This window comes from Lissotriton helveticus, chromosome 8, assembly GCF_964261635.1.
Source record: "Lissotriton helveticus chromosome 8, aLisHel1.1, whole genome shotgun sequence".
NCBI lineage: Eukaryota > Metazoa > Chordata > Amphibia > Caudata > Salamandridae > Lissotriton > Lissotriton helveticus.
The window spans coordinates 1414572201-1414716379 of NC_136069.1; positions in this window are offsets into that span (position 1 = coordinate 1414572201).

A 144179-nucleotide genomic window follows, 5' to 3' on the forward strand; every position below is an offset into this window, starting at 1 on the left:
AGGGTATGTAATACATAGCTGGTTCATGCGTTATGTACACCTACAATGCAAGTGTTTTTCCTTTCTATTCTGAGTCATGTTGTCCTCTTTTGAAATGGAACAAATCGGACTATGAATCATATACTTTAAAGAAATCATTCTTTGTGATGAGCACATCATGTATACACATTTAAAACGTTGCATATCTTCTAATACACTGTTAACTATTACTTTAAACCTTTTAATGCAGTTTTTCTTTCCAGCAATTAAACCATATAGAAAAACAGCACATGAACAATATACAATTCCAGGGCATCACATTGTAAATCAACTTTTCACACACCTAGTCTGCACCGCACACAAGCTGTTACATACTCACACTGAGAAATCGACTCACTTGAGGCTGCAGGGGGCAGTTTGAAACCGGGACTACACGCCCCAGGAACCAGCGGGGCTCGGCGCAGAGAGGCAGCCCCTCCCTCCACCACCAGGATCTTTAAAAACTGTTCGCACCTCCCGCTTCGCGGGAGATGCTTCACCTGAGGCTGCAGGGGACTGTTTGAAACCGGGACTACAGGCCCAAGGAACTAGCGGGGCTCGTCGCAGAGAGGCAGCCCCTCCCTCCACCACCAGGAGTATTTAACCAACTAGTATCTCCCGCCCCGCGGGACGAGCGCGGGCGAAGCCCGGGCCAAGGGCGAGTCCATCTGTGCCCGTCAGGGGCCGAAGGAGGCCGGGCTGGGCCAAGGTACTAACATCTGACCCTTAGGATTATGTAAGAAACTGCCCCAAAATTTCTAAAGCGGACTGGAAAATATATTTTCTGTAGTGTGACTGGTGCTGGTCGTCATGTGTTGAGTGATACTTATGTATACCATACCATCTGCAGGGCTTTACATTTTTGCTTTGTTTGTTATTTCATGATAATTAGTGTTTTGTGAGGGCACATGAGCAATGGCAAAACCAAAAGAAGGTAAAGGGAAAGAGGTAGTAGGTACTTTAGATGCCTTCTTAGTAAGAGCTGAATCTGCGATAATACATCAAATTAATAAGCATGGGCGTAAAATCCGTTCCGCTCGCGGATTTTGCGGATTTTGGGTAAGTTAGCAATCCGCGAGATTCGCGAATTTCCCACAAAATCCGCGAGCGGAACGGATTGGGTCAAAAGTTCAAGCTGACTTTTTGTAACTATTTTAGAATGGTGCGGGCAAGCTGCCAGAGCCTCTAAAATAGTTACAAAAGTCATCTTCAACAGGAAGCACTAATAGATAAAGTAAAGCAGGTGCTAGAGTTGAAGCTCAAATTCAGTTACACAATGATTAATCACCCCAAACTTGGGGTGATTAATGACTGTGTAACTTAATTTGACCTTCAACTCGAGCACCTGCTTTACTTTATCTATTAGTGCTTCCTGTTGAAACTGACTTATGGCTGAGGGCAGAAGGGCACAAAGTGGGACAGAGGGCATGAGTTAGGCAGAGGGCAGAAGGGCACAGAAACCAGTGGGGCAGAGGGCAAAAGGGCACAAACAAGAGTGGGGCAGAGGGTAGAAAAGCACAAAAACAAGTGGTACAGAGGGCAGAAAGGCATAAAAAACGAGAGGGTGGCAGTGATGAACCAGGCAAAAAAAAAACCCGCGAACACGCAAAGCGCCCCGCGAACACGCAAAGCACCCCGCGAACACCCGCAAAAATAAAAAATCCGCAAAATTCGCGAGAGTTCGCGAATTTTGCGGATTGTGAATCTGTAAATATGCAATTTCGAGGATTGCGAATTCGCAAACTTCGCCCATACTTAGAAATTAAGTTAACTGAACGCAGATTGTCTTTAGACTCCCAAATGCTTCAGAGTCGTTATACCACCACTAGCCCAAACCCAAATGAGGGCCAGGCGGATGGAGGACTACACATTAATGGGTGTCCTTTACTGTCGGCAGAATCCCCTAGTACCCAGGAAATTTTAGATTCCCCCGTCATTAAGGATAAACCCAATGTAGTTACGAGGGCGCAAAAATCCAAACAAATAAACGGAAATTGTCATGTACCACCTGGTAAAAAACGAAGGGGACAGGCAACAAATAGACCACGTAAACAGCTTACATCTAAACCCCCAGTAAGGAAGGGCACACAAGAGATCATAGAACTTACATCTGAATTAGTGCCCGCGTCAAGTTACGATACATCCCTGACAGATATTGCACCCATACTGATTTCACCGATCACACAACAGGGCATGGAGGAAAGCTTCTGAACTAAGCTGGAAGCAGTAATTAACGCTTACTTAAAATATGTCATGCACAAATTGACAGATATTGAAAACAGGTTATTACGCATAGAGAGCCAACATTCTTGTGTTTGTGTGCCACATGCCGAAACAAGACCCAGTTTGAAAAAGCTAACGGGAAAAACTAGAAGTGGGGATGCTGTTAAATTAGACTCCCTGGGGCAAAGCATAATACAGGATGGAAACCCAAGGGGATACACAAGCAATGCTAGTCCTCTTTTAAATGTCACATTAGCAGATATAGATGACTCGACCCAGGATGGTAAGTCCCAGGGGTCCGAGACCTTAAAAATGAAGGTGCATTACAAAAGGCCACTATTGTGGAACGTCACTCACGCCATCTGCCCCATAGTAGCCCAGATTCAATTCTTAATCTGCCACGACAATCTACACCTTATATTGTCGTCTTAGCAAATGTGCGCCCCCTAGACTTGGGTGAAGGAGAAGATAGGCCGTCTCTGAGGAACAAATCTTTGCATCTTGTAAATGCTAAGACGGGTATCAACTATAATTTTTTTGTTTCCAGAACTTAAGATGCCACGAAGGGTCAGATGGGTTGGACTAACTGAGAAATCACTGGAGGGAGATTATATTGTCTTGACTTTTAGGTCCCCAGGTCTGCTGAGAGCTATAATTGATAGGATGTCCGACCAAACCATGGAGAAGTCAAAAGTCCTGATATTACCGCTGGGCTTTTTTTATCGCCCCCCTACATGGCAATTCAATCTAACAGAAATAGGGCGTCAAAATAAACCAAAACAGCAATCGCAGTTTCCACCATGGTACCATGCAAATCGTTTTGACCCTTTGAGTAGCTTAGCAGAGGTTGACTGACTACAGTTAGAGAGGCCTAAGGGAAATTATCCTAAAGATATGGCTGTAATTCCAACTTACGGTAGGAATATTGGCGAGCACATACCACCCGTTGACCCTTTGGGAAAACATAGTGACTTGCAGCTGTCCTGTAATAATAATAAAACGCAGGGCCCAACAAAAGACAGTGAGGGTAAACAGAACACTATACAAGCCGGTCACATAGTGGAAGGGTACAGGCCTAGTAAACATTTAGACCCAGTAAATAGTCAACTTGATAAACGTACTCTTCGCCTAATCTCATGGAATGTGTCAGGCATCTCGCGAAGATTATCAGATGAGGTGTGGATGGAGTATATTAAATCCTTCGATATTATCTGTCTCAAGAGACTTGGAGCAGAAAGGATCACTCCTTGGATGGATATAATTCATTAGTCGTCCAGGCTGAACCTTCTCGGGCTGGGAGGAGAAAGGGTGCTTTAATGACCTCAATTTCAGTACGGTACAAGTCACTAAAGATAGATAAAAGAATTACTTCCCCATGGTACCAACTGACCTTGATTACCAACTTGCTTGTTGTCCCCTTGCTTTTAAATAATTGGTACTATAATATTTTTGATACGCAGACTTCCTCTATTATTGATTCTTTGCAGGTAGAAATTGTTAAAGTGACTGCCAAAATCTTTCCTCTGTGTATTGTGTGGTTGGGGGATTTTAACTGCACTGTATGTCAACATAGTGGGAGCAAGGTCTGTGGATTATTTGATATCAATGAACAACCTCTGGCACATTTTAAGCATACCATACAGAGTGATGCATTAAATAATATCATCGTGGTAAACGACTTTTGCATGCTCGACACACTGACCAACACCCCAATGGTGCTCAATCCAACTTTCCAAGGGGCCGGGGGATGTATGAGTGTAATTGACTTTATGTTAATTTCTAGCAGATATGTTTACCCTATTGATGATTTTTAGAATAGAACCAAACCCTGCCAGTGATCACAACCCACTTGTTCTATTGCTGAGTATTGTGGCTCTCAGGGAAAAGTCCTCTGAACAATCAATGAAATATAATTATAATCAAGGCACAAGGTTGAAATAGGATAAGATCGACCTTAAAACATTGGAGGAAGCGACTTTTTAAGCCAATTTATCACAAGTAATGACCTGTTTGACGATAACCCCTGAGCCAGAACTAATAATACAGAACTTTGAAGTTCTCTGTAAGAGTGTTGCCACAAACTTGCTTAAACCTGCCAGGAAGGGTGGTATCCATGACATTAAATGGTTTAATGTTGAATGTTCTGCAGCACAAACATCATTGAAAAAGGCATTACATGTAGTCCCACGGGATAAGGCAATGGTTAAGAATGCAAGCAAAAACTATAAAGAAGCCATTGAAAAAAGGAAATTAGAATTGAAAAAGCAGGCCTGGGATGACCTTGAGAAACCACTGATTTAAGAGACCTTAGAATATTTTGGGAGGTTATAAATCGCCCCCTTTTTAGTAATGAAAATAGGACCATGGTCACACACATAACTGGGGAGGTTTGGGAGGCCCATTACTCTAGGATATATAACCCAAAGGGCATCTCACTATTAAATGGATGTGAGGATGAAATCCATCTTAATATTCAGACTGCACAACAGCTTAGTCTATCGCTCTCATTGGATGGTGAAGGAGGCCTTGAGAAAAGGTATTCCTCTCAAGGCACCAGGATCTGGCGCTGTACCCCTGGATTTGTTTAAAAATAATCCTAAAGTTTGGGCACCACTGCTGCTTAATGTTTTTAAGGCGACTATGGTGGGATGCATTCCATCATCTTGGAAAGAGACAGTAGTTGTGCCCATTTTTAAAAAAGGAAATAGAAGCGACCCCTGTTGCTATAGGCCAATCTCCTTAATAGATGCCTCTTGCAAGCTATTGTGGAGAGTAATATTGGCCCGCCTGGAGACATTGGCAAATGCTTCCGGAATTATCGTGGACACACAATACGGCTTCAGGAAAGGTAGGGGGACTACGGAACAGTGCCTTAACCTGGCCATGACCATGGGTAAGTACATAAAGGCCATGGGTGTTTCAATTCACCTGGCCTTTATGGACTTATGCAGTGCATTTGACACTGTGTGTAGGGGAAAACTGTGGCTGCTAATGGAATCCATGGTGTTCGAGGAACCTTTGGTTACTTTGTTGCGTAGATTGCATGCTGCTACCTCTGTGGCCATTCAATATGGTCCAAGTGGTGAAAAAACTGGGTCTATCCCCTCAACTGAAGGTGTCTGCCAGGGCTGTATCCTGGCCCCTTTTCTGTTTTTAGTATACACAAATGGTTTAGAACAATATTTATTGCAACAAGGTTTGGACTTTCCTAAAATAAATGGCAAACACATACCTTTATTGTCTTATGCGGACGATACTGTGTTAATGATCCTAACAGCAAATAGTATGCAAACATGTTTGAATGCTTTTAGTGAATTTATGTTGGGAGTAGACCTAAAGGTTAACTTTACTAAATCATTTACAATGGTTTGTGGCCCAAACAGAACTAAAACTTGTACATTTATTGTGGACAACATGGTCATTGAGAAAGTTCCAAATTTTAATTACTTGGGAAATCTTTTTAATAAAACACTGAATTGGGACCCTTTAATAATAACCTGGGTCTAAAAGACAAGTAGATCGATAGAGGCCCTTTTCCACTTCGCAAGCAAATTAGGGCAAAAACCAATAGCGGAACTCAAGACGCTGTATAAATCTAAATGTTTGTCAGTAGCGACGTATGGGGCAGGGGTATGGGGATACCATAAAAGTGCACAAAGACCAATTATGGAGAACAAAGTTTTAAAACGCCTTTTATCTATTCCAAATAGTTCTCCAAATATTTTCTGCCATTCCGAGGTGGGTTTAGACTTCATGAGTGATAGAATTCATGTGTCCCCCCTGCTCCTATGGGGAAAAATATGGTCTTCAGAAGATCTGCTGTTTTCAAAAGAAATTTTAAAAGATTGTGTGAATCTTGATAAGGCCATGCTGATTCTATGGTTGCGTTATGTAAAGGAAATCTTCTATAAAAAGGTCTTGAACATTTTTATGAAAATCCGGACTCTATTACATCAGACATCAAGATGGTCATTAAGAATGCATATTATACCTTAGGTCTGTCCAGACAAGATAAACATACACCAAACCAAGTGGTTATATCACAGCAACAGTTCTATTTATCTTTTACTACACATACACAATGGCGTTTTTATCTGACTACATTCCGGTTAAAAGCACTGCATATTTTAGTTGCCTTTCCCAAGCAAGGGGGCTGGTGTGAGAGGCTACCCCCTTGCCCATGTGACAATGTAGCTCAACAATGCACAATGCACTTTGTGCTTTTTTGTACACTTTATAAAGCCCCAAGAGATCGTTTTATTAAACCCCTCTTAAGGGATACTCGACCTTGTACATATATGGAAGGTTTCGAGTATTTGAGATCATTATCAACTGCTGCGATATGTAGTTCCATACTTAGTTTTATTAAATCTGCTCTTTTAATCACAAATCGCTATGAACTATGAATATGTTTTATTGATTTTATGCCTCTGATATGATATATTGTGTTTCTGCCTCTGAAATTTCTGGAAATGAAATACCATTGGTGATTTATATGAATGAAATTGGTTTAAATGCATTGCACTCTTGCAGCTGCCTTGCCCAATCAAAGGGGTTGGTGTGAGAGGCTACCCCTTGCCTATGTAATAACGTAGCTTAACAACGCACAGTGCACTTTACGTTCTCCTGCTCGCTTTATATGGTTCCAAGATAAGTTATTAAACTTCTCTTGAGGGATATTTGACCTTGAATATATGAGGAAGTTTTGGAGCATTTGAGACTGTTATTAACTATTGCTATATGTAGTTTCATGTTCAGTTCCATCAGACTTGCTTTTATTTAGGAATTATTATGTATTAGGATGTTTTATTGATTTTTATGCTTTTGATATACTGTGTATTGCGTTCTTGCTTCTGAACCTTTGAATATGTAATACCATTTGTGAATTTGTATGTATGAAATCTTTTAAATTGTATACTTTTATGATTCTTCTGAATCGAATAACGTTATTTTGACTGACTTACTCACCAGTTAACAAATATATTAAACCATTCACACTACCACTTTTTACCATCCTCACATACACCTAAACTTTTTCAAACATTTTTTATCTCAAAATACAATGTATTTCACATAACTGAAAAATGAGTTTGTTACTAAAATACTTTTTTTGCTCTTAATTGATAGGTTTAATACTCGCAGGAAATGTGAAAACTAAGCATAAGAATGGCACACCACTCATTCAAAGCAACCATTAATGGCTATCTTTTCAACTTTTACTCTATGATAGTGCAGAAGGCAAAAAATAAAAACATATCTTTCATTTATTTTGTAAATTCACTTCTCAATGGTTAGTATGTGGTAACCCTTTCATACACTTTTATAGAGAAGCCCGATATGGAAGGGTATTTGTGCATAACCGCAAATTATTTGCGATTGTCGCAACGAATTTGAGAAAAAAGACAGGAGTCCAAAACCATATTTAGCTTGGTACTTTTATGACTTTGAGAGTACAGTACACTTTATTAGCAAGCCTTCACTAGGAAATATAACCCTTGTTAGACCTCTAATTTATTAAAACAGAGAACTCTCTCTTTAACACCCTTCCCCGCTACACTTTTAGCACAGTCTCCGTAGCAACCACCTAGAACCAGTAGGTCACATGTCCACAGTACATTCTAGAAAGACCATACCAGTTACAAAGTGAGCTGCAACAGGTGTGGTTTACAGTACAGAATTAATAGCATATCCAAGTCTGCATTACACTTTCTTATTTTCCTGCAGCCAATCATAGATCTAGTTAATTAACCTTTCAAGACACTACCCACGTTTATTTATCTCCATATTCACAGTATCCAATCAAATATGCTTTTTTTAACCAAGTGCACACCTTCATATTCATCTCCAGCCTTCTTCTGCCTACTACTGCTGCTTCACTTCAAAATGGTTAGAGTGTGGATTTTGGGCCAAAGCTAAGTTTATTTTGGCCAGAGAGTCTGCTAGAAAGAGTGGCATTTTCAGAGACTTGGGTTTGCCTAATGTGGACATTACTTGGGTTGGTCAGAGAGGGTTAAAGTGGCATACATGGATGCCTTTGGTTAAAAGCATATTGGATTCCCATCCTCCTGACTTCATGATTGTGCACTGGGGTGGCAATTACCTAGGCACACTGACTGGGGTAGGAGTGGAAATTCTTTTGAAGGATACCTTTGCACCATTTATGACTCCCTCACACTGCCTTGGTGTAGTCCAATATATGCCAACGGCAGAAATGGAAGTGGTCTAATCAATTCTGTCACCAGATAAACAAAGCAAGGAAACATGTTAATAAAACTGTTTCTGCATTTCTCAGTGACTATTACATGGGCTCAATCTACAACAATGAACTGTGTTTTGACATGCATGAATTTATAGAAGTGATGGAGTTCACTTCACAGACGAAGGGAACTATGCATTCATTATTATGTGTTACTGTCATGTGCACACGATAAATATAAAGGCTCTACTCTGATCAACCCTAATAGCCACAATATTGTTAAATTTCTTTACAAATATATTTTTTTATTTGTTTTGTAATATTCTTGACAGCATTGTGATATTTGCGAATATGTCGCAAATATGCAAAACAAAGGTAAATATTTAATAGCAACCAACACATTCAGAATTCATAACTATATAATTGGTTCTGATAATTACTGTAGAAACTAGATAAATAACTCTATAACAACATATATGAGCCTCTGAGTATATCTCTGAGTGCATGTGAGAATGCCTGAGTAGCTCTATGAGTGGGTGCTTGAGTGCCTGAGTAGGTTTATGAGAGGATCTGTGAGTGTCTTACTAGGGCCTGAGTGGGTGTGAGAGTGTCTGAGTGGGTATGTCAGTGGATGTGTAAGAGTCAGAGTAGCTCTGTGAGTCAGTGTGTGAATCTGTGAGTGGGTCTGTGAGTGGGTGCATGAGTGTTTGAGTGGGTCTTTGAGTGGATGCAAGAGTCTCTGTGGGGGTCTGTGAGTGTGAGTATCTGAGTAGATTTCTCAGTGGGTGCATGAGTCTCTCTGTGGATGTGTTAGTGGGTGTGAGAGTGTCTAAGTGGATCTGTGAATAGGCGCACACATTTGTGAGTGGTTCTTGAATGGCCACATGAGTGTTTGAGTGGGTCTGTGAGTTGATGCATGAGTCTCTGAGTAGGTCTGTGAGTTGGTGCATGAGTCTCTGAGTGGGTCTGAGAGTAGGTGTGTAAGTATCTGAGTGGATCTCCGAGTGGGTGCATGAGTCTCTCTGTCGATGTGTTAGTGGGTGTGAGAATGTCTGAGTGGATCTTTGAACAGGTGCATGGGTCTCTGAGTGGGTCTCTGAGTAGGTCTGTGAGTTTGTGAATTAATATTTGATTGGGCATGTGAGTAGGTGTGTGAGTGTCTGAGTGGGTCTGTGAGTGGGTGGGAAAGTCTCTGAGTGGATTTCTGAGTCGCTGCATAAGTCTCCATGTGGTTGTGTCAGTGGGTGTAAGAGTATCTGAGTGGTCCTGTGAGTGGGAACATAGGTCTCTGAATGGGTCTGTGAGTGGATGTATTAGTCTCTGATTAGGTCTATGAGTGGGTGCATGAGTATCTGACTGGGTCGGTGAGTATGTCTGTGAGTGTCTGACTAGATCTGTGAGTAGGTGGACAAGTCTCCGAGGTGGTCTGTGAATGGGTGTGTGAGTAGGTGTGTGAGTGTCTGAGTGGGTCTGTGAGTGGGTGGGCAAGTCTCTGAGTGGATCTCTGAGTTGGTGCATAAGTCTCCATGAGGTTGTGTCAGTGGGTGTAAGAGTATCTGAGTGGTCCTGTGAGTGGGATGCTTAGGTCTCTGAATGGGTCTGTGAGTGAATGCATTAGTCTCTGAGTAGGTCTATGAGTGGGTGCATGAGTATCTGAGTGGGTCGGTGAGTATGTCTGTGAGTGTCTGAGTAGATCTAGGGGTAGGTGGACAAGTCTCCAAGTTGGTCTGTAAATGGGTGTGTGAGTGTCTGAGTGGGTCTGTGAGTGGATGCATGAGTTCCTGAGTGGGTCTGTAAGTGGTTACATCCATATCTGAGTGGATCTCTGAGTGGGTGCATGATTCTCTCTGTGGGTGTGTTAGTAGGTACACAAGTGAGTGAGTGTGTGGGTCTTCAAATAGGTGCATGAGCTTCTGAGTAGACTCCGATTGGGTCTGTGAGTGGGTGTGTAAGTATTTGAGTAGAAAACTGAGTGGGTGTATGAGTCTCTCTATGAGTGTATCAGTGGGTGTGTGAGAATTTGAGTGGGTCTGTCATTGGGTGCATGGTTTTATGTATGGATCTGTGAGTGGGTGTGTGAGTGGGTGCATAAGTGTGTGAGTGATTGCATGAGTCTGTGAGTGGCTCTGTGAGTGGGTGCAAGACTCTGAGTGGGTATGTAGGGGGTGCATCATTGAGTGGGTCTACAAATATATATATTTGTTTACATTACACCAATATTCACAAATTCAGCATGACATTACAAGGGTGTGCCTCACTGATAATCACAGCAAATTCATGAATATCGCCCATGAAAAAAATCTATTTAGCAACTCATTGTATACATGTACACTTCCTAAAAGATCCTTATATTCCCCTTACATCATATTATACTGTTTAATTTCAGGCCCATGGACTGTCCTGATAAGTAAAAAAGCAGCCACAACTCTCTGCTCAGGTTGCAGCCAGCCAATCACAGCATTCCTATTGGAGCACATTCGTGATTCATTGCAAACTTGTCATGCATTATCTGCAACAGTAGATATACAAATTAGGATTTACTTACATGTCTCAACAATTACTGAAATAATTTACACCAAATAACAGAAAGCACAATCTGGGGACCAAAAGAGAGCTTTCTGCCAAATCTGGTGTAATTCCGTTCAGCAGTTCGGTTTGCAGACATTTTTTAAGCGTCAATGAGAATTGACTATGGCACTTTCTTGGAAAATTTTGTGAAGATTCGCTAAATGACGCTAAGAATATTGACATGTCCCCAAAAACTTTTTCTATAAAAACATAGCCCTAACTATAACTACCTAATGATGACCACCAGTAGGTAATATAAATGCATTTTATGTATCTATTTTAAATGTAGGGAAAACTAAAAATGCTATAGCACTAGTAAGTCAATTTTGAATTACAAATGTCATTATTTAAATACATTTAATTAAACTAAAAAAAATGTCAAAGGTGTATTGAAAACATTTCCTCCAAAGCTAAAATGTAGGTATTTAGGGGCTTAATGCCATACTTGTAGTGGCGGTCTGACCACTGCCACAATGCGGGCACGCCCACAGTATTGCAAATGTGGTATTCAGACCGCCACTGGACCGTTGCGACTGCCGGGGATCCAGGATCCTGTAGCAGTTCACGGTGGTCAGGAGCAACAATATGCTGCCGTGCCACTGCAGCACTGCAAAGCATATTCTGAGTTGGCTTTCCACTGTTCCTTTCATGGCGGTGATCCTTCCATGAAAATGGCGGCAGAGAGGCAACTAAGGGGGCCCTAATAGGGACCTATGCCACCCTGGGGGTTCATGAAGGGGTGCATATTTTGTGCCCCCCCCTTGGTATTGCACCCCCCATTCCTGTACGGTGTGGCATTTATGCCCCACCATGCAGGAACATGCAGTCTGCACTCTCACAGTTGCGGTCTTCATGTTAGGCTCTCCTATGAGCCTAACAGACTGCCACTATCAGACTGCCCCCACACTGCCCACCCAACCAGAATTACACTTGTATTCAGGCAGGCGGGTGCACCAAGGCTTTGGAGGTCCCTCCGCTGATAGTGCAGTGCCGGCCACCACTGGAGGACCACCAAACTCGTAATAAGGCCGTTAGTTTGTAGTACAAACAAAATTATACACAGAAACAACTATAATTGGTTAAGGAGCCCACCCATTACAGGATGTTATTATTTAGTCAACTCTAAAAAGAGGAGGACAGTGCAAGCAATTTTGCTTTGCATCTTTAAAACGAAGTAGGTCATAGCAACAGAAACAATAGAGCCAGTTGCATTAGTCTGACCATCAGCTTGAGCTATTAGAAGAGTTATTGAAGTACCCCAACTTAAAAACACATTAAGCAGCAGCATAAACAATCTATGGCCTGGCAATTGTTCACCCTTCCAAAAGCTGAAGAAAAAACAATATTGGCTGCAAAGTACCTTGCATTCTTTTCAGTCAGGTGTTAGAAAGAAACCGTCTGTGGTCATTCAGGATGTAAGGAATGGTAAATCATCATTGGGCTGTGCATCCCAATGAATTGTCTTGTGTGGAAGTCCAGAGATGGAGACAGGAGCAGCAAGAGCAAGAAGAAGATGCTGCTGCAGAAATTGTTCCATGCAACAAACATCTGATCCATGATTGCAAGATGCTTGCAACATTCATCTCCTTCAGAAAATTTATTTTCCCATGTAAAAAAACCAACGTATCTTCTTCTACACAAAGAACCAATACTTGAAAAACATCATAAATACATTTTCATCAAGTTTGAAGGAGAAATAAGATACATACAAAAACGTTACCATGAAAAAATGTTGATCTGAAAAAAAAAAGATTCCTCATAATATCTATAAAAAAAGTTGGTTGCAAAACAATTATAAAAAGGTTACATTGTCTAAACTGTCAAACATTTGTTTAAAAAACAAAAACAGATTTGTTGAGATTTACAAAGTATTATCGATGACTACTTTTTCAGAAGGCTGTTTGCTATGTGGTTATACCACACATGAGAGTTTAGTTACAGGGTTTGTCTTAAAGCCATGTTCTGTGAACAATCTCTGTGTCATGCATCCGAATGCTGTATGCAGCATTGTTTGATCTTGTATGACAATTTGCGTGTATGGCCTGCCTGGTGCCCAGCCCCACTGTTTTGGGAAGCCCCGGGGAAATCAGTCATCAGCAGAGGGAAGGAATACCACAGAAGGTGGGTGCTCCTATACTGGCAAGCATAATTAGTCATGTGTCGTCTGGTTTGGTCTTGGCAGTTTAGGAACAGGTTCTGGTTAGAGAACCTACAGGACAGGTAGTTTTTTATTAAAGAATAATAAGTATTAAAAGTGATGTGCAGAATCAAATAACATTAATTTAGTTTTACTTTAATAATTAATCTGACAATTATTAATTTCAAACTAGAGTACTAAAATACCCTATAAATAAATAATCAACATGTACTATTGTTTTAACAGTAATATTTATTTATTTATGTGTTTAACTACTCCAAACAATGTAATTAGTTTAACAATATTTACCATGGACTTTTATTTTAAGTCTCTTCAACCATCATTTTCTATGGGAGGGTGTTACTGTTGCAGCTCAATCAACCACTCTATTTAGCAACAGAAGAAATAGTGGGCCTTCCGAACCCACTGATAACTCAAAAGTTGATAACAGCAATAGTCCACTACCATAGGACCAAAAATAATCAAAACCTAACCCAAATTGTAGAAAAGGTGGCCGGTGACGAACAGCCTATTAGCAATAGGTCAGTGATCTAGGCTCAAGTGCATGTCTCAGATTGCCCACATTCTACCCCAAAATCAATGACAAAAGATGAAGCTCCAAAATCAATGCCAGAAGACGAATCACCACACCCGGTCAGGGTTCTCGCAGCCAGTTATTGAGATATCAGGTACATTGGAACAGGTTACCCACGAAGATATATGGAAAAAGTATAAGCAGCATGGGAAAGAACTAAATCCCACAGCAGATGCCACCACAAATCAATTATATTGCAACACGGGCAAAAGAAAAAAAAAATATTAACAGGGAAAATGAAAGAATAAAATGTAAGCTCATAGGAACACCCTGAGGCTGGCTACATCCAGGAAACAAAAGTGAAGAACAACCCAATCTTGCAGACTTTGCTTTTAAAAATCCTACTACCATCAATACCTGCGCTCACCATGCAATCAGACAAGCTGGACATACAGATAGACCTTACAAACATAATAGCCTCATATATTGCAGGAATAAACACAAAGTTAAAGAAACTGATGGGCCTAATAACAAAGGAACATGAAACAAACACAGTAGCTTATAGGTAGTGTGCATGTGGCCTAATAATGGATAAGTTGAGTACAGTTCCAACCATCCAAAGAAGTATTCTAAATGAAAGGCAAACAAAATGTAATAGCCTGACAAAAAGTCCAGGCAACCCTTATGTAAATCAGAAACTAAAACAACAATCACCCTCCATCAAGCCATTGCAGGCATCGGACACAGTTGAACCGACCAGGAATGCTATAGGTGGGATAGGAGTAGCACCTAGCAATAGTGAGCAAATAACACCCTGACCAACTAGCCAAACATTTATAAATTAACTATATTTACTCAAACTAAGAGGCAGAAGAAACTAGCCAAGAACACCAAAAAGAATAAGAAGTGTACAAAGAAAGACACCAACTGAGGGAAAATATTTTACAATATATTCAAAGCAAAAATGAACAAAAAGTTAGAGGAATGGTGAGCATTACAACAAAACTAGTGATGAAAGATGAGGGAGAGGAGACTCAAGACCAACCCTCATTGTGGGATTCATTCGATGTCACCCTGCTAACTGATTAAACAATGGACACAATACAGACAAATCAAGTGAAAGTACAGTTGCAAATCAGTCCTACCAAAAAAAGCAACCAGAAAAAAAGAAAATCCTCTGTGCAACTTACACTTACAGAGGAGTGTATCTCAGGCAAAGCAGGAAGATTCATATGGTAGCATAACCACAAAGCAGGAAGAATCATATGCCAATATAACCACAACTAACATTCAAGAAAACAACAAGGAAAGAGGCAAACAAAGCAAAGGTACATGTTATATTTCAATTGACAAATAAATAACCTTTAAAAATAATAACAATCAGAATAAGAATGTATCAGATCTGGCCTGGCAGAGATGCTTACAAACAAATGATGGTCAACACTAACAGATATAAATAAAAGTTAACTTACAATAAAAGTTAACTTACAGAAGGACAACAGGGTTGTGCTAAAAACAAGAGAGGTGGTGCAGCAATCTCTTCCTATATCACCTATAACCGATAGAGAACCGAGACGAGAGTCTGAATAAGCAGATCATACTACCACCCCATTACACCTCACAGGGCCAGCAAGTCCTCCTCAGCAGAGGAAACATAGTGAGATTATTTGCTGAAATTCCTGCATCAAAACATCTCACCTCAATAGACTTGTTGTCAATCAAGTGTATCCCCCAAGAGGATAACAAGCAGATAGAAAACACCCTCTCAACCTGGAGAACTGAGGAGATTGCATCATTAATTATGGATGCCAGACATCAATTTGATGCATGGGCCATTGCACTCTCAAAACGCTTAAGACCACGTTATCCTCTACCTTTGTCAAATCCGCCCAGGAGGGACAGCCTTGACCAAGAAATTCTCCAGTATACTCCATGCTTCAAAGTGCTTGAAGAAAGATAGGGGAGACCAAAGAAACACAGACTAAACAAATGCAACATCAGGGTATAAAGGAATGGAATCAGATACATTAAACCCAAAATGCCCCTAGAAGAGGAAAACTCCCTAAACAAAGAAATATAACTTCTAATTCTTCACTAAAGCTTTTATCTTGCAACATCGTAGGGGCAAAGAGAGAAAGACAGGACAATGCCCCCTCCCACAAACTGGACCAAGTATGAGATCATGGTGCTCCAAGAGACATGGCTAATTGACCCAAAGGAAGTTGCTGGCTCTACACTCCATCACGTAAAAGCTATAAGAAAGCATTGGTATGGGAGATCAAAAGGCGGCCTTGCAGTATATGTATCTATTGCATTGAACATCAGGTCAGAACAGATTTACAGTACCACATCAGAACTACAAGTAATAAAACTGGATCAGTGGTACTCAAAAGTAACAATATTACTGATAAATGTTTATATGCACCCGAATGTGAGGTAAAAAGAGACACAATGCGATACGTTACTCTCCATAATAACGGATATAAGATTTGAGAACCCAGCATGGATATAATTGTAACAGGTGACTTTAATTCCAATTTAGTTTATACTCCAGATGAAGATGAGCATCTAGGCAGCACAAAATGTGTTCTGGTCGGTACCCTCACAATTACTCTCAGCAGCAAAGCAACATGATTTAAATGGGCAACAGATAATTCTGGCCTGGAACATCTAGGCTTGAGAGTTATAAATGGCAGAACCAAAGATGACAGGCCATCAAGATGGACATATCATGGTGCAAATTCACAGTCGACAATTGATTATTCAATTTTTATGTTACCAATGTTGAAGCATGTGGGGAAATACATCATTAAATATACCAACCAAAGTGATCAATCATACCAACTCCTGGTATTATAAGCCATCCAAAACACCTGCCCGCACCTGCAGAATTGGGACTGCTAACCACACCAATTTGAAACATATACAACTGTCAGCAGACACCTTACCAGAACTAACAATGTGAGCCAAAGAGACAATTGAAACTATCATAGCTTCAAAAAATAGCAGTGTTGAGAGCTGGGTGGCCTTGTTAACATTGGAACTAAACATTAATTATGTAAGGAAGCTAATGAATAAGCAAACTACAGCTCTCTCAAACGTTGACCATACTTTAAGAATAAAACTACGAAAGGCGATCAGAAAATGCAACAGGATCATTCTGGACAAAGCTCCACTTCTGCGCCAAACAAACCAATACTAGAGCCTTTTGGGAAATAGTACATAAAGGGATAACAAGATCACTGGTAACAATTGACTACTCTAGTGTAATAACGAAGTCAGGCTGGGTAACCCACCTAAGCAATGCATTCACTAGATGGATACTAATTGTTAATAGAGAGCCGGGTAACAGTTATAAATCTTTGGAACCTAAGACATTAGTAGATAGAACTGCCAGACCCCAAAACACAAGAAATGCGCACACAGCTTTAGACAGGCCATTAGGCCAGGATTGCCAATACCACACAGTGTAGAAGGTATCCAAAGTAATAATCTCAAGATGAGGGGATAGGGCCCCTGGGCCAAATGGCAGGCTATATTCAAGAGTGATCCAGACTACTGGGCAATCCGGCTGTTAGAGCTATATAAAGAGGTGGGAGCAACAGACACACTTTCCAGGAGTTCGAAATTATCAATAATAAACCTGATATTTAAGGGTGGTGATAGCTCGGACCCTACAAATTACAGGCTAATAGCATTCATCGACTCTGAAGCCAAAGACTATGCATTACTGCATGAACTGGTAGAGTGGTCAAATAACAACAAGTTTATATCACTCAACCAGACAGGGTTTTGCAAAGGATTTGGTGAAACCTCAAACATCTTAGCCCTTGCTCTGATAGTGGAGCGCTTGTGGAAGAATTTACAATTATGCTTTATAGATTTTAAGGCAGCTTTGACAGTGTAGACCGGGTATTGTTGTGGAGTTAACTAAAGACGTGGGGTCTTCCTGAAAGAATATTATGACCTATAACACAGCTGTATAGAGGCACTTACATTAGAGTTAAAATAGCCTATGGTATGAGACTGGTATGAGACTGGCAAGGTAAATTCAGACAGAGTTTGGATGAAAGCAAAATTGTGTCTGAGCTCCACACCTATTCAACCTGTTTATGGCGGATCTCTCCACAAGATTAGACCAGGTTAATTCTCATCCTCCATGCCTGGGTTCTCTATGCATAAAACATATTTCTTATGCAGATGACATAGTCTTGCTTAGTGAACAAGAGTTGGCCTCCAAAAAGCACTCAACGAATAAGCAGCCGTTGTCATAGCTAACACTAAATGTAAATGTAAATGTAAACACTCATGAAATTAACATCACAAAAACGAAAACAATGGAAACAGACCTGGGCCAGAACACCCAATGAAGCTTGGGGAAACAAACTTAGGGGTAGTCTGTAGTTATAAGTATTTGGGGCTGTATATAGACGATCTGAACTCTTTCCAAAAAAATAAAAGGGTCCATCTTTTAAGCCAATAATGGCAATTATGGCTTACAAATTATTTCCGGCTTATGCAAGCTTCATTTTAAATATTAAAGATGCACAATTTCTAGGGAGCCTCCAAACAAAACGTATAAAAAGCATTTGGTCTACCACAGAATGCATCCCGGCACAAGTCCAACTGGATTTCGGTCTTATGCAACAAGACATAGGGGAAGATATGCCACAATTAAAACGTGGTATAAAATCTGGTTATACCAATCTAATTTATTACACAATACTTTGTGGTGGCCCCAGGACGAAGATCCCCATTCTAGCTACGGCAAATATCTGAAAACAGCACTGGAGGCAACGAACACAACAGAACTTTGGGGTCAAAACTATTCTTTCCAAATTGTTCACCAGCTGATAAACAAAACGGCCAAAATGCACTCACTACTAGAAGACAAATGTAAACTAACCAATCAGTCATATGCCTATATGGTTTTCCAATCTTATACAACAGCAGGACCGGCTGAATTCTTGAACACAACATTTTCTTTTCATCTAAAATGAAAGCTAATGGCCACTCGATTTAGGTTCCTGCCAACCCTAGCCGATCAAGCAACATGGAAATATAGTGACCCCAGGACATGCAGCTTATTTGGTGCAGCAGTGCAAGATATTATTCATTTGATTTATTTATGCTCCTTTTTGAAATCTACTCGGGTTTTAATATTTTAAAGAAACTTAATGATGGGGAATTAATTCTTGCAGATCAGCCATGATCGAGGGTCTTGATCCAACAGACCCTCAATTGAACTACAAAATGATGAAATTTTTGATGTTTTATGAAAAATTATTATGGTTGAGGAAAAACATGTGATGATCACTGTCTACATAATTTCGCCTGATGGTCACACAGCTAAAATGTACTTAAATACCATGAATTACTGTCTGGTATTTTGTAGTTGAGGCCTCTGTCACAAATGCAATCTTATTGTTTGGATATGAATGATACTAAACCTTACTTTTTGATTAAGTCGTTTAGCTGCTATCTCTACTTCTGCTTACGCCCGCATAGGCTTACTGCGCCGGCACACTTCCGAGTATCTGTGCGTGTTACAAATGATCGTTAACATAACATAAAGCACTTTAGACTGAGGACTGATGTGACCATAATAATTGATACAGTAAAACACTCTTCTCTTCTTTTTGTTTGGTTTTTAATGACACCGAACCTTGTTCATAGGTAATATTAATAGTCTTTTTGGAATATTGTTACGATTTTTATTAACTTAAACAATAAAGTATTGATTGATTGTCAGGACAGGGTATTGATAGAAGAAATGGTAAATAATGAATATTTGGGGCAAATGTTGGCAATAAAATGGAGTGGTGTGTGTGTGGCAGTGTTTATAAATAGTTTACAACTAAAATAAAAGGTTTAGTACGGGAATTCCAAACTCCTACCTCATTGGGCTTTCTTCATAAGAGTGTAATAAAGGGTTACCAAATCTGACCATTCAGACGAGCTGTATGATTAATTAAATATGAATGCAAAATTAATATTTGTTTGCAGCCTGTGTATCCCTGAGAGCAAAGTTGAAAAGATTTCTATTATGGTTGCCTTGTATGAGAGTGGTGTATCTTTCTTGTGCTTGGCTTTTGTGTGGTTTCTGAGACAGACTTCACAAAGTGATACTAGGAAAGAAAGATACTGACCAAGAATTACATTTCACAGATATGTTAGTTATGCTGTAGTATAAATAGAATCATAGAAATGGAATGAGTGCATGTAAGGTGGATGAAAGTGAGTAGGACGTTTACAAGAAATCAAAAGTTACATTAGTAAAGATTATATAATGATAAAAATAAATATCTAATGATGAGGAAATGACAACAATTTGTGTGGAGAACCCGAACACAGGTAGACAGTAATGTAGGTAGTGGGAGAACAAGTGAACCATTAATGTATGCAGTGAATTAGATAAGTATTCTTGTATGCTTTTCCTTATGAAATCTCATATAGAGTAATAAATGGATTAAGACAATCTGCCTTACCCTGTTTCTTATACTAATACAGTAATGATAGTAAACTCTAAATTGAGATATTAAGTGTATATTATACCATACAGTAATGCAGTAATGCAGAGATGTACATAGTAACAGGGTACTATAGATGGTGATATAATTAAAGTACATATAGTAATGCATTGGGAAACATACGAAAGAAGAGAATAAAATATTGATAAATAGAGGCATACAAGTTGTAGTATGTGTATTTAGAAATATAGGGTGAGGGACTCAATAATTACAGTGAATGTAATATTATTGTAAGGACTGTCACACATACGGGGAGTTGTATACCCACTCACATACCAATCCATATACTTTCACACCCTTTTACATACCTATACAGGTCTATTTTATTCCAATACACATACTAATACAGACAGTGTGATACCCGTTCACATGCCTATACAGAGACTCTCACATCCTCTCACATACAGATACAAACATCCTTATACCCATTCACATGCCGATACAGACACTCTCACATACTTTCACATACTCATGTAGATACCCTTATGTCCATTCACATACCCATACCCATACACAGACTCTCATAGCCTCTCACATATCCATGCATAGACTGTCAGACCCTCCTACATGCCTATACAGACAGTGTTGCAACCATTTACATACCTATACAGATACTTTCATACCCTCTCACATATCTATACAGGCACCCTTATATCCATTCACATACAGAGACTTTTGAACACTCTCAGGTACACATACAGAGATTATCAACCCTCTCAATACACATTTATAAATGCATATGCATTGACATGCCCAAACAGACCCTTTCAGACCTTCTCATATGCTCATGTAGATACCCATTCACATATTCATAAAGAGATGCTCACTTTCTCTCACATACCCATAGAGAGACTCTCACACCCTCTTACAAACTCATGCAGTGAGTATCACACCCTCTCATATACCCATACAAAAAAACATGTATTTATTCTTACAGATATCATTTTACCCATTCACATACCCATACACAGACTCTCACACACTCATACTTAGATTGTCTCACATGATCATGTAGATTTACAGACAGTGTCACAACCATTCACATACTGATACAGATACTCTCACACTCTCTCATATATCTTTACAGATACACTTATACCAGTTCACACACACATACAGACTCTTTCACCCTCTCATATACCCATACATGTTCTATCACACACTCTCACATACCCATGTAGACAGATTTATACTCATTCACATACCTATACCGACACTCTCACACCCTCTCATATAGCCATCTAGACACCGTTATACCCATTCACAAACCCATAAAGAGACTTTGCTACCTCTCACATACTAATAAGTAGAACCTCATCCCCTGTCAAATACCCATACAGGCACCCTTATGCCCATTTGCATACCCATACAGAGACATTCGCACCCTGTCACTTACTTATACTTAAACTGCTTTACCCTCTCACGTACCCCTACACAGTATCACAACCATTCACATACCTGTACAGATACTCTCACACCCTTTGACATACCCAAACAGATACCCTTATATCCATTCACACAACCATACACAGACTGTCACATTCTCTCACATACCCATGCATAGAGGGTCAGACCTTGTCACATACCCATACAGGCACCCTTATACCCATTCACATACTTATACAGATACTTTCACACCTTCTCACATTTCCATACAGACACCCTTATACCCATTCACATTGCTATACACAGACTGTGACACCCTTTCACATACGTATTCAGACCTTCTTTTTTCCCATTCCCATACTTATACAGATACTGTGACAGCAATTAACACACTTATTCAGAGACTCTTACCCCCTCTCACACCATTATACCCATTCATATACTGATACATAGATTCTGGCATCCTCCTCCTTCCCTTAGGGAAACTCTCACACCCTATCACAGACACATATATAGACTGTCACAACCTGTCACCTACCCATTCAGACCTCCTTTATTCCCATCTGCATACCTATACATTCTGGCACCCATTCACATACCAATGCAGAGACTCTCACATGCCCATGTAGATTCCCTTATACCCATTCATATACCCATACAGAGACTCTCACACACCCATACATAGACTGTCACACCCTCTCATATGCCCATACCAACAGTGTCACAACTATTCACATACCCATAAAAAGACTGTCAGAACCTCTCACATACCTATACAGACAGTGTCACAACCATACATACTCATACTTAATATGTGGTATTGTATCATGAATTAACTAGTTACTTAGTGAATGAATAATTTACTAATTTAATCTTGACCTTAATGTATTGCCTATTAGTTTTGCAGATATCCAGTTTTGAAAAAAAGAATTACAATGCCTGACAAAAAACTAAAAAGAAAGAAACAGGGAAGCAGAATTATCAACTTCAAAGTGAGACAGTAAAACAAAAGAAGGTGGAGAAAGTTGAGAGAAAAAAAAGAAGCTGGTTGGGCCACTAAGCACTTTCTCAAATAAATGTGTTGTAAAATTCAGATTGAGAATACAGTCTTATCTGAAAATGGAAATTGCAAGTGGAAAAAAGCAAGGAGTACATGTTACAGAAAGTAGGAAATGTTCTAAGAGATCAGAGAGTTTGTCATGGAGTTAACATGTTTTGCACTAGGGTAATTCACAATTTGCTAAAAAGGTTGAAGACATATAAGAGATGCATTTAATTAAAAGCAACATACTGAAAGTGTTGTAAAAGCATTTGCTTTGAAGAGGAAAGTATTTATATTAATATTGAATGGAATGAGGACACTGGACAAAACAGTGTTGAGCATGAAGAAAAGAAGTGTTAGAAAAAGTCATTAATTGAACTAATTTTTGGCAAAATTTCTAAAGGTGAATGAAGCACACATCGAGTACAGAACCATATTTCAATGAGGAAAGTTATTACCAAGAGAATACCTTAGTGCATGCTGTTGATTGAATTGGTCATGATTATGAAGTCAATGATGGTACTCCTGTCGCAATAGAGTAATGTAGAGGAAGTGACAGCCGAAGAGGTGGAAGGAAGGCATAGACAGGCCCCAGTACATAAATGGAACTATAGTAGTATTTACAGTATTCACCAGTAACCAATTGATATATTAAAAAATATCATAAGTGACTTTCCATATAGAAGTGTGAAAAAAGTACAATTGTGCAAGGATTAGATCCAAAGAAAGTAAGGAAATGTAGTAATTTACATGGCTATCCACTGGCATGTCTTTTAAGGAAATTTTTGCAGAAGCACCTCTCACACATTCAGAATGTCAGCTGTTAACTACTCCAAAATACAAACTTTGGTTAGAAGACTCTACTATGTAAACACTTCTACTTTATATTTAGGAGAGATGATTAGAACTTTATTGTATGGGAGATTAGCAGAGGTAGATGACATTCATGAAGATATTCAGTTTAATTTGCTTGGTCCAGAAAAAGAGTCTGGGGAAAATCAAGAGTTGGTTGTTGGAGGTGTAGAAGAACAAGATACATACATTACAACTGAAAACTTTGCTGAAGATATTGCAACGTTTAATACAGAAAAACCAACCTGTGTTGAATTTGTTGTCGACACACTCACTACAAAACGCAAATTAAGAATGTAGTTGTGTACTCTAAGAGTGTAAAAGAGAACAATAAGTGGCAAGTATTTGGTGCATATTTATTTGTTGATGAAAGGATACATTTTTGCACACAGCATGTAATCTGTAAGTACTGCTATGATAAGCTAAAGAATGCCGCTCGTAGCCGCCTTCAAGGAGTTGGGAACCCTTTGTTATTTTTACCTGCCATTCCGCCAGTCCGCTAAAGGATTTGCCTTCCCTGCTACAGACACCGATCAGGGCTTACGGGCGAGGGACCCTGTGTTAGAGTGGACAGAGGCTGCAGTGTGAGGAAGACCCGGAGGCAGCAGGACTGCGAGGACCAGAAGCCAGTGCGCGGCTTTGGGTGCAGCTGGTCCTCTTCCCGCCCACCTCCGTCCTGCAGTACATATACGGTTCGCGCCCCCGCTCCGCGGGAGCCGCTCGTAGCCGTCTTCAAGGAGTTGGGAACCCTTTGTTGTTTTTACCTGCCATTCCGCCAGTCCGCTAAAGGATTTGCCTTCCCTGCTACAGACGCCGATCAGGGCTTCACGGGTGAGGGACCCTGTGTTAGAGTGAACAGAGACCGCAGTGTGAGGTAGACCCGGAGGCAGCAGGACTGCGAGGACCAGAAGCCAGTGCGCGGCATTGGGCGCAGCTGGTCCTCTTCCCGCCCGCCTCCGTCCTGCACTACATATAAGGTTTGCGGCCCCCGCTCCGCGGGTGCCACTCGTGGCCGTCTTCAAGGAGTTGGGAACCGTTTGTTGTTTTTACCTGCCATTCCACCGGTCCGCTAAAGGATTTGCCTTCCCTGCTACAGACGCCGATCAGGGCTTCACGGACGAGGGACCCTGTGTTAGAGTGAACAGAGGCTGCAGTGTGAGGAAGACCCGGAGGCAGTAGGACTGCGAGGACCAGAAGCCAGTGCGCGGCATTGGGCGCAGCTGGTCCTCTTCCCGCCCGCCTCCGTCGTGCAGTACATATACATTTCGCGGCCCCCGCTCCGCGGGAGCCGCTCGTAGCCGTCTTCAAGGAGTTGGGAACCCTTTGTTGTTTTTACCTGCCATTCTGCCAGTCCGCTAAAGGATTTGCTTTCCCTGCTACAGACGCAGATCAGGGCTTCACGGGCGAGGGACCCTGTGTTAGAGTGGACAGAGGCTGCAGTGTGAGGAAGACCCGGATGCAGCAGGACTGCGAGGACCAGAAGCCAGTGCACGGCATTGGGTGCAGCTGGTCCTCTTCCCGCCCGCCTCCGTCCTGCACTACATATAAGGTTTGCGACCCCCGCTCCGCGGGTGCCGCTCGTGGCCGTCTTCAAGGAGTTGGGAACCCTTTGTTGTTTTTACCTGCCATTCCGCCAGTCCGCTAAAGGATTTGCCTTCCCTGCTACAGACACCGATCAGGGCTTACGGGCGAGGGACCCTGTGTTAGAGTGGACAGAGGCTGCAGTGTGAGGAAGACCCGGAGGCAGCAGGACTGCGAGGACCAGAAGCCAGTGCGCGGCTTTGGGTGCAGCTGGTCCTCTTCCCGCCCACCTCCGTCCTGCAGTACATATACGGTTCGCGCCCCCGCTCCGCGGGAGCCGCTCGTAGCCGTCTTCAAGGAGTTGGGAACCCTTTGTTGTTTTTACCTGCCATTCCGCCAGTCCGCTAAAGGATTTGCCTTCCCTGCTACAGACGCCGATCAGGGCTTCACGGGTGAGGGACCCTGTGTTAGAGTGAACAGAGACCGCAGTGTGAGGTAGACCCGGAGGCAGCAGGACTGCGAGGACCAGAAGCCAGTGCGCGGCATTGGGCGCAGCTGGTCCTCTTCCCGCCCGCCTCCGTCCTGCACTACATATAAGGTTTGCGGCCCCCGCTCCGCGGGTGCCACTCGTGGCCGTCTTCAAGGAGTTGGGAACCGTTTGTTGTTTTTACCTGCCATTCCGCCAGTCCGCTAAAGGATTTGCCTTCCCTGCTACAGACGCCGATCAGGGCTTCACGGACGAGGGACCCTGTGTTAGAGTGAACAGAGGCTGCAGTGTGAGGAAGACCCGGAGGCAGTAGGACTGCGAGGACCAGAAGCCAGTGCGCGGCATTGGGCGCAGCTGGTCCTCTTCCCGCCCGCCTCCGTCGTGCAGTACATATACATTTCGCGGCCCCCGCTCCGCGGGAGCCGCTCGTAGCCGTCTTCAAGGAGTTGGGAACCCTTTGTTGTTTTTACCTGCCATTCTGCCAGTCCGCTAAAGGATTTGCTTTCCCTGCTACAGACGCAGATCAGGGCTTCACGGGCGAGGGACCCTGTGTTAGAGTGGACAGAGGCTGCAGTGTGAGGAAGACCCGGATGCAGCAGGACTGCGAGGACCAGAAGCCAGTGCACGGCATTGGGTGCAGCTGGTCCTCTTCCCGCCCGCCTCCGTCCTGCACTACATATAAGGTTTGCGACCCCCGCTCCGCGGGTGCCGCTCGTGGCCGTCTTCAAGGAGTTGGGAACCCTTTGTTGTTTTTACCTGCCATTCCGCCAGTCCGCTAAAGGATTTGCCTTCCCTGCTACAGACGCCGATCAGGGCTTCACAGGCGAGGGGCCCTGTGTTAGAGTGGAGTGGACAGAGGCTGCAGTGTGAGGAAGACCCGGAGGCAGCAGGACTGCGAGGACCAGAAGCCAGTGCGCAGCATTTGGCGCAGCTGGTCCTCTTCCCGCCCTCCTACCTTCCTCTATTTAGCCGCGCCCCCTCACGCACACGCGGGAAGCGCGTGGGCAGCGCCGGGCGAAGCCCGGGCCAAGCGCGAGCCCGTTTAAGACCGTTCAAGGCCGTATAAGACCGGACCGGGCCATTCCTCTTAATTGTGCATCCCCGTGGGTCGTAACCTGTATGTATAACATTCAGACAATTCTTCCCTGTGATTTGTTGTATATCCATAAAAGATGGCTACCCGTGAAAGTAGGAGTAAGGCCGCATTGGGGGGGAACCAGCTGACAGGCACCCTTGATAATTTTACAATCAGGGCAAACTCAGATATAGATCAAGGCATAAGCCTGATGGAACGTAGAGTGTCCCAGGATCTTGCAATGGCCAAAAGATCATCAATGGGCCATATCGCATCCACACGAACCCCAGAGCACACTGGTAGACTTAATCTCATCGAGATACAAGCAGATGTACACAGCATGTCGAATACACACTTACAAGCTCCTACACAATCTCTAAATGTTACCATAGGTTCGATTGGAGTAGAAGCATTAGATGATACCACTATTGAAACTCTAGAGGTTGAGGGCTACACAGAAATTAGTATAGACAATTACGTGGAAGGCGGGAGGGCGCTATATCAAAACGGAAACGACATACACCCTCTGCCCCTGTGGCAAGAAAGCTAAGGAAGCCAAAGTACAGACTAATGGTGACTTAAGCATGGAGAAAAACAGGGGCCTGTACTGCAGGTAGCCCAGCTTGGGCAGGTCCCTTCACAAACTGACTCAAATACTGATCTATTAAATGGGTCCCAAGACTCCAGAGCTGGAGGCAATGTAGTAATTATTAATACAGGCATATCAGAAGAGGGAGCAGCCCTCTTGTTGACAAATATGGGAAAAATGCTTACATTTTTTTTAACTCCTCTGGAAATTAGATTGTCACGCAGAGAAAACCAGCTCCTTGAGGTTGAAAAAAGCATATTAACACTGTCAAGTCTCAGCATAGATAAAATACCACCTAAAACAACTTTGAGTACTGCCCAAACAGTTCCATCAGCCCCAGCTCCAGTTCCAGTTGCAAATAAACCCCAGGTTTTGACCGAAAGACCAAGCCTGAACCCAACTAATGTACCTAGGACGAATTCAGTAGGTAACCATACAGCAGCCAAACATCTCCCTAGGCCAGCCATTATGGGTACTAAGCCCACCCAGACCACAACACAGATTCCCGAACCCAACCACCTAGAATGCATCCTTCTCAACACCCGCTCGGTCCACAGGCACGCCATTGACCTTTGGAATCTACTAGACACCATCTCTCCTGACGTCGCCTTCCTAACGGAAACATGGATGAACGTTTCCTCCGCCCCTGACATCGCCATCGCTATCCCTGATGACTATAAGATCACACGCAAGGACCGCACCGACCATACAGGAGGTGGAATCGCTATCGTCCATAAGAAATCAATCCGAATCTCAACCAGCTCTGACGCCAACCTCGCTAACTCCGAACACCTTCACTTCCAGATCCACATCGACCCCAAGACCACACTCAGAGGCACCCTCCTCTACAGACCACCAGGACCACGCGCAAAATTCAGTGAAGACATCACGGACTTCATCACCCCACACGCGCTCCCCTCCAAAGACTACATCCTTCTGGGAGACCTCAACTTCCACATTGAAAAGATCAACGACCGCAACACCGCCACCCTCTTGGACAACCTCGCCAACCTCGGACTTAAACAACTGGTCACTTCCCCCACCCACATCGCAGGTCACACTCTCGACCCCATCTTCACCTCCAGCAACCATGTCTCCTTCAGCCACACTACGGATCTCCTCTGGACTGACCACAGCTGCGTTCACTTCACCTACAACAAGCCGAAACCCATCATCCACCTCCAACCAACTCTACAAAGAAACTGGAACAAAATCACCACAGAGCAGATCTCCACATCGCTCCTTCAAACCTCCCCAGCCATCTCTTCTAACGCCAACGTAGCCGCCTCCAACCTCACCCTTTGGTTATCCAACACCGCCGACACCTTAGCACCACTGAAAAAACGTCAACACAAACTTGGCATCAAGAAGGCCTCATGGTTCAACGATGACCTCAAGAAGTCCAAGAAACTGTGCCGCTCCCTTGAAAAGGCCTGGAAAAAAGACCCATCCACCAGCAACAAGGACACATTCAAAAGCGCCATCCGTACTCACCACCAACTGATCCGAAAAGCCAAGAAAACAGCATTCAAGGATCGACTTGACAACAACGCCCACAACAGCAAGGAACTTTTCAACATCGTCAAGGAATTTTCCAACCCCTCGGCCAACTCCAACGACATCACCCCCTCTCAAACCCTCTGCGATTCCCTAGCCTCTTTTTTCCACAACAAGATTGCTGACATCCACAACAGCTTTGACAACCAACCCGGAAGCCAACCCACCCTACCATCAGCTGACCATCTTCCCCCCGTTAACACCCTTAACGCCTGGAACCCAATCTCCACTGAGGACACCATCCGCCTGATGAATTCCATCCACTCTGGATCCCCCACAGACCCATGCCCTCACCACATCTTCAACAAAGCAGACTCCGTCATTGCTCCGCACCTCCGAGGCGTCATCAACTGCTCCCTCAACTCCGCTACCTTCCCAGAAGACTGGAAACACGCTGAACTCACCGCCCTTCTGAAAAAACCAACAGCAGACCCCACCGAACTCAAAAACTACCGCCCCATCTCGCTTCTTCCATTCCCGGCCAAAGTCATCGAGAAAGCTGTCAACAACCAGCTCGCCGCCTTCCTCGAAGCCAACAAATCACTCGACCCCTCACAATCTGGCTTCCGAGCCAAACACAGCACTGAGACCGCCCTCATCGCAGCAACAGACGACATTCGAACTCTACTGGACAATGGAGACACAGTCGCCCTCATCCTCCTCGACCTCTCTGCAGCCTTCGACACAGTCTGCCACAGCACCCTTTTACAACGCCTCAGAAACATCGGAATCCAAGGAAAGGCACTGGAATGGATCACCTCGTTCCTCACCGGAAGAACCCAGAGAGTCCGCCTCCCACCATTCAAGTCCGAGGCCTCTGAAATCATCTGCGGCGTACCACAAGGATCCTCACTCAGTCCCACCCTCTTCAACGTATACATGAGCCCCCTCGCGGCCATCGCCCGCCAACACAACCTCAACATCATCTCTTACGCGGATGACACTCAACTGATCCTATCTCTCACCAAGGACCCCAGCACCGCCAAAACTAACCTACACGAAGGAATGAAAGAAGTCGCCGAATGGATGAAACAAAGCCGTCTGAAACTGAACTCAGACAAAACAGAAGTCCTCATCTTAGGTAAATCCCCCTCCGCATGGGACGACTCCTGGTGGCCGGAAGCCCTCGGAAATGCACCCATCCCGACAGACCACGCACGGAACCTTGGCGTCATCCTGGATTCTTCACTCTCAATGAACAGACAAGTCAGCGCCGTATCCTCTTCCTGCTTTAACATTCTTCGCATGCTCAGAAAAACATTTCGCTGGATCCCCTCCGAAACAAGGAAAACAGTCACCCACGCTCTAGTCACGAGCCGACTGGACTACGGAAACACCCTCTACGCAGGTACCACCGCTAAACTCCAGAAGAAACTACAACGAATCCAAAACGCCTCAGCCAGGCTCATATTAGACATCCCACGCAACGAACACATCTCTGGTCACCTTAAAGACCTCCACTGGCTACCCGTCAATAAGAGGATTACTTTCCGACTGCTTACCCACGCACACAAATCACTCTACGACATCGGACCAGATTGCCTCAACTCTCGACTGTCCTTCTACACCCCCTCCCGCCAACTTCGCTCTTCCAGCCAAGCCTTCGCCACTGTACCTCGCATCAACAAGACCACCATGGGAGGCAGATCCTTCTCATACCTGGCTGCCAAAACATGGAACTCACTCCCCGCTTACCTTCGCCTCACCCAGAATCACCTAGCGTTCAGAAAGCAGCTTAAAACGTGGATATTTGACAAATAATCCTCCTCCCCTTCCTAAGCGCCTTGAAACCCTCTGGGTATGTAGTGCGCTATATAAATCTTATGACTTGACTTGACCCAGTATAGCTTAAATGAGCACCAAAAGTGGAGGACACCGAAGGGCGGCTATATCCACTTACCACCAGAAGCCAGTCCTTATGTAGCTGTCTTGACGGGGGTCCCAGAGTTGGGTAATTAAACCGAGAAAACCTTTTGGGCACTTAAAAATAAAGTATCCTATTGGCTTAATGTCAACCGGCCATTACCCCCACACATAAATAGTAAAATCCTAATGGTACGGAGAGTTCCGTGGATAGTCCACACTAGGAAATCATTTTCTGGGGACTGTGTAGTTGTAAATTTTTAAGATCCTCGAACAGCGCATCTCATCTGCTCATGGAGTCCCCAAGATATTATGGCTGCCATTGAAATCAGACCTCTTTCGTTCTTTTATCCATCTAATATGGGTTCTGATGATGGTGGAAACTGGACTAGGGTCAAACATCATGCCTGGGGTGGGACTAACGATAGGGGCCCAGGCTACCCCAACAGATGGGGAGGGGTACCATTATCTAACAGATTCAGTTGCTTAGAATCAGTGGACTGACTGAAACCGTTCATAAGCAGTAAAGCTAGTAACAAAGGAGGGACACGTATGTCTAGCCACATGCTCACATATGACTCTGGAAAAAGAACGATAGAGGTGGATGAGTGTGTCGAAACCAATCCTAGTGTTTATGTCCCATCTGGGGAAAAAGGAGTTCTTAGTATTGCGGCTAGTAAGGAAAAATTGGGGGTAGATTGTATTCGGGGGGGTGCAATATTGAAGGATCTACTGCACTACCGTGTATCTGTGAACTGTGATACTAGAATGGGAGAATGTGTCAATATATCTGATGAAGAGAATTATTTCGGTGTCCCTCGCATAGGAACCACAAGTGTAAGGGATGTTTCCCCAACTCAGGAACAAAGACCTACTAGCAATAGACAAGATCGAAACCTCAAATTAATATCATGGAACATAGCAGGATTAACAAAGAATTTGAGTGACCCGGATTGGGCAAATTATATTGATTCGAGTGACGTTTGCCTTCTCCAGGAATCATGGGCACTTAGTACGCCGCACAGAGTAGGCTATAAGTCCTTTGGGATTAATGCAATCCCTTCAGTGAGAGGTAGGCCCTCCGGAGGACTTATTAGATTGGGTAAAAGTAACCCTTAAGCTCCAGGTAGAAGTTTTGGATACAAGCTCGTTGGACATATTGGCATTAAAAATTACCACATATGAAGGGAAGGTGTTATATTTAATTAACGTCTATAATAGACCTACCCCATTATCGAAAGAATCAATGACTTTGGCCAAATTAGAGTCCTTTTTAAATAGAATGGTTGATAAAGAAGGTGTCATACTAGCTGGAGATTTGAATTGCAGCTATGAACCAATTCTAGGATTGGGTGATGTTTTCGACGAGGAAGATAGAGCAAACAATCTTCCCTTGTTGGATAATACTGACTCTGTGCATTGTTCAGTTTTGGCAGTCCAAATAATGAAGCTGTCTGCGGAACACGGCCTGAGGGCTTGCAATGGCCGTCTCCCGTCGGATATATCTAAAAGACCTACTTTTGTAAGAAACAACTCAAAAAGTAATTTAGACTTTATAATTGTGTCTTTGGATATTTGGCCACACATGATTGATCTAGAGATCAGGGATAGATCATAGAGTGATCATCGCCCATTGGATTTATCATTTGAATCATGTATGGTCAATGGGGTTGGTAGTGCTAATATAACAGATGACCAGAGCGATTCCCTTGATGAAATTCTGGTTAACAATAACAGGCACACCTTGAAATGGTCTCACCTATTGGAGCACGGTGAAACTCTTGCAGAGATCTATTTATTATTTGATAAGACTTTTTTCGCATTTGCGAATTCACCAGTGGAGGCTGACAACCCTGATAACTTTATTAAATTACACAATGAGTTTTTTAAAACCTTAAAACTCTTGGGGCCCGATGTAGGTAGCCCTTTACCGATCGGAATCGGCCGAAAATACCGATTTTCGGCCGTTTCCGATCGGTAAAGGGCTATCGAGATGTAGGGGCACATTTTCGGTAATTTTACCGAATCGTTATCATTTCCGAATCGGTAAAGTTACCCAATCGGTAATATTTACCGATTCGGTAATGATGACGATTCGGTAGAACTACCGAAAATGCAATGTAGGTAGCCAATGTTCCATCAGCACATGGCCTACAGAATCGGTATTTTACCATGGAATACAAATCCATGGTAAAAAACCGATTCCTGTGTACATGCACATCTGTGCATGTACACATGTGCCATGTGACAGACAGACGTGCCCTTAGGGCATGTCTGTGTGCCACATTGCACACATGCCCGTTTTGGGGGTGCTAGAGGGTGTCAAAGTGACACCCCCTGCACCCTTGTGAATTCTTTAATTACCGATTCGGTAAATACCGAATCGGTAATGCCTAATCATTCCTATGGGCTTCAAAGCCCATAGGAATGAATGGGCATTACCGATTCGGTATTTACCGAATCGGTAATTAAAGAATTGTTAAGGATTCGGTAACGAATCCAGATGTTGGGACCTACATCTCATTTACCGATTTTTGAATACCGATTCGGTAGGATTCGGTATTTCAAAATCGGTAAATGGGATTTACCTACATCGGGCCCTATGTCACTAAAATGCCCAAAAAGAGCCACCAAAAGTTAAATAACTTGTCCCATAGCAAGCCTTGGTATGGCAAGACCTGCAGGCAGTCTAAAGAGCGTCTATTGTTGTCAATAAAAATGAAGTCCCCAAAAGATGTCAGATTGGCACAGAAGGAATATAAGCAAACCCAGGCGGTTGCTAGAAAAGTCTCGGAGGAAGATAGCTGGGCTGACCTGTTGGCAGCTGCAAAGGCAAAAGATAATGTAGGGTTTTGGAGATTAGTGGCAAGTGGGAACCACGTAGGAAGAGTAGCCAAGGACGTTTACCTTGACGAACTCACGTGGGTTAACCATTTGACCACTTTATATAAAAAATATGAAACCAAAAACTTTGTTAGTGAAGACGCGCCATGGCTCATTCCCCCTAGTGCTAAACTGGAATTTACTGTAGAGGAAACGGAAATGGCAATTAATGCCGTTAAAAATGGCAAAGCACCTGGCCTAGATAAAATCCCTGGTGACCTCTACAAACATGAGCTAAACATTTGGGCACCATACATAAACTATTTGTGTAATGTATTGGTGTCTGGTGCAGATTTCCAAGAAAGTTGGCGGGGAGCAGAGATTGTTTTAATATTTAAAAAGGGTGATCGGTTTGATCCTTCAAACTATCGCCCAATCAGCCTAATGGATATTCTCCCAAAAATGTATTCTAGGCATATTTTAGCTCGGGTAAACTTGTGGATGGAAGATAATTCGGTCCTCACTAAGTTCCAAGCAGGGTTTAAGAGCAAAGTGAGCACCATAGACCAAGTCTTCAGATTATGCTGCCTCTATTGGAAATATGTCCACATTAAAAACGACATCTTTACGTCGCTTTTGTAGATCTTAGAGCGGCGCTCGACCTTGTGCCACGAGATCTGTTATGGAAGTCCCTTTATATGATGGGGTTACCTAGTTGCTTGTTGCACCAGATAATTGGGCTACATGCAAAAAATGTTGCTAGTGTGAGATGGGGCCCAAATGGGGAATTATCTGAGAATATACCAATAGAGCGCGGGGTCCGTCAGGGCTGCGTGCTGGACCCCACTTTATTTTCACTGTTCATGAACGATATCCCTACCCATTTGGCTGGTTGCAATAATGACTCCCCTAAACTGAATGGGGTGAGGGTACCCGCGTTACTATTCGCGGATGATACCATCCTAATTTCCCAAACTACCAGAGGTTTACAGGCACTCCTTCATTCGTTCTATGGCTATTGTAACCAAAAAGGATTAGAAATAAAAACAAAGAAAACCAAATGCATGGCTCTAAATCCCTATAAATCACAAAAAGGTTGTCTAACATTAAATGGCCAGAAATTAGAATCGGTTCAGAATTTCTCCTATTTGGGGGTCTCCATTGATTCTAAATTCACGTGGAAGCCCCAAATAGAGAAGAGTAAGTTAATATTTACACAGAATACTATACTGATTCTAAAAAAGCACGGTGCAAGTACTAGTAAAGCTGCCTCACCAGCGTTAGAGTTATTTAAGTTCAAGGCTCAGCCCGCAGCATTGTATGGCGCGGAAATTTGGGGGCCCATGACCAAGAATGCTTTCTCAATTAGTGAGAAGAAATTTTTGAGAAGTCTTATAAGGGCTCCTAAAGACACTCCTTTAGTACCACTATTGTGGGACTTAAATGTTAAAAGAACAGATCACTACACTAGCTTGCGGCCCCTAATGTTTTGGGTGAGACTTTGGCTAACACCAGAATTGCTAGACTATAAGAATGGGTTAAAAGAAGTAATGTGTCTTGACGCATTAAAATCCAACTTATGGCTAAAACATGTTCGATTCTGGTTAACCAAAATAGGAGGCCGATTATGATGGTGGACGGACCTGAGTCCGTCCGCCACCATAGAGAAGGAGGGACCGTCCGCAGGGGCAGCGGCGTTCCCTCCATGCTAATTAGGATGTGACCGCCACCCTGGCGGTCACATCCTGTATATTTATCATTGCGGCGGGTGCTGCTTGAAGCAGCACCCGCCGCAATGATAAAACTGTATGTTGTGCATTTGCATGCACAAAGCAGCAGGCACCTCGCGGTGCCTGCCGCTTTGTGCAGGCAAATGCAGGGGGGTACCATAGGTACCCCCATGTGCATCCCCCACCCCCTTCCCCCTGGGGGCCCACAACGGGCCCCCAAACACAAATCCGTATGCCTTTACACGGCGGAAATGCCGCCGTGTAAATGCATCTTTCTGCTGAAATCCTAATATGGCTGGCGGTGTCTGATAGACACCGCCAGCCATGTTGAAGCTTTTCCGCAGCGGACGGAAGGCGTCCGCGGCGGAAAAGCTGCGGACTGAAAAACGATCCCCCAGCCATCCTAATCTGGCGGGGGGTCTTTTTCAGTCCGCAGCGGTTTTCCCGCATCCTCCGGGCCGGCGGTGGCTTCCACCGGCCCGGAGGATGCGGGAAAACTGCAATCGTAATCAGGCCCTAGGTTTGCCCCAGTTTTGGGATAACCCGGAATCTCTACCTCATAATTCAAAAAATCTGGTGAAGATCGCTTTCTGGGGCTACATTAAAAGTACATTGTCCAATGAAAATAGAGGTGGAACTTTAACAAATAACTTCTTGACCTTCAAGGATGAGCCTAGTTTTGAGAATGTTCTCGACGAAGTCAAGCCTTCCTTAGCCAAAACATTATTCATGAAATTAAGGTATGGCAATCTCGTGACTAACTCAACCTTGGCATGCTGGTCGAGGAGGGCCAGAGATGACCAAATGACTAGCGAAACTTGTACTATGTGCCAGGGAAATTTTAAAGAGGACGACCAGCATATCCTTTTTTTCTGTCAGCCTATGTGAAGGCTAGAAGAAAGTGGATCAAACCTCTTTGTATTCTTTTGGGCATAAGATCAAGTAAGGAGGCATTGAGAATTATTAAATCTGACACGACTAGAACAATAGTATTCAGTGTCAGCAGATTTCTGCTTTCTATCTAATTTGTACGCATGAAGAAAGGTTTAAACTTATAAGGGAAATCTTCAAATTATCTAATCCACATTGTAATCCTATATTTTTCCTTTTTTAAGTTAACCCCTTCGGTGCTCATGACGGAACGGTTCCGTCATGAGCGTCGGTTGGCCTGTGCTTATGACGGAACCGTTCTGTCATGGGTCCATAGGTTCTTTAGAACCTTCAGCACCGCAGCGGAATTCGCGCAGCACTGAAGGGGTTAATCTAAGTGTTTCTTATTCTACATGTTAAATGGAAGACTGATCGATAGGTTTATTTTATCTATATATATATGACTTTTTAATCTCTTAGTTCCCGATCAATCGCCTACCTGGGATTAGTTCTGTAACTTTCAATCCAAATATCTATCCCTTATTAGCACTGTATTTCTTTCAACTATGCTTATTCACTTTGTATCAAAAATGGTTTATGATACGTATTTTATGAATGTATTATTGTTTTGCAAATCTTTTCTGGCCAAGTTGTGCCGAAATAAAGATGAAATGAATGAATGAATGAATGAAATGAATAAAGAATAATAAAATGCAAGCAAGAGGTATATATAAAAAGATAGAGTTGGTATCAATTCCACAAGAGCTTGAAGCATTAAATGTTTATGAATCAATTATTACACAACAAATACACCCTTTCCTTTCAAGCAATAGTTTGTATGGAGTCACAGGAATTACCTCCAACTGAGCTCCAGAGAGGACTATAAGGAAGAGTTGTGTATTTACCTTTAGATTATAAAAAGAATATTGAAGGTATGAAAGTAGATAGAGAGACAGAAGAACACCTTATCATTTTTGTAAATGGTGTTCTAATGAAGCATAGGAAGATCTGGCAAGAGTTAGTAGTTGTTAATAAAGTTAAAAAGCAACAGTATACCTTGTTAAACATAATATTAATAATACAAATGTTGATTTTACTGAAAAAAGAAGTTTCCATTGAGCATGATATATTACCATCATGCGGACAGATTGAAAAAGTGGATCGAACTAGTTCGGAAGAAATTTATGAACACTATAGCACCCACCCTCTGCATTCTAAAGAAATCATTGGTCATGCGATTGAATTGTTTCAAATTAAGCAAGCAAAAGGAACTCCCTTGAGTGCCTGGTGTAAAACCAAGAGGATTGTTAGTTTCCACAGCTGTTTCCCACTGTAGTAAATGGAAACTATGATGACCACCTTGTACAGATAACAGCAACTGAATACCACTCAACACAATTATACTCAGAGGATCCAATATTTTGTCAGTGCATTCCATATATACTCCATCTTCTGTTTGATAGTGACTTGTCTGGGCTTTCTTATACTGTTAATCAGATAATGAAGACAGGAGAAAATCTTCAACATCTGTCTGCAAGCGAATATGTTGATAAAGTTCAAGAAAAAGATGAAAACTTGGTCAATAGCTTAATGAATTTGATGTCATGCCAACGTGGAATGAACAAGTATTGGTTTTGTCGTCATGGAGAACTCAAATGCATGTTGAGAAACTTAGAGCACCAACTTAGTTTGATACACTTAATTGTGTTGAATACGTGTGGGGTGATCTGCTTGAATTTTGAAGAGCGGCACATTCAAATATTGAAGACATTAATGTAAATACAGCAGGAGAACTTTGCTTTATGGATCCTGATAATGTTTGCAGCTATTTTAACCCCAGGTTCCAAGCCATGCTGTCTTTAATCTGCAACAAAATGAATCCTCCTCTTGGTGAAGTTACTGATTTCTTTTGGCATAGAGAGTACCAAGCCAGAGGTGCTCTTCAAATTCCCTTGTTATGGATACAAGATGATAAAAATCTAAAGGAAATTTTTGCACATGATGTAAATTTGGTTTCACTCCACCTGTTATTTGAGTGAGAACAGCTTTTTGTCCGCAGTGAGACACACAGCAACACGTAAGTTACTAAAAACATACAAATAATCTGAGAAGAACAGAGGGATACAAATAAATTAATGATTATAATGCACACATTCTGAAAATGTGGAATGCAATATGGACATACAATTTGTTGTATACAACTCTATTGCTTTCACCTTGTATGTCATTTCATACATTACAAATTCGGAGAAGCCAGAGATGATAGAGATGTGACAAAAGTTTAGTGCAGAGAAAAGTCTAATAAAAAAAGTTATACAACTTAAGTGTCAAAATATTGTTGCATAGGGAGATTGGTTCTTATGTACGCTCAGACAGGTTGAGCTCAGTAAGTTTGCACTCTAAGCCAAAGGGACTAATTTGGGTACATTTAGGCCTTGCAAGTACATGAAATAGAGTGTTAAAATAAATTTCCAGAAATTCAGTATCTAGCAGAGTTTGACCCAGAAAGTACAGACATAGTAAAAACAAACATGTTGGATACATACCTCCCAAGGAGAACTGTGCACTTGGAAAACATGTACCTATATGAAATTATTTAGTACTTCAGATACATAAGCAATGTAAAAGGAAACATAGAAGGCGGCACATTTGCACTTCTCGGATATGATTGTTGGTTCTTGGGACATGCAAAAGGAAATCTAATTAACCACTGGAAACTTAGTTGCCAAACTCAAGAGAAAATAGAGTTTTTCAATGTGGTTTCTTCAACTTTTCAAACCTTGACTTTCAGAATCAGAATTACTTGAAGCCTATGACTGTAATGCTGTAAATGACAGTATTCAATGTTCAGTCTTCCAAAAAGTATATGAAAATTATAAGTGATGAGATTCAACCAGAAGAAGCAATTGCTGCAGAGTTAGCTAGGGAGAGTTTTCAAAACAGTCAAAGTTCTGCACTACTCAGTCAATATCCTCTTGCAGCACCTAATATTCAAAATGAAGCTGCAATACCAATGAATGAGGTGGAAACGTCAATGGAAGAAGCTAGTGAGGAAACTAAAGATCTGGGACAGTTACATGCACACCTTAGCAGCGAACAGAACGACATTTATATGGAAGTAAAAGAGAAAGCAGAACATGAATTTCTCAACAAAGAATACAATTGCTATTCCTTTAAACCAATTATTTTATAGATCACTGGTCAAGCTGGCACTGGGGAAATTTTTGTAATTAAAATGCTGACTGCTTTCCTACATTGAACAACAAAATCAAATTTGTCATGTGTAGTAACAGTACCAACTGGATGAGCTGCGTACAATATTAAAGGAATTCCTCTCTATCGACTACTAATGCTACCTATGGAACATGACAGTAAACTACCATAACCTGGAATACCAGATGTTATCTGGTGAAGTGTGCCTAGATGCTTCAACATCCTGCGCATGCTACGTAAGATATTCCGATGGATCCCCACCGAGACCAGGAAGACGGTCACCCAGGCCCTCGTCACCAGCCGTCTGGACTGTGGCAACTCCCTCTACGCCGGAACTACCGCCAAACTCCAGAAGAGACTCCAGCGGATCCAGAACACCTCAGCACGACTCATCCTGGACATCCCCCGCCGCAGCCACATCTCCGGACACCTGAGAGACCTGCACTGGCTCCCGGTCAACAAGAGAATCACCTTCCGGCTCCTCACCCACGCACACAAAGCCCTACACAACCAAGGACCAGGATACCTCAACAGTCGCCTCAACTTCTACGCTCCCAAACGCCAGCTTCGATAGACCAGCCACGCCCTCGCCGCCGTCCCCCGCATCCGAAGAGCCACCACAGGAGGAAGGTCCTTCTCCTACCTGGCCGCCAAGACTTGGAACTCCCTTCCTACCCACCTCCGCCTGACCCAGGACCACCTCGCCTTCAGGAAGCAGCTCAAGACCTGGCTGTTCGAGCAGTAGCGGACCCCCTCCCCCCAGCGCCTTGAGACCCTCCAGGTGAGTAGTGCGCTATATAAATGCATTGATTGATTGATTGATAGAGGTGGCATGAGTTTTGAAGAAAATGAAGCTTTTCATCATTGTTGAGGTAAGCATGGTCTCAAACTTAATGCTTGCCTTTGTTTACTTAAGAATGCAACACATTTTAGGAATGGAGTATGATGTTCTCTTCAAAGGAAGGCATTTAATTGTGTTTGGTGACCTCTTGCATCTAACCCCTGTGAAAGGAGAGCCTATTTTCTAGACTCTTGTGAATGAACAAACACATAATTCATTAGATAGTATAGGAAATGTGAACATATGGATGAATTTCTGTTGGACCCGGCCGCATGGCGTGGTCCTACCCCTCCCGCATGGCGGGCCCAGGACGACATCGGGCCTCCACCGAGCCTCGAGCAGCCCTTTCGCCCGACCCTGCACGCCCCAACACTACCGGTCCGGCTACCATCCCGGACCCCCACTACAGGCCTGGCTCCATCTTGGGCCCATCACGTCCTGAGCACGAGGCCTCGCCCGACTCCATCTTGGGCCCACCACGCCACGACCACGTGGCCTCGGCCCCGGCCCAGGCCCCAGCGAAGCCCAGACATCGAGGCACCAAGATCCACCCAGGTGGTCGAGTGGCCACTCGACAGATCCCGGAGGAAGGGGAGTTTCGATGGCCCTCCAGCCGTCCCCGGACGCCTGGTATCGATCGCCCTCCGGCCTCCCTGGGCGCTGGCTCCACTCCCCTGCTGGGTGTCTGGACGCCATCATCCCGGCCCCTCTGGCCCCCAGGCGCGAGGGTCCGGACATCAAAGGACCCCAGTCCTATATCTGGGCCAGCCCCGGAGTAGGACGCCAGTTGTATCCTGGACTGGAAGCCCTGCTGACGCTGTCGTGGCCGACACCAGACAAACTCATCTTTCCTGTAACCCGAAGCTACCTTGAGAGCCTGCTGGCGCTGCCGCGGCCCACATTTGCTGAACCATCTTGGGAGCCTGCTGGCGCTGCCGCGGCCCACCTTTGCTGAACCATCTCGAGAGCCTGCTGGCGCTGCCGCGGCCTCCCCTCCGACACCGACCACCTGTCGAGTCCTGCTGGCGCTGCCGCAACTCGACCTCTCGGAACCCCCGGCTCGAGGATTGAGAGCTGTGCGCAAGGTATCCCTTCTGGCACCCCTATCGAGACTGTCCCGCTACCCTGAACCTTTTACAAGACTCTACAGGTCCCTCGATCTGCTTGTACATATCGCTGAGAACCAGCAACCTTTATTTCCTGATAAAGCTTACGAACTTAACCTCTGGTGTGGTGTCCATTTGTAGTGTTGTGATCTCTCTGCTGTATGATCCTGGGAGAGGACCCTCACCCAGGATGCCTCTCGGCAACGCTCGGCTACTTCTTGACGGAGAGGTGGGCCTAGGGGTGGCCAGTCAGACATCTTCTGCCTCCCCCGGGGTCGCCTTTCTAACATTGGTGGCAAGCGACGGGATCTGAGCCGACGCAGATCGTACAGAGAGTGATTCACGCACTACCGAGAAAAACACACTACGACCATGTCTACGCAGGAGACTAGACCAACTACGGAATTCCAGAAAGAAAAAATGGAAGATTACAGCCACAAAGAATTAAAACAATTCTGCAAGGACCTAGGCATCGCTACCACGGGCCTCAACACAAAAGAGGACTTTAAATCGGCCCTGCAAGCATGGGTGGACGCCGATGACACGCCACCCCAGAATGAAGACAACCCGGGCCCGAACGGACGCCCGGAGACCGCCGAGAACCCAGCGGGGGAAAGACCCGCAAACCCAGACACGGGCCTCTCCCACGAAGACGCCCGAGAACGAGAGAGGAACCGGCTCCACGAGTTGGAGCTCGCCCGACTCAGACAAGAAGGAGAGATACAGCTGGCAGAAAGGAAGTTAGCCCTCGAGCAACTACGGCTAGAAGGGGACCTAGAAGAAAGGCGAAGACAAAGAGACCTCGAAGAAAAGAAACTCATGCTCGGCCATGAGCGCGGCCTCAGAGAACTAGAAATCAAGGCCAAGACAAACGAGACCGGCGCCTCCGGAGGCAAGACCTCACCCCCTCCGGTGGACACGAAGGTGCACATACCCAAGGATGTCGTCAAAGAGTACTATAAGAACGACGACATCCAACAGTGGTTCAAAGCCTACGAGGTCGCCATGACCGCCCATCGAGTACCCCTCAAGGACTGGGGCGCCGGCCTATGGGGGAAGTTCATCAACGAGGGGAGAGACGCCCTGCTAGAGCTCCCCGACGCTGAGATGACCTCGTATGAGCACATGAAGACCGCCCTCCTCACTCGCTACGGACTCACCCCCGAAATGTACCGGCAGCGATTCCGAGACTGTAAAAAAATCCCCGGTACCACATGGGTGGAATACGTGAACTTTTATAGCAGAGCATTCGAGGGGTGGATCAGAGGTTGCCAGGCCACCACCTACCAGCAGTTGGTCGACCTCATTCTATGGGAACATATTTCCAATAACTGCTTCATCGAACTCCGGCAACACCTCCTCGACAGCAAACTGACTGAGCCATGAAAACTCGCTGTCGAGGCTGATAGATGGGTGAGCACCCGAGTTCCCCGGAGTCCCATGGGAGACTACGGCCGGGGATCCCCGGGGAACCACCGACCACGAGGTGGCGGAGGAGGCCAGAGCAGGGGCCGAGACGCCCCCACGGGGTCCTCCCCGACCTCCACGTCGCCATCCCTGGGCCGAAGAGGGGGCCCCCCAGCCAGACCCGGGCCCTGCCCGAATGTTACGTGCCACAGATGCCAGCGACAGGGCCATTACGCGAACGACCCTCTCTGCCCAATGAACCAGCGACCCGGCACCACCGGTCCCCCGAACCGCCAGATCGCGGCCGCCGCCCTGGGTGAAGAAAGAGGCGATGAAGAAGACGACGACCACGAGCAGGCCGAGTGGGAGCCCGCCGCTATGATCTTAGCATGCCTGGGTGAACGAGACATGATCCCCCGAGACCCGATCCCAGGCAACACCCAGAAATACCGCCAATGGGTCACCATCAATGGACGCCGGGCCGAAGCCCTCCGTGACACTGGAGCCAGTGCGACGGCGGTCCGCTGCCACTTGGTGACCCCCGAACAAATTCTTCCCAACGTTTTGTGCCCAGTACGGTCGGTGGACAACTCTGAGAGTTTGTGCCAGATGGCCCGCATCCCCTTCGAATGGGGAGGGGTGTCGGGCATGCTGAAAGTGACTGTCCGAGACGATGCCCCCGTGGACTGCCTCCTCGGGAACGACCTGGAAAGTTCCCCCTGGGCCGGCGTAGAGCGGAGAGAGCATCTGGGGATGCTAGGCCTTCCCGAGTGGGTCTGTGCGACCACCCGCTCCATGTCCGCCCGAGCCTCCACCCCAACGGAGGAAGCCCCGACCGAGGAGCCGGAGTGGCCCGCACCTCCGCCGCCCGCCGTCCCTGAGGACGTCGACCCTGAACCCGGCCCCCAGGGGCCCAGCCATGAAGATCTCTCCGAGCTCGGCCACCTTCCAGAACTAGCTCAATGGCGCCAAGAAGGTGGCCCCACCCGCGAGCAATTCCGGCAGGAACCGAACACCTGTCCCTCCCTCGAGGGAATCCGATGACAAGCCGCCACTCAAGCCACTGGGGACCCTGCGGGGTCCCACTGGATCTATTGGGACAACGACCTCCTCTACAGTAAGCAGAAGATTGCCGAACTAGGGGCCAGCCGGGTGCTGGTCGTTCCCCTCCGATTCAGAGACTTCCTCTTGAACTTAGCACACGATGTGCCCCTCGCCGGGCACCTGGGGCAGGACAAAACTTACAACCGCCTGGTGACCCATTTCTACTGGCCGAAAATGCGCCACGATGTGCATCATCACTGCAGAACCTGCCCGACCTGTCAAGCCAGCGGGAAGAGCGGGGGGAAAGTCAAAGCCCCGCTCCAACCTTTTCCGGTGGTGACCACCCCCTTCGAGCGAGTGGGGATAGACATTGTGGGGCCCCTGGACCCCGGCACCTCTCAAGGGCACCGCTTCATCCTCGTTCTGGTGGACCATGCCACCCGCTATCCTGAAGCCACCCCCCTCTGAACCATCACGGCCCCGGTTGTAGGCCGAGCCCTAATGGGGATCTTCTCCAGAGTCGGCTTCCCCCGAGAAGTCGTGAGTGATCGGGGCACAAACTTTATCTCCAAGTATATGCGATCCCTGTGGCAACAGTGCGGGGTCACATATAAGTTCACCACCCCGTATCACCCCCAAGGAAATTGACTGGTGGAACGGTTTAACCGAACACTAAAGGGGATGATCAAGGGCCTAGAAGAACCGCTACGACGTAAATGGGATGTCCTGCTGCCTTGCCTCCTGTTTGCATATCGCGAAGTACCCCAGAAGTCCCTGGGGTTCAGCCCCTTCGAACTATTGTATGGGCACCCGGTCCAAGGCCCCCTCAGCCTGGTCAAAGAAGGCTGGGAGACGGCTGTCCGAGGGGCTCCCCCAGATGTCTACCAGTACCTCCTGACCCTCCGCAACCAAACTCGGAAGTTCCGGGAACTGGCTGAAGCCAACCTGGAGGCTAGTCAGGAGGAGATGAAACGCTGGTATGAACAGAACGCCTCGTCCATCGAATTCGAGCCAGGCCAGCAGGTCTGGGTCATGTCCCCGGTTGAACCCTACGCCCTCCAGGACAAATGGACAGGGCCCTTCAAGGTGGTGGAGCGCAAGAGCCCCGTCACTTACTTGGTGGACATGGAGTCCCCCCGGAAGCCCCTCCGGGTTCTACACGCTAACCGGCTCAAGCCGCACTTTGCCCGCACTGAACTAAGTCTGCTGCTAGCGACCGATGACGGAGCTGAAGACGACTCCGAACCTCTACCAGATCTCCTGAGCACCACTGAGAAAGACGGCTCCGTCGAAGGGGTCACGCTCTCATCTACCCTGACCCCAGAACAGCACCAAGACTGCCAGAAGCTGCTGGGACAGTTCGCAGACCTATTTTCCCTCACTCCCGGGGTCACCCGATGGTGCGTCCACAATGTAGACACCGGAGACAACCCACCTGTAAGGCACCGAGCTTTCCGAGTGCCCGACCGAGTGCGGGCCTGCATCCAGTCCGAGGTGGCCAAGATGCTGGCGCTGGGGGTGATCGAACCCTCCGACAGTCCGTGGGCCAGTCCAGTTGTCCTGGTCCCTAAAGCCGCTCCCCCCGGCACACCCCCGGAGCTCCGGTTCTGTGTTGACTACCGGGGGCTGAATGCAATCACCAGGACCGACGCCCATCCCATCCCCAGGGCGGATGAACTGATCGATCGCCTGGGGGCTGCAAAGTATCTCAGCACCTTCGACCTCACGGCTGGGTATTGGCAGATTGGCCTCACCCCTGGAGCACAAGAGCGATCGGCCTTCTCGACCCCTGATGGCCACTACCATTTCAAGGTGATGCCCTTCGGCATGAAAAACGCCCCGGCCACCTTCCAGAGACTCGTGAATAAGGTGCTGGCCGGGCTAGAAGAGTTCAGCGCCGCCTACCTAGACGACATTGCGGTGTACAACCTCCACTGGGATGCACACCTGACCCACCTCCGGGAGGTCCTGACGGCCCTCCGCCGGGCCGGGCTGACAATAAAAGCCAGCAAGTGCCAGATAGGCCAAGGGTCTGTGACCTATCTGGGACACCAAGTAGGGAGCGGCCAGGTGGCTCCCCTCCAGCCAAAAATTGATGCTATCCAGGCCTGGGAGCCCCCGGCCACCCAGACCGCCGTCCGAGCCTTCCTGGGGCTCACTGGATATTATCGGCGCTTCATCAAAAACTATGGGAGCATTGTGGGGCCCCTCACAGAACTGACCTCGAAGAAACTACCACCAAAGGTGCGCTGGACCCCCGAGTGCCAAGCCGCCTTCAAACACTGAAGACTGCCATGTGCACCGCCCCTGTGCTCCAAGCCCCCGACTACAGCCGAGAGTTTGTGGTCCAAACCGACGCCTCGGAGCACGGCATTGGGGCGGTCCTCTCCCAAGTGAACCCTGAGGGGGCCGACCTTCCCGTTGCCTTCATCAGCCGGCGGCTGCTGGCCAGAGAACAACGATGGAGCACCATCGAGAGAGAAGCCTTCGCCGTCGTGTGGGCCCTAAAGAAGCTCCGGCCCTACCTCTTCGGCACCCACTTTCGGGTCCAGACCGACCACCGGCCCCTGCGGTGGTTGATGCAGATGCGGGGAGAAAACCCAAAACTGTTGCGATGGTCCATCTCCCTGCAGGGGATGGACTTCACTGTGGAGCATCGCCCTGGCAACGACCACGCCAATGCTGACGGCCTGTCCCGATTCTTCCGCCTCGGCGAGGAGAATCCCCAAGAAGATGGGTGACTCTCCCCTGCCTTCAGCTGGGGGGGACGCGTGTTGGACCCGGCCGCATGGCGAGGTCCTACCCCTCCCACATGGCGGGCCCAGGACGACATCGGGCCTCCACCGAGCCTCGAGCAGCCCTTTCGCCCGACCCTGCACGCCCCAACACTACCGGTCCGGCTACCATCCCGGACCCCCACTACAGGCCTGGCTCCATCTTGGGCCCATCACGTCCTGAGCACGAGGCCTCGCCCGACTCCATCTTGGGCCCACCACGCCACGACCACGTGGCCTCGGCCCCGGCCCAGGCCCCAGCGAAGCCCAGACATCGAGGCACCAAGATCCACCCAGGTGGTCGAGTGGCCACTCGACAGATCCCGGAGGAAGGGGAGTTTCGATGGCCCTCCAGCCGTCCCCGGACGCCTGGTATCGATCGCCCTCCGGCCTCCCTGGGCGCTGGCTCCACCCCCCTGCTGGGTGTCTGGACACCATCATCCCGGCCCCTCTGGCCCCCAGGCGCGAGGGTCCGGACATCAAAGGACCCCAGTCCTATATCTGGGCCAGCCCCGGAGTAGGACGCCCGTTGTATCCTGGACTGGAAGCCCTGCTGACGCTGTCGCGGCCGACACCAGACAAACTCATCTTTCCTGTAACCTGAAGCTACCTTGAGAGCCTGCTGGCGCTGCCGCGGCCCGCCTTTGCTGAACCATCTTGGGAGCCTGCTGGCGCTGCCGCGGCCCACCTTTGCTGAACCATCTTGGGAGCCTGCTGGCGCTGCCGCGGCCCACCTTTGCTGAACCATCTTGGGAGCCTGCTGGCGCTGCCGCGGCCCACCCTTGCTGAACCATCTCGAGAGCCTGCTGGCGCTGCCGCGGCCTCCCCTCCGACACCGACCACCTGTCGAGTCCTGCTGGCGCTGCCGCGACTCGACCTCTCGGAACCCCCGGCTCGAGGATTGAGAGCTGTGCGCAAGGTATCCCTTCTGGCACCCCTATCGAGACTGTCCCGCTACCCTGACCCTTTTACGAGACTCTACAGGTCCCTCGATCTGCTTGTACATATCGCTGAGAATCAGCAACCTTTATTTCCTGATAAAGCTTACGAACTTAACCTCTGGTGTGGTGTCCATTTGTAGTGTTGTGATCTCTCTGCTGTATGATCCTGGGAGAGGACCCTCACCCAGGAGGCCTCTCGGCAACGCTCGGCTGCTTCTTGACGGAGAGGTGGGCCTAGGGGTGGCCAGTCAGACATCTTCTGCCTCCCCCGGGGTCGCCTTTCTAACAATTTCCAATATGGAAATCTTGAAAAATATGTGTCATGCATCTGAGGAGGTACTTAGACATATTCTGAAGAACTTTTGAGTTGGAGTTCTGACCAAGGAAGATAAGAGTACCTTACCAAAGACAGCTTAACAAAAACTATTTTCTTCTAGCCAGGCACAAGCACAGCTCATGTTCAATTTGACTGAAGATGGAAATTAATACTCTGTTTAATGCCTATACTATCGAGTGCAGTAATTTAAATGAAGGATTACTGACACTGAGAAGAAGGGAACATTTGAAATAACAGCTATTGACAAAACAGAGAAACAGGGAATGACAATACTCATGACCGAGAAACTGCAAGCACAATTGAATTTTTCAGAAAAATCTGTATCCAGGACTGCTTGAATAGAATAGTCTTAATGTGTTTGTAGAAATTTTCCAGTAATTTTGCAGCAAAATCGAAATGTTGAGGAAGTCTTAGTAAATGGTCTAATTGTTCAGGTAATTGATTTTATTAATTTTCCAAATAGGAATTAAGTTGAATTTGTAGCTGTACAATTTAATGAGAATAATGGCAGGAAACAGATTGGCAGATGTGTTGTATGATTTTTGGTTGTTAAATACTTACACGTGAGGCGCCACCAGTTCCCATTCTCTCTAGAATATGTTGTAACTCTCCATAAATCTCAAGGTTTGAGTGTAGATGCAGCTTTTATTAATATTGTGAGTACTGTATTCAAAGAGGGTATGTCATATGTTGCATTGTCATGAGTTAGTATATTGTCCAGTTTGCTTTTAGTTGATTTTGATTAAAAGAAAGTTAGTGCTGATACTGGTTGTGAGAGAGTATAATCGGTTGTGAAGTGTATATGCTCATCACTTAGGACAATATCCTATTAATCAGAAACAGACAATCCTAAATGCAAACTTACTAAGCAATCAATGGATATTGTGCAAAAGAAGCAAAATAAAGATAAAAAGGCAGATAAGAAGAAGAAAAAACAGCAAAATGAAGGAGAAATCACTGGGTTTCAGTTGGGAAATAGAAATGGTATCAACTGCTATGCTAATGTAGTTTGTAATGTAGCCTTTCATTTATCACATCTTGTAATTGAAATTGAGCATAAAGAAGACAGTAGGTTCTGCTCAGAACTATACCATATGCAAGAATGTTCATGTAGTGGTAGAAATGTACTACATTCTGCTTCAGGAATACCACATACAGTGGACACAATCAATGGATCTGTACTATTTTCTCAGAACTCTCAACAAGATGCACAAGAGTTTTTTATGGTTATCCTTGGATGTTTGGAACAAGAAAAAGTGAATCATAATTGCGTGATTGCTCTTTTACATCTGCTACTAACATAAATTCTGAAAGGTTGATCTATTTAACATTACCAGTTTTGAAAACTGTACCGTTTGACAAGCTGAAATGCAAACCAGAACATGACCTGCCCAAATTGTAGATATGTATGACTATGTTACAGATACAGAGAAGTGGTAAATATATTATATTGTTGCTTCAACAATGTAGAGTATATGGGTCAAAAACAGAAACTGACATTTCAAATTGTTAAGCTGGTCAAATTTCATTTCTGGAAGAATGTACATAACACTAGCTATCAATTTTCATAAAGAAGTTCATATAACTTCAGAACTCTTCACTGTGTCGGTTGTGGTCGGCGGGAAACATGGCGGCCAGGAGCTGAGCGGTCGCGGACCTGCTCCCCTCCAAAGCGTTTCTCAGCCCCGACCCTGGACTCCCGCTGGGATGAGACCCCGCGAATTTGTATCTTTTGAGCTCTAAACCCCCCCGAGTTACCTTAAATCCTCGTTGGTGCACCTGGGACCTCTCTCCCTGGACCCGAGCTGTTCCCGTTACCGGAGGCGTTGGTGGTGTGGGCGGCTCCCGGACTGCGCGGCTCCTGTGTACGGCTCTCACGGTCCTCACGCCTGAAGCGAGGATTGAGGCCTGGCGGCGTCGAGTCGACGCTTTGACTTTGCATTCTTCCTGGAGCAGGGAGCAGCTGCTTAGCATCTGCAGGAGTTTTGGGCAGTGGGGAGCTGCGAATGGTGCTCGGGTCTCCGCAGCCAGGGCTTTTCCCACCCGAGCTCTGGGTGCCGCATTGGAGTGGAGGAGGCGTACCCCCAGCCTCCAGCTCCAGTAACTCCACAGAGTCAGCACCAGCGATCATGTGGGAGAAACAGAAGCGGCGAAAGGTTACCAGCTGGAGTTGTCAGTCTCGGAGAGAGGAAGTACGGTAGGAGGGGACCGGGTTTTTTTTTAGATCTTCATCCAGGACTGAGCCAGTTTCTAGGTTGTATACAGTAGGACTCTCTAAGCTCTCAAAAACCCAGATTCAAGTCCAGGCACAAGGTTTGGCTCAGGGACAGATGGAGTTGGGCCCCCTCGGTCTTTCGGGTCGACTGAGAGTTAGCTCACCCTGTACCCCAGCTGTTTGTCTGTACAAGGAGATAGTGGGATCTGTCCAAAGAGAGAGGGCCCAACGCTACATGGAAAAAACATCAGTAATATCCAGCTTATCCCCCCTGCGCTGCCACAGTCACAGCCTCAGCCACAGCCACAGTGTACTCTTAAAACAACTGTGTGCAGATATACCCTTTGAAATTGGGTGGGTCACTTTGAGGAAGAAGCGGCTGATAAAACTTTACGTACTTCACCTCCAGTTACGGAGACGAGACCAATGCAGCGCAAAGACAAGGGCGCAATTGAGGCTACAACTACAGGAGGTAAAGGAAAAGGAAAAGGAAAACAAAATATCAGTCACAAAAGTTAGTCCCTCATTGAAGTCCTTTGATAAAGGTATATCTGCCTCCTCAGATCAGGGCCTCCACAATAAATCCATCATGTCGGCCCAGAAAGCTCAGATCCCCGATGAGCAAAATGTGGAATGTCAGGGGAGTAGTCAATCTCCCCCACTCCCGGAAATCTCCTTAGTAGTGCCTGGGCCTCTTCAGACATCTCAGGATGAATTACCAGCTGCTCAGTCAGTCCTCACTTACCCTGCCATTAGAATATCCAATAAGTATGAGGTCTTGGAATATCAGCCTACTTTGGGTGACAAGTTAGTCCTTCTTCGAGATATGCCTTTGGCCGATCACGCTGCGGTTCCTACTTCCTCATCCCTTCTGCCACCATTAGATACTCCAGTCCTGGTGACTCCATCAGAGCCATCACATAAATATGGACCCCCAGCTATGGATATTGGGAAAAGATTCACCACTTCTGAAATTAATCAAGCAGCCATACTGTCCTCATGTGAAATCCTGGCACAAAAAGACGAAGATGTATCCCTTAGAACTGATCTCCCGGAACTCGAAATTCCCCAAATTAAGGAAGTTATGCATAACTCATCGGCTGAAGTGGAAAAGCTAGCCCTACAGAATAGGGAATTGAAGGACGACATTGAACATCTGGAAAATCATGGCCGGAAGAACAACATAAGAATTCTGAACGTCCCTGAAGACCTGGAAGGGAGTGACATAAAAGATTTTTTGTAATCTCTCTCCCTAAGGACACAGTTCTGCAGGATTCACAAGAAACTGACTTGGCGCTCGATATTCAGAGAGTTCATCGGGACCCATATAAAAGAAACCCTGTCAAAGATAAGACAAGAAAGATTCTAGTAAATTTTTTAACATACTCACTAAAAGAAAAAATCCTCTCCTCTGCATTGAAAACCGGCCAGATAAAATGTAGCTCTTTTTCCAGACCATTCTCATTTCTCATAAGGTCTGATGTTTCAGCTTTCACTGCTACACGCAGTGGGAGATGGGTAAAAGGTTGTCGATCTTGACATCATTAGGAGCTAAGGCTCAAATGAGATTTCCGGCAACTCTACGGGCCATGTGGAATAACCACATGTATAATATGAGGCAGATTGCAGAAGTGGATAGTCAGAGTAAGGGGTGAGGATTAGTTTATGGAGATGGGCTATGAGGGGGATACTTATGCGGGTCTCTCTAGAGAGTGGAGGGTAGGGCTGTAGTATTAATATATGTATATTTTTTTTGCTTCGGGTGGACACCGCCCATAGGGCTATGCCCTACGGGGGGGCTGTGGGGTAGTTGAGGGAGTGAAAGCAGGGGTGTGGGAGCAGTGGGAGAAAATTACAAAAAAATTCCTCAATCTCGGATTTGTTCTAGACATTGTTCTAGACATCATGCGTTCTATATATTATGGAATTTTTTCCCCCGGAATTATCTGTTTTCGTAGAAAACTAGGAGTAACTTAATTAAGTTTACATCCTGGAATGTCAATGGACCCACGTAGGCAAAGATTAGTTCTAAAATATCTTGAACAATCGGCCGCACAGATTTTCCTTCTCCAAGAGACTCACCTGAGTAGGGTTCTTTTGTTCCTCAGAACAGGTAGCTCATAATAGAGGGGTGGCAATCCTAATTAAGCTTGGGGCAAATGGTATCATTAAATCTGTAGAATCAGACTATTCGGGGAGATGGATTATAGCCCAGATTGTAATAGGCGGGGGAGAATTAACTATTGTTTCATTTTACGGTCCAAAAGTCGACGACCCATCTTACATTAATAATTTACAGGTAAAGCTAACGGAAAGGTCTACCCCATTAATAATGGGTGGAGACTTTAACGTTCTTATTAACCCAGTAAAGGATAGATCCAACCTAAGCCACTACGTCGGAGCCCCACACATTCGCCGTGCCTTAATCAACATGCTGCACAACCTTGGGCTCATAGATGTTTGGAGGACTAAGGAAGGGAGTAATGCAGGCTTTACTTTTTTTAATAAAATGTATGGTCATTCATCAAGAATAGACTACATTTTGGCAGATAGACAAGAATTTGAAAGAATTGGGAACATTACTATCTTACCAAGTATCCTCTCCGATCATGCTCCTCTCTCCTTCTCCTACTCCTACATGAGCTCCAGAAAGAGTTACAGGCCTAGGTGGACATTGAAGAGGGCAAGTCTCTCTGATTCCAATCTAATTAGTACAATCAAAGCATCCACTATAGATTTTTTTGAAAATAATATTGGCTCAACTTCCCTTGATGTAGTTTGGGATGCTTTTAAAACAAACCTCCGGGGGCAGCTGCACAGCCTGATTAGCTCAACAATTATGGAAGAGTCTCTCGAGCTTTGGGAGTTGGAGAGGGAGATAGGGAATCTGGAGAGGATGAGACTTAACACCCCACAGACGAACTGTCCCGCATTAAGGCTGATCTTGAGCGTCTCCGTTGGGGCTATAGATGCAAACTCAAATCAAAAATTAAAGCACAGTGGCTGACACATAATATGCAGCATTATGAGTACAGGGAAAAAGCAGGAGACATCCTGGCTTTGAAAGCCCGGGCTGACCGGGTTAAGAACAACATTAATTAGGTAATTGTAGATGAGAAGGGAGGAACTTCAAGTGAACATGAAGACATGCAAAACTGTCTCCTTTCCCTATTCTCAGATCTCAACAAGGAGGAGGCTTCCCCAGGTCTGGAGAGCATCAGAGATTGGCTAAGGTAAAAAAAAGCTATCAGGTCTCACTGCAAGTAGCCAAGCTGTCCGAGAGCGAGGTTTTGACTCATATTAACAAGATTAAAAGCAATAAAGCCGCAGGGACACACGCCTTACCAGGCGAGGTCTCTAAAATCATCCAGGAACAGCTGATTCCAAGACTATGTGAGCTATTTAATTTTGTATACAGCGCGGAGGGGAGAGTTCCGAAATCTTGGAAGGAAGCCATCATAGTTCTTATCTTAAAGCCAGGAAAGGATCCATGCAGGGCGGACTCCTACAGGCCAATCTCTCTGCTCAACGCAGACCATAAGGTCTTTATGTCCATCTTAGCAGGGAGATTGGCTAAAATAGCCCCACAGCTGGTAAATACAGATCAAAAGGGATTTATCCCAGGTAGGCATTTACAGGAACAGACTTTGCAGCTGATTGGTTCCATCGATCTTGCTGTCACTCGGTCGTCTCCCCTTTCTGTGGCAGCTTTTGACGCAGTGAAGGCTTTCGACCGTGTGAGTTGTGGGAGGTCATGAGAGCAATGTGATTCGGTCCAGTCTTTATACAGACACTGATTAACTACTACCAGGGTGCCTCAGCAGTGATATTGCTCAATGGCATTGCGACCACGAGCTTTAATATCTTAAGGGGAACATGGCAGGGCTGCCCCATTTTGCCCCCTACTTCTTGATCTTTACATTGAACCCCTGGCTCAGGCTATAAGACTTGATGAATTAATTTCCCCATTTAGTGTCCACTCCAACAGCAGCAAGCTTGCTCTATTTGCTGATGACTTGCTGCTGTATACCAACAACCCTGCCGAGGTATTACCAAGAGTGGAGGCCCTCCTTGAGGAGTTTGGCCTGTATTCGGGTTACCTTGTAAACTCTTCGAAAACTGATGTAATGATGTGGAACGTCGACAATTGGACTGGCAAGACAAGCAGTGAATTCAGATATCTGGGTAATACGATTGTGAACAAAATAGATGAAATACCAAGGGTTAATCTTAAGAGGATCTCTAGGGAGATTGATCGGCTGTTTTCAAGATGGGCTAATCTACTGCTTACAATTTACGGCAGTGTAAAATTGGTTAAAATGGTTGTCTTGCCAAAATTCCCCAACCTTTTCAGTACCATTCCCCTAGAGTTCCCCCAAAGAGAAATAGAGAAAATACAAAGTAAAATAGGATATTTTATTTGGTCCAATAAAACGGCCCGATTGTCATGGAAAAAATTAAAGCGCAAAGGGGGCATGGCACTCCCTGATATAGTCTGGTACTCATATGCGTTCCAGTTTAAAAATATCCGGGCTTTACTTTATATGGCGGGGGAATCTAATTGGGGGAAGATTTTAACTCAGATGGTGGCTTTTGAAGATGGTGGGGAGGGTTTTTTGTATAAGTTTGGTGCACCCAGATTTTTTAAGAAAGTCCGTCTGAAGGTCTTGACAGCTGCATTGAAATTGTGGTATAGGCTCAGGAAAATATGAGAGATAAGCTACTATTCCGACTTTGCCCCTATTTGGGACTCACCGGGGCTATCTGAGTGTTTAATGGACAGTCTAGCACTCCCCATTAAGAAATCAGGGCTTAGTTTTTGGTCAGAACTTGTCTCCACAGATAGGGTGCACCCCTGGAGGTTTTAAAGCAAAAAGTTGGGGATTCCCTTTCAAGATTTAAATATCTACAACTAACCTCCTGGTATGCTGCGGAGAAATTACTCATCGGTGGTAATTGGGAAATCGAGCTCCAATGCCAGAATATTCACCCTATTAAAAAGGAGGTTGGTTTCTGGTATAGGAAGATGCTGGAAGTGAGCGAAACTGTGGGCCTCTCACAACATGCAGTCTGGGAATCATCAGTGCTGGAGACTGTGGCCCCAGAAATGTTTGAGCCCTCGTTGCAGTTGTTATACAAAGTAGTTAAACCTGCTTCCTTAAAGAAGAACCACTTTTAAGTAATCAACAAGTTATACTACACTCCAAAGAAAATTGCTAAATTTGCACCCCTCGTCTCTTCAAAGTGCCCTAGATGCTACCCCACCCAAGCTGATGATTTGCACATATTTTATGAGTGTGGGGTCTTAAAGGGGTTCTGGCAAAATGTAGAGTGTGCGCTGGGTGCCATCTTAAAAGTTAATTTTAAGCTAGTTCTATCTACGGTTATATTTGGCATAGACAACAACCCTTTGCTCGCATTCACTGGTAGACAGAAAGGCCTTTTAATGTATCAGATTTTAATAGCCCGAAGACAGATATGTAGGCTATGGAAGGATCCATCTCCCCCGCTTTATGAGAAATGGCTTTGGTCACATCTCAGTTGGGCTCGGGTCACTTAGTCAGTAACGAGCCCTGCATCTGGACACAGCTTCTCGATTGGGGCAAAGAAGTGAGGCTGATCTAAGTTTTTTAGTCCAATGATTACACCAGGCTTTGTACAAAAAGAAAGCTGGCCTGGTCAGCCCTTAGCGAATGCAACAGCAAAAACCCCGGGCGCTCAAGACAAAAGGCTGGTTTCAAGCTTATATTTGCACGCTTTATGGTGAGATGAGGGGAAAAAAAGAACTCTTCACTGTGTACCTAAATCTCTAAGTAGACAGACGGAATGCATTGACAGTAAACTGACATTTAGCTTAAAATGCCTTTTAGAATTCCAAATTCATTACTTTTCTTTTTGCAATCAATGTCCTAAGAAGAATTTCTCTTTAGAAAGTGGTTTACTGTGTTTTTGCTGTATGGATTATCAGTCTTTAAGACATCATTTGGCCTACTAAGGGTAATGTCTTCAAATTGGGCTCTGGCATATGGATATATATTACATCTATTTTCATAAATGGAGTACTTGAAAATCATACTATTTTGGGGGGATTTGGTCATTTACAGCAGTTGAGTAGCTACAGGTCAAATTAACTGTTTATGCTATGCAGTGAGTGCTTGCATAGTGTCACATATTTACAGTGCTATACTTTACAAGTCTGTTTTTTTCTACAGCCTATATGATTGTTTTTTCCCAGCGATGAAACTCCATAAAGTACATTGTTTTAGGTGAACCTAAATGAATGCTGAGAACAACAAAAAATAAAGAGGAAATGTTTAAGATAAATGTTTAATTGTTTTAGAGAGTGGCAGCTGTTTAATGTATCTTTATTACCAAAACTATTTATATTACAGAAACGTATACTCTACTATGTAGATCTATAGTGTGTAAAATTAACTTTTTTTTATGTTTTCTCTCTTTTATCAAAGATCCAAGGAACGATTTATTGCAGTAACGTAGGTACCTAATTCTATGGTACAAAACGTCTTCTTAGCCACTTGAAACAAGACGAGGCAAACCCGTATTTGGTGCAATTTTGTAGTTTTATTGATGCTCGACACCAACAACCGCCATGACGCTTTTCAGCCCAAAAAGGGCCTTGATCACATGACACTTCTGAGAAGAAGGAGTGCGAATTTAAAGTAAATGTATGCAGAAAAAAAACATTAATTGATAGTAAACATAGATGGCATACTATCGCCTTTCTAAATCGCGGGTAATTGGATGTCAATCACAATACAGACAGAATAAATTACTGTAAAATACATAGTCAGAGCGTCAAGTATATATATAAAGATATTAACATATTAGCAGCATATAGAATAAAAAGACCATAAATAAATATGTAGACTTTAACATTCAATAAATAATTACCTTAATGCTGTTAAAATTATATATACAATTGCTCTTTGATATTCTGTTCATTGCTATTAGGTTGTGGGATTGTATGTTTTAACAACCCCTGATCAACTAAGCAACATATTGGAGACAACCATAATACAGCCCAAGTGGGCAAATACTGGGCAGCCACATACATTAATCTTATAAATATGTGCAAAATTCCGCAAATAAACTAATAGTTTGATAGTATACTGTGCAAACCAAGTGTTAAAAAGAATACAAATATAACAGTGAAAATCTTAGAAAGGTTAAAAGACCGCTTTGGGTCAGAAAAGCAGCTAGCAATAATTATACATTAACAGTATTTAAAGGTAAGTAAAACAGTCAGCACTGGCATTAAGGCCATTCGGTACTTTGCAATCGAGTAAGATAATGTGTCTAGTTTCTAATTTACGGAGGAGTGCCTCGCGGTCACCCCCTCTCCTAAGTGGAGGAACACAATCGATTACAAAGTATTTGAGGTCAGCAGAATTCTTGTTGTGGCATTCTCCAAAGTGCCTCACGACTGGGTACACGGTGTCACCGTTGGTAATGGCGCGCAGATGCTGGAGTATCCTCTTGTGTGCCGGCAGTTTCATGCTGTCAACATAGCACAGCCCACACGTACACTCCAGCACGTACACCGCGTACTCAGTCTTGCATGTCAGTTTTTTGGAGATACGGACAGGCCTATCAGTAAAAGGAGAATGGTACTCGGTTTTGCAAATTCCATTTTTACATGCTTTGCATACCGGGCACCTTAAAAATCCTTTACTGCTAGTAAACCATAAACTTGATGACCTGATCTCGGGACTACTGGATACCAGACAGTTGCTCATTGATCTAGCTTTCTTGTACGTAATGTTGGGAGAGTGTGTTAAATCTTGTCCCAATATTGGATTACTGGCAGTCAGTGCCCAATTCTTTTTAACAATTTTACGAATAGCTAGATGTTGGCTACTGTATGTGAGGATCAGCCCCGTTTCGCCATCTGAATTGCTGGGAAGACGTTGGCTTCCTGTCAACAATTGTGCTCTACTCAGCACATTAGCTCTGCTCATAGCCTTGTCCAGAATGTTCGATTGGTAGCCCCTTCTCAAAAATCTAGCCCTGCATTCGTTCTGTGCTAGTCTACAGTCTTTTTCTGTACTGCAGATCCGTCTAATACGGAGCATTTCTCCATTGGGAATACTCCGTAATAGATGAGCAGGATGATGGCTGGATACGCGTAGCATGGCATTGCCGGCTGTGGGCTTCCTAAATAATCTGGTTTCCAGTTTGTCATTTGCAATAAAGATCTCCACATCCAAAAAACAAATTGTACTTGTACTGATTTGACTGGTAAAACCCAAGTTCAAGTCATTGTTGTTAAGATTTCTAATGAACTCATTTGCCTCAATTTCAGAACCATTCCATATCACTAGAAGGTCGTCAATATACCTTAACCACCTGACTACCTTGGTTGACATTGTGGCCAGGTGGAGAGGCAAGAGGACCTGTACCTCCCAGTAACCCATATGGAGACAGGCATAACTGGGAGAAAAACAGGCCCCCATAGCCACACCTCGCACCTGATCGAATACTTGGTTAGAAAACAAAAAGAAGTTGTTATGCAAACAGAGATCAATCATTGACAATAACATCATGTTGTGATCATGAAGACATGTGGGTCTAGAACTCAAATAATGTTGTACAGCTTGTAATCCATCCCTATGGTGTATAGAAGTGTAAAGGGACGATACATCCAGGGAAATCAATAGGTAACAGGATTGCCATTCAATATCCGACAGTTTATTCAACAGGTCACCTGTATCCAGGACAAATGATGGTAGTTTTTTAACAAAATCCTGGAGAAAAAAATCCACATATTTACTCAAGTTCTCTAAGATGCTGTTGCGGGCCGAAATTATTGGACGGCCCGGGGGCTTGCAGTTATTTTTGTGGATTTTGGGAATAAAATAAACTACAGGCATCACTGGGTTCTCCTTTTTAAGGAATTTGAATTCATCCATAGTTATAAGTCCCAAACTCCTCCATGCCATGAGTTTAGTGTATATGTAACTCCAAGCCTGTTTCACTTCGTTCATAGAGACTCTCTTGTAACACTCTCTATCGTTTAGTGTCCCAGAGCCTCTTCCATGTATAGTTGTTTTGGCCAAAGTACCACAATCCCACCCTTGTCGGACTGGCGAACAATGATATTGGTATTGCTCTGCAGTTTCTTGACCAATTCATGGTATGCTTTATCACGATAGCGGTGTCTTGTACTGATTTTAGTTTGCTTGCGATGTAATTCTTTTAGCTCAAGAGAGACTTTATCATGAAATGCGTCGATATTATCCCGCAGCATCAGTGGGCAAAACGTGGATTTTAGTTTAGAAGGTTTAGATGCTGTGATTACATTTTGTCCTGTGTCTAGATTCACCGCAGGTACTGTATTGTCATTTTGAATTAGCAATTTTGCTTGCGATAACTCAGAGTTACCCGTTGTTAATTGAGGCATGTTTTGAGTCAGAGTTTGGGGCACAGGCACTGTGGTGGGTTTATGTGTTGCATGGTATTTGCGCAATTTTAGTTTCCTGATGTACTTAAAGAAATCAATTCGAGTATTTGCATAGTCAAAATTACTTTTCGCACTATATGATAGTCCCAAAGACAAAATGTTTGTTTCCTTAAAGGTAGTACCTAATTCTATCTTTACCTTTATAATACATCCAAAAACACAAAAAAGTAGACATTGATGCATACACCGAGAAACTCATGCACACACTGATACAGATACCAACACACCCAGAAACACACTCATGATACACCGAAATACTCACGCACACACTGATGCATACACTGAAACAGCCAGACACACACTTAAACATACAAAAACACACCCACATGGACCCTGACACATACACTGACACACTAATATACAATCACACACTGAGGCACACGCTCGAAGAAACACTGAGACACCCAGGCACAGAGTGATACATAGACCGACACACCCAGGGACAAACTCATTGATACACTGTGACACACCCAGGCACATGTCTACACATTCACTGACACACCCAGGCACACACTGGCATATACATTGACACACCCATACACACAGTCATTTATGCACTGAGAGACCTAAACACACATTCGCACATACACGAACACAGCCAGCACACTAGAAATACACTTCCACACCCAAGTACATGATGATGAATACATTGACACACCCAAGCACACAGTCATTCATTCACTAACACGCCCAGACACACACTGACACATACACTGACACACCGAGACACACAATCACATAAACTGATACACCCATGCACATACTGATGCATAACCTAACACACCCACACATTTATTTAAACACTGACAAACTCAGAACCACACTAGCACATACACTGACACACCCAAGCACACACTGATGTACACATTGACACACCTAGGCACACATTTATTTTAACACTGACACACTAAACAAACACTATGCCAGATACTTATACAGCCATACCCATACAGAAGCATATGCTGATAGATCCAGACATACTTATTTTAAACACTGACAACCTCTGGCCAACACTAAATCATACATAGGGGTGGGCAAAATTTGTGTAGCCGCTTTTTCAAAGTTCCGCGAAATGATAAAAAATTTCTGCGAACACGCAGAAATTCCGCAAACACATGGAATTGCTTGTTTGCAATGCTTTTTTCCTGTTCGCGATGGCTGTTTGCGTGCTTGAGGAGAAACATCTTGCGAACACCCATTTTGAGAACGTGGACAAGCAAAAAAAATCTATGAAGCTTTAGAACGCAGAATTTTGGGCAATTTACACTGATACACCCAAGCCCACACTGACGCATACACTGACAAACACAGGGACACACTGATTCAGGTACTCACACACCCAGGCATACACTGACACATATACTAACACACCCTTTCACACATTGTTTTATGCAGTGGCATATCCAGACACCCACTAAGACATACACTGACACATCCAGGCACACACTTATTGAGACATTGATACAGCCAGACAATATTAAGAACATAGACACAGCTCTTTATGGAAAATGTGGAGTATTGTTTATAAACATGTTTTTATATTTTATTTCGTCCAAAAATGCACATAGCCACGTAAAAAAGTAGACGATGAAATTGTATGTAAAAGAGTTGCATATTATAAAAATCTACTGTTTTAAAACTAAGAAACAAATAAAAACAATTAATAATGGAGGCACTTCTGCTTCTTCAAAATGCTGGGGATGTCCTTGTATTTTTAAATGACAACATCTTGGGACCACATTAACAACCACAATTTTAACTTCAATGCAGAATGAGTTTTAATGTTCACAGATGGTTGGCTGAGGGTACATGTTCCTACACGTCCCTCACTTGAGGAACTTCCGGTCTCCTTTAGAAGTGTAACATAAGCAAACTTATGGTTTCTGTTCATGTGCTTCGAGAATGATGATGTGGTTAAACAAACAGAAAAATTAACAATGGGGTCTCCTCACCTTTTTAAAAAAAAAATTCATTGAGCTTTATATAGCGCAAAATTGACCCGAAGGTATCGGGTATCAGAGTGCTTTACACGAGCACCAGTTGCATTACATGAGGCCACAATCATTTTTTTGTTAGGCACATAGAGATTAAGTGATTTGCCCTGAATCACAGGATTTTGCGTGTCCTTGCTGAGATTCGAACCTGGTTCCCCAGATTTGAGGTTGTCCACGCTAGCCGTTAGGCCAACTCTTCTTCTCCAACATTGCGATGCAAACTCTTGCCACTTGTAACAAAGAATGAACATGTGATTAAGCTCAGTACATGTTGGTGTAATGTTTATATTTGCAAAAGTTTGGCTGAGTGTAGATGACGATGTTTCTACATCAGTAGAGGATGTTGCTCTCTCCCTCACCATTCTTAAAAATGCATGCTCATGATTACTTTTGTTGTGCTTCCATATGGATGATGTGTCATAACTCTACTTCTTTATAAAAACCTTTGGAAAACTGTTTCCCTACACAGCTTAACTTCAATGTATCTAGCAATGGCATTCTTCCCTCAAAAAGGTACAACAAACCAGTTCCACATTTCACTCTCCTTTCGGGTGGAAGTGACTTCTTCTATAACTCGTTTTTCCTCTCTTGCAACAGAAAGAACTGGCACATTTACCTCTGCCATAATGTAAGAAACAAATGAGTTTTCCATCTTTCTGCGCCAACAACAAGGGTCAACGTAATTGTTTTGGGTGCTGCTTTCCCAAATATGTGTGTACAAACAGGACCACTAGTTAATAAAACATAGAAATTCACTTACAAGTTTACAAGTTTAATTTATTTGCATAGATAATTAAAACCATTGCAATGCAAAAAAAATACTCATTTAAAAACTGTCATGTACATAAATAAAACTCTTGTATCTAAAAAGCCATATTGTCTGAGTTCCCAAATCATATACTCAGCATGTTCGCAGACCCCTTGCATTTATACAAGTCCTATTTCTGGTTATGTTCCTATTGTCGGTATTTCTGGCATCTTGCTGCCGCACAGTCTCAGATATTTTACTGTTCTGCAGTTCAATTGTGGGTCGCTCGGTTCAAAACATGCTAGCAGAGCTTGCCTCCTGGTGCAGATCCCTTGTTGATTGAAAGGTTGTTACAGAAATTTCTTTCGTTCCATTGTAAGTTCTCTACAGGAGCATAGTAGGTGCAGCATGTCTTCCTGAGCCGATCCACATAGGCGGTACGCAGAGCCAGCTTGGATCCGAAGCCAGGGAGGGAGATGCTCGGCGCAAGGGAGCAGTCCGAGCCTATATCTCCTAAAAGCAATTTTTATATTTTTATCATAACCCAAGTTGAAGTGGGTTTGTATGCCCGGCTTCGTGTATGTATTCAGGATCATCCAACCGTGGGATCTCTTTGATAGTGCATCCTTGTCCTCCAGCCATGAAAGGAGTTTCACAGTCTTCCACACTAATTTTTTGAAAGTAGGGGGGTTGTCGGTGTTTCCCAAAGCTGGTTTAGCCCCAAATTATGTAGACTGCTATGTAGAAATTCTGCGGCTGGTAATGCGGGGTGCGATTGTAGCTCCTTCCATATCTGTTAGTATAGCGTGCCACATTCTGCTCTTCGCACTTTGTCCCAAGTGATGATAAAGGCCCCTTGTCTAGCAAGTGATTGTTTCAGAACGCCAAATTCAAGTCTGATTTGGGCAGGTGAGGTGTATTTCGGCAGGCCCAAAGATGACCCTATATGCGGTTGTTACTGTGGCATCGAGTGCTTTCGCTTCCTTCCCTTTCTGTGCCTCGCTGCCATAGGTGATTGTTGGCAGGAGTTTTGCCCGAAGAACCTCAATGAGTGGTAGGATCGATGGGCCTGTTAATTTGGAGTTTAGTGTTTTTAGGGAAATTGCTAGTGCTAGACCTTTGTGCCTTATGCTGTTCTTCTGTGCCACAAACCGGCCGCCTGTATCCAACTTCACACCTAGATATTTGTATTCAGTTGTGTCCTCTATTCTGGTCTCACCCAAGAACCAGGCAGCAGTTTGACGCCTTTTTCTCCTGACTGTCATTGTTCTTGTTTTGCCAAGGTTAATCGTCAGGTCATTTACTTTGGAGAAATCCCGCGTTGTGTTTAAGAGATGTTGTAGCCCTACTTTTGTTTGGCTGATCAGGACTATGTCATCTGCGTAGAGGAGACAAGGTAATGAAATTTCTCCTAATTTCGGGGCATGTGATTTGCTGCTGGTTAGTAGCGGGACTAAATCAGCAATGTACAGATTGAAATGGCTGGGTGCTAAAACACAGCCTTGTTTTAACCCTTTTTCCGTGGGTATGCGCCTTCACAGATGCGTTCCATTTCCCAGTTTCACCTGTAGCCACGTGTTCGTATGTAGATTCATTAATAATTTGAGTAAACGCTGTGGAAGCCCCCAGCTGTGTAGTTTGGACCACAGTCTGGTGCGGTTGACATGATCGAAGGCGGCTTTGTAATCAATGAAGCATAGAAATAGAGACAACCGTGTGGCCTCAGCCTTATCCATAAGCATAGCCATGCTTAGTATGTTTGTCGTTGTCCCGACCGATTTTATGAAGCCAGTCTGTTGTAGGGGAATTACGGATTTTTCTTCTGCCCATGCCTGGTGATCCTCCAATAACAGGCCAGCAAGAAATTTTGCTTCATTGTCTAGTAATGCCACTAATATGTAATTTTGTGGATCCGACTTCTCGCCAGATTTATGTATTGGGGAGATGATTGAGCCACTCCATGAGCTAGGCAGAGTATTCAACGTTCTAATTTCTCTGAAGAGTGGATCCAGAGCCTCTGCCCAGTCAAAAGATATGAGTTAAATCTCTCTTTCTTTTGCCCAATACACCACCCCAGTATGGACCCAGCCATATGCAAATCAGTCTTGACCCTGTGCCCTATGGGAACAGTCCAGACAGAACTGCCAGGCCATGTCCTCCCTGAACCGGATACAAGCATCTTGGGAGCAGTTTCTGGGTATGTCACACTTCTTCAGCCAAGCTAGCTTGAATCCAGTGGCACAGTGAGCAAGGAACCCATGTCTGGGCATACCCATCCCACTTAGGGCGAAAAGTGTTGCAGCAAACAAAGGATGGATGGAATGTTGACAATGCAAACATCCTCCCCCCGTCAAAAGATCTGGGTTAAATCCATCATTCTTTTGCCCACTACACCACCCCAGTTTGGACCCAGCCATATCCATATGCAAATCAGTCTTGACAATGTGCTCCATGGGAACAGTCCAGACCGAACTGCCAGGCCAGGTCCTCCCCAGACCAGAAACATGCATCCTGGGACTGGTTTCAGGGTATGTCACCATTCTTCAGCCAGGCTAGCTTGAATCCAGTGGCACAGTGAGCAAGGGACCCACGTATGGGTTTACCCATCCAACTTAGGTCAAAGAGTGTTACAGCAAACAAATGATGGATGGAATGCTGACAATGCAAACATTCTACCCCAGTGAAAAGATCTGGTTTAAATCCATCATTCTTTTTCCCACTATCCCACCAGAGTTTGGACCCAGCCATATGCAAAACAGTCTTGAAATTGTGCCCTGTGGGAACATTCCAGAATGAACTGCCAGGACAGGTCCTCCCCAGACCGGACACAAGCATCCTGGGACTGGTTTAGGGTATGTCACCCTTCTGCAGCCAGGCTAGCTTGAATCCAGTGGCACAGTGAGCAAGGGACCCATGTATGGGTATACCCATCCAACTTAGGGCAAAAAGTTTTACAGCAAACAAATGATGGATGGAATGCTGACAATGCAAACATTCTCCCAAGTCAAAAGAACTGGTTTAAATCTATTATTCTTTTGCCCATTACCCCACCCCAGTTTGGACCCAGCAATATGCAAACCAGTCTTGACAATGTGCCCCATGGGAACACTCCAGAACAAACTACCAGGCCAGATCCTCCTCGGAACGGAAACAAGCATCCTGGGACCGGTATGTTACCCTTCTTCAACCAGGCTAGCTTGAATCCAGTGGCACAGTGAGCAAGGGACCCACGTCTGTGCGTATCCATCCCAAAAAGTGTTACCGCAAACAAATGATTGACGGAATGCTGACAATGCAAACGTTCTCCCCAGTCAAAATATCTGGGTTAAATCCATCGTTCCTTCGCCCACTACACAACCACAGTTTGGACCCAGCCATATGCAAATCAGTCTTGACTCTGTACCCCATGGGAACAGTCCAGAACGAACTGCCAGGCCAGGTCCTCCCTGGACCGGAAACAAGCATCCTGGGACTGGTTTCAGGGTACATCACCCTTCTTCAGCCTGGATAGCTTGAATCCAGCGGCACAGTGAGCAAGAGACCTATGTCTGGGCATACCCATCCCACTTAGGGCGAAAAGTGTTACAGCAAATAAATGATAGATGGAATGCTGACAATGCAAACATTTTCCCCCAGTCAAAAAATCTGGGTTAAATCCATTGTTCTTTTGCCCACGACACCACCCCAGTTTGGACCCAGCCATATGCAAATCAGTCTAGACCCTCTGCCCCTATGGAACAGTCCAGACCGTACTGCCAGGCCAGGTCCTCCATGGACCGGAAACAAGCATCCTGATGCCTGTTTCACAGCATGTCACCCTTCTTCAGCCAGGCTAGCTTGAATCTAGTGGCACAGTGAGCAAGGGACCCACGTCTGGGCATACCCAACCCACTTAGGGCAAAAAGTGTAACAGCAAACAAATGATGGATGGAATGCTGACAATGCAAACATTCTCCCCCAGTCAAAAGATCTGGGTTAAATCCATCATACTTCTGCCCACTACACCACCCCAGTTTCGATCTAGCCATATGCAAATCAGTCTTGACAATGTGCTCCATGGGAACAGTCCAGACCGAACTGCCTGGCCAGGTCCTCCCCAGACCGGAAACACGCATCCTGGGACTGGTTTCAGGGAAAGTCACCCTTCTTCAGCCAGGCTAGCTTGATTCCAGTGGCACAGTGAGCAAGGGACCTACGTCTGGGCATACCCATCCCACTTAGGGCAAAAAGTGTTACAGCAAACAAATGATGGACGGAATGCTGACAATGCAAACCTTCTCCCCCAGTCAAAAGATCTGGGTTAAATCCGTCATTCTTTGGCACACTACACCACCCCAGTTTGGACCCAGCCATATGCAAATCAGTACTGACCCTGTGCCGCATGGTAACAGTCCAGACCGAACTGCCAGGCCAGGTCCTCCCCAGACCAGAAACAAGCATCCTGGGACCGTTTTCAGGGTATGTCACCCTTCTTCAGTCAGGATAGCTTGAATCCAGTGGCACAGTGAGCAAGGGACCCACGTCTGGGAATACCCATCCCACTTAAGGCGAAAAGTGTTACAGCAAACAACCCAGGACTCTTGACTGGGGAGAGTGTTTTGATTTGTTCTGCATTTCTGACTGAAGAGGGCAAAACCCCGAAACCGGCCCTAGGATACTTTTTTCCAGTCCAGGGAGGACCTGGCTAGGCAGCTCGGGCAGAACTGTTCCCATGAGGCACAGTGTCAAGACTGATTTGCATATGGCCAGGTCTAAACCGGGGTGCCATGGTGAGCAAAAGAATGATGGATTTAACGCAGATCTCTTGACTGGGGGAGAATGTTTTGATTTGTTCTGCATTCCTTCCATGAATTGTGTGTCTTTTGCTTTCTCGCCCTAAGTGCGCCGAGTATGCCAAGACGTGGGTCCCGGGCTCACTGTGCCACTGGATTCAAGCCATCCAGGCTAAATAGGGGTGAAACCCCGAAACCGGTTCTAGGATTCTTGTTTCCGGTCCAGGGAGGACCTGACTAGGCAGTTCGGGCTGGACTGTTCCCATGAGGCATAGGTTGAAGTGATAAAGATCAATTTCAAAATGGTCAGGCGCTTTCAGTAGATGTTTCCTAAGTTAAATTTGCCCGGCGTAAAACGCCTCTAATACCATACGAAGTTATTCAATAAAGAGGCAGGCGCTGGAGACAGGAAGACAGGAAACAAGTTTATTCCGTCGGAGTAGAACACATCAGATCAGACAACAAGGTATCGTCTCGAGGTGCTCTCTCAACCTCTCTGAGACCTGGTCTTTTATCCCCTGGGTTAAGACATGTGAACGCTCTTTATTACAACAAGGGCATTGTGAAGTATGAGAACGACATCCCCGGCACCCCCCCAGTTCCGGCCCATTCCAACACATGACAACAGTAGAAGCCCTTTCCCCTCATATGATTGGGAGGGGGTTATCACGCAGCTGAGTGTTCTGCCGATTCCTTTGGAATGTGTGCGCCTGATCGAATCTCAGGGGGTGGGGACATCATGATCAATAGTGGTCTCTTTCAGGAGAGGCGAGTGCATACAGTAGTGGGCAATAAACTGTATCCTCGGGCTAAGGGATGACCAGCGGTTTGTACAGGCAGTCGGGCTCAGAGGAAGGGGTCATCAAAGGAGGGGTATTCATGGACGGAAAGGAGGTGTTGGTCAGGCGCGGGGTGTGATTCCCTGAGACAGAGTCATCGGGGGGGGTTCATGACTTGTGCATGTGAGCGCGGGGGCAGCCAGGAGGCGCGGGGAAGGCTTGCAAGGTTCAGGGAAGTGTGCTGACGGGCGATCGTGAACAGGGAGACCATGGTACCTAAAATGGCTGTCGTGTATGTTCATACGTGAATCGGCAAGATGGCGTAGATGATGTTTAGTACACAAACTAAAATTCTACAGTCCTCCCTTTAACATGTCTCGCCAGCTTGTCAGTTCGGATCGATCCCCATGAGACCACGCACCTCTATCTCGTATAGGGGACTCATGTGCTCAGGTTTAAAGTTCAAAGTCTTTGGGCACATACAGTTGGAAATGAGTGCACATAAAGGTGGTAAACATTGAATACCTAGGCAACACCCACACAGTATCATGATTGGTATCAATAAAAACGTGAACAATCTCCATCCCCAGTTCTTCAAAGTGTCCCAGAACCAGCCTCCAAGCGACCATCCTTCCTGCTCCTGGTGAACCTCTGAGGACAGTCTGTGGAGGTGTTCGATTGCTTTGTAGACTGAAGGTGAGTTATCTGGCACGTAGGTGCAACAGCTGGATCCGATGATGCGGCATGCTCCTCCGCGGTCGGCCAGAACCACATCTAGAACAAGACGGTTTTGAAGAGCCACCAGGCGGACGGCCTGAAGCTCAGCCGTGTTGTTGGCGAGGATGCCAGCGGTGATGTTAATGGTTGTTTCTAATGCCTGAGTCAGGTGTCGGATAGCGCGGCTATTTGCCATTGGTCCCCACAGAGGAACAAGTCCCTTTGCTGCATCCAGGAACTGTGCTCCGGTGGAGTCGGCTTGTTCAACATCTCCGGCGTGCTTTTGCCGGTGGTGGTTGGCTGAAGCCACATACGTGGGAGGAAGAATGAAGGCGATGTAGCACGTACCCCTCCAGCCTCTTGGGAGCCAAGTGTAAGCTTTGGTGCCACAAACAAAGTACATATTCGGGGAAGCAACAAAGGAGGGGGGGTCAGCTGAGACCAATGTTTTGGTGATGCGACAAGAACTGTGACCCACCAGCTGCGTTCCTCGTCCTTCGAGGCATACGAGTCCTGTGACATTGATGACAGACAGGGCCACGGTCAGGGTGGCAGCCGTTTGTTTCCGCAGGTGGGAGAAGGTGGGTCTGGCTGGATTGTGGAGCACTTGCATTTCGACCCTTTCTTTGGCAGGGATGTTCGTGAGGAAGGTTGAACCTGAAATTGCAGGACAAAAGGGAGCAGACGTCTTTTTTATTTTGTTCAGCCAGAACCCATAGTAGAAGTGTGACACGGTTTGACCAGAAGCGGCGTTGTCCTTGTGGCTTTCCTGCATGAGGATCAACCAGGCGAGGCAGGAGCCGTGAACTGAGAAAGGAGAAGGGATGAAGGGGATGGAGTGTCCAGGAGCATGTGGGAGCAACCCACAGATCCTGCAGTTCGTGGCATTTGCAGCAAGGTTGTGCTGGTGCAACAGTTGTACGAAGGAATTGTTCCAGAACTCCCTACGCCTTTCTCGGAGCTGAGGTGAAAGGGTGATCAGGTGGTGCTCTTTCATGGTGGTTGGCTGGACAGTGGTTGGCAACATCTGGTGAGCGGGTGTGCTTTCCTCCAAGATCCAGAAGGAAGTCATGAGGAGGAGGCAAAAGAGGAAGACAATGAAGAAAGCGATTGTCTTTGATTTGTGCAAATTGTCAGTCTTTGGGTTCCTGTAGTGGGTATTTCCTGTTGCTTCCGACGTCTTCTTATCTGGCGCTTCCATCATCTTCTTATCTGGCGCTTCCATCATCTTCATCTTCAAGGTGCTCGGTAGTGGGCAGAACCACAGACTTTGTTTAGCTTCTCTCCGGGTAACCCTTGGTTACTTTGGGTCACCGTTCTGAGATTTTTAACTTAGTCAGTGGCCTACTTAGCCGAAGCTCCCTCCTTTTGACGCAGGAAATACCCTTCTCGAGATGGCACAGTGGGATCAGAGTGTTTTGCAAGTTCAAGTGCCTCGGTATCAGGATAGCAGTTCAGTGATGGTCGGTCTTTGTTCAGGAGCTCTTCTTGGGTGCTGACGTTGTCTGTCGTGGCCAGGGTCGAGGAAACCTTTTTGCAGTGGTGGGCGTGCAGCCAGTGCTTCTTCCCCTCCACTCGAAGAGCCGTCCGAGTGGTGATCAGTACTTGCCAGGGGCCCGTCCACCGGGGTTCCAGACTCTTCGCTCGCTGAAAGTTCCGGACTAGGACGTAGTCACCCGGTTGGATATCGTGACCGGGACCCCTGGAAGCATCGGGGATGGCCTGCTGCACCTGTTGATGAATGACAGACAATGTTTTAGTTAACTTGTATAAATAATCTGACAGCAGGACGTCGGGGACGTCGTGAATGGAGGTCGGTTTGGGGGCAGTCCAGAGGTTCATAGGCCGCCCAAACACAACTTCGTAGGGGGTCAAGTGGTGCTTAGTGGGAGTGGAGCGCATCGATAGTAATGCCAGTGGAAGGGCATCTGACCACTTAAGTCCTGTGGTGGCCACTATTTTTGACAGTTTCAGTTTCAGTGTAGCGTTGTGTCGTTCAACCAGGCCAGCGGATTGGGGGTGGAAGACCGCATGGAACCTTTGTTTTACCCCCAACCCCTTCAGGATTAGTTGGATACCTTCAGCTATGAAGTGGGGGCCATTGTCGCTCCATAAAATTCGACAAAGGCCGTAGCGAGGGAAAAACTCTTTCAGTAGTACTTTGGCAGTAGTCATGGCAGTGTTATCACGGGTCGGATAGGCTTCCACCCATTTGCTGAAGGCACATACAATGACCAATACGTACTTCAAGCCTTGGCACCTCTCTAATTGGATGTAATCCATCTGAAGGACCTCAAAGGGGTGGTCGGGGATCCCAAACCCTCCCCGGGGTACCACAGTTCCTTTCCCGGGGTTGTGCTGTAGGCAGATAAGGCACTGCTGGACCAGGCGTTTGGCTGAGTCGGGGATCTTGTTGTTGTGCCAGACTCTGGAGATGAGTTCAATCATGGGGGCAGAACCTATGTGTGCAGGGGAGTGTGCCATGGTCAGTATGGGGATCAAGTATGCATCAGGCAGCAACCATTTGTTCGTGTCTTTTGTCCGCCAGCAGTCCTCATCGTCCCTTAGACCCACCCGTGCCCACTCAGTCAGTTCGTGTGGTGTGCTGGCCGATTGGATGTCCCTGATTGTTTCCCTAGCGTCGGTCCATTTTTCTGCTTGTGACCTGGTCACATACATGCGTGTCGTTGTCCTATTCTCAGCTGTGGTTCGGGCAGTGGTGTCGGCCAGTGCGTTTCCCTGTCTTACTAGGTCTGTCACCTTCTTGTGTGCTTGGCATTTGATCACTGCTAATCGTTTGGGGAGGAGAACTGCTTCAATCAGGGCGGAGACTAAATCTCCGTGAAGGATGGGCGTACCGTGGGACGTCAGGAATCCCCTTTCCCTCCATAGGAGCCCAAAATGATGAACCACCCCGAAGGCGTACTGGCTGTCCGTGTAAATGTTTGCCGCGGTTCCTGCTGCTATGATACATGCTCGTGTAAGGGCAATTAGCTCTGCTGCCTGTGCGGATTGTTGTGTGATGCGAGCTGTTTCAACAACTGTTCGAGCTGTCGTCACCGCATAGGCAGCAGAGGTGGTGCCGTCTGGGAGTTTGATACAAGAGCCATCTACCCATAGTTCTCCATCAGGATCTGTGAAAGCAATGTCTCGGAGGTCAATTCGACTCCTGGTCTGTTCGTCCGTGAGGGTCACACAGTCGTGTATAGGGGGCACATCGGGGTCATTTTCGGGCAAGGGTAACAGTGTAGCAGGGTTCAATGTCGTGCATCTCTTCAGGGTGATGTGGGGTGCAAGTAGAGTCAATCCGTACCCTGTTAGTCGTGCGCTAGTCAGGTGTTGAGTCTTAGTCTGGTTCAAAAGGGTGTCAACTGCATGGGGCACTAATACCGTGAGGGAGTTTGAAAGCACAATTCCCTCACTCTGGCGGATAGAGACAGCAGCAGCGGCTACTGCTCGAAGGCAGGCAGGTAGAGCTCTGGCGACTGGATCAAGAGGGCAGAGAAGTAGGCACAAGGGCGTTGTTTGGCGCCGATGGGCTGAGTTAGAACAGACAATGCACATCCCTCCCTTTCGTGAGTGAAGAGGGAGAAGGGCTTGGAGTAATCTGGTGTTCCTAGAACGGGTGCCGAGCAAAGGGCATCCTGCAACTCCTTAAAGGATGCTTGGCATTCGGGAGTCCACGGGAGTGGGAACGGAACATCTTTGGCCAACAGGGAAAGTAGGGGTTTTATAATGAGACTGAAATTTGGTAACCATTGTCGGCAGAAAGAAGTAAGGCCCACTAATGAACGGACTTGCTTTTGTGTTTTTGGAATGGGGGTGTCTAGGATGGTTTGGATTCGGTCGGGCGTAAGTTTCCTCCCTTCTTTGGACAGGAGATGGCCTAGGTATGTTACTTGGGGCTGGCAGAACTGCAGTTTCTTTTTGGAGACTTTGTGGCCATTCTCCGCAAGAAAGTGCAAGAGTTGGATAGTGGCTGTGATTGCAAGTGGAGTGGTGTCGGCCGCCAAAAGGATATCGTCAACATATTGGATCAACACCACTCCATCTGGTAGCTGGACGGCGTCCAGCTGTCTTTTGAGGGCCTGGCTATAAATGCTGGGACTTTCAGTGTAGCCCTGGGGAGCTCTACAAAATCGGTATGAACGGTTTTTTAAAATGAAGCCGAAGAGATAACGGCTGTCTGGATGGATGGGGATAGAGAAAAATGAATTTTTAAGATCAATAACGGTGAAGGTGGTGGCAGTGGACGGGATGAGAGTCAGGATGGTGGCGATGTCTGAGACTACGGGGTACTGTGGTACCACCACTTTGTTGACTTCTCGCAGGTCGATGATGAAGCGGTACGCTTTCTCATCTCCCTCACCTTGCTTCTTAACAATGGGTAGGATAGGGCTATTGCAGACATTACTAACCACTTCCTCTACCACTCCTGCATCTACCAAGGACTGAATATTCGCTACCAATGCCTTCTCGCCTTCGGGCGATATCCGGTACTGTGGGAGTTTCGGGAGTATTGCATCTGGTCGAACAGTTATGTGTACAGGATCGATCATCATTCGTCCTACATCCGAGTCGTTTCTGGCCCATAGGTACAGGGGTAGGGTATCGAGCAAGGATAGGTCAGCATCTGTTATGGCGTACATATGTCGTGCGGGGTAGGGTCTGGACATGCTCGGGTTGTCGTACAGGATGACTCGGACTCCATCCGGGGAACACCTAATAGTAGCTCGGAAATGTTTCAGTAAATCAATACCCATAATGGCGTCAGGGGAGTTGGAGGAGAGCAGAAATGTTGTGTCAGTGGGATTGTTTCCTAGGTCAAAGGAGATAGGTACAGACAGGGGATTAGTGGAGGGCGTTCCATCGAAACCTATCGAGGTAATGTGTGAGCCAGACAAGGGTGCCCTTGGAATCAGTCGTTTTGATAATACACTACGTGTCGCTCCAGTGTCTACCAAAAATGGAGACTTTGTACCCAGGACCTTAGCAGTGACGTAAGGACCTTGCTGGTCAACACAGAGCTCGACTGGATCCCTCCCTTGCCCCTGGCAGTCCTATGCAGAGTCGTGAGCATTGTTGCAGTCGGACTGTTGGCACTGATTCTGTCGGGGGCGGTCAAATGTGTTTGGTCTGCCAGATCAGTCATTGGTGGTGTCGCGGGTCTGCCCTCGTCCCTGCCCTCCAGTTTTGGAGCCATTTGTCATGTCCCTTGTTTCTTTATTTTTAATCATTTCCCGAAGGGCCAGGCATTGAGACTTCCAATGCCCAAATTCTTTGCAAAATGCACACTGGTTCTCATCGAGGTCGGTTCGTGGAGCGCCAGGTGTGGGGTTGCGGTCTCTAGGGGCCGAATTCCTAGGGGCATTCGACTGGTAGTTTCCCCTATATCGTTCCCTTCCTGTAGTCACTTCATGCAATTGAGCAATCATCACTCGTTCCTTTAAGTCCTTTTTCTTTTTCTCATTCGTTCTCGTTCTTTTGGTGTTCATAATACTGAGCCATCTGAAGGATAGCTGCAGGTTTGGAGGCTCCCCAACTACTCTCACTCGTCTGTAACTTTTGGGAGACCTCTTGCGATAGCCCTTTTACGTAGTTTTGCACGAATAGGTGTTGTCCGGTTGCGGTGGTCATGTCTTGGCCACTGTAGTCGGAGAACACTGTTTCAAATCGGGAGAAATATTCTGATACATCTTCCTGAGGTTTCTGACGACAAGCCGTGACTACCGACCAGTCTACCTTCTTTTCTGGGATCAACGTCTTTAGCTTCTGTACTATTTTGTCGGGGAGTTCCAGTATGTCTTTTACAGGTTTCTTTTCGGGCTCTCGCTGCCTATCTAGGTCATCGAGTTGTTTCCAGGTGTGTCCGAACAGGTCTGTGTGGTCGGCTTTCCGGATTTGCTTCCACACATCAGCCGGCAGACACAACCCGAAAAACAAATCAATGTCCGATAGAGTCATTATGGTTGAGGCCAAGGCTGTGCCTAGTTCTATATAAAATGCCGTAGGGTTCTTTCGTAGATCGGGCAGGGTTTGCCTAAAAGTTAAAATATCTTGCCGATCCCATGGTTGGTAAACCCAGTTGTACACAACCCTCCCTTTTGCATCTGCGTGGTTGATATCATCGTTTGTTCCCTGACCTCTTGGGGGAACCCAATAGGGGGCGGCTTCTCTGATAGGCATCATCGTGTTGGCTGCTTCTAATGAGGACTCAATCGTCTCAGGGACTGTGATCTTGACCTCTGGTTTCTGTTTCGCGAGGTGGCGGAAGACCTCAAGCGTTTGCATGAAGAGGTCCGTCACATCGCTCTCAGTTCCATCTCCAACATCGATCCTTCTATATAGAGCCGTCAATTTAGCAGGACCTTTATTCTGGTACCTATCCTCATACGTGTTCAGGGTGTGGTAGCTGAACCGTAAAATGAAATGCCGTCTGTGACTACCGGCATGTGAATTGTGCATATTCATCGTATATTCTTCGCTCTCCTTCCGTTCTACCAATGTTTTTGCTATCTTGTCGATTCCATCCCGCTCATCTTTGCTCAACCTATTTGGTCTGGCTGTTAGGTGCCTGCTAGTCTCATGTTCATCTGCTGTTGTTACCAATGCGGCTGGTGCGAAGGCCGTAAGAGCCGGGGCACTAGTGCTAGGGTCACCCACACCTGTACTTTGAAGTGGTGAGTGTTGTGCTAGAGGCTGGCTGGGAGCATAAGGAGGAGGCATGTAGATAATTGGAGGACCGAGCAGTAACTCGTCATTTGCCCGCTGTTTGGAGGGCATCTCCGGGTAGAGCGCAGAGGTGGTCCTGACAGGGCATTGGCCTGCCAGTCCTGATTCTTGCGTTTGTTTAACTTCCTCTCTTCTTCTTATTTCTTCATCTAGTTCTTTTGCGGCCAGATGGGCTGCTTTTCGTAACTCTTTCACTATTTTTGCTTCTTCTCTTTTCCTTCGATGTTCTGCTTCTTTGCGCCACATGCCAATACTATCGAGCATAGTGGGCGTTGCCTTGTTTATTTTTACAGCTGCTTCTAGTGTTTTTATTTTATTTTCATCAAAAGAATCTATCAGTGGCCACTGACTTTCAGGATCCTTTTTTGTATATTTATGCCATAACTTACTATACGCTATAGCAACTAGTCCTTGCTTAGTAAACATGTCCTTTTTAGGGGTGCCTTCCAGTGGAGCTGGATGGTTCATCTCTAATAAGCGGTCCGGGTTGACCCAACTATTAACCAATGGGGAGAAGATAGGCATGACGGATTACAATGGGGGGCAAAAGCCTGCACTACCTATCTTTTCACTATTTGCAAAGACTGGACAGAATATTCTATTCTACGCTATTTGCAAACAGAGAGTACCTCCAGAAAGAACCAATTCCAAACAGTCAATGTTTGGACAAACAATCAATCAATGAGGAATGAAATAGGCACGACGTGTTAAAGGCTTGCGTTGCCTACCCTTCACTATCTGCAAAGGGAGAGAGAATATTCCTATTCTTCCCCGTTTGTAGGCAGAGAAGATCCTTAAGAGAACCAACTTCGAACAATTCAATGTTCGATTCAATCAATCAATCAATGAGGAGAAAAATAGGCACGACGTGTTAAAGGCTTGCGTTGCCTACCCTTCACTATCTGCAAAGACTAAACAGAGTATGGCGATTCTGTACTTGTTTGCAAATAGAGAATTTCTCAGAAACAGTCAATAAGTAATACTAGTATTTTCAAACAATCAATCAATCAATTTCGCAATTTGTCGTGTGTCACGACCTTACCCGGACCGCATGGACAGTTTCTCGTCTTCCGCTTCCAGCGCCCGATTGTCCTCTATTCTCTTGTTGCTATCGCGGCACTCCTGGTGGTTCCCAGTCAGGACCGTAGATCACTCGGGAGAGGTTAGCTCGGAATCAGTGAAGTTCAGATGATCGGCTGTCAGACGAGGGTCTATCGGACAGGAGCTCTCCCGATCGTTGCAGTTGTTCACTCTGTCGTCGGGACCTCTCCCACTGGATCCACGTGTCGCTGATGGGCCCCACGTTGGGCGCCAATTGATAAAGATCAATTTCAAAATGGTCAGGTGCTTTCAGTAGATGTTTCCTAAGTTAAATTTGCCCGGCGTAAAACGCCTCTAATACCATACGAAGTTATTCAATAAAGAGGCAGGCGCTGGGGACAGGAAGACAGGAAACAAGTTTATTCCGTCGGAGTAGAACACATCAGATCAGACAACAAGGTATCGTCTCGAGGTGCTCTCTCAACCTCTCTGAGACCTGGTCTTTTATCCCCTGGGTTAAGACATGTGAACGCTCTTTATTACAACAAGGGCATTGTGAAGTATGAGAACGACATCCCCGGCACCCCCCCAGTTCCGGCCCATTCCAACACATGACAACAGTAGAAGCCCTTTCCCCTCATATGATTGGGAGGCAGCTGAGTGTTCTGCCGATTCCTTTGGAATGTGTGCGCCTGATGGAATCTCAGTGGGTGGGGACGTCATGATCAATAGTGGTCTCTTTCAGGAGAGGCAAGTGCATACAGTAGTGGGCAATAAACTGTATCCTCGGGCTAAGGGATGACCAGCGGTTTGTACAGGCAGTCGGGCTCAGAGGAAGGGGTCATCAAAGGAGGGGTATTCATGGACGGAAAGGAGGTGTTGGTCAGGCGCGGGGTGTGATTCCCTGAGACAGAGTCATGGGGGGGGGGTTCATGACTTGTGCATGTGAGCGCGGGGGCAGCCAGGAGGCGCGGGGAAGGCTTGCAAGGTTCAGGGAAGTGTGCTGACGGGCGATCGTGAACAGGGAGACCATGGTACCTAAAATGGCTGTCGTGTATGTTCATACGTGAATCGGCAAGATGGCGTAGATGATGTTTAGTACACGAACTAAAATTCCACAGAAGACTGATTTGCATATGGCCACGTCTAAACTTGGGTGGCATGTTGAGCAAAAGAATGATGGATTTAACCCAGATCTCTTGACTGGGGGAGAATGTTATGATTTGTTCTGCATTTCTTCCATCAATTGTGTGCCTTTTAATTTCTCACCCTAAGTGCACCGGGTATGCACAGACATGGGTCCTGGGCTCACTGTGCAACTGGATTCAAGCTATCCTGGCTGAAGAAGGGTGAAACTCCAAAACTGGTCCTAGGATGCTTGTTTCAGGTCCACGGAGTACATGGTTTTACAGTTCGGGCTGGACTGTTCCCATGAGGCACAGGGTCAAGACTGATTTGCACATGGCCAGGTCTGAACTGGGGTGGCATGGTGAGCAAAAGAATGATGGATTTAACCCAGATCTCTTGACTGGGGGAGAATGTTTTGATTTGTTCTGCATTCCGTCCATCAATTGTGTGTCTTTTGATGTATGGGTGAGTGAGCAGATATGGGAGAGCTTGTATGGATGTTGAATGGGTGTGTACGTAGTTGTGTGGGTATTGGAGTCAGTGAGAGTGCTTGTATGGGTGAGTGAGTGGTTGTGATTAGAGGCTGTATAGGTGTATGAGTGGGTAAGCGAGTGGCTGTATAGGTGAATGTAGTTCTGTGGATGATGTCATCATTAATATAATTTGAGATGTCATTGGTGATGTCATCTGTGATGTCACTGACCATGTCATGAGTGACGAAAGATGGGCAGTCATGAAGCGAGCATTGCAGGGGCGTAAGTTATAGTTAGCTTAGGTAACTATAACCTGCTGAATTTCACTGGTTTTGTATGAGTAAAATCTGAGCCGAACTACAACATCCCTGAAACCTTTGTTTTTTTCTGTGAATTTCTACTTTGTGAATTCTATTTCCTAACCATACGTCCCTTTAACCGTTGTTTTTTTAAGTGGATTTCTAAAGTTTTTAATTATGTTTCCTAACTATAATGTCTCTGTAACCTTTGTTTTTTTTAAGTGAATTTCAATTTTTTGTAACTAGTACTCACATTTGCAGAGTGGTGGAGAAAGGAGGTGGTGGCCATATATGTCTGTGTGTATAAATGTGTGTGTGTGTGTATATATCAAAGCAATAAAACAAAAATAGGCAGCACCCCCAAGGATTTTCTTTTCAATTATTTGTTCAAAACAACTAACAAAATAAAACAGCTGACGCATTTCGTCTGCTCCCCGTCTTCCTCACTGCATTTAGATCTAGTCCTTTCTCACTTTTACTATTTATATTGGTAAAAGTGAGTCACTGCAATCTGGCAAATGTAGTGCCCATATGTACCCATTGCGTTTCCCATTTGTTTCACAATTTCGAGTGGTAATCCAAACAAAATTGTGTATTTACATTTTGACCTCGATTAAATCAAAATAAATTAACCAAGATTTTCCACATGAAATTGAATACTTCTGTTGTCATTTCACTTTGGCAGAGGAATTATTTTCATCAAAGAGATTGTCAATGTTCACGTTGTGATTTTCTACGTGTTCAATATTATTTCATGTATTTCCTTCGTTCCCATAGTTGGATGATATTTGTATTTATATTTGCACATATAATTCCTCGTCATTTACATGTACTAAAATTCTGCTCCTAGTAACATATTGATTTATTTGGAGCCGATATCCAAAATAACATTGCCGTTGGTAACAGTAAACTATAAACGAAGATGATGTTTTCACAGTTGCCTAGCCTATTCTGTGGGGTTGTAGTTTATACTATATTTTCTAGTTCTACAGTAATACTAAAAACATACTACACAATGCTGTTCTCAAACATTTGTGTGGAGGTTCCCCCTCTACCTGTCTTATCTGTTTTGGTGCTGAATTTCCATCCTTGGAATGCAGACTCTGCATGTGAGTACATATTTTAGTAGGAAATGTGGGAGAAATAAGGAGATTGGCTGGAAAAAAGGAAATTCTCATTATTGAAGGGCTGTGGCTTAGGAAGAATTAAGAAGGCGTTATATATGGTCGGGGATAGGTTTCGTGAGGGATGTCCACCCCTATAATAAGCCAGCTCATTGCTGTTCACTAACTGCATCTCAAAAGTTACTACAGTTAAAAATGAGCCACAACATTAATATATTACTCCAGCTCTGAGCTGAAGTAAGTCCAGCACCCCACATGACCTGCCACCCTCTTCAAAACTGATTGGAGTCAGGTAATTCAAATATTACTCCATTGAAAATAATGTTAAAATAAATTAAATTATTTAAGATAGTTAACAATATAATTAAACGTCATTTAATTACAAAAATCTAAAACTAACACATGTATTATTTAATTTTAAATAGGGCCCCCGGTTTATGGTATTTATTGTGTTGCCATTTCCATCTGTATTTATCCATATTTATTTTTTGGCCATTTTTTCTGTGTTTATCCATATTTATTTTTGCCACAAGCAAAAGACAAAGCTACAGCTAGTATTTTTCCACATTCATTTAAATTGACAATGCACACCTGCGCCCGGTTGTTATTAGTCAACACAATATATTTATTTGAAAACTTTGCCATTGTAGTACAAGTTAGTCAAAGGGGAGATCCCTGGAGTCGACTAATCGACTGATCACTATTAGCCTTTCCTGTTAGAGAAGAAAAGGTCACAATATGCCGTGGGTATTTGGACAAACATAAAAATAGGTTTCCACAAAGAAAAAGTCTCGTTTACAATCTAAATTTATTAAAATTACACTCGATTAAACAATAAAAAACAGAATGAATTCATACACTTTTTACAATACAGTTTTTAAATCCAAGATAAGGTACCTTGGAAAGATAAAAATAATTATTTAGCAATGTTACACAAACACAATATTACGGTACACGATAAATGAGGAAACAGTCAAAATATGTTCACAGAAAATAGACAGCAAACTAAACATAATCACAAAAAAAACCCTCATGTATAAGTGGCCCTCTCGATATCTATGCCACTGTATTTCACCAGATCCAATGGCCTTAAACAATTTAGTTACTATAAAGCTTTAGTGGAAAGATGAAATACCCATCTAAAGTTTTACCCGGCCCTAACTGGATTCTTTTAAACAAAACAAACAGTGCGTCGACGCGTTTCGGTGCTTTTCACTTGATTTTGTGGCACCTTCCTCAGGACTTCGTTTTTTCTGGGGTTTCGGTGACGGATGGGTACACCGTATCTGTGGATATATTAGGAGAGATGTACGAAATCAGTTATCGTGCATAAAACCTGTTTCTCATTCTCTATGTGGGGTAAAGTGCTAAATTAACAAATACCCAGTCTGACTTCGCATTCTTAGTTCTAACTGTCATTGTTGTCTAGACAATAAGTAATGCCTGGCGCCGATCGGCTTAGTCAGAAAATACATTTGGTCACTCATTGGTACATACAACGGCTCAATTTTGTTCGCATTGTCCACTGCTATTCCTGTGGGACAATCCCTTTTGCCAAGAAACAATCAGGCAACTCACATATGAATCCCTCCGATTCTTTTTCATTGTGGAAGACCTTCTGACGCAGTGGGGATTGATAAGCCCTGGGACCTAGGGAGATAAATCAATATCACTTCTCACCCTTGGAGTCGTGTGGGGAACGTTCCACAGTGGGGTCTGTTTGAAGATTTGCTTCAGCTTCCACAGATATTGTTCTTGGAGCCTTCTGTCAAATAACCAAAACTTCTATTAGGGATAAGATGGAATCTCCTATACCATACTACCTAGGAGGTTCTCTACGTTCTCATATTTACCTCTCTCCTACATATGGAGCTCCTTGTTATGGGGTTCCTTAATTTTGAGGTTATCAGGCGTTTGCTCACTTGTCGTGTATCTGTAGTATTAAAGTACATTACATCTTTTTACTAGACTATTACTGTAATAGTCTAGTAAAAAGATGTAATGTACCCTAATAGATCCCTAATAGAAGTTTTGGTTATTTGACAGAAGGCTCCAAGAACAATATCTGTGGAAGCTGAAGCAAATCTTCAAACAGACCCCACTGTGGAACGTTCCCCACACGACTCCAAGGGTGAGAAGTCATATTGATTTATCTCCCTAGGTCCCAGGGCTTATCAATCCCCACTGCGTCAGAAGGTCTTCCACAATGAAAAAGAATCGGAGGGATTCATATGTGAGTTGCCTGATTGTTTCTTGGCAAAAGGGATTGTCCCACAGGAATAGCAGTGGACAATGCGAACAAAATTGAGCCGTTGTATGTACCAATGAGTGACCAAATGTATTTTCTGACTAAGCCGATCGGCGCCAGGCATTACTTATTGTCTAGACAACAATGACAGTTAGAACTAAGAATGCGAAGTCAGACTGGGTATTTGTTAATTTAGCACTTTACCCCACATAGAGAATGAGAAACAGGTTTTATGCACGATAACTGATTTCGTACATCTCTCCTAATATATCCACAGATACGGTGTACCCATCCGTCACCGAAACCCCAGAAAAAACGAAGTCCTGAGGAAGGTGCCACAAAATCAAGTGAAAAGCACCGAAACGCGTCGACGCACTGTTTGTTTTGTTTAAAAGAATCCAGTTAGGGCCGGGTAAAACTTTAGATGGGTATTTCATCTTTCCACTAAAGCTTTATAGTAACTAAATTGTTTAAGGCCATTGGATCTGGTGAAATACAGTGGCATAGATATCGAGAGGGCCACTTATACATGAGGGTTTTTTTTGTGATTATGTTTAGTTTGCTGTCTATTTTCTGTGAACATATTTTGACTGTTTCCTCATTTATCGTGTACCGTAATATTGTGTTTGTGTAACATTGCTAAATAATTATTTTTATCTTTCCAAGGTACCTTATCTTGGATTTTAAAACTGTATTGTAAAAAGTGTATGAATTCATTCTGTTTTTTATTGTTTAATCGAGTGTAATTTTAATAAATTTAGATTGTAAACGAGACTTTTTCTTTGTGGAAACCTATTTTTATGTTTGTCCAAATACCCACGGCATATTGTGACCTTTTCTTCTCTAACAGGAAAGGCTAATAGTGATCAGTCGATTAGTCGACTCCAGGGATCTCCCCTTTGACTAACTGTCTTCCTACCCTGTTCCCTGGTGAAAGTGGGGTACCCTCTCCTTTTTGAAACCATTGTAGTACAAGCACATGTGCATTTTAAGAGACTTTGCGGACATCGAGGCTCTTTCTGGTTTGTTAATGAAATGAAGACCACTGAAAACCCATTCAATATTTGCTGATGATACTGGAATGGCCAAAAGATTCAAAGAATGATTACACAGTGTTGGCAATTCTTGCTTCTGAGAATGCCAGTATGTGATTGTATTTTTGTGGCATAGGGTGCATTACATATTTCTTGAATTCTTCTTCTACAACATTCATTACATCATCAGAAGCTCCAACCAACATAAATAAATATTTGTTATCATTGAAATCCTGACTAAACTGAACTTTCTTGAATGGGTCCAGGATTGTAACAGGTTTCCAAAAAGAGCTGTAACTCATTTGCCTAGTTATGTTAAGAGCTAGGACAGCATCCCACTTGTTTTTCAGTGCATCTTTAAAAGTAATTATCTCTTTTATTAGGGCATTTGCTTTTTTTTTGTGGTAACATTTGCAATAGACTGGCGATCATTGGGTCTTGCGTATAGTCTTGCTCCAATGCCAAAGCCAAGTCAACATCTATGGCTGAATATATTTGGTGGACATGTGTATCTTCTTACTCGAGCTTCTTCTGAATGTTGATGAAACCAGTGAGGGTTTTAACAATGAAATGCAACTTGACATAGAAAGATTGGTGGTTTGCACTGTTGGGGCCGAGAAGTTTACGTAGGTGATCAATTTTGGATCCAGTGGCTTCTTCATTGTTTACAAAAGCAAGGAAGTAGTGCCATATTTCCAAAAGTCTTACTGCCCCCTCATACAGCTGAACCATCGGATCACAACACCTGTATTTTAAGCAATAACTTATTTTTTAAATACAATTCAGCAAAATTATTTTCATTTAATTTAATATTGTAAAATAAGAATTTTTTTTAACTGAAAACTAAGTTGTGCTGTATTTTTTTCTTTTGTTCTACATTTAGATTACATAGATGAAATTCATTTAAAAATAATTTTAAAACATTTTACTACATTTTTTCCAAGTTTAATCAACTTTTTTACTTTTCGCAATACTTTACTATTAAGAGACTTTGCAGTCAGCATGGTGCTCGCCGTATGGTAAAACATAGCAAAAGGTTCCCCATACTTTACCTTAGGAATATCTCCACTAAGATGGCTGGTATCTCCATATGGTAATGTATTGGGAACATTTTAAAAGTGTATTTGTCTTAGAAGAAGTTAGGAACAATATTTGTATGTTTAATTACTGATAGGTCTTGGAAAAATAATATAGGATCTGGTTCAAAACTAGATTACACATGATGCTCCAGGTTGTGGACCTCTAACGCATTATAGGAAATTATACCATCCTTTGATGGATAATTAGGAAACATAGGAAATCTATGTACAAATATTTCACTAATAAAACATACACCACCACCGCACAGAGCCTAATTTAAGAAACCATTCTTTGTTTAGCACAACAAATCCATGTAGAGTAATATATCACTTTGTTAATATAAAATATTTTTGAAGTATTTACTCTTTATTTTCATCACCAGTCTGATCACAAATGATTTCACCTCTTTTTACCCAATCAGGTTGGCATCACATCTGCAGTTTATACACAGAGTGGAACTGCTAATGGCTTGTGAGTTAGAGATGACAGGACCCTTTGGCTCCTGACTGACTCCGTAGACTAGTGACAAAAGGGCTTGGGTGTAGTTGATAGAATTCATGATGTAGAATGTTCAGTTAACGGTTAGACACTGAGGAATAAGAACATGTAATACCAATCTCTGTGTGGGGTGTAATCATTTACATGCTCCAAGGCTTTGGAGGATGCTACAACTGGCAATGAGATACCGGATACCTAACCCTAAGAGCCAACAGTGCTCTCCCAGAAAGTTTGCCATGGTCCAGCAACTGCTCGTGTGTGCCACACAAACCTCAGTCAAAGTGAAGATCAATGGTTGGTGTATATGGAGTCAAAGCACCACTGCAGCCAGTGCAAAGATTTCGTAGAAGAATAAGAGGAAGGTCTTACAGACAATTTGTGTAGTAATGGCCTGGAACCTGCTGGTGAGTCTGTGAAACAGGTACTGCACCACAACACACAGCCGTAAGTCACACAGAACAATAACGCTAAAGGCAGCATAAGCTGGGTACAAACAAACACTAAAAGAAAGAATTGTCATATACTGAAAGTGTATTTATGCTTACCAGAACATGAGTAAAGAGAGCCATCTGACCTCAAAAGTGGGCAAAGCAACACAAGTGAAAGCTCAGGGGGTTGTGCTTACAGAGCCATTGGTCCTTGAAATGACCACCATAGAAGGCGTTGGGTGCATTGCACACAACTCAAAGGTCGTCAAGAAGCTAGAAGGCTCTAGTTGCCACACAACATAGGATCAGCCGCACCAACACAATTGTTAGCACACGGCTGGTGCTTGATAAAGGTGCCAGACCAAGCAGGCTGCCAATATCGCCAGAGTGGGCTCGCTCTTAACAACAAAGTTCCACAGGTTATGGTGCCACCACCTTCCTGAAACACCTTTTCCCTTTGATTCCACCAAAAAGCTGAATATTGTTGCCAGATGGACTGCCTGGATCGAAACGTTTGATGTTTTCATCGATGAACTGAAAGAAGCAGATAACAAAAAAATCATCAAAGATCTCAAGCATCCTGCGGGTGAAGAAGGAAAGGAAGTAATAAAGAAAATGCCACATGCTGATGAAGTCCCATACCGTCAAATCAAAGAAGCATTAAATATCAAGTTCATTCCAATGCCGAATGTCAATAGCGAAGGATACATTTTCAACAAAGAAATGTAGAAAGTTGATGAAATAATCAACAAGTTTGTTGAAAGACTTGATACACTCATCAAACATTACACATTCAATGAATTCAATGATGGAGAAGTCATACTTTTCAGAGCCATAGATGGTTGCCTTCACGATTCATTTAGATGATGAATGATGAGACCAATGCTCAGTCTTGGAGTGAGTACTCATGGATGCAAGAGCCGAGCAACATGAAGAATGACAAATTTCTAACATGAGGCTGGAAGAGCCCAGAATGAGTCAGCACTGAGCATAAAAAGTAGGCCTAGATTGAAGTTCGAGGGCCACAAAGTTATGACTCCAAAGAAAAACAAAACATCCATTAAACAAATATGCTAAAGTTGTGGGGAAAGAACGATTTTGTGATAATTTGCAAAGCGCAGGAAAATTCTACTCACACTCACAAGGCGAAGCAGCCACATCAGTTAAGGCAAAGGGAAACTAAATTATGTTGATCATCATCTAAATCTTCCTCAAAAAGTTCTTCAATGTCATTGTCAAGCAACAGTGAAGAAGATAGATGTGTGATGTAAATGTCAACTAAAGAAAAATGTGCGCTTGTCAGACTGTCCGCATGCAAGGCAGAATGTAAGTCAAAGGAAGATCAACAAGTGAATTCATGAAATTCATTTAGACACTGTCCTAAAATCACATTAAAGGTGAATGGTTGTTGCATACCTTTTTTCATACACAGTGGTGTGTTGATAAGTGTAAATGGGTGTCTTCGTCAAAGTCATTTTAAAGGCAAGGTTGATTTGTAGCAACCATAAAGCACAAAAAGACAAAGAGGCATCCATCAATTCAAGTATTTCAAGTTACTTCGTCAAGTGCCTGTTAACTTAGTTTCAGTACAGCTGCTGAAATGGAACTGATATTTGTAACTGACAACATACATGCCCATCACGAAATAGCGAGTCAGTTTCCGTCATTGTTTCATGTATTAGGAAAACTTAAGACAATGAAAGTGCAAATTCATATTATTGAGGACAGTCATCCTGTTTTTTTAGCAACATCAACAAATTGCATTTTATTTACAGGACGCTGCTGAAAAAGAACTTGAGACATTACTAAAGCATTATATCATTGAGTGTGGTATGGTATGGTATCATTGGTATGACTCAAAGGGTTTTGCCCGTAGTGGTAGTGCCTAAAAAAGACAGTAAAGGAGCTGTACGCATCTGTGCTGATATGCGTCAAGCTAACAAGACTATTTAGATAGAACGACATCCAGGTCTACACATTGCTGGTATGATCAGACAGCTGAATGGTGCCAAAGTCTTCTCTCGCCATTATCTGAACAAAGAATATTATCAATTGGAACTAGAAGATAATTGCAGGTACATTACTAAATTTTCTACCAATATTGGTATGTTCAGTTATAAAAGATACATTTTTAGTGTGTCATCTGCTGCGGAACTTTTTCAAGATGCCATTCACATAATACAGCCAGTGATGCATACTTCAATTACAGTGAAGATATATTGGTCTTTGGGGCAACAAAAAAAGAAACATGATAAAGCTATTACAAACTTGTGCCATTTACTTACTGATGTAGGTCTCACTTTGAATGTAGAGAGGTGGGAATTCCACAAAACAAAACACATAATTTTTTCATATTTTCTTTGATGGGGGTGGGACTCCGACAAAAATACAGGCTGTGTCAGCCACCTGTCCCCACAAGATGTTACAATGTTATGCTCTTTTCTTGACATGGCCAGCTACTGTTCTTGTTGCATCTGTGATTTTGCCACAGTAAGTGCGCCACTAGGAGATTTAACTAAACGAAGCTTCATTTCAATGGTCACATGAATGTGCAAAAATCTTCAAGAAAATGAAAAATGCAATTGAGAATACCATTAAAATGTCCCACTTCCATCCAAGGCTATAAACAGAAGTTGTTGTTGATGTAAGCCTAGTAGGGTTTGGCACGATTCATGCCCAACATAATGGACATCCAAATGCTAGAAGGTATATTGTAGCTTGAGAGTGCAGATTTTCGTCACAAACTGAACGTGCTTATTCACGACCAGAAACAGAAAGCCTAACTGAAGTGTTGACTTGTAAACATTTTCACGTGTTTCTATATGGAAAGCATTTTACTCCTGGAACAGATCATCAAGCATTGCTTACCATCTTTTGCAATCCTAAAGCAAAGATGCCCCCTCATTGAGAGGAGCAGGTTGTGACTGCAGAAATATGACTACACTATTGTGCACCAAACAGGGAAAGATCAAAGCCTTGCTGACTACTTTTCACAAGTGCTAGTAAAGTATCATAGTACCATTTCCAAAAAGAGTGAAGCCTACATGAACTTTATTAGTAAAGTGCAGTATTCCTTTTGTTATATCGGTGGAACAAATCATTGCTGCCAGCAGCTCAGACAGTGACAGGCTAATGCTCAAAGACATAAATGCATATCAGTCCTGGAAACCACACACTCGACCTCTTACAAATGAGAGGGAATGTACGAAATTCAAAAATGTGAATGGTGAACTTTCCATTACCCATGAAGGCATCATCTTACTAGGTTCAAGAACCTTCATACTGGAGAGTCTGACAAAGCAAGTCATTGAAGCTTTCCGAGACCGAGTTTGATTTCCTCAGCTTGATGAAAGGGTTGAAAGAGAATTAAAGACCTGTCATTTGTGCAACTGTTTATCTCCCAGTACAACCCAGCATCCATTCAACATTTTTGATCTTCCAAGCCATGTGTAGGAGAAAATCGCTGTTGACTCCTTTGGACCCCTTACAATGGACATCATCTAATTTTAGTCACTAATTAGTATTTCCTTTGGTTGAAGACCTCTCATCAAACCCTCAGGAAAAAGTAATTGAAGGGCTAGTTGGTATTTTTACAACATGGCGCCTTCCTTCAATTCTGAAGTCTGTCATTGGCCTATCTTTCAACAGTCGAGGATTCAAAGACTTTCTTGCTCAATTGAACGTGAAGCATCAAAAAAGCACACCTCTGTGGCCTCAAATAAGTGCCATTGTTGAGCATTTTTATGAGCACCACAAAAAAGACCCTTCAGCAAGCTGCACTGTAAAAGCTTGAACTCAAATGACTGCTCACCTTCATGGAAAGTCCATTAAGCAAGATTCTTTGCTTTTCAAGCACCTCCCTTGACATTTACCAACTTCAGATGTCAGAAGTGAAACTTCTCCTTCTGAGAATCCTGAGAGCCCAACGACTGCACCTGTATCTCTGTCACCTAAGAGATGACTTTGAGCACCAAGACCACTTATTGAGGAGTAATGATGTATATATGTATTTCTTGTACTTTTTATTAAACAAAGGGGAGATGAAGTGAGTTAGAGATGACAGGACCTTTTTGGTTCCTGATGGACTCTGGAAACCAGTGACATAAGTGCTAGGTTGTGGTTAATGAAATTCATGAAGTAGATCAGTTAACAGTTACACGCTGAGCAATAAAGACGTACAACACCAAGCTCTGTGTAATCATTTACATGCTCCCATGCTGGGGACGATGCTACAGAACTCACAGCAATAAACTGAATGTTTATGACTTGTCTAAACATGCACTCTGTTTTTCAGCAGCCTTGAAGAAGCCGCAGGCCTGCAGACCACAGGAGGTGGAACACAAAACACGTGTTCACTGTACATTACCTGTAAAAGATAAATGTCTGTGAACGCATTAGCAGGAATGTCTTAATTATTATAACAAAGGCACTTGGTTTACCTGCAAGCAAGCTTTTGGGACTTTTGTTAATTAACAGCAATAAGGAAGATTGTTCATATGATCAGGATTATTACTGATTGTGATTTTGCTTCTAAATGTAGAATAGAAGTCTAATATAAATTCATGTTTTCCTTATTAACACTTTTTTATATACATCTTGGAATACCGAACAAATTAGATGAAAGCACTCTTTTTGCAAACTAACTAAAACATTAGAGAAGTAGAGGGCACCATCCTCACGAACGGCATGTTTTTACTAACACTATTGTATCTTCACATTAGGGCAAGAGGAGGGGACTAGAGCTCGTCTGACCTTATCTCAGTTACCGATTCTTTACTTTGCCAGCAAAGGGAGACATCGCGTCTTGCTTTGTACTGTGTTAAATGAGCTGCAAGAAAATACATTTCCCCATTACCAAGCACTGTTAATTCTCTTTCTGTTCTCAATATAAAGAATTGCATTTGTGTATCTTGGATGGATAACATTTGCATTTAAATGGACATGTTAAGAGGTGTCCCGTCAGTAAATGGCGGCAAGGTTATCTGAGCTTCTGAACCTGTTCATTTAATGGTGGGACATCAACCATCTCTCTTTTGTACTGTCTCCTGAATAATTAATGACGTGGACAAAAGAATTGCCTACTGTTTAACTAGCTTCATAAGAATGTTTGCATCGATTGCTGAAGTCAGCGAAGGTGAGAGCTCGTTCTACAATAGAGTTTATTTTTTATGATCGTAAAATGGTCTGAGGAACCCACTTAAGAAACCACGCTTTACTAAAGAGAACTACAAGCAGAGATTAATTTCATTTTTTTTTAAAGACCTGTGCTTGTTCCCTGCCACAGAACTAATGAAAGGTTATGATGTAACTTCATAATTTGTAGGGAAAGTAAATCAGATCATTTTGTTTCGTTCTACTTTTCCCAATACAATGTTTTCCAATGCATACAACTACTTTGTACACACAGTAGGTGAAATATGATTTCACCCTGAAATTCATTGATTTTTATGATTATATACACGACATATACAACTTACACATATAAATTTCCCTAAAACCATATTTAAATAAACAATAAAATAGATGTGTGGCTAATAATTAAAAACAAAGACTATAAATATCGGCATGTTTTAAATTCATCAATAATAAAAAAATCTTGTGCAAGGAAGGTAAAAATTCATCTACACAGGAGACATCTTTCTCCTAACTCTTATAGCACCAGAGAATTAGCTGACAACTCCAAAACAAACAACGGGCGAAGACAGCATCAGCAAGTATAATAATGCTGACCTTGCTTGGAATAAATCGAACAGGCTTAAAAGTGAAGAATTATTTTTTACGCAGCGGGACATAAAATTCACAAAAAAGAGTAACGTGCAAAGTATCCTGATCAGAACAATTGTCACATGGACATGGCCTTGAGTCCTCGGGCTTCAAATAGCCTTTTTGGAAAGGCTAGTAGCCAATGGATAAGATTCAGTCTGAATCAGTCTGAAACAGGAAACAATGATGGAAATTATTGACAAGAGACAGGTAAAGGTGCACCTGTGGACAAGGACTAAGGGCCTGATTACGATCTCGCAAGGAAAGCCCTCCATATAACTCAAATTTGGAGGTCTTTCCAAGCAAATCTCGCTGGGCGAGTCCAACTGAACGAGTGCGATGCAGCCATAAGCTGACGGATTCAGTTTGCTCGGACTCCCATTGAGCTCTATAGGAGCCAATGTACCGATGCTTACACAGGCTCACATAGCAGAAAAGGGGTGGGTGGGGAAATCATACACCTGGTGACTGGCACCCCATGTTGCCCGCCACACTGTGCATGTTAGGATCCGGGGGGTACTTGTGCTCCCCCGCAAGCAATTCGGAGGGCTCTGAGTGAAGAGGGGCCTGCAACAGACCCCCGAAGTCCGATTCCGACAGCTGTTTCGTCTTGTTGAGATTGAGGCAATACAGCTGTCCAAATCATCGATCGTACTCGCTCGGTCAGAATCCGGCTCCAATGCGAGGCACGATTCGTCTGCGAACGAGTTGGTCGGATAGGATTGGGTTCCGGTAACAATTCGGTCAACGTAGAGAAGATCTTTGCATCGTACTTGGTTGTGATCGTGATCGGGCCCTAAGTGTGATGTAGGCTCTTACCGTAGGCTGAACAATTTCCACACCCTCCCTGCCCTCCTGTCACCTGGCCAGAAACTGAGAACTGATCCTCCTGATATCGATAGAGCATAGTAGTTTGGGGTTTGTGTACAGATCAGGGCAACCTAGACCTCTCTTCTGCTCCGCTATGTCTTCTAGCCAAGGAAAACGTACAGCCTCCTCCAAAGCCATAGATTCCACTGTAACAAGTTGATTCAAAGTTGGGACTGGGGAGGGCAAAATTCTCATCCAACGTACTAAAGGTGCAACTGCAGTATGATCAGAGATGTATCCCATGCCAAGCTCCTCGTGCATCGTAAAAGCAGGGATGCAATGGGAGACAGCAAAGAGCCTACACAAAAATCTATTTTCCACACCCTTATGTCCGTATACGTCACAACCATAGGCCGCCATCATGATACATTTTTCCCTATCCACTTTTAGCAGTGCACGGACAGGCTTTGTTTGTTCCCAACCTTTTTGCAAAATCCATAGTAGCCCCCAAATCATTCTTTTTGTGTGCTCTCTGCGACACTAATTCCCTATTATCATCAAATAACACAACCAGATAGGGGAAAGTTTGGACGTTAGTGAGTTCAGCACCCGGCAGAAGAATTTGCACCCTGCAGTCTTCTTAGAGCAATTTTCATGGTGGGTGATTTAGAAAAATCGGTTGGTAAATCAAGCAAATTCATAAAATCTATAAAAGCATCAGAACATTTTTGTAGTCCTACACTTGCCCTGGCAAACAACACTGCATCGTCTGCATACAGAAGAGCGGGTATGAATTTGCCGTCAGCTCTCAGGATAACTCTACTAGTAGCCGAGAGGATGTCTACTAGCTTGTTAATGTAGAGTGTAAACAGTAGCGGAGCCATGATACACTCCTGCCTGACCCCTCTCTTGACAGCCCACAAGGCTGTCACATAGCCAGCCTCATTGTATCTCACTTTTGCCCTGGTGTTATTATGGGCAGAGCGCAAAAATGCGACTAGATCCACAAAAAGAATTGACCATAACCTCGATCTGTTGATGCAGTCAAAAGCCGGTGTTAGATCCATAAAGGCCATGTGCAGAGATCCTTTTTTTCCTATTGAATACTTCCCCACCAACAGATGTAGGTGAATACACTGATCTAATATCCCTTTCCTACTGTAAATCTGAGACAACATTATATTTGTATAACCAAGTGGTTATCCGATCCAGAACCACTTTCCCCATGTTTTTAGTAGCTAAGTCTAGGAGGGAAATTGGTCGTTAAAATGCTGGATCATCCTTCAAGCCCTTTTTGGTTATGATAGTGGCCATTGACCAGAAACATCACAGGAGCAGGCCCCATTAAACACTTGTGTCAAGATCTTGGCCCAGGTTAGGGAGTCTGCTTTATACAGATCCGCCGTACCCTAGTCTGGGCCCAGCGCTTTCCCTCCAGCTGTAGGCAGGATAGCTTTTTACACCTCTTCAGTTTTAAAATGTAATGGGGCACTATCAATACCAGAGTCCCACTGTAGGTTGGACTCCCCTGCATCATCCCCACTGTACATCCCTTTGTAATGTACAACTCATCTTTCTGCAGCAATAGTGCAATCTGTTTTGGTGTTTGCTGTTCCTGAAAAGAAGGAGCTATTAACCACTTCCCAGAACTTTGTGCTATCTGTCAGCACACTTTGTTCCTCAAATATCTCCCAAGCTTGTGCCCTAATGATATTCTTCTAGTTTTTGGTTGCAGATTTATAGGCCCTCCTAGCAGATCTAACCAATCATCCCTCGGGCATTGCTTAAGGGCGCAGTTTAGATTTCCATGGGCCCTAGTTCAGGTGCCTTCAAACAACCTTTCCTCCTTACGGCCTTTGGGCTTGATTTTAATCATAAGGCCATTAGATATACACTTTGTTATTTTATCAAACGTACCTAAAAAGGTCTTTGGTACCACTATTGTCCAATTTAAACTACGGGCTTGATCTTTTATGCTAAGGTCAGAATTTAGGATGCTCCTACCCCCCTCCCCTCTGGAAGCTTCAATACAATACACCAATAGAGGATTATGGTCACTATACGTGGTCCAAAAAACTGTCAGCTTGTGAACTGTGGGGGCTAAGGGAGCAAAGACCATTATAATGTCAGTAGTACTAGTAGTGTTATAAACAGCACAGGATATTCAAAGCCAGAAATTCCTCCATTAAATGGCCTGAGTCCGTATGTTCGAAGTGAGCCAATGGTTCCTTCCCGAAGTACAACCCAAATAACACAGATGCATATTAAAATCATCTACATGCATGGCCTCATAGTATGAATCTAGCTTCTTCCCATATTGCACAAGGAACCTCTCCAGTGTTTTTAGATGTTCAGTAGCAGAACTTCTGAAAAAGGAGTTGTAAAAAAGTACTACTAGTAGAGGGGGTGATTGGCAAACAACATGTCCATTGCTGACAAATAGGCTGATTGTGACTCTACAGTTCAAGGGGAACAGGTACGTTTAAGTGAAACCAATAGGAGAAGTGCTCCCTTCCGTCTACTTTGTTGACATGTAGAGGTTGAGGAAATTACCCATCTGCGATGCAATACTTGTGCCACGCATCTCAGCCCCAGCAGAAAGTAGTCAGTCATTAGCATCTAAACCATCCTGTTCTTGCAGGGTATCAAATCTATTGAATAACGGAAGTACAGACCTATCAGAATCTGCCTGGGACATTCTAGCCGGCGTTGTGGTGTACTGTATGGGGAAAATGGGGCGGAAGAAGTTAGTTCGATAAAAGAACTACAGTGGAAAATCCTTGATAGTAATTGAGGACTGACTAAAAGTACTCTCCATGAGTACTTTAGCATAAGCGGGATGTCTTACATTAATCACTGCACAATCTCATGCCATGCTCTTCCTAACCCAGTGGCTCACCCAGCCCACCCTTCTGGCTATAATAATGTGGGGGGATGGACAATGTCCATTTGCTACCTTGCTGTCACACCAATAATTAACCTTGTGTATCAGGTCCACTTTAGTTTCTTTTAAACCATGGGTGGCAGGGGGAACTCCTAGTAGAAGACCCACTGGGGCGCTGACTCTGGGGCAACTTTAGCGAAGTCAAAAGACTTGCACCGACCATTGAGGTTGAGTCTGTGGTCAGTGAAGCAAGTTAGGTCCCCTTTAGAGATGCTACCCTAATCATGTCATTCTCCTAAATAAGAGTATCCTGATTCATAATTAGAGGCCAGTACACTCCTGTATCTACATATCGGCATGGACTGACTACTGACTCATAACAATGAGGTTTCATACACAACCATTGGAGTTTTTAATTGGATATGAAGGATTCTGACTTATTTGACCAGCCGGGTCAGAATTACAACATACTCGACATAAAATACGAGAACCTGAACAGCCCTGAAGAAGTCGAGGGGTAATCCCAAGTGACGAAACATGTGTGGGCTGGATGTTTTTTGTTTGAATGAAAAGACAAAGAAAAGACTTCATGAGACTTTGCTAACGTCTTTGCTCTAATCACATGATGAACTCTCATAAAACACTATAGCGTGTGCATAGGATTTTTGTCACAGTTACATGTTGGATTCCTTCATCCCCCATAACCTAGGGGTTGCAGGGTGTTTTCCCCTACCTCTTGCACCACACAATTCATCAGACCAACATATTACACACAGATATTGACAGGCGCCAACACTTCCTAAACCACTAACGCCTCCAAAACACTAGCACTCTTTAGAGATGATGTTGGCTACTCTGACTAGGAATGAATCTATTGTAGTGGCATTAGCTCTCCCTATTGCCGCAGCAGGTAGTTTCCTTTTGTCCATTGTTCAGAGTGTATAATTGATACTAGTTATATTGAGTTTGTGGGACAGGGAAATAGATAAACAACAAAACAAAAACACACAGTAACTTAATCCTTAGGATAAAACTAAGGAACATGGCCCAGCCCAGCCTCGATCGGTTGTAGACGTGCGCTGACGAGCCCACTGTTGGCCTGGTCTTTGCGCGGGTGCTTCCCGCACTGGGGAGCCTTGCTGGAGGTTAAGAAGCACCTCATGGTGTGAAAACTGCACGTCCTGCGGCTCCTTGCTGCGATGGAGACTAGGGATTGCGCCCCTGATACAGCCACTACAGCACCTCCTTTTAGTCGTTTTCAAGCACTATGTGCAACCGTCATATTGTCAAATGCGCTGAGATTGTTGGACAAGGACATCACACAGAAGCAAGCGTCAAGATGGAGGTGTATTCATACAAATAAAAGCCTTGGTAGTGGGGAGGCTAATGTAGTCCCACTGGAAATGAACCATCATTTGTATTAATATGATTGTGAATGCTAATAGAAACAGCCCTGATGAAACAACGGCTGGAGGTAGGCATAGTGCATACTGCATAGTGCATAGTACATACGGACTGAGAATCGGAAGTGAACTCCGCCATCCCCCCGCAACACTGACATCTCACCAGTGCAGGGCATTGCAGTAAGTGGCACCCAGAGTAAGAATCAATTGAATCAGGAACAACAACCCGCACCACGGGTGCCTTGGTTATCCTTAGCAGCAGAAGCAAGACAGTAGCCGACAGCAGCCGAGCCTATTGACACTAGTCATCAATTGCCTGATATACAAGCCAAGAATCTGTCAGCAGTGTGTTAACAAGCTCACACCATTGGGATAGAACTCTACTAAAACTCCATTAAACCCATTCAAACCCTAGTGAAATTAAAAGAAGAAAAAAAAACAAGCACTTTTCAACTTTTTAACTTTTTAATGCCAGAGTGAGTAGTCGCCACTCCACGCCACATACGCAATAACTACGCTGTTTCTCCCTGACGGCAGCTGCTCCAACCTAGAGGGGCAGACAGGCTTGGGAGGAGGAGTGGAAAACAGAGCGGAGGTGGTGAAGTTTTGCGCTTACAGAGACTAGGAAGCACCAGGTTGTTAAAGAGAGCTGCAAAAACCGAACGCAAGCTCACGAACTCAAAAGATCTCAAAAGAGAAGAGGAGGTGCTGAGCGGAGTGGTCCTTTTGTGATCTTGTGCGTTTCATGATGAGGTCTGGTCTCCAGCGTGGAGCCCCGCAAAACTCTAAACGAATCAAGTCGACTGAGGTGAAATCAGAAGTGATGGTAGGGATTGGAGAAGACCCAGCCGGACTTAGCTGGGATAAGGGAAATGGAGAACAGGAGGGAGATGTGTTAATCAACGGAAGAAGTGCATGTTCAGGGGAAAATCTGTTTATCCCAGCTGAGGAAAGGGCTTTATCCGCTTCTCTAAGTAAAGACTATGTTCATATGTAGTCTCCATGTGTGGCTCAGTCGTCTATAAAGAACTACTTCTTTAAGTACCATCCAATACAGTCAGATAAAGATATTCACAAAGAAAGTTCTCTCTGAGGGACGAAACTAGCAGGGGTTTAGTGAGTGCACATTATCCTCTCCCCTGTCCTCCCCATTGTGTAAAAAAGAAAAAGAAAGTTGTCCTGTTAATGATCTGACCAAAACTAATCTGGCCGTAAAATTGGATGATGTATTGGTTAAGCAGGACAGGAAAATTCCAGTCGAAGAGGTTGTGACAGAAAAAGCGCTGACACCCGCACTCGCACCCTCATCCTCACCCCATCCCTTAATTGTAGCAGGGCAGTTACAAGCTCTGGCACAAATTCATGTCTGTGACACTACAGCGCAGGTGGAGCCTCGGCCGGCTAATGATTCTCAAATGGCCAGTCGAGAGTTGAGTTTTGAGGGGGTGAATGTAGGGTGTCATTTGTCTCCGCTGAAGGCACTGATTGAAAATAAATATGAAAGTATGCTCGATAATATGTATGTACAAGGAGCTGAAGCTGGAGATGGATTGATATAGGAATTCCTGCTCTTAAAGATGGATCCAGCGAATCCATTCTAGTTACAGAGGTCTTACAGCCTGTCCCAAATAGTTGTTTAATTAAAGATGGTAATGTCAGCTTGATTAATCTGGATCAATCAAGTATAGAAATGGAGAATAGCTTTAAGAGCCTCACTATTAATAAATCATTGTTCGATCAAGATGTTGGTAGCTCTGAGAAGAAAATTAGTACAATCGATCAATGTAGCTCAGACCTTAAAGAGAATATACCGTCACCATCTAAAGTTGAGGCCAATAAAAAAAAGAGTGAGGTTAGCACAGAGCAGGGTTTATGGGACTGTTTAATACATACCATGGGCTCAATTACTAATGCGCTAAATTTCCACCCAGACAAATTGGATGTCCAGGTGGATATATTAAACACTCTAGCAAACCACGTGGCGGGTATTGTCACAAAACTCTTGCATTTAACCAATCTCATTATGAAAGTTCAAGCAGATAAGGATACTTCATATATAACCTGCACATGCGCACAGTTGATTGATAAGATCTCAGATCTGCTTTCAGTAGTTAGTTCCATGGTGCAAGAAGTAAAATCGTTGTCGGGTAGAAATGGGCAAGGTAGGGATGAAATGACTGCACCTTCTAATATTCTAGACAAACTGAGTGATGATGTTACACCTCAATCTGTAAAAGATGTTAGCAATACACAAGCTCACACTGAAGTCCATCATTTAGTTTCTTTAGAAGACAGCTTGGCAATAGAAGGGGGGAATTGTGATGTCTCTGGTGGAATCAATGACTCAAGTAATCTGGAAAAAGCATGTTCGAAACAAAGCAAAGGAACAAGAGTTCCACCAAAACCGACAAATCTGTCAAAAAGGGCTAGGAAAAGGCTAAGGAAAACTCACAATAAAAAAGCATATGAACTACAAACGCTTAGTAAAAAAGTGAGTGTAGATCCTAACTCATTGAAAGTAAAGGGATCTGAAATAAATCCATACTTTCCGATCTTTGGCCCCAATAAAAAATCAGGACTAATTGTAAATGTAAACCAATTATTGGAGTGTTGTACAAAAAAACCAGGGGAGGTAGAGGGCACATCCGGTTCAGTCCCCATAGGGGATGCACCAATAATAATAAAGGAAAAAGTATCCAATAAAATGATAAGTGTAAGGGCAGAAGTCTATAATTTGCAATCTGGGCAAATTAAGAATCCAGCTAAGTCTAACAGTCATTTAACAAGCCTGAGTAATGATCTAGGGATTGAATTAAGTCGTAAATCAAGTAATGAACTAGTGGTCGACCAAGGAGCTCAAAACAACATTGTTAATCAGATACTAGCAAATCACACTGTCCAGCAAGGTGATAATAGAACTATTCAAGGGGCCCATTTAGGGACACAAGAGCGATTATTCGAGGAAGTCGAAGAAGGTAATTTGCCGACGGAAAGAGGTGGGTCACCAGTTATGGAAAATATATGCCCCCTTGTTATTATGGAGAAAGAGAATACAGAGTATTTAAACCTGTCACCCGAAACAAGGAAAGTAGCCTTCAGCCCCCAATATATATCTAGAGGCCCGCACGATATTTTAAACCGTGGTAATATTTTGAAATTACTACGTGTTATTACAGATCTTAAAGATGTGGTAACTATGGATCTGGATTCAGTGGAATTTAAGGAAGAAGATGCACACTCCGATAAGGAGATAGCAATTACAACTTGGCTAAACAGGGACATTGCAGACAAAATAATGGCGAATGTTAGTGTATTTGAGAATTGGGGTATTAAAGTTTGGAGGCCACAAGAATCTTGTTATCCAATGGTGTTGATTCCAAAAGAGCCCCTTGATATAATGCAGCAAAAAAGTGATGAGAATAAAATATGTATGGCTAGTCAAAAACGTGATGATAAAAAAACAGCCAGAATAGAACAGGTTAGAGTTTTAAAAAATGCATCAGGCGTATCTAAGGAATTAAACATAGCATACGGCATTAAGATAAGGAGTAGCCAATCCGGTTTGCGAACCTGTGAAGCATTGAAGAAAGTCCCAGAGTTACAAGACGATTGGAGTTGGCTCCCAAGAATATTAATTAAGCAAAATCTTGAAAAGAAGGATTGATGTAGTTCAAATCCTCTGACTCTTTGTTCCTGGAACACCAATGGCTTAAAATCATTAATTGAAGACCAAGGGGTAATGGATTTCCTGAAAGCTTCCAGTATAATAATGTTGCAGGAAACCTGGTCGACGTCTAATGAACCCCTTATCGGTTATATTGAATACTGTGATAATGCAACACATGAAGCCAGCTCAGGTCGCCCACGTGGTGGTCTTTCTATATATATTTCTGCAAATCTTAAAGCATCTCACTTTGAAATTGACCTCCATGTAAAATGGCTCCAGTGTGTTAAACTAATAGCCAGTCACTCAATTATCTTATTAAATGTGTATTTAAGTTGTAAAAAGAAAGTTAGATCTTCTTAAATAATCCTGCTTTGGGGAATGGTAAAAACATAATATTATGAGCATTTGGATTCAGTATTTATTATTTCAGGTGATTTTAATATGCACTTTGATCCTTTTACTGGGCAGACTCTTGACTTAAAACTGTTAGCTCAATGGACAGAATATGAGTTCAAAAAATACAACCTAAAGATTTTGCATGATTCTGATATATTCCTACATTTAACAAAGCTGAATGTTCCTCTGTAATAGACTATATTATACTGTCTGAGAAATTATATAATTTAGTAAAAAATTACGAGATTGTCCCAAGGATCGATAGCGATCACAATCCACAAGTCATTCTCCTTGACATTGATCCGGGGTATCTGCCAGAAACTAGGACTATGATAAAAGCTCCAACAGCCTTTAATCTTAAAAGGTTGATTTGGAATGGAAAACTGAGGATAAAATCTTGGGCGTTCTTGGCTGTTTAATTCAGGATACGCACTCTGCTTATGCTGAAGGGCAGTCTATGGTTGAGCTTTGGTCCCATTTGTGTGATAAATTAGTAGCTACACCCACCTGAAACGTAAAGAGTCTGGCCCAGATTAACCAATACTTTGTGTTGGGTTTGTGTTACTTTTTTAATGCAGACCCAATGCAAAGTGTTCTATTGGTATTTAAAATCCAACTCTCAGCCTTATTAGTATGTCGGAAGGACTGCCACCGACAGGTGGTCCATCTGACATCCACATGGTGCCTGACACATGGTGCTTAGATGTTTACAAACATACCCATTACCATTGCAGCTTGTGCTGCGGCCCTTTTCCAGGTTGCTACAGCAACAGCTGATGGACGGAATGCTGAGTATATCAAACATTCACCCCCAGTCAAGAGATCTGGGTTAAATCCATCGTTATTTTGCTCATTATCATAATCATTTGTTGCCATAGCACTTTTCGTCCTAGATGTGATGGATATGCCCTTGCTTGCTGTGACGCTGGATTCAAGCTAGCCTGGCTGCTGAGGGGTGACAGAACCCAAAACTGGCCCCAAGATTCATGTTTCTAGTCCAGGGAGGACTCAGCTTGTCAGTTCAGGCTAGTCAGTTCCCATGAGGAGCACGGTCAAGGCTTATTTGCATAGGGCTGGGGCCAAACTTGAGTCGTGTAGTGAGAAAAAAGATGGAATTAACACAGATCTCTTCAATGGGTGAGATTGTTTGAATTATTCCGCATTCTTCCATCATTTGTTGTTGCAGCACTTTTCACTCTAAGTGGGATGAGTATGCCCAGACAGGGGTCCCTTGCTCGTTGAGCCACTTTATTCAAGCTAGCCTGGCTAATAAGGGGTGAGATACCCCAAAACCGGTCCCAGTATGGTTGTTTCCGGTCCAGGGAGGACCCAGCTTAGCAACTTGTGTCGGACTGTTACCAGGAGGAGCAGGGTCAAGACTGATTTGCATATGGCTGAGGCCAAACTGGGGTGGCGAAGTGAGCAAAAGAACAATGGATTTAATTCATAACTCTTGACTGGGGAGACTGTTTGATTTATTCAGCATACCTTAAATCATTTGTTGCCACAGCACTTTTCGCTCTAAGTGGGATAGATATAAACAGACGTGGGTCCCTTGTTTGCTGTGCCACTGGATTCAAGCCAGCCTAGCTGATGAGGGGGTACATACCCCTAAACCGGTCCCAGGATGCTTTTGTCCAGTCCAGGGAGGACTCAGCTTGGCTATTCGGGCTTGGATGTTCCCATGAGGTGCAGGGTCAAGACTGATTTGCATAAGGTTTGAGACAAACTTGGGTGGCGTAGTGAGCAAAAGAATGATGTATTTAACTAAGATTTCTTGACTGGGGAGAATATTTGCAAAAGCCGCAATGGTATAGGCTATGTTTCCGATCACTGAGGTCCGGTTCAATTCCTGCATCATAATATCGGAAATTAAACCTCCAACTATTTGTTGGGTGGCCCACTTCTGACACAATGTCGATCGGACACTCGTCCGACCGGCATAGTAGTAAAACCCTTTATCTTGTATTATTTTCTGTCTAGGATGCTTCTATGGTAATGATGTAGATAGGGATTTATTTGACACTAATCTCTCTCTACAAAGGAGTGTAGAGAGAATTTGCTACACCTCCTTGAGACAAGCACAACAAGAGAAAATGCTTTCATTTCTCTTTGGTTTTCCCTCTTTGTAGGTGTGCCACTTTCTACACCACACATACAAAGAGGGAAACACCTTAAAGAATAGATTTTTTAAAGTAAGGGACCCTCTCCCGTGGATAAAATACCACAATGCAGAAAAACATGCATTAAGGCACAAAGGTGTCTGCTTTGCCTCATGACTGCCTAAAGTGCATTAGCACAGGGAGAGAGTAGAACAGTGCTAGATCTTAGTAGATATTTAGCTGTTTTGCTCTCTACTGTTTCAAGCACCTGAGTGCAGCAACTTTACTTGCTCTGCTGAGTTCCCTGACTGCTTAGCAACTCTGGACCTCTGCGTAGATTGTGCTGAAGTCCAATGATGTATGGGGAGAACTTTCAGTGTAAAAAATATTGGACATGAAGGAATGACCCACTAAAACATTTAAGTGTAGCTTGTCAAGACCTCCTCTGATATTTATCTCTTATGTTCTACCGCTTCATAATTTATCATTTCCAAACCAGAGTAAGTAAAAGCTATTCTTGGGCAACTAAAACCCATAATAATTCAGACTAAAATGTCCATTTTGCTAAAGTATTATTTTGTATTACATCGAATGTATGCATGTTTAAGTTCAACTTCTTCTAGCATCCAGTCATAAACATATTTGGAATGAATTAATATGTTTAAAATTGTCTAGTTTATTTCCAGTACTCTGCCACAGAAAAGAAAGGAATGTGTTAGTTAGAGGCATGCACCATTCTTTAACGATCTATGGGTTTTGCAAGAGACTTGATTGTGGTCAATTGGATGAATATCTAGACTTTATTAATGCTTTTCTTGAGGCATTCCCAAGTGTCACATCTGCCCGGAGTATGAATAATCTTTTGAATATTTGCCTTACAACTGTCCAATTTTTTTAAGTTGCCCGCACTTTACATTAAACGTCACAATAATATAATTGTGTGCAGTGTGTTTGTCCAGTTGAATTTTCTTGTCATACCAGCTTTTCTCTGCCAGCTCATACAGACGTGTTTGTCATTAGATTAGGGTGGTCGTGTTCTTCTTCAAGAGTGCAGGATACGACGCCTCACCACAGGACAAAAAGAGAGCCTCTATATGTTTCTGCATTATTTCAAGGATGCCACTGCTGTGGTTGTGTCTCTGCTCATCACTGATGTGAAAAGGCAGATGGTTTTGATTTGTTTTGTAATTTCTTTATTATCAGGAGCATGTACCTCCCCCGCCCTTGTTTTATATGATTTCGATTGCCTAATTCTAAAATGGAATCCCTGTTTAGAGGAGACCTGCCTGAATGCAGACAGCATTCTTTTCATTCTGTATTACAAAACTGCAGCTGGTAGTTTACCATAAAAAAAACTAAAAAGCGCCAGATATATAAAGCCTATATGCATTTATAAGCAATGCAAATCTGTAAATTTGGCTGTTTGCGAATGCTAAATAGGATCTTGGGCCATATGTATCAAGCAAATTTGCACTCGCAAATGCCAAAATTCGCAGAATTTCAGCGTTTGCGAATGCGAATTTGCTAAATGGTATGTATGTCGGAAAATGTTGTGCAAAAGAAGGAATCGCATAAAATGTGATTCCTTTTTTTGCGAGAATGAAAAATTTCTGAATATCCTGCGATTACCTATTTTAGCGATTTCATAGTTTGTGAAATTCGCAAACGGAAAATCCCAAAATAAAAAAATTGCAATGGTATGTATGAACAAATAGCAAATAGCGATTTTCGGAAATTCGCAATTTACAGAATCGCAATTACCACCAAGTAGGAGCAGGTGGTAACCAGGTGCAACCTATTTAAGCAGTACCAGAATGCAACAGACTTTTTACCACAATGGCAGGGCTTTACCTGATAGCCAGGAGGATGCGACTGAGAGCTGCTGCACAGAGGAGGAGAAGCTAGGAGAGGATATTCCGTGCGTGCATCACCATCTACCAGCGCACTGAGGAGGACATCTACACCCACTACAGACTGGATGAAGACAGTATTCATGATTTAATTGAAGAAGTCAGACCCTTCCTAGAACACCCCACACGCAGGACACAAGCCATCCCCACTCACATCCAGGTCCCACACTACACCTGTTGGCCTCAGGTAGATATCAGAGTGTGATAGCCTCAGCAGGAGGGGTGTCCCAAAGTGCCCTTTTGCGCTTTTTCCATGCATTCCTTGATGCCATGATACAGAGGATGCAACACCACATTTACTTCCCCAGCACCCCACAGGCACTAGACCAGACCGAGTAGGACTTTAACCAAATTGCCCAATTCCTCCTCCTTGTTAGGATGCATAGATGGGACACATGTTGCAATATCCCCCCCTCAAACAATGAGTACATCTTCAGGAACTGGAAATACTACCATTCACTAAACATACAGGTGGTGTGTGATGCCAAATACATCATAACGGACATAGTAGCAAAGTATCCAGCAGCACACATGACGCATTCATCTTCCGTCACAGTGGGCTATACCGTAGACTCTCAAGAGGGGAGTTTGGCGAGGGATATCTACTAGGTAAATGCATTTAAACATAAGGCACATTTGTACTGACTACCATGTGAAGTTTAGTGACTAACCATTAACAGTTCAAACCACAGGTGACAGTGCATATGCAATCCAGGATTTCATCAGGACGCCCTACCTCCATCCTGCCAATGCTAGGGAGCACAGATACAACAGGGCATTCATAGCAACCAGAGGCACCATCGAACAGACATTCGGGATACTGAAGAGCAGATTCCGCTGCCTCCATAAAAGTGGAGGTGGATTCCAAAACAGCCCACAAGCATGTTGCAAGATAGTGGAAGAATGTGCCATGCTGCATAACATTGCCACCAAGAAAGGCACACCAGTGGAGCTGAGTGAATCTGAATCCTCTGACGTGGAGGGGCCTGGACCAGGACGTATGGTAGCTGGTGTAGCTGGTGCAGCAGCTAGGCGCCAGAGGCGTGATGAGATTACGCGCAACTATTTCTAGGTAAGAAAAAATGACACAATGGCATATCTTATGTGTGTGACTATGTTTTTATTCCTTAATTGCAGGAGAAATAATGTCACACGTACTTAATGGCAACTAGTCACACTCCATTTGTCATGCAAATGTTTTACTCACAGTGCTATATAGAAAACAGGAGTGAGTGTAAAGTCAAGTCTGTGAATCACCTCTCCCAGTGGTATCAAAGTAAACACCTCATGTGCGGCGCAGCCTAGCTGAGGCCCCTGTTGAATGATGCACAGTATTATTCTAATTGGACGTTGTAAGCTTGTTGTTCCTTCCACTACCGCGCCTCTCCATGATGGGTGGTGGGATGTTGCTGCTCCGCACTGACTGTGTGTTCTCTTCACTGGCAGTTAGTACTCCAGACCCTGTAATACGAACTGCCCGCAGCTCGTCAACAGCAGATGTTACCTGCACAAGTGCAGTAGCTATATCCTGGCTACCATGTGCAAACTGCCGCGGCATGTCTATGCTGCGCCTGGTCTGGATGTTTGTGGCAGAGGCCAAGCGGTTAATGGCCCATGTATCTATCTAGGCGCTGCAGCTCTCGGCGCCTAGCAGCAGTATATTGCTGGTTGTGCAATGTCTGCGCCTGCCGGTGCCTTGTGGGACTTGGTGGTCTTGTGCACAGAACTCCTGCTGTGGCTGTGTGTTATCAGAGGGCAAATTGTCATCACTATCCTCTATCTCGTCCTCCATTGGTGGTAGTGGTCTCACTATGTGTCTCCTTCTTTTCTTTGGAGAGTTGACAGGGCTGTCCTCCCCATCTGTGTGTTCCTCATGCCCTGCGTCTCCTGAGTTTGGACATTCATTCACAGTTCCACTGCCCGTAGGCTGTGTTGTTGACGGTGCTGTGGACAGAACAGCACACAATTATTAAATGTACTCACTTGCACTGTGTAAATAAATTAATTTCACCGTTTGGGATTACATTTGTTAGTTATTTCCCTTTCCTGTCCTGCACATGCCATTTTTGAATTGCTTGGCTGAAAATGCACAACTTTGAATTTCATGTGACCACATCTCCCATAATGCATTGCTGTGTCTGCCTGTGTACCTGCTCTGGAGTACAAATCTTTTTTCCTGCCCCTGGGTCACTGCTGGGGGGTGTTTGGGGGTTGTTAGGTGTGTGATGGCATGCTTCTTACCTGATGCTGGTTGATTGGAGCTGTCCAGATCTGCCACGCCCCTCACGCTTTCTAGATTCAGGGTTCCCTCCACCAGTTCCTCCAGAGGTGTTGAGTCCGTCACTGGAGAGGTCCCTCCACTGGTGTGCCTGGACTGCTCCATCCTGGCAGCTAATTTCTCTTTGGAGCGCTGGCGCAGGTCATACCAGCGTTTCCGTAGTTCATCCACACTCCGGTGTGTCACCCCCAGTGCATTCACTTTATGCTGTATGTCAGCCCAAATGCGCCTTTTACGGGTCTCTGGAACCTTCAGAGATTTCTTGCCAAACAGTAATTCATGATTTGGCACCATTTCCTGGATTAATGCCTCCAGTTCAGCCTCAGAGAATTTCTGCTTCCTCTGCCTTGCACTTTCTCCTTCCTGCTGCTGCTGCTGGGTTTCCTGCCTGGGCATGTCTCCACTTTCAGCCATGTTGATTCAGAAGCACAGTTCACTTTCCAACACTCCTTCACTCTGGCTCTGAATCAGCAACTCAGGTACAGCATGGGTAGTGAGTCACTTCCTGGTTGTGATGTCATCATGCTGCACCTGAGTTTCCGATTGGCTGATTTGCGAAATTCGCAAAATTGCGATTTTTTCCGTTAAGAAATGGCAAAATTGTGATTTCTTAAGGTTAAGGAATCGCATTTGGGGAGCTCGCAAATAAATAGTAATTTTTACTGAATCGCTAGTTATTTGCGATTTGGTACATACATACCGATTTGCGATTCTGAATCTGCGATTCACAAAAAATCGCAAATTCAGAATCGCAAATCGGGTTGTTGATACATATGGCCCTTTGTGACGTATGAAAGGCATTTGCTGTGCAATTTTAGGCATACACAATATTTGCAAATCTCTAAAAAAGCGACTCCAACTAGAGAATCACACTTCACAATTACTAAACAGGGGATCGCTAACCAAATATATAAAACATTTGCAAATTGCTAATAGTTGCAAAACCAATATTTTGCACATGAAATTTACCACAGACACAAATTAAGTGGTATTCATGTGTAACCTAAAACCACTTATTATTGCATCTCTTAGCCTCTTTAATCTATGAGGATGTGATAGCTGCAGCAGAAGTTAATTCCCAAAGTGCACTTTCTCTTTTTTCATGTATTTCTAGATGCATTGTTCATGAAAATAAATGAGTACATAACATTTCCAAACACAGCACAGGATTTGCAGCTTACCAAATTAAAATTTTAACCGTTAACCCATCGTAGGTTGCATTGATGGAACACATGCATCAATATGTCCTCCATCAGAGAATAAATATATCTTCAGAAATCATAAGAATACTCATTCACTAAACATTTAAGTGCTATTCAATGCCTCTAATATGATACTGATATAGTGGCCACATTTCCCGGAACTACACATGATTCTTTCATATTTCACCTTAGTGGAATTTGCACACAGCTTTTAGGTGGACTATTTGCTAAAAGATATTACTAGATAATTATTCATAAATCTGTTTAGTGTATAGTAGAGATGTAAATCTCAATTTTGCCTACATCATTTTTCAATTTGGCTATGTAAGATACAGTGAGAATGCTTTGCACTGGTTTTAACACCTTATTTGAACCCCTTTTGTGCAAGTGAACACTGCTACAATGTTCCACACAAAACAAAAAAAACAGAAAGTGATGAAGATTACTTTAGGGCTGCTGAAAAGTCACTTGAGATTTCCTCACAAGAACAGTGGAGCACTACAATACATACCAGAAACCTGCTGCAATATTGTCACTACATGTTCTATACTCCATAGCAATGCAACATCTAGGGACATATCCCTTTACCTGTCAGAGTCAAGGAACAGCCTGTCCCACCATGGCAACCAACAGATGGATCAAGGGCAGGAGAAGGCACTGAATGATGTGCAGAGATTACAAACAATAATTTTTATAAGAAAGCAAGAGAAAAAAATGCTTTTAGGGTTGTATTTATGTATGATCTTTTTTACTACCTTAACTTCAGGCAAATTATTTTTCCATTGTTCTTAAGAGGCAGAGACAAGTTATTCTTAAGTAGGAACTTTATTTAAATTCAGAAGAGCAACCTCCAACACATCCTGTTTGCAGCAACGGTCTCCTCTCCTCTGGTCCAGCTTTAGAACACTCTGATGCTGGTAACCATGGAAGGATACTGATCCTGCCTTACACATGCACGCTAAGTGACCAATCTTTTTGCATTTAAATAATTTCTCACTGACTGCAAAACACTTATCAGAATCCGCAGTGTGTCTCGTACTGCCCCATTTGTAACACACTCTGTTGTTTCTTGGTATAGGGGTTTTGATGTTACTGTCCTTCTTTTTTGATGGATTCTTCTCTAAAGTACACCTTAGTTGTGACAGTTTTCTCTGAACTTAACTCTTTGACATATTTAGAAGTATTCTTCTATGACTTTCTGTAGGGAAGGATCTTTCATATCTAGTAATCATTCTTGAATTTTAATATTGCTTGTTCTATTTATAAATTGATCCCTTATGATTTCCGCGTGTAAGTCTCCAAATTTACTGGAAATGTATTGCTCTACAGACTCCCCAGGGAGTTGCGATCGAGAGAAAAACTTGTGCCTTTCTACTACTATGCTAAATTTTTTGCCATAATTTTCTTCTATTGCTTTGATTACCTCATTATACTCATCGATTGAAAACTATCTCATCGTAATGTGTAACAACATCTTCCCCCTTTTCTTTCTTTCATCTTTGCTTGTTTTTTCTTTCAGAATGACCTGTCTCTTGTCTGTTTTAATAGGTAGAGTTTTCAATACCTTCCTACCCTCTATTTCTAAGTTGTGTTTAAGTAGCGCCTCTGTAGGAAGGTGGCTACCTGACTATGGTTACCCCAGATTTTTTGCCTGTGTTTAGCTGGTTTTTTGACTTAGTTGACCTGGTTCCCTGCTAATCAGGGCCCCAGGCCATCTGCTCTCTCTGTAAAATGGATTCCATGTACCCTAGGTACATACCAATTGGAAATGGACTCCTTGTCAGCCCCTGTAGAATGCACTATAGGTGCACAGGGCACAGGAGCCACTAAGGCCTACCAGGGGCTGCAGCATATCTTTTGCCACCCCTGGCTGGTTCTTAAATTGACACAACTGGCTGATCACTCAGCTGGGGTAAGGTGGTGTACACACCCCTTGCTTAGATATAGTATACCTATGTCTAAACCTATATCTGGACACATGTAAACCTGTGAGCCACTCCTATAGACAGGCCTCACCAATCCTGGAGGCTGGGTGCATGGTTTTTATGTGAGATGGAGCTCTAGCATGAGCTGAGCCTGTCTGCAGCCGTCGGGAACAAATCCCTAAGCTGTTTCAGGATAATGCCATACCATATACTATTAAGTGCCTTATAATCCTCGCGGTTATTTAGCAACTCTGGTTTGGCTTTATCAAAACATGTCGTGTAAGGTGTCATACGCTTTGGAATACCATCCCCTCGCCAGTTCTGGCGACGGGGATGGCATTCCACCCCTCTAGAGGGGTAAGACATGTTACTTCACTTTAATGCGGTTGATTTCTCCAAAGGCCTTAAGATCCACAAAATGGATGCCTCTGCCACAGACAAATGTCTGGACCCCTGGAGCTGACCGAAACCCAGTCAAGGGGGTCCTGGACAAAGGGTTTCCTGTCACAGGAGGGTGTCACCGCCCTCCAGACAGGAGATAGTGTATTGTAGCAGGGAGGTTTGAAAGAAACCAGACACTGCCTGGGGCGCACAAGGCTGCCCCTTGCATAATCCGGCCAAACCGGTTCTGGGGCACTCCAGCCCTCGTGCCAGGGCGGCCTGGATCAAAGGAAGGGGGTGTATCCACCCACTTCCTGGGTCCCACCCATAGGAGGGGACCTAGCAGGTAATCACGCCCACCAGATTCGAATAAGAGTGGGAGCAGTGCCAATGCACATCAGATTTCCTGGAAGAAACATTTGAAACGATATTCTGGACCCTTCGCCCTCCATCTCAACGTGGAAGCCCGAAGAATCTCCCTTGTGGTCAAGGAGTGACCACCCTGCAGCAGCAGGCACCATCCAGCCCTCGACGTCTACTTGGTTGCAGTTCTCGCCGGAACTCGAGCGACTGAGATCGACGAGATCAAGCCTGCCCAGCTTCTAACAGCCCGATCCACAGTCCCTGCAAAGCTGAGACCCGTGGAGGCGACCGGAAGCGTGGGGCACGCCATCTTGAAGTGACCACGAGACGCTGACCGTGCAGCCCACGAGTGACCCTCGAAGCTGTACACCGGGGTTTGAGAAGCCCCCACCCTGAGCTACTCCTGAGCCGAAGTTCAGCCCTCCACACTCGACGAGTGCTGCGTGGGGCCCTTTGGCACGATTTGGCTCAACGCGTTGGCCCGGTCACTTGCCAGCTGGCTTGTGGTCCCTGTGCCGACGAACTACAAAAGAAGACTCGTGATTCTGGTTGCTCCAGATCCACACCAGCTCCCCTGAAAGGGAGCCCCGACTCTGACCTTCCTGGTCCGAGTGAGACGCCATCTTCCAATCCCGCGTGGATTGCTCTTACCAAGGCTTGTTTGCTCCAAACCGGAAGCCGACTGCACCGACGGTGAGAGCCTGCGTGGGACAGATCGTGACCTGCTCCTGGACGTCGCAGATGCCCCAGAGCCCACGTGACAGCGAAGAGAAGCGCCTCGACGACCACCTGATTGCGCCCGACATTGCCTGGTTCCGTCCTGGTTCCACCCTGGTCACTGCTGAGTGACCCAGACTCTGTCCCCTCTGCTTTCAGGTACTCTACAACTTGAGTCCACCCTTGGACTCCACCGGACACTTCGTCTTCACCCTGCCTGCAGCCCTTTCAGCTTCAAGCACCAAGAGCCTGCGTGTCAAAACCCGACGCCACTTCGACCCTGTGCACCCACTTCCTGTGGGTGAGGTAACTTTGCTCCGCCGGTGTTCCCACACTGGTGCACACCTCTAGGGTCTGTGTGTTAAGTTTTGTTCCTCTAGGTTCAGCGGAAGTGTCCTTAAACTTTAACTATTTGACTTTTACGCACCATTGGTTAACATTGGTGCATGCGTGCGCTTTCCGCACATCTCCCGAATCCCGAGGGCCATTCCCGACTTCAGCATTGCTTGTCCTGACTGCTCCCAGCGATTCCCTAGGCCCTAGGCCTAACCACTGTTCGAGTGGCCTCTCTTATACCACTTGTTTAGTATATGGTTTGAGTGGCCCCCCGCCCTCATCCATAATTGTGCAACTTGTATGTTTAAACAGTGCTTTTTGATTTAACGCTTGTGCCCCTTTATTCATAAAGAATACTGGGGATTGTTTTTAGTAATAAACACATATATTTTTATAATATATACTTGTGTGGTGTCCTTTCATTTGGTATTACAGGATTGTATGTGGTAAAACAGCTCGCTTAACACGACCTCTTAAGTTAAGCCTTTAGGCTGCTTAGTCCATGCTACCCCTAGGATAGCTTGTCTAATAAGGTTGACTTACAACCAGACACCATAAGGGGATTGTTTGGTCAGGTAGTAGGTGGTTCCAGAATTGGAAACATCCCCTACCAGGCCAACTTCTCACATTGGTGAGCAGCGGTGCGGATTTGAGCTTGCTGTTGTTTTACCATTGCAATCTTTATATCAAATTGAAAGATCACATCAAGTACCTCTAGGTACATATAAAATCAAAAGCTTAGCATATTAAGTTCTACTGAACTTAGTAGTTGTAGGTTGAAGGGAGTAGCACACCCCTGACTACAACTCACTAGCAAGGTCCAGTAGGAAAACACTTAGTGTAGGTAAGTGCACCACTTACACCTCACTAGTAACCATGTCTGACACAGGAAAGGCCTCAGGGTCTAGTCCTGTGACAGTTGACCCTACCCAGGCAACTTTTGGATATGACAAACTAACCCGCAGAGACTTGATTGCCTTGTGCAAAGCAAGAGGGTTAAAAAGGGGCAGAAGCCCCACCTGCCTAATCCTGGTAGAAATCCTAGAACAGGATGACTTAGAGAAGGCAAAAGCAGCTTCCCTAGATACAGGAACTGGAGGGAACCCCCCTGCAGTTGATCCCCCTGAAGAGGAGGATGATGATGACTTGGATGAGGACTCAGAGGTTGAGGACTTAGAAGTACAGGATCAGGGTAGCCAGGTTCCAGTTGGTAGGCTTAGCCAGGCCAACTTGGACCTACTGGGGAATGGAGAGGGCCAGCACCTCCCCAGAACCCAACATGTGATTCTCCCAGGCAACAGAAGAGTGAGATCTCCCTCAGGGGACTCTCATATTTCTAGTGCCTCCAGAGAATCAGAGAGAGGCATGACTGCTTCTCAGAAAGCTGAGCATAGGGCCAGAATGAGGGCTGTCCAACTCCAAATAGAGAGGGAGGAGGTAGCCTTGGCTCAAGCTAAACTTAGCATGGCCCAAGCTAAACTTGCCTTGGCAAGAGAGCAAAAATTGTGTGGCTTAGATGCCACTGGTGGCAGCAATATTCCTAAAGAGAAACCCAGGTCCTATGATAGTAGAAACCTGACAAAGATTGTGCCCCCCTACAAGGAAGGGGATGACATCCACAAATGGATGACTGCTCTTGAGAGAGCCTGCATGGTACAGCAGGTTCCTGAGGAACAGTGGGCAGCAATCTTATGGTACTCCTTTTCAGAGAAAGGGAGAGATAAGCTCCTCACTGTTAGACATGAGGATGCAAACAATTACAAAGTCCTGAAGAGTGTTCTGATAGATGGGTTTGGCTTAACCACTGAACAGTACAGGTTGAAGTTCAGAGATACCCAGAAGACACAGACTCAGGACTGGACTGATTTTGTAGATTGTGCTACTAAGGCTCTGGAGGGTTGGCTACATGGCAGCAAAGTACATGACTTTACAGGATTGTATAATTTGATTATGAGGGAGCAGATCCTAAGTAATTGTCAGAACCAGCTCTTACACCAGCACCTGGTAGACTCTGATCTGACCTCTCCCCAAGAATTGGGAAAGAAGGCAGACAAATGGGTCAGAACCAGGATTAGGCCTAAGAATCAGGACAGTAACCAGAAGAAGGAGTCTACCAAGCCTCAAGATAAGGGTGGGGATAAAAATAAAGAAAAGACTTCCCCAGGGCCCCAAAACTCCAAGGATGGGGGTGGGTCCCAAGACACTTCTTCAACTGAGAAAAAGCCTTATTGTTATGCCTGTAAACAGGTGGGGCATTACAAAACAGACAGCTGTTGTCCCAAGAATAACAATAAAGAAAATATACCTCCAAAGCCAGCTTCAACACCTCCTGTTACTGTCAGCAGTAATCCCCCAGGAAGTGGAAGCACACCCAGGAATCTGGGTGGGTTTACTTTTGGAAATCAGGTGGACCCTGGCCTCTCCAGGTCCCCATCACCCAATGATCTTGTTTATGAGGCTGGCATGGGGTTTGCCAACTTCTCTGCTTGCCCAAATACTTTGAGCAAGTATAGACAAGAACCCCTCATCAATGGTTTAAGAGTTGAAGCTTTTAGAGACACAGGGGCTAGCATCACCATGGTGGCTGATGGCATAGTCCCCTCTAAGCAACTTTTACCTGGTGCCACATACCAGGTAATAAACATTGATGGCATCCAAACAAATCATCCCATGGCAGTAGTAAGTCTCAGCTGGGGAGGTGTCACTGGCCCAAAGAGAGTGGCAGTGTCCCCAAACTTGCCTGTAGACTGTCTACTGGGTAATGATTTAGAAATCTCAGCCTGGGCTGGGGTTGAACAGGAAATCCATTCTAGAATGGTAAATTCCAATGGAAAGGTTAGTGGGGCTGTAATGGCTACAGCCCCAATTCAAGATGTCCTCCCTGAAAAGGTTGGTAGGGCGGAGATACTCCCTGCCCCATCTTTAGCAAAAGCTCTTCCTGAACAGAATAGCAAAGCTGTTATGATAACAGCAGAAACCCAAACTGAGTCTCCTCCTGAAAAGGTTGGTGGGGCTGTGATGGCCACAGCCCAAACTCAAACTGACACGTGTGTTGTGAAACCTGAAATGATGGATAACTCCACACAAACTGAGAGCATGGAGGAGGAAGAGAAATCTCCCCCTCACCAGACTTTAGGACAGGATCAGCCTCCTCAGGGAACTGATCTTACCCCTGATGAAGGAACTGCCCCAGAGGTGGTTGGGCCTAGCCTGACAGAACCTCTGATGTCAGTGGACCCTTCTCAGGTGGGCCCCAGTCTGGAGCAGGTAACCTGCCCCTCTCTCCCTTGCCTTAGCCAGCCCAGGGCTGCAGAGGACAAGAAGGACAGTGAGACCCAGAGGGCCCCCTGTCAAATAAAGCACCCCCATCAAAAGATTAGGTGCACCAAAACTAGTAGCCCTAGTAAGGTGAAAACTTTAAAAACAGTTAGGGACCTCCCCCAGATGGATTCTGTTGGGCACAGCCAAACCTGGGACCCAAAGGGCCCAAACCTGAACTGTCCCTCCAGCAAGCCAAACAGAGGGACCCAGCCTCCAGCTTTAGGTAGCCAGAGGTTGACCCTGAGAGCACAGTGCAACTCAGTTAAAGAAAGAAAGGCACACATGGTGGAAGATAATTGGAGGAAGCTAAGCCCTAAATTAGTAGAGCCTCACTTCAATACTCCATATCCAAACCAGCCTTTAACTTTGCATAAACACACCCAAGGTAGTGATTCCCTATGGTGGAGACCCTCTAATACCCAAAGGGTGAGGGACTGCTTAGTGGACCATGAGACAGGGGGTACCCATGCTAGTGCAGGTACTTCCTTATATGGCCACTCAGGCAATATAGGCTTACCTGGCCAAGGATAGCCTTATCTCCTTTCGTTTGGGGGGGGGTTATGTAGGAAGGTGGCTACCTGACTATGGTTACCCCAGATTTTTTGCCTGTGTTTAGCTGGTTTTTTGACTTAGTTGACCTGGTTCCCTGCTAATCAGGGCCCCAGGCCATCTGCTCTCTCTGTAAAATGGATTCCATGTACCCTAGGTACATACCAATTGGAAATGGACTCCTTGTCAGCCCCTGTAGAATGCACTATAGGTGCACAGGGCACAGGAGCCACTAAGGCCTACCAGGGGCTGCAGCATATCTTTTGCCACCCCTGGCTGGTTCTTAAATTGACACAACTGGCTGATCACTCAGCTGGGGTAAGGTGGTGTACACACCCCTTGCTTAGATATAGTATACCTATGTCTAAACCTATATCTGGACACATGTAAACCTGTGAGCCACTCCTATAGACAGGCCTCACCAATCCTGGAGGCTGGGTGCATGGTTTTTATGTGAGATGGAGCTCTAGCATGAGCTGAGCCTGTCTGCAGCCGTCGGGAACAAATCCCTAAGCTGTTTCAGGATAATGCCATACCATATACTATTAAGTGCCTTATAATCCTCGCGGTTATTTAGCAACTCTGGTTTGGCTTTATCAAAACATGTCGTGTAAGGTGTCATACGCTTTGGAATACCATCCCCTCGCCAGTTCTGGCGACGGGGATGGCATTCCACCCCTCTAGAGGGGTAAGACATGTTACTTCACTTTAATGCGGTTGATTTCTCCAAAGGCCTTAAGATCCACAAAATGGATGCCTCTGCCACAGACAAATGTCTGGACCCCTGGAGCTGACCGAAACCCAGTCAAGGGGGTCCTGGACAAAGGGTTTCCTGTCACAGGAGGGTGTCACCGCCCTCCAGACAGGAGATAGTGTATTGTAGCAGGGAGGTTTGAAAGAAACCAGACACTGCCTGGGGCGCACAAGGCTGCCCCTTGCATAATCCGGCCAAACCGGTTCTGGGGCACTCCAGCCCTCGTGCCAGGGCGGCCTGGATCAAAGGAAGGGGGTGTATCCACCCACTTCCTGGGTCCCACCCATAGGAGGGGACCTAGCAGGTAATCACGCCCACCAGATTCGAATAAGAGTGGGAGCAGTGCCAATGCACATCAGATTTCCTGGAAGAAACATTTGAAACGATATTCTGGACCCTTCGCCCTCCATCTCAACGTGGAAGCCCGAAGAATCTCCCTTGTGGTCAAGGAGTGACCACCCTGCAGCAGCAGGCACCATCCAGCCCTCGACGTCTACTTGGTTGCAGTTCTCGCCGGAACTCGAGCGACTGAGATCGACGAGATCAAGCCTGCCCAGCTTCTAACAGCCCGATCCACAGTCCCTGCAAAGCTGAGACCCGTGGAGGCGACCGGAAGCGTGGGGCACGCCATCTTGAAGTGACCACGAGACGCTGACCGTGCAGCCCACGAGTGACCCTCGAAGCTGTACACCGGGGTTTGAGAAGCCCCCACCCTGAGCTACTCCTGAGCCGAAGTTCAGCCCTCCACACTCGACGAGTGCTGCGTGGGGCCCTTTGGCACGATTTGGCTCAACGCGTTGGCCCGGTCACTTGCCAGCTGGCTTGTGGTCCCTGTGCCGACGAACTACAAAAGAAGACTCGTGATTCTGGTTGCTCCAGATCCACACCAGCTCCCCTGAAAGGGAGCCCCGACTCTGACCTTCCTGGTCCGAGTGAGACGCCATCTTCCAATCCCGCGTGGATTGCTCTTACCAAGGCTTGTTTGCTCCAAACCGGAAGCCGACTGCACCGACGGTGAGAACCTGCGTGGGACAGATCGTGACCTGCTCCTGGACGTCGCAGATGCCCCAGAGCCCACGTGACAGCGAAGAGAAGCGCCTCGACGACCACCTGATTGCGCCCGACATTGCCTGGTTCCGTCCTGGTTCCACCCTGGTCACTGCTGAGTGACCCAGACTCTGTCCCCTCTGCTTTCAGGTACTCTACAACTTGAGTCCACCCTTGGACTCCACCGGACACTTCGTCTTCACCCTGCCTGCAGCCCTTTCAGCTTCAAGCACCAAGAGCCTGCGTGTCAAAACCCGACGCCACTTCGACCCTGTGCACCCACTTCCTGTGGGTGAGGTAACTTTGCTCCGCCGGTGTTCCCACACTGGTGCACACCTCTAGGGTCTGTGTGTTAAGTTTTGTTCCTCTAGGTTCAGCGGAAGTGTCCTTAAACTTTAACTATTTGACTTTTACGCACCATTGGTTAACATTGGTGCATGCGTGCGCTTTCCGCACATCTCCCGAATCCCGAGGGCCATTCCCGACTTCAGCATTGCTTGTCCTGACTGCTCCCAGCGATTCCCTAGGCCCTAGGCCTAACCACTGTTCGAGTGGCCTCTCTTATACCACTTGTTTAGTATATGGTTTGAGTGGCCCCCCGCCCTCATCCATAATTGTGCAACTTGTATGTTTAAACAGTGCTTTTTGATTTAACGCTTGTGCCCCTTTATTCATAAAGAATACTGGGGATTGTTTTTAGTAATAAACACATATATTTTTATAATATATACTTGTGTGGTGTCCTTTCATTTGGTATTACAGGATTGTATGTGGTAAAACAGCTCGCTTAACACGACCTCTTAAGTTAAGCCTTTAGGCTGCTTAGTCCATGCTACCCCTAGGATAGCTTGTCTAATAAGGTTGACTTACAACCAGACACCATAAGGGGATTGTTTGGTCAGGTAGTAGGTGGTTCCAGAATTGGAAACATCCCCTACCAGGCCAACTTCTCACAGCCTCCTTCCGGGAAGCTATGAAATCTTCCCAACAAATGGCCTCTAAGTAAGTCTCAAAGGACTCTATCCAATCTTCCCATGGTAAGGTGGGTACTCCAGGACTTTGTAAGAACTTTGGCAGAGCTATGATGGATGAAATGTCCACATTAATGAATAACTCTTAGCTACTGGAGTGGAGTGGAGTGGTGTGGCTCACTGGTTAGAGGCGGCAGACCCAGAAGCAGAGACCGGCCCGGGACCAGGGTTCAATTCCCGACGCGGCAGGGTCATGGACCAGGGTCAGCAGACTCGACAAGTCTCGCCTCGGTGCCTACTCTAACCAGGGATCCCACTCGGCAACTCTGGGCATTAAGCTTGACTCATCTCTACAACAGCCCCCCCACAGATGCCGGGGATGCCTGGTTTCACCTTGGAGATACCCAGAAGGGACCATCTCACAGGGAAAGCCAGGACGGGTTCCCCAGCGGTCTCTAGCGCCGGGACGCTTACGGGCAGCCGTGCGCTTTACAAGTCTAACACATTTACATCACATTTAAATTTACTATAACAATTACATAAGTGTATTCCTGACCAATGCACTAAGCGTTCTGTGCACTACAAGTGTTGTTATGCACAACCATGACACATTAATAAAATATGATTTGTACTACTGAGATCCTTAAAAATCATAACAATCACTCTGAATCTGAAGGAAAGGTAACAATAAAAAAAAACAAGGTAACAAAATCAAAGTAGTCTCCGTTGTCTATGCAGTGGTGGCAGCGGCAATCGTCGCAGTTGCAGATGATAGATCAATGTCCTTGATTGCGCAAATCAGTCCAATTAGTCTATGTCCGCTGGTGATACAGTTTTTAATTCCTTAGTAATCCGGTTTCAAGATCGCTTTACAGCGTTGGTGTCAGGTTGTCATAACAACCACACACTGTTACTTGAAGAAAAAAATGTCAATGACGCTGCACATCACAACGCAGCGCAGTTCCCACACTGCATTGTGCACTTGTGATGTGTTAGGATCCCAGGAGTTCCGTAGCAGAATGGCCGCAAGATTCAGGAATTGCTTCACGGAGCTCAAGGAATGACCGCAATCATGCATACACTAGTGGGAACAATGCAGAGGCACATGAGCAGAGTTACACGAGCGGCGGCAGGCAAGTTAATTTTAAAAATGTTAACAAGTGGATGTAGGATCAGGGTCGGATTGGGATCACAAATTGGCCCGGGCACTGACGAAAAAAGTGGCCCACTTTGCGGGGCGTGGTCCACATTCGGGGCAATGCCCTTTCATGAAACACACAAGGAATGTAAGTGGGAGGATATTGTTCTTGGGAAAGATACAGGGCCAAGGTGACAATGTCCTACAAGCTAAGCACCTGAAAATCAGACAGGCCCCTTTCTATTACCAAATTATTCCCAGCCCTCCAGTGCAGGAGCATCTGAAAACAGTGAGGCCCCTTTCTCTTAAAGAATGATTCCCCAGCCCTCCAGCGCAGAAGCACCTGAAAACAGCAAGGCCCCTTTCTCTTAAAAAATTATTCCCCAGCCCTCCAGCGCAGGAGCATCTGAAAACAGCTACACTCCTTTCTCTTAAAAAATTATTCCCCAGCCCTCCAGCGCAGGAGCATCTGAAAACAGCGAGGCCTCTTTCTCTTAAAGAATTACTACCCAGCCCTCCAGAGCGGAAGCACCTGAAAACAGCGAGGCCCCTTTCTTTTAAAAAATGATTCCCCAGCCCTCCAGCGCAGGAGCACCTGAAAACAGCAAGGCCCCTTTATATTAAAATGTTATTCCTCAGCCCTCCAGCGCAGAAGCACCTGAAAACCGCAAGGACCCTTTCTCTTAAAAAACTATTCCCCAACCCTCCAGTGCAGAAGCACCTGAAAACAGCGAGGCCCCTTTCTCTTAAAAAATTATTCCCCAGCCCTCCAGCACAGGAGCACCTGAAAAGAGCAAGGCCTCTTTCTCTTAAAAAATGATTCCCCAGCCCACCAGCTATTTGTAAATTACTCAGCCCTCCCCAGCCCTTCACTGCCTCAGGGCAATTGGTGGCAGGAGAGGGGCTAAAGCAAAAACATAGCTTCTTGGCCATCCATGCGGGGAGGGGGTTAAGGTGAAGATGGTGCAGTTCCCCACATCACCTGGCCCCCATAGTGAGACCCATTCTTCCTCCCCACTATGCCCTGAATGAAGGGCTGTGGGTGAGGTGTTAAAGCAAACACTGTTTCTGGGCTGCTGGGCCCCAGGGGGCCCATGTGAAAATGGCTCATAGGCCTGAGCAACACCTGGCCCCCTGGGAGGCTGAATCTGGCACACAATCACCCCTCCCCAGCCCACCATCAGTGTGATTGCTTGGCAGGGCAGGGGGTCAAGGAGCGTGTTCTAACTAGATGATATCCCCTCTCCTCCTACTCAGAGGGGAGCTTACAAATACAGCTTCAGGCTATCTAGATGCTCTCCCCCATCGGTTTGGTCTCCCCCTACGGGTCTTATGGGAAGGTGGAGATCATCCCGATGGGGAGATTAAAACAACTGAACACCGAGCAAAGCTGTTTTCCTCTCCCTCTCTGTGCTCTCTGTGGACTGGTAAAGGGGGAAAAACCGGCCCACAGAGTGCACTGAGACACCGGCCCTTCGGCCCATGCCCGAGTGCCCGCAGTGCCAATCCGCCCCTGTGTAGGATGTTAAATAAACAGCTCCGGTCCCAACAGTAACAGTGGACTTGAAACTGAATTTTGTAAGACGGTATTTACAGACGCTTGACAATAAAAAAAATCACGATGCTGCCTCCAAACACTTCAGCAATGGGCTTCCTTTCTTTCACCACCACACACCTCAATTAAAGCCAAAACTTCCCAGAAACGCCAACGCTCAACATCTCATTCACACCGGTATGTAACGTTTACAACGAAATTTTTACAACGCACTACCATTACAACGCAGGCATTACCACGCATACCATTACAACGCATTGCGCTGGGGGGGCGCTCTAGGATAGGGAATAAGTTTAATTTTCTATCCAACACCTTCCCTAGTGTCCACGGGGACTGGAGTTGGAATAGAAAATTGTACTTACCACTATCCAGCACCTCTAAGCGCTATGCGTTGTAATGGTATGCGTGGTAAAAAACGCGTTGTAAAGGTATGCGTGATAAAAGTATGCGTTGTAACGTCATACATCCTTCACACCAATTGCAGCAGATAACTAGATGCAAAGTTCGTATACACAAGGGGGGCGGAGCTAGCCGGGACTCGAGATGGCCGCGTTTTGAGCGAGCTCCTCAAGGTGGCCTGAAACAGCATCCTCATCCTGCACCAAAGTGGGGGACAGCACCCCAACAACAGCTTTATCTTCGGCATGATCATACTGGCAACACTCGCAAAAACTCTGCTCATTGGAATAATATATACTTCAAAAGCTATTCTTGGGCATCTAACACAAATAATTCTGACTAAAATTTCCATTTTGCTAAAGTATTATTTTGTATTACATCGAATGTATGCATGTTTAAGGTCAACTTCTTCTAGCATCCAGTCATAAACATATTTGGAATGAATTAATATGTTTAAAATTGTCTAGTTTATTTCCAGTACTCTGCCATAGAAAAGACAGGAATGTGTTAGTTAGAGGCATGCACCATTCTTTAACGATCTATGGGTTTTGCAAGAGACTTGATTGTGGTCAATTGGATGAATGTCTAGTCTTTATTAATGCTTTTCTTGAGGCGATCCCAAGTGTCACATCTGCCCAGAGTAGAAATAATCTTTTGAACATTTGCCTTACAACTGTCCAATTTTTGTAAGTTGCCCACACTTTACATTAAATGTCACAATAATATAATTGCGTGCAGTGTGTTTGTTAATTTGAATTTTCTTGCCATACCAGCTTTTCTCTGCCAGCTCATACAGACTTGTCTGTCATTAGATTAGGGTGGTCGTGTTCTTCTTCAAGAGTGCAGGATACGACGCCTCACCACAGGACAAAAAGACAGCCTCTATATTTTTCTGTATTATTTCAAGGATGCCACTGCTGTGGTCGTGTCCCTGCTCATCACCGATGTGAAGAGGCAGATGGTTTTGATTTGTTTTGTAATTTCTTTATTGTCAGGAGCATGTAACTCCACCCCCTTGTTTTATATGATTTCGATTGCCTCATTCTAAAATGGAATCCCTGTTTAAAGGAGACCTACCTGAATGCAGACAGCATTCTTTTCATTCTGTATTACAAAACTGCAGCTATTTGTTTACCATAAGAAAAATAAAGCGCCATATATATAAAGCCTATATGCATTTGTAAGCAATGAAAATCTGTGAATTGGGCTGTATGTGAATGCTAAATAGGATTTTGTGATGTATGAAAGGCATTTGCTGTGCTATGCGCATTGGAATAATATATACTATAGATTTGACGTAGAACTTAAGTCAATAGGTCTCTATCGAATATGCTAAACTTAATAGTGAGTGTGCCAGCTAACTCAGAGGTCACTAGAAACTTTCTCGAATAAACAAGAAGGGATTCGTTTCTGACAATAGCATAAACATGACAACGTTGTTTCCCAAGAATAAGAATATATCTCTCAGAGTCGTGGAAACAATTGATAAGTATTTCACTCAGTCAATCGTGCATGCTTCGTTTCTACAGAGTTGCAGAGAAATAGAGAGATGGGCGTTTTCAATAAAAGGTTTTATTGAACAGTTGTCTTTCTGATGCAAGAGAGGTGAACTGCTACAATTGTTAGGCAGATTGTAAAGTATAATGCGTACAGCGTAAACAGTAATATGAAATAATACTGTAAGAGCATTGTATGGTTAAAAATACATACATAAATAATATAGACTGCAATACTCAACTGGTGCTTGTAAAATACGCCTACCTAACCTAAGTCTAGTCCGTGGGAAGAAGTAAGTATGGTCTTTTGCATAGGTTTAGTTTTGCCAAGAAAATACTAAAGGTTTCTCTAGGTTCTAATCAGCTCAATACCTTGTGAATGAAGGAGGTCTGGTATCTCTATCTCGGTACTCGATTTTCCAACACCCCACAAGAGGAGCCGGAAACACTGGAGCTGGATTCTCGGCAGAGAAGGGCAGCTTCCTGATCAGTGCATCAGCTGGAGAGTCGGCTTCCTTCGCCACTTGCTGTAGCTAGCTGCATGGGGGATGTAGGTCTTCGAACTTCTCCGAACGGCAGTATCATGCTATAGCAAGTGAAGGTATATTTATACCTTGAAGGTGTTTAGGAATGCCAGCTTTGACATAAAGTCGGGCATATGAACGTCATGGATGAACCCCTAAGGAATAGTTGTTCATGCATACTAATGAGTTTCTTGGGGAAATCAATATCCAGGCTAGGGGAAGCCCCTTCTGTTTAAGAGTCTGGTTTTCCAAGAAATCGTTGTGACGTTTGGTGAACGGATGGAAGTAACAATGCCTGTATTTGGGTAGCATGGGCTATGCCTAAATAAGGGCTTGATTTCTTATGGCTATATAAGGGCAATGTTAATTATACCTATATAAGTGCATGAATCCGGAAAATTCAACGGGAGCCTAAAACGCCACACAACACCCACTCCACTTTCTTATGTACGACATTCCTAAGTTCTAAACATGTTAAACATATCTTAACATGATGAGTTAAAAACCCACTCAAAATACATAAAAATGCAATGGTACTGGTTGTACACAAAAAGAGCATTTGTGCTGTACGCATTAAAAGCAATGTTTCAGTCTAAGCATATAGGTGACATTTTCAAAATACTATCTGAATGAATCACGAAAATAAATTTATAAAATGGCTCGTAAATACAGAAAGGAAAAGGTGCCAAAACCAATTTATGACAGATTATATAAAACTGTTTGCTCTTAGGACAAGGTCAAACATTGTCTCTGGAAGTTTTCAAGGAATTCTAGTTCTCTGGGAATAGTTTTACTTTAAGCAGATTACTTTGTGCCAAAAAATGAAAAAATACAAATTTGGAAAAAACAAAAGTTGAATCATAGAAAAAAAAAGTCCCAAAGTTAGAACTTTGTTTGGAAAAATGAAGGTTGAATTCAGAGTCTCTTAGAACACTGTGTGTCAAATCAAAAGTCAGTGTTATTGGTTGGAGAAAACATCAAATCTTCCAGGTCTGTAAAGAAATTGTCTACCATTGTAGGTGAAATTTGGATTACCTCATTAGGAAGATCAACTGCACATAGATGTGAAGCATCGCCGTCAGCATTGGTCGCATTAGCAATGTTCGTAAAGGATGATACATGTGCGCCTGCTCCATCTCGTACCTCACCGTCAGCATTTTGTGTCTGCGAGATCTCAACGAATGCCGTCATCAGAATTGGTAGCCGCTGGCGACAACACAGTGCATGGGCCGTTACTGGTTCAAGCAAAGTATCAACATGCATTGGCATGACTGATGGGAGTGTGAGACAGATGTCTAACACCGATTCTTCTCCACATAGCAGGCAACGTAGAACATGTAAGATGCAATCTTGCCAAATTGGGCTGAATGACAGAAACCATGTGATGTTTAATTCTCCTAAACGAGTTAATCCCAAAATTTGGAAGATGGGCTCACGACACTTCATTGCCAGTAGAGTGGTCTCCACAGTGATCTGGGTGTCGGTGGTGACTTGGCTTGCCATTTCGAAGCAGTAGGAGCAAAAATAGTATCCCTGCAGCGAGTCCCAAAATGAGAGGCAATCCGCCAAACACAGAGTGCAAAAAGTTTGGCAATATTCCTAGGACTACTTCAAAGGCTGCTAACAGTCCCGAAAAAACTGTCTTAAATACATGTACAAAACCACTTGTATCAGACATGTTTACGATACGACTCAACATTTCTGAGAAATGTATAGGGCAGTTTGCAGTTAAGAGGGCCTGTATCTATGCAGAAATCATTGCGACTTGCAGATCATAGCTCTCTTTGGCCGAGGTCAGTGGCACAGTTTTCTGTAAAAGAATGGCTTTCCTTCTGCTTAAAGTATCAATTCGTATAGAAGAGATGTTCAGTGAAGGCCTTAATTGGTTTTTGGAAACAATACTTGCGTACAGCAAGTGACCCTGGCTGACACAGTTACGAGATAGGGTAAAACCTGGCAACATGCCACAGCAGCTGTGATAGTTCAACATAATGTAACTTTCATATGAAAGTTGTCCAAAAAGTGGATCAATCACTGCAGCCGGTGAATCATGCAGGTGGCAGGATAAGTTGGTAATTAATACCCTGACAAAGGAGAGAACCGTTTAGTGCGTTTTCACAATTTGTACCACTTAGATACACTTCTTTCCTCCCACTCTCACATCTTTGTGTGTATGGTAATTCTCAGGATGTCTTGATGTATTCTTTACCCAACCTTTCATATGTGCCTGCTGGTATATGTTTTAGGCAATACTGAAAATGTAAAATTGTAACAGGCAGAGTGATTGTTCCATGTAATATCCATTCAATAGATGGCTTTTCAGCGACTGTAAATGGCAATCTTTCCAGTTTTTCAATGTTCAGCACCGTATAGTCTGCTCTCCTCTGTGCCAGTTTGATCTGTTTATCAGTGAGATTGAATTTTGAAAACAGTAACGTAGTATTGATTAAACACCAAGGCACATAGCCTGAATGACAGTTTTGCCATGTCCAGCCTAATAGCATGATAGAACGCAACTGCGACTTACCATGTTACAGCATGACCAAGTCCTGTTCCATGATGTCTATGGCAGAGGATACTATGCTGTCCAAAGAAAATATCCTGGATAACAGAGTTGTTAACCCATTGTCAACTACAGAGAGAGTTTTCTCTAAATTAATAGGATCAATTTCTCGTATTCTTTCTGCAGTCTCTGCTTGCGTAATCTTCCATGCTTCATTATAAGAACATAGATACCAGCATAACGTTTATGACGCAGTTTAGTAGGTCCTTGCAAGCAGTCCCTTAGATCACCACCATCTTTAATTAAAGTTAAGTGTTGTTTTACATCCTTTATTGTAGATCTATGTAGCCACTCAAAGCACAGTTTCCCTACACTGTATGTTGTTACTATTCCTGGATGCTGTCTTTGAACATATCTTGGATCTGGCCTAGTGAATGTGAACCCTTGTGTCTTATTCAGAAAACCGCTCCGTCATCAGCACAGCGCACCCGCAGCTGATGACGGAGCGGTTCCGTCATCAGCGTGCAAGGGGTTAACAGCCCTGAAGAAGTCCCATAGGGACGAAACGCGTCGGCTGTATGGTGCTAACGTTGAAAAATTAAGAATTCTGAAAATACAAGGAAGACATCATCTTTGCATGTTTTATTAACAGAATTGTTATTCTGAAGAACTTTGTGGTGCACCTTTGCGTTTGTTTACTTGTATCTAGTTCCTAGGGAAAAGGCACAGTAACGGTTGGTGCCATACAGTGTGCACACAAACCTCCATTGTAACTGGAGGGAAAGATATATTGGATTAGGGGGGATAGGATACCAGGTGCTGTTAGTAGAAAGGGTCCATCGTTATGGTTTAATTTTTTTTTTCCTCTCAATGTCACCCTCACTAGCACTGAGACACACCCCATACCTTAATTGACAACTACCTAAGTGAGAACCCTGTGAAAAGGTTGTTCTAACGATGCTCAGTTTCAAGGACAGACGGCAAGAGCTTGCCCAGAATCTATTTGCACCTGGGGCCAAACCAACTGATATAACAGCTCCAAAGGATGAAGGCTTAAAAGCCAAATTCCTGAAATTAGAAAAGCTTAAGAAAAATGAAATGTCCCATTGGTGGGATGGCACCACCTTGGGAAAATACATAGACAATGAGAAAATCCTGCGTGGGCTTAGGATACTTATATTCCCCACGTTTGAAGATCTTGACACAGAACAATTAGAGGATTGGGAAAACAATTTACGTAATGCATCCTTCATAATGATGCGTTTCTTAATAAAGAACGCAGAAAATAAGGGAGCAAAAGCCCAAGAGGAAATAGTTGCTCTGGAAAAAGAAATAGCTCTATCAGAATTGAAGGATGTAGTAAAGAAAAACTAAGCCATACTAGATGGGGTATTGGAAAAACATCAAATTTATCTAAGAGATAAGAAACTGAAGAAAATTAAAAGGGACGATAAGGACTACAAGGATGGGAGGGTTTACACTTTTGCCCATAAATATGATAAAGTGAAAGTCCCTGGAGAGGGCAAGAGACAAAGAGTTGACACACTAGAAATGAGCAGTTCAAGTAGTATCACCTCAATATCATCAGCAGGGAGCTCTATCTCCCTAATTGAACCCACAGGTTCAAATGAAACTGAAACAAGGTCTAGTAATTTTTTATTGGAGATGGAGAGGTTGAGGCTCGGGGCACGACACGCACACAAAGAACATCCAAGACAAGAAGGGGTGGGAGGAGCTGGCAGAAACGCAAACAAAAATTTCAAGAAACCAAATCTAGAACCGGAAGGGAGACTAACAAGATCCAAAAAGATAGGGAATCAACAACAGTAACTAGTACACAAGATGAAAGGCCAGAAAGACCCATTGTTGTAAATTTGTCCAAAAGAGATCTTAAGCAGGAAGAAATCTCAGTGCTTAGAAAAGGATTAGGTTTTTGCCCAAACCAAGCAGGGGGGGATGTGGACTTATTTGTTGATTTAATGAACTTTACCAGATTGTTAAAACTTAAAGATCATTTTGCACGCAACCCTAATCATCATGAAAATTTGAACAATGTTAACTGTGTGACGACTTATACTGTGAACGAAATAAATACCATTCAAGCAATGATGACTGTGGAACTTGATACATCTGTTGATATTGAAAATGTTAGAAGTGAACTTAATATTGAGGAAAATGTCACAATTGAAAGTGGACTCAAACCTAGGTCCAGATTTATTCCAACAGGTATACATCCAAACATTGACATTTTTCGTGAGAAGGTCACTCAGGGTTTGTACCAAATATTGGAGAACCCTACACGCCATGGTCCACACAAATATAACCTCACATGGAAAGAATCTGAAGCCCTAAAAAATCTCCACTCGGATTCCACGATTGTCATCCGCGAGGCAGACAAGGGTGGAAACGTGGTTATTATGAATAGGGAAGACTACATGGGCGAAATTGATCGACAGTTATCGGACACCACCTGTTACACCAGACTCAAGAATAATCCAACAGAGGTCCTTACCTCCCATATCAACATGAGATTAGTAGAATGGCAAGAGATAGGCTTACTCAGCGAAGAAGAATGCAGGTACCTAACGGTAACGGCTCCCACCTTCCCATGCATTTACCTTTTACCAAAAATCCACAAGGTGGGCCCCTTTCCACCAAGCCGCCCGATCATCTCGGGGGTTAATTCGCCCACAGAAAAGCTCTCAGAGTATGTGGATACATTCATCCAACCTATGGTACAGAATCTTCCAGCATATCTTAGGGACACAAAAGATATTCTAGGAAAACTGGAAGGCTTTACTTGGTCAGACACTCTCAGTTTTGTCACCTTTGATGTCGTTGTTCTTTACACCTGCATAAAGAAGGAGTTTGGGATAAGGGCATTGGAGACTTTTTTGGAGAAAAGGACAGCAGATCATTTATTACACAATGGTGTCCTCCTTGAAATGACGGATATTATCCTGTCAAATTTTTTTTTCTTACATGACTCTAGATGGTACCACCAGACGCAGGGAACTGCGATGGGCTCCAGGTTTGCTCCCGCTTACGCCGGCCTTTTCATGGGCTGGTTCGAGCGGGAGCATGCCTGGGGACCTCACGCGGCGAAATGGATGAACAATATAATATTCTGGGGTAGGTACATCGATGATGTGATTGTGATCTGGGATGGGCCTACCCTAGACCTAATGGAATATTTTGAGTTCCTGAATGCCAATCCCTTTAATGTCCGCTTCACAATGACACATAATCAACATACCATTGATTTTTTGGATTTCAAGTTTTTCGTAGAGAACAACAAGATCCATAGCTGTACACATCGCAAAGATACTGCCTGTAACAGCAAATTACATTATGATAGTGCCAATCCCCGACATGTAATTGAGAACATCCCATACGGGGAAATGATCCGCATGCGCCGCAACTGCAGCACAGAGGATACCTTCCTTCAAAATATCCATGAAACAGAAAAACGTTTTCAGGATAGGGGATACCCCAAAAACACCCTTAAAAAGGCCAACCTAAGAGTGATGAAAACAACAAGAGAAAGCACCCTAGTATGTAAAAGGACGAAAACAAACAGTAATAGACCTTTAGCCTTTAGCACACAGTTCTCGGATCAAAGTGACAACATTTACAATACCCTGAGAAAACAATTGCCACCTCATTGCAGAAATACCGACCCTACAATACTCATTGACAAAGACCCCCAAAATGTGCTACAGAAGGGGTAAAAACCTTCGTAACATCTTGTGTCCGAGTTACATTGAGTCTTTTAAACAGACAAATTGGCTCATGCCTTCGACAAAAGGTTTCTACACATGCTGTGATTGTAACATGTGTGAACTGGGGAGAAACAGAACCAAAGAGTTCTGTTTAACACCAAAAAGACTCACAAAATAGAACATCTGATAAAATACAGCACCAAGTACGTTGTATATATCTTGGGGTGTGACTACAATAAAATCTATGTAGGCAGCACAAAAAGAGCCCTCAAGATCCGAATCCAGGAACATGTGCGCGCAAGACGCAATGGTGATTTGAGACACCCTATGACCCACCACATGCGTGAACCTCATAAAGACACGGACAATATGTGGTTCATTGGTATTGATCACGAGCCTGCTCGTCCAAGAGGAGGCAATAGGGAACTTGCACTGAGAAAACGAGAGGCAGGCTGGATATGCAGATTGCGTTGCATTGAACTCGGCCACAATACAGAGGATGAACTGCACTTTTTTCTTGAATAGGTTGTCCCTCCCCTTGCCTGGGACAAGTCCCGAATAAGACTCTAGTACTCATTAACAAATAGTTATCCCCACCCAAATTACCATCTAGAACATCTCTGGGTACACAAGTGGAAATACTATCAGATATGTTGCGTTTGTTCCAATGTTTGAACTTTTGTATAGTACATATGTATAAATAACATTACCTTTCTGCAATGCTGTTTATTATGTAATGATGTCACACTCCTGAGCTGAGTAACATTTACACATTGTTTTCATGTTTAAATTGCAGAACATGGACCTTTTTTCTCTTCCCTTCCCTATACTCTAACTTATCTTTATTTAACACTCGCTTGGTTATTTGTGCCTTCTTTTTATTTTCAGTTCACTTATGATACCCATTCAATTTGGCCATTAAAAATATTCATACTCTTTCACTTTGTTGTACAACATCGGTGCACATTACTTATTACTGATACCCTTAGTTGGGTTTACTGGGCTTATGTTATTCTTTATAACTACATACAACCGGGGCAAAGGCAGGTCAGAGGCAGGCATGTTACGTCAATCTTGTTCGGTCCTCCCATTTGCCATTCACTTACATTAGTGAAATATGATGGGGATCTCAAGCTTTACTGTTGATTGGGCTTCTGAGTAAAAGTTAGCTGTCTACATTTCGGAATTCATTTAGACACCCGAGAGGCTTTCGGTAAATGCGGCCAGCCCGTGACTAATTGAGTGTCGCTTGGCTCATGATAACAGGCGTAAAAAAGCACCTCCTGAGTTGCCTTCTAAATTTGGCACATACTATCATATAACCGCACATTAGGGCTATCAATTCCATCTAAACATTCTTTCTTTTATTAGGACCCACCCGTTTTTACTAAAATACGATGCAATCACTATTAAACCGCGAGTTACGAAACACAATAAAAAATGGCGGCCGTATTTGCAAGTAACCATAATGTTATAGCGAGGCGTCCCTCTCTTGAATTCCGCGCGCCAATTACAGGTGTCGGCACTTACACCTCATTGGCCTGATTATAAAAACCGAACTGCCCTCCCATCATGTCTGGGCTGCTGGGATCTCGGACCTCGGAGAAGGTGAAGGCGAAGGCTTTGTGGATGTGGACAAGTCGATTTATTATGATCGGTAAGGAATCGGATCACTTGCTGTGAGGCTTTCCCGTTCTTTACAGCTTAATGCGCGAAGTTAGTATCACGCTGTCCTCACTCTATTTACTGGTCTTTAACTATACAACTGTGATTAGAAGATCTTTCGCCTCCCGTATGGGTGATGGGATTCCCATGTGTTGAGGGGCTTGGGAATGTGAAGGCACCCTATAGAGAACAAAGATACTCAGCAATAAATGTAGCCTATGTTTTATGATGAAGTCAGTATTTGCAATATGACGCATAACCATACCTTCAATTGTTCATTGTATTTGACCATTGTGGTTGAGATGCCACTCATCTGTTCCAAATCACTTCCTCCCTCTTTTTTCTTGTTATTCCTCCTTTTCTTTTCTCTCCAGACTTGCTGGTATTCCAGTGCCCACATATAAGTCCTGGTGATTTACATACTTGAATAGCCAGATAACATTTGACACAGATACAGGTAATAATTCTAGAAGTTTTTTCGTTTAAAATGTGACCTCTTCATGAGCTTTGTTCTTTACATTCTTTATATTTTTATGATCCTGGACCACCCGTCCTCTCTTAAGGACACAATGTCCTATGCCCCATTGCCATTTCTCTTTGTGTTCATCAGCCATATCCTAACCTGTCACAAGAGTTGAAACACACTGCTTATGTAAGCCCTACATAGTTGCTAGTTCCTTCACCTTATATCTCCCCATTGTATTTATACTTTACAGATTGTCTTGATGAATTGAAACATCTTCCTTATTATATGGCGGAGTTGAAAGATAACATATGAAGTCTACTTCACCCATATCATCTGATTCCAATTCCTAAAATAGAAAGTAAGTTTGCATGAATCAACCATGGCGCTTCATTAGGGGCTCATAGTACCGCTCGTAAAAAGATCTTAAGGCCCTTAGAAACACTCTAGTGCAATAAAGTTAGCTGCTTATGAGTATGTTCGCTACTGGATAGCACATTTTATATTTCCCCTTTCTTTTTCCTGTGCAACCCGGAACCTTGTTTATCCAGAAAAGAAAAATCAGCACAGGTCTTCCACAATATTTTATGAAGACATTTCAAGGGGAAAGGCGCCACACAGATTTCCAATTTTGAAGATTCCAATTTGAAGTACTGTTTTCAATTTTTAAGGTACCTAGTCCTATTAATATAAAAAACTCTTCTCTAACTTGCTATCCCTAGTATGTTGTGCAGTTTTTCTTAAGCTCAAGCTTCCTGTTCTTTCCAATTTCCCCAGCCTCTACCATTATAATACATCCATTACTCCTGAGTTATACTCAGGATCCAAGCTTAGGCCCTCTTACACGAGTCTTAAATTGATTTTCGGTTCATTGTTTTCCATCTTTAACTCTCTCTTTCCTTAATTTTTCCAGTTGTAAGGCTTTAGAACAATACTTGGAAATGTTAATGTTGAATGTCGGAGACATTAAATGAATGTACATTAGGTGACTTAGGAAACTCCCTCATTTGAAGTCAGACTCCAGCTGTCTGTCCAACAAAGATTTTATTAAATGTGAATTTAGGCCCACTACTGTTCTTATTTATCTAAGTTGGTTCTTAGAAGTAAGCCTACATTTTTTTTACGATGTCTGTGTAGTATATTTGTCGTGGTTTTGTATGTAGTATGAGGATGTCATGTAAACTATTAAGTGTATATGTTTGTTTTTATCAGATTTTCACTGTAAATATGTTTGTATTAACAGCCCTGAAGAAGTCCCATAGGGACGAAACGCGTCGGCTGTATGGTGCTAACGTTGAAAAATAAAGAATTCTGAAAATACAAGGAAGACATCATCTTTGCATGTTTTATTAACAGAATTGCTATTCTGAAGAACTTTGTGGTGCACCTTTGCGTTTGTTTACTTGCCACACAACAATTCTACATCTCCACTGTGCAGTGAGATAATGTTGCTGTAGCATGTGTTAGGTGATGGGCATATCTAGAGAAAGCATCAAATCTGCCTATGAGTTGATGATGGCACAGTCAGTGTGTTACATTTTCTTGCAACTTTACTATACTTAACCCTTCCATGGCATTTATGAACTTTTATAATTTCTGCTGCTGCTTTTTGGCCCTCCTAAAATGTTGTGTTCAGTTGCTTTGTGACATTCTTAATGTCACAAATGTTTTTATTCATTGACACCAACTGTGCCTTGAATGACTTGATATTTTTACATTGCAAGCGCTGGGTCAATAATGTACACACTTCCGAACTACAAAATACATCAGTACTGTCTACTTCCTCAAAAGCCTTTCGAACACCTAATCTTCGCCTTCTGAATGCAACGTTTTCTCAACAAAGAAGGAACCAGCGCCTTTGTGTAGATCTCATGATTGAAGGAGTTGAAGGTCTGTCTTTAGTGACATTCTTATTTTCTTCCACTGACACTGTTGCTCCATGTCTGGGTGTTGCAGATGTTGCGGGTGTCGGAGATGGAATGTTTTCAGGCTGTATATCTGGTAGAGTATCCTGATATTCCTCCTGTTCAGTTTCTGTTGCATTTGTTAGAGGTAGGTCTGTCAGATGTTAAATAGTTCAGTTCAGCAAATGTTTTATTATGTCTAATATTACCTAAAATGTGTTTCAAATAAAATTCTACATCTATTATGAAGTTCTGTCACGTCATTTGGTATCTCATTTAAGACTACAAAATGCTTAATTTTACACCTTTATTTTTCTCATTAGACATAAAATTACAAATACCATAATGCGTTGGTGTGCTAATGATAATTTGTGGGCTGGAGTGGATTTAATATTAGATGGAAGAATATATTTCTAATAGTATTGCTTTTTACCTAAAAGTAGAATTGATGTCTTACCTTTGCTTATATTGGGTGTGGCAGAGGAATCAATGTCAGAGACCCCAACAATAGGTTCTGGCTGCAACGTAGCCTCTATCATGTCCTGAAGAGGGCTAGGTGATGACTGAATGGATGGTCCTCCACCTGTTTGCTGTACCTCAGTAAATCTGCTAACCACCTATTCTTTGATACATGTCTGAAGATTATAACAGCAATTGCGAATTTCTTCAAAAGATCACTTTTGAAGAAAGAGCACTTTGTTCACCAACCCCACTGATCTTTGCCTGGATATCCTTCCAGATTTTGTATTTCTCACTTCCTGGTACTTTTTATTGAGCTCTTTCCTAAAAACTTGTCATGTTATTGTACGCACTCCTCAGTGAGCACCTCAAGTTCTTGTTCATAAAACTTCATCTTCCTCTTCTGCCCTCCTGCTCCTCTGTGGCCATGTGTTGCCTTTCTTCCTTCTTCTAATGTTATTAAGATAGGGTTGCTAGGAGGCCAAGTTATACCGCATTCTAGTATTAGATTGCGGGCATCACTTGGGTAACAGAGAAGACAGGACATGGAGAGATGAGGATTTGTTGCTGCATGGTTCCAGACGCTAAAGTTGCGTACTCCAAATCAACTTAATTGTATCATTCATACACAACACCATGGTGCACTTTTTCCTCCAAACACACCTCCACACAAGGTCACAGTTGCTCTGTAGAAACAGCCTGCTTTCTCATATGGAGCTGGGTTCTGGAAACAGCATGGGATGAGTCACTTCCTCATTGAGATGCCATGATACTGCTTCATAAAGAGCCTTTAAAAAAATTGTGATAACCAAATTGGTATTTCCTATTTAGGGAATCCTAATTTGGTAATCACTAAATTGCTATTGTAAATCCTGAGGAATCTCAAAATCGATGTTGCTATGAGTTAGTAAAAATCTCTCTTTGGAAATCGCAATTTTCATTCTTGATACATATGGCCCAAAGATTCCCACCATACCTTGCAGAGATGCCAAGGCACTGACAAGTTATTTGGGCATAATAAACAGACACAAGTCAAATTAGCTTTATTCGAGATGTGCTCATAAAAGCAAATGAATAAAACCTCCACAATGTATACAATTTACATCCTTGTTGTTTGCGAAGTGATCAACGTGGGTTTGCCCTAATCAATTTCAGGATTTTCTGAAACAGTTTCTTATTCATGGGGAATTCTGCAGAAGAGGAAAATATCTTGCTGTGAATCCGATGTCCCATTGTCTATCCCTGGAATGTAACTGTCCCTTAGTGGATCAGGCAAGATTCTACCCATGAGTGGATCTGATGAGCCACTGCTGCCCGGGAATGAGATGTTATGCCTCTTTGGTGGCTTATATATGGCATAGCTACCTGATTGTCTGTTTTTATCAGAAGTCCTAGTGTCCAGACCAATAGGGGAAAAAAGAGAAGGGTTTGATGATTGATGATAGTTCGCCCCAGTTCAAAGAGATAGCCCTTTTTCCACTTCCCAGTCCCCGAATGAGTTTCAGTACAACCCATCATGCTGGTGCTTGTAATTATAACGATTGAAGAGGGAGATGCCCATTCTGTTCATTTGGAGAGATGCCCTGTGATTAGCCATCATTGAGGAGCTTTATGAATAAGTTGAAATGGATCCACTCATTTCTAGCTGGCCGAGGCTTCCAAGTGAGGCAAGGTGACTACTACTTGGAGCGAGTTTCTTTGGACCAGGGGGTGCCGCAGGGCTCGTCCCTGAGTCCAACTCTCTTCAATCTTTATGTTGCCCCGGTTGCCACCATAGTAGAGAGTCACGGCCTCCGCATGGTGTCATACGCCGACGACACGCAGCTGGTCATCTCCCTGTCGCGTGCGCCCGGTCTCTCGGCGGACATCTTCAGAGCATGCATGCAAGACCTAGCTGCCTGGATGTCCGCCAATTGCCTCAAGCTCAATGGAGGCAAGACCGAGGTGCTGGTCGTGGGGGGAGACCAGGCGGCGTGGACGTCGGCATGGTGGCCGCCATGCCTAGGTCCAACACCTACCCCTTGCCAAAAAGCAAAGAACCTAGGTATCTGGTTTGATACCGACTTGACCTTTGGCCCTCAGAATAATCGGGTGGCTGGATCATGTTTTGGGACACTCAAAAGTCTCAGGAAGGTATTGAAGTTCTTACCGATTAAAGCCCGTCAAACCCTGGTGCATGCACTAGTTACATCTAAGATGGACTATGGCAACCTTCTCTATTTAGGGACTTTGAAGAAGAATCTGAGCCGCTTACAGGTCTTACAGAACGCTGCTGCCCGACTAGTGCTCAGACTACCCAGAAGAGCTGCCTCTACAGCGGCCCTCCGGTCCCTGCACTGGCTTCCGGTTAGAAGCAGGGTAGATTTTAAAGCACTATGTACTTGCCATCGGATTATCAATGGGAGGTCTCCCCTCCCTCTGAAAGGACTGCTGACACCTTACGAGCCGTCCCGCTCCCTCAGATCTTCCGGTATGGGGCTCCTGTCCATTCCCAAGGTGTCTAAAGCACGGATGGGCAGCAGATCCTTTAGGTACCTAGCAGCATCTAGACGGAACAAACTACCCATGGCGTTGCGCCTAGAACCATCAGAATCACTTTTCAGAGCCAAGCTCAAAACTGTACTATTCACCCAATAAGCTATTCCGCTCCGGTAGTTTCCAGTAAGCATCAGCTCCTTAGCGCGGGGACACGCCGCTGTGCGTCACCAAGCGCTTTACAAAACCCCCTAAATAGAAAAATAGAACATTGATGGGCAGTACTCCCTTGATGTCTATGAAATGGATGAAGCAAAAGGAATGTCTTATAGCTAGGACAGCCAGGGACAGAGTGGGGGGCCAGTTTTGATACCTGTAGATGAGCGTGGGCCTTACGTAACAGCGGAACTGCAAGGTTCGACTAAGGAATTTGTGGTGGACACAGGTGCGACAAAAAGGTCTGTTTCTTGAAATATGGTCCCTAGGGTGGCTCTGTCTGGCCATAGTATTTTTTAGTAGGCTTTTCTGGTGTACTAGTTGTAAGCCCCATTTCAAGACCCCTTGCATTGACTATTGGTCCCTTCACTGTGGATTCACCATTTTTGGTAACATCTCATTGTAGTGAAAACTTGATGGGTTTGGATTTATTGAAGAAATTACATGCTACAATGTATTGTTCACTGGCAGGTGCCTATATGACAATGGGCCCAGATGTAGTGGGTGTTAAACATTGTTTGCCCAAGGATGCACCTCTTTCCGTTGAGGTTGCTGACTTGCCATCCACTTTGTGTGCGACAGTTGATACGGATGTGGGATTATTGCATATACCACCGGTTTCGATAAAGGTGAAGGGCAATGCTATTCTGCCTCGTATTCCTCAATATAAAAAACCACTGGCAGGAGAGTGGGTCTTATTGAAAATTATTCAGGACTTGATCATGAAGGGAGTGGTTGAGGAGACATCTGCCAATATTTGTAATAGCCCCATTCTTCCAATTCTTAAATGGACACCCTCAGGTTCCCCTGATGATCATGAAGATGCTTATCAAGTTCAAGTTTTATTTTTTATTTTATTATGATAAGGAACTCTTTATGAGGTCCACATAAAACGGCATATACATACAAACAAGAAATATATTAAAATATTATACCATCAAAATTACAGGAGACATCTTAATATAGGTCTAAAAAACATTTAAAATAGTTGTACAGTTTAAAAGCAAACATTTCATTAGGTGGGTTAATCAAGGCAGCCTTAAACAAAGAAGCAGATGATATGTTGAGTTGTAAGCAAATTGGTCTTAACCATCTGCGCCTGGAAGGCATCAGTGTCGGACAGACAAACATGACGTGATCTAAGTCCTGATCATACAATTGACAAAGATCACAGCGTGCCGAATGACCAAACCAACTGGCATATAGAACTTTCAGCGGAAGCAAATTGTGTCTTAATAAATACACAAGGCGCCTGGCGCCATGGGAAATATTCCAATGCATATATGGTTGAGCCTTCCGCAGGGTATAAGATTCAATAACAGGCGTACAACCTTTTTTTGCTAAACAAAGGTCTCTATCCTGACAAAACCCCAATTCCCAGGAGGCTGACTTCAGAACCGTTTTTAATTGGAGAGAGGACAATAAAAATAGGGTCTCCTCATCCAATTTTAATTTTAACACGGCAAATCTGAAGTTTTTTACAATCAGTGAAAAGTCATTAAGAGATCCTAATAATTCATTTTTTATGAGAACTCGTAAAGTATTAGGTTCACCTTTAGATAACGCTACTACCCAACGTATAATGCTTGCCAAACCTTGGACCCAGCTACTACGTAAACCCAGCTCCTGTCTCAAAGAGGCAGTTGAATTTGCAGTACCTACAGACAATAAACTACGTAAAATTTTCCCTTCCACAGAGTTTAAAAAACTCCACTTTTTTAGATCAACTAACTCAATACCGTATAACAGGGAGGCAGGAACTTTTGCTCTAAAAACATCTAAAAGAATAGAAAAATGCCTTCTACCTGTGGCTTTATATAGGGAAACTAAGCTCTTTCCCTGCGAGATAGCCTTACGAGAGTTATTGTCAATGTGTTGTTTGTCACTTAAGTTATAAGTGACAATTTTACCTAGGAAGGTATAAGATTTCACACATTCCAGGTTTTTCCCCCCCACAACCCATGGATAATTAAGGTATTTAGACTTCTTTCTACCAGAAAAACAAATAACTTTGCTTTTTGCCGTATTTATAGATAGGAAATGGCCTTCGGCATATTCAGACAATGCATGCAGCCGATTGTTCAGGCCCTTTGGGGTGAGATCCAAAATCAGGATGTCATCTGCATACATAAGGCATGCAATTGGAGCTCCACCCAAATGCGGGGCAATACCGGCGCAAGCAGAGAGAGTGACGGGTAAGTCAACTGTATATAAGGAAAATAGCAATGGAGCCAAAAGGCAACCTTGCTTCAACCCGTTGGAGGTGGGAATTAATTTAGATACACCACGTTCACCTCCAAGTAGAACTCTGCACCAAGTATCAGAATAAAGGGCGCGAATTAACTTAATAAGGAATGAAGGCATACCCAAGTTAACTAACTTTCTCCAAAGCAAAATTCTATCTACCTTATCAAAGGCGGTGGAGAAATCAATAAATGCGCCAAATACCTGGCCACCACGGACTTTCACATATTTTTCATTGATAACTTGTAATGCAGTCAAGTTATCAAGAGTTCCGTGATTTTGTCTGAAGCCAGTTTGCTCCATGGGAAGAATTTTATGTTCAAATACCCATTGATTCATTAAACTAAGCACGCATTTTGCAAAGACCTTACCAATCGCGTCAAGCAAAGCTATTTGACGATAGTTTTGTGGTAGGTCTCGTGCCCCTTTTTTATATAAAGGGACAATAATACTTCCTTTCCAGGAGGGGGGGACTGTTCCGCTAAAAAAACAAAATTTAAACACTGGGAAGAGTATTTTACTCCAAAGTTCACTCTGGTTTTTTAATACTAAAATTGGGATTTTATCAGGCCCCATCGCACCAGAGGAACGCATATTATTGATGGCACTTTCAATTTCCTTTTCTGTAGGACAGTCAGGTATACGTGAGATATTATCCAATTCAACATTTGAAACATGTCAACATTTGAAACATGAAGATGCTTATCGTTTTGTGATTGATTTGCGCAGAGCTAATAAAATAGTAGTCCCCCAGTTTCCAGTGGTCCCAAACATTATTACACTCTTGCCAAAGATCCCTTCTTCTGCTAAATTATTTTCTGTCATTAATTTGAAAAATGCATTCTTTAGTATTCCTTTACATCCAGATAGTAGGGTTTTGTTTGGGTTTACACTGGCTGGCAAAAGGTTTAGGTTCTGTCAAGCTCCTCAGGGCTATACTGAGAGTCCAAGTATTTACAGTAAGGCTTTAAAGAGTCAGTTAGATTCCCATTCACTTCACACAGGTAATGTGTTGGTGCAATATGTTGACGATCTCCTTATTGCTTCTGATACAGAACAGGGTTGTAAAGATAGTACAGTAAGATTATTGATACATTTGGCTCGACATGGACATAAAGTTTCCCTTTCTTAATTTCAGTATTGTCGACAGGAGGTCACCTATTTAGGCCACCTACTGTCGAAGGAAGGTAGGAGGTTGACCCTAGAGCTCATATGTACCAATGTTAAAATGCCTGTTCCACAGACTCAGAAAGATGTGCACGCTTTTATAGGTATCACTTCCTGCTGTTGGCAGTGGATACCTATTTATTCACTACTAATCAAACCCTTGCTTGCACTAACAACGAAAGCAGTGCTTGAGCATTTGCCTTGGACGCCTGAATGTCAGCAGTCTTTTGAGCAATTGAAAACTGCGCTTTCAGCTCCAGAACTCGGAACCCCAGATTATAACAAATCATTTGTGTTGTATGTTCATAAGATGACTGGTTGCATGCTTTCTGTTTTAACACAAAAATTTGGAGATAAGCAACGCTGTGTGCTTATTTCTCTGCTGTCCTTGATCCAGTTCCAAGAGCATTCCCGAGTTGTCTAAGAGCTGTTGCCGCTGCGGCCACTTCGATCAGACAATAAGTCTGCCTCCTGCTTGATGCTGACCTCACAGTCATGGTACCCCATGCTGTGGATACACTTCTGAATAAGACAGACAAAGCACATCATCAGGGCACGTCTTCCTGGCTATGAATTGACATTGTTTGCTAAACATATCATGATAAAAAGATGTGCCACTCTGAATCCAGTCACGGTACTGCCCCTACCTTTCGACAGTGATGAACACGACTGTATCTTCCAGACGGAAGAAGAGATGAAAGGACTGGTAGACTTGACTGATGTTCCCTTATCTGACCCACAAAGGGAACTATATGTAGATGGCTCTTGTTTTAAATTGCCAGATGTCACTACAACTGCTGCTTATACTATTACTACATTGCATACAGTAGTAGAGACATCACAAGTCCCTTATCAGTCGGCTCAAGCTGCTGAGCTTGCTGCCCTTCTTTGAGCTTGCGAATTGAGTGAGGGACTGGTTGTCAATATTTATCCTGACAGCCAGTATGCCTTTGGAGTTGCGCATCATTTTGAGTGACTCTGGACTGAGAGAGGGTTTCTTACTTCACATGGCACCAAAATCTAGCATTTGCCCCTTATATTGAGGCTTTTGTCTGCTTTGATACTCACTAAGAAATTGGCCATAGTGAAGTGTAGCGCCCACCCGAAAGTAATTTATGATGTAGGAAGGGGAAATTCTTTTGTCGATCAGACAGCTAAGGAAATGGCTCGGACTAAAATGAAAAGAATGTTTGTAGCAGGCTCGGCTAGGTGGGTGCCTGAATTTACCATGTTTGAGGATACACTTGAGAATGTGAAAGAGATACAAAGCAAAGCCACAATAAAAGAGTTAGCAGTGTGGCAGGAAAGTACAGCACAATTTAATGATGAGGGATGTTGGATCGATAAGTCAGGAAAGTAGAGATTGATGTTGCCCGATGCCTTTGTTCTTCCTGCAGTCACAATGGCCTACGGTCCAGCCCATAGTAGCACTAAAGGTATTTGCAAGTTGTTAGACCCTGTATGGCAGAATGACACCATAGAAAGACAGCTGTACTTTTAGTGAAGTACTGTATGGTGTGCATGATGCACAATCCTTGAAAGGGTACCCCTGCACCACCTGGTAATTTTGCACAATCCCACTTTTCCTTTTGAGGTCCTTCAAATGGATTATATAGAGATAGAAAGATGTAATATTTTGAAGTGTGTTCTGGTGGTTGTCGGTTCATTCAGTAAATGGGTTGAGGCTCATCCCACCAAAGACAATACAGCCATTACGACTGCAAAGGCTACTCAAGAAGGAGTGATTTCCTAGTTTTGGATTGCCCCATTTGATCTGGAGTGTTAATGCTAAAGTGATTCAATACATTTGTGATGTTTTGCCTATAAAGCAAAAGTTTCATGCTGCCAACCATCCAGAGTGTGTGGGTTTGGTTGAAAAGTACAATGGTACTCTCAAAGCTCAAACTGGCAAAAATTCATGTGACCACAGGGTTAAAGTGCCAGATGCTTTACCGTTAGCTCTTTTGTCAACGAGAATGACAGCACATTCTAAGACAGGATTGTCACAATATGAGGTCATGATTGGACCCCGGCAAATGCCTGGGGCATCCTGCAACATCAACAGTTTCCCGATATTGAGTTCCCGTTGTTCGTTGACTATCTTTGTCAGTTAACTGAAAGTTTGCGTTTTATTCACCAACAGGTCAGGGAAGCCCTGCCAGCTACACCAGAGGGGCCCAGACATAACATTCAGCCTGGAGTTTATGTTTTGAGGAAAAACTTTCAGTGGGATAAGAGTTTGTAGCCGCGTTGGAAGGGACCCGAACAAGTCCTCCTAGCTACAAGCACAGCAGTCAAGATCGCTGGCCATAGCACAGAATCCATGCAACACATTGTTGCAAAATACCTTTACCTTTGCCCTATGATCAGGGGGTGAAGGATGGAATAGGGGATTCTGAGTGTGAGTCAGTTCCTCTGTTTGTCCCCTTCAGCGATGCCAGTCTCACCTGGATGCGAACAGATGAGGAAAATTATGAAGGGCTGAATGCAGCAGTTCCTCTGTAAATGCAAACTATCCAGGAGACTCTTTTTGTTGATCCTTTTGTGCCCGGAGTCACCAGGTTCAATTTGCACCCTTGGCTGAGGGACAGTGCTCCAAAAGAGAAGAAAGATTCAACATGATGGACGTTGTAAGCTAGGGTGTACTTTGCTATAGTACCAACAGAGTTAGTTCAGGGTGAGGATAATTTTGTGCACTGATTGGATAGGACTAATAAAAGTATCCCGTGGGGGTACAATATCCTGGTTGACATGGGATACGAGCTTAGGGCAGAGCAATCTCCACTGCCGGTGCTCAAGAGCGCCAACTTATTGATGAACAATAAGAGCCTGTACCAGTGAGGCTCTGACGGACACTGGGAATTTGTATGTTACTTTGCATCTTGCCCCCTCCTTATTTTTCCATCATTCACCATGTACCTGTTTGGCACAATGGTTGATGAGGAAGAACAGCCAGTGATTCTCCCTGTTTACATACATGTATTTTGGTCCATAAAGAAAAAGGTTATATGTGCTGTTTTTGTGGTTTTGTTGCTACTGATCTTCGGTGGGGTGTCATGGGTTTCGGAACAGGAGCAGAATGCACCATCATGTACCAAGGGTAAGGTTATATCTCAGGTTCAGCAGAAAAGAATGATCCCGAGTAATATATTTCTAGATACACACAAGAGATTCTTTGGAGAAGGTACTGCTTGTTACACCACTCATTCTGTTACTAGTTTATGGACCGCATATCCTCTGTCTTTAGTGAATTATACATCTACTGAACCCCCTGACTTTGTAGAAATAAAAGGAGTGTTTGGATCTGGTTATTGAAGACCATGCTTGTACCATCGAAAACCACTGGTGGATGGTTATCCTGGCTCTGATAACAACACTTATTATGATAATTTCTACATGGAAGAGCAGAACTTAACTTTGGTAGGTTTGCATTATAAAGAAATGACGATACACCGGCAAGCTGGTTATTATCCTGCTTGATGTCCTATTATTAATAGCACTGACACGTCATTGTACATAAAACATTCCAGATTAGTGATGTATAGAGAAACAATTCCTTTGGTAAGAGCAGACGATGCAAGTACTGTCAGAATGAATACCTGATATTCTGCTGTGGATTAATATAGACCAATTTATGTACACCCAGAGTTTTTCTTTCTGTCTGATGGGAATGTATTCTAATGTTCATAATGGCACAAATGATGTGGCACTTGGGATGGTGCTACCTCTGAGTGTTCCTTGCAAATAAGCAAAGCCTAAAGTAAGGTGGTTTAAAAGGACATTGACCAAGGAACTCTGTGAAGGAGTGACAGCTCTTGAAGTCAAAAATTATAGTAATGATATTACTTTTGGATATTTTCTTTCCTCCATAATTACATTTGATGGTGGTGCTAGGGAATACTTTGGATGTAAGCTGCAAATATTGTTTCACTCTACAGTGGCAGCTTAACGTGACATCACCACCCAACTGCAAAGTATGTAGGTATATTATGAGTAGACTAGATATGCAGTTGATTTCATCCTAGCTAAGATTGGTAGTAGTGTGTGCACAGTAGAAGACCAGCGTGTAGTCTGGATCACAAATATGGAAAAGAATATTACCCAACACATTTTGGACATCTTAGAGAATGTTAAAGGAATGGAAATTGGGAATTGGAGTTGGTCTCTTTTTGGAAGTTGGGGTTGGATCCTTGAAATGGTGATTTATTTCATTGTGATCTTGGTCTCTTGCTGTGTCCTTGCGCAATTCCTTCCCTTCTGTTCTTATTGTACCACCTTTCTCACTCCTAGGAAGGGAATCTTGATTCATGACACAAATGCTACAATTATTATCCAGAAAGAAGTAGATGACCTCATGCAGATAGATGAGGGCATATTTGAGACTTCCTCCCTCCTTACAGTCTCCCTTCCTCATGCTGAAAGTATGGAGTGTTCCTAAACGAGCCCCCTATGGTTTTACAGAATTATGTGTTCTTTGCTGTTATTAGAAATAGGAGGGTCTGTTAGAATAGAAATAATCATGTTTGCGCATTGTTCTATGTATGTTAACATTTGCGACATAATTTTCTATACCGGCGCCATTTTCTGTTATAATCCAAACTTATAGTTTGCTATTTCCAAGAAAAGGCCTCTGTAACGTTTCATTTCTCCAAGGTTAGGTTTTGCTTCACTAATTAATACACTGTTCTTATGAGTGCATACCTTTCCCTCGAGATAGTGGCCTTCTTCCACTTGTCTAGTGGAGGGCACGGGCAGAATGGCATTGGATAGTAGATAATGTGTGCCCGGCCTTAGAATAAAAACTAATTTCTTTGTATTTCACTGTGTAGCTGCATCTGCTTGGAGAATTGCATTGTGGGTCTGCTTTGATTGGCTCTTAAATGTACAAAATGTATCTTTATGCTTGCTGATGTCAGTCCCTCCGCAACACTCCTAAGCGACTGGGCAGACTGGGCTCCACTCTGAGTGTATTTGAATAAACAGATATTGGTGTGTATTCTCTACTGTCTGGCAG